This window comes from Tauraco erythrolophus, chromosome 2, assembly GCF_009769465.1.
Source record: "Tauraco erythrolophus isolate bTauEry1 chromosome 2, bTauEry1.pri, whole genome shotgun sequence".
In the NCBI taxonomy this organism is placed as follows: Eukaryota; Metazoa; Chordata; class Aves; order Musophagiformes; family Musophagidae; genus Tauraco; species Tauraco erythrolophus.
In genome coordinates this window covers 103,641,371-103,756,969 of record NC_141466.1, presented here as the reverse complement: position 1 = coordinate 103,756,969, position 115,599 = coordinate 103,641,371, and the positions used below count along the sequence as shown (strand labels likewise).

The following is a 115,599-nucleotide window of genomic DNA, read 5'->3' as shown; positions in this document are numbered from 1 at the left end:
TTAAATTGTTTTGCTTGTTAGTTTCTTTGTTTGCCATATGGGTTTTATAGGTGGCAAGACGCTTCCGAGTTCTCCACGCCTCGAAACATTCTGAGCTTATCAGGCCACTGATTTAAAAGGACTCGTCCCACTTTGTAATTGCTGCTGCTTTAGTCCGTAATGTTTGAACATACAGTGATGACACACTTAATTCATGGAGCTCCGAGAGAAGCGGGATCAGCACACACAAAGCACTACTTTCTGTAGCATGTATAACATCCAGCACTCACAAGCACAGTGTCGAGGAAAGCAACGCAAAAGATTTCACTGATGCTTCAGGAGAACATGCAAGGACAGAAAACACAACAGCTAATGATTCTGTCTTGTTTCTACTTGCATATGTGTTTTAAGGCTTTGCCTTTGTGTTCCAGTTAGATGCTGTTGATGCCCAAAATGTGTATTTTTCTCTCACTGTACAGATGATTTGTCGTAACGGATCATTTTAAGTCACATTCTTGGATTTATTTCTACAGCATAAATACATACCAATGGATTGTTATTAATCACATCTTTCTCCACAGCAATAAAATCACAGCGACTTGCCAAGTTTGGTTCCTAAGGTTCTCAGGTAGAAAATATCAACCTGCCCCTCCAGTAATTCAAAGTCTAACGGTGCAATCTATGAAACGCTTGTAATTGTGCACCTAGTTACGCTCAGCCTTGAGACACAAATACTCAGAAAACAAGCAACAGTAAATAAACAGCTGTAATTCACACACAGCCATGGTAAGTGCACGTGCAGATTAAGTGTCCAGTTCTTGCAAGCATTTCAGGAGACAAACTTGCTTGATTTTAAATGTTTGGGTGCATATCTCTGTGCTTACATACAGAGACCCAAAGCACATAATCTACTCTACTTTCATTTATATGTTTCACACAGTGAAAAACTCCTAGAGAGATCGGCTGTAATGCCCCAGATACTGTTATGTAAATACTTTTTTCTTTTTTAAGGGAATAAGAATGGAAGGATATCACTATTTTATTATTCTATTTCGCAATTAGGGATGCCACACTACTTTCCACAGGTTCCACATGGTAATAAATTCCCAGGAAGACACTAGTCTAAAGATGTTAAGCAGGTCTGATAAGACAGGAGCTTCAGTCCCAGGAAGCGCTAGGAATTCAAAACACTCCAAGGTTTTTCTAAGGTGAATTCTACCATTTCTTTCTGGTTCTGCTGCAATTCATTTGAGAAAAAAACCCCACTTGATCTGATCCTAGAGCCATTTTGAAATTATCAGATTTTCATTGCCTTTTAATGGCAAAGCCAATTCTTTCAGTCCAATTCAGCATCATTAAATTGTCAGAATAGCAGCTTCCTGTTTGATTCTTAATTATTCCTTTTTATTATATTTAAGACACTTGATTTTTTTAAAGTGGTTTACTCTTCTTTGTAATGATCTGTTGTGATTAGAATCTCTTTTATATTACACTGAAGTTTTAAGAGTATATATTGGTACTTCTAGCCTAAACCTCTATTTTCAAGGTATTTAGAGGATTAAATTCTAGGCTGACTCTCTGTTGTGAATTCACTTTGATGTTTAATAAAAAAGGAGAGACACAATGGGAGAAATTAAAGACGTAAGGGACAGCTCTGAATTTTAGGGGCATATTGTCACGCACAGAAATCCTCAGGCATCTAGATAAGAATATACCATAGCCTTAACTTTGAATTTCCTTCCTTTTGTGAAATTAGTCAGGCTGCTGACATTACTTAAACAGCCTTTTTCAATTTAAAATTCCACCCTCTTAACATTATGCAGCAGGACCAAACGGCGTGAGTGTTTCAGAGGTGGTGTTATGACAAGGGGAGATGTATACATAATGGGGACTTGAGCGGTGAGCCTAGGCACAGCCATCGTATGGAGTGTAGGAAGAGCTATCATAGGATGCGGCCAGGCCTGTGTTTACACAGAAAAAGCTCATATTCTATATACTACAATTACATTAGCACGCTGCCTATGATCATATCTTGTTTCCTTGATGCCTAGAGATGGGGAATATAGGCTGTGATTATTGTTACAGGCTTTAGCAATAAGAAGATAGGAGCCTTGAAACACCAGCAATTAGCGTTCACGCCTAACAATAGCACGCCGTGGGGCTGTGTACGGAGAAGAGCACGGGGAAGAGTGGGTGGATGACACACAACCTGCCCCACTCACGCTACTGGGAGTTGGAAAAACAGCACAAGTTTAGGGGGAATGACGCACCTCTCAGCCAGTGAAGGCCACGCTGTACGCTCTGGCCTCTGCGTCCATGTCCCGCTCCACGTTAGCTGTGAGCGGGAAAGGTTTCACACTTCCACAGCGGAGCTGCTGCTGCAAAAACGAGTGGTTAGCGAGGGAAGAGAAATCTTCCCGGGAGCTCTGACCAAGGCTAAATGTTGTAATTTAATTTCAGCACAGCTTTGCTTTCCAAGTTTGAGAGTAGCCCTTTCTTTTCCTTAGAGTCCCCTGTGTCAGCGGCAGCTCAGTGTGCCCTCCTGCCTGCGCTGCCTGTATCCGTACACCAAAGTTACGGCAGTCCACAACAACCACAACACAAAGACCGAATACTGCAAGGCAAGACACTGCACAAAACTCATTGTGCTGCCCCTTCCACACACACAACAGCCTTTAGTTTGTTACTTAAGCACTGTGGTAAGGCAGATCTGCCATTCCAGCAGAGCACTGCCTGCCACTCCGACAACGCTGCCTGTCCCGAGGATTCACCCACTATGGTCTTTGCTCTCCTATATCCTCCCTGGCCAGGTTCGGAAAAGATCTCCTCACCTCTAAGTCACGGTCCCTGCTACTGCAGGCAACCAAGACAGTGCAAAAATGGTTTTGAAAAGGCACCATGTTTATTAGGTTGCAGAGTTCCTAAGTTGTTTTGCCCAACTGCGCTTTGAACTGCCCAGTGCTTGACCTATTTGCAAGAGGCTGTGGGGTTTCACTTTCCACACACATCAAATTTGGGAATGGGAATACAAGCAAGGATGATATTTGTAAGAAAAATTCACCAAATACAGAATAGATAATAAAAAAAAGAAAAAATCATCTGTGTTGGTTACATGGATACTATAAAAATAAAGCAGTCTGTGGACAACAGAACCGTATGTTCCTCTAGTACCTAGAGATGTTGTCTTATCCATAAAGAAACAGTAAAGAAAAATTTGTCTTTGTTACTTAAAATATTTAAGACAAGGAGAGGTGGGAAGTTCTTCCCCAACCTCCACTCCAAGTTTATGCAGTCTCTCCACTTGGCAAAAGGGACAAACTTTTTTAGCACTGGAAAATGTATTATAGAAACACTGCTTTGCATATTGGCTTATGGGTAGTGGCAGTCCTCCAAAATACTTTTAACTCGTCGTTTGCAAAGGACTAGCTTTCACTCTGGCTAAGCTAAATTAATAAGTAGCTGTTGAAAGTTTCATCTCATATTTGTTCACTGCAAAATGCATTCAGAAATGTTAAATAAGTAACAAGTATCAACAGTCATCCCTTTTACTTAAAAAAAAAAAAGCCATGACATTCCTTTTTAAAGAAAAAAAAAAAAATCACAGACAATATGCTATGTAAGGAGACTCTACAGACAAGAAATTCCAGGTGTTGGTATGTCCACTTGTACCAGGAATAACAAACCTTTCTGGTTTTAACCACAACGATTAATTTTAATGGCAGTAGACAAGAAACAGTGTACATGGAGCTCTGTGACGTGCTGCTTTTTTTTTTTATGCTCTGAGAGCCAAGACAAGCCCTTCATATGTTAGCAGCTATTAATTAAGGCAACAATGTTTAAGCAGTGGTTTGAGGTAATTTTAAAACCGCTTAACCCTTTTAAGAACTGAAGTGCTTTAAAAAGCATATATATATATAAGTGTGTATGTTCATATTAATATGTAGAGGTATGTGCATGAATAGATTACATGTATATGTATATACACACAACTGTAATGCCTATGATAGCTCAATTTTTTTTCAGGGAATATTTAAAAAGCAATTCAGACCCATAATTTATAAAAGTGCCGTTACCAATTTATATAATTGATTATAAAACTGTTTGTTGATGTTGTTGTTTTGTCATTAAACCAAATTTACGTCTATTTTGAATTGCAACTTTCATTGGCATTATTTTGCTTTCATGGTCACCATTTGATACTTTCAATGCTTCCAGTGTTAAGAAACCACAACTTAACAGATCCCCTCAACCTTCGCATCATGGCTCCAGAACCAGCATCTCCCATCCACACCACATTTGGATCTTTTGCTCCTTTTTAAGCATCTAAACAGAGTTGTATTTTGCTGAGATTCCTGGCATATCTCAGTACCATTTCTGCCTCATCTTGATTTTTCATGTTTAACAAGTGGATTTAGAGGCATAAATGTTGAAGTATTGGCCAGAACCAATATGGTGAGTAAATAAACAATGATACTTGCCTCAAAAATAATTTGTATTTTGTACACAAGCAAGTTAGTCCAAAAATAGTCATCTACTACTTCAGTATCAAATTTTCAGGCAAATGCATAGCAATTGGAAAACTATGAACGTTCACAAGTATTCAAAACCAAAATGTACAGAGCCTTGTGATGATATACAACCGTACTAGTTAACATCATCATTCTTCAAGACAGTACCTTTGCTCACTTTCATTTACTGGGGGCTGGGGGAAGAGTTTATAAAACAACAGAAACATTTTTAAAATAAAAAAAAAAGACTTCATGTTTCACTGAGAAAGTCAGAAGGAAAAAAAAAAAAGTAGCCTCACTGCTCTGCCAGTCCAGCCTCCTCCAGCAGCTTCTCCCTGACACAAGTAAACATCTTCCTTCTCACGATGCCGAGAGGAGTGCCCTAAAACAACTGAGTATTACCTTAAGGATTGCATTTCCACAAACACCCAAATCTTCTACTAGTCTTAGTTAAAAATAGCTAATCACCTTGCGGCAGTGCTTCAACTAATTGTAGAAAGGCACAAAGCCAAAAAACAGAGTTCCAAAGCAGGCACCTAACAACAAAGTGTGCTGCACAAACCAAAAAACTTTGAAAACCAGGACAGGTGCTGCCTTGCCTCCAGCTGCAGGATGTTACATTGCAGAAGGCAGCCCTTGGATTGCCAGGTGGGTAAATTGGAGGTCAAACCTGCAGTAGCCATCACCCCAAGAGACACTGATCTCAGCTGAGAAAGGCAGAGCACCAACAACTTTTTCTGCTCTTTTAGCATCCCCTTAATACAACCATTTAATAAACTTTTTGGCTTGTAATTCCTAGCAATACAGGCACGACTTGCCATCTCCCACAGAGCCGCGGGGCCAGCGGGAACAGCCAAAAAGCCGGCACCGTCCCACCAGTCCTGCAGTAATTCTGCGCACGGCGGCTCTGGCTGTTCACATCACGTGCCGTACCCGCTTCCCTGCCTTCCCCCCGTACCCGCAACTCCTACTAGTAATCATGTAAAAAAGCATTTTGCCCGGGTATTATTGTTGCCTAGGAAAGCGCGCTGCCTGATTACAGCCGAGCTCGGCACTGCCGAACGCTTTGGGTGCACTCGCTCCGGGTTTGTCCCTTCTAAAAGCAAGGCAAAAGAAAAGTGGATGAATATTAACTTTATACACTTCACAGGGAATTTCTCAGTGCTTTTGTATTCGAAAAACGCCGTGCAGCTTTGTAGTACGCTCAGCGCCAGGCGCGTGAGAAATTTCCACTGGAAAAAAACTCTTGTATGTGACTGACAACAGTAAAGCCACAAATTACCGTAATTTTATGCCCCCTGCAGCTCATGGTATAAAACATAGTTTTCAACCTTGTTTTTACTTGCTGAATTTAGACAAATTTATAATGTTATTGATGACAGTGAGCAAGACACTCAAATGCAGAAATTGCATTTCTGGGCACAAAAACAATTGGAGCACAGCATTTTATATGTACTACGTATGATGAAAAATACAGCTGTCATTAAAACTATAAAAAAAGACTGAAAACTAAAGTGGTGGTGTTTTGGTTTTTCTTTTTTTAAAAAAAAAATAATTTAACATCATATATACATTTATTTATTTTCAACTATCACAGTTGATCAGGGTTTTCTCCTCCCTGGAACACTGAACAGTTAACCAGATGCAACACGTGATAGTACTTGCTCTCTCACTCTGAACATTTTTGTTTGAAATACAGGTTGAGTCCAACAAAATCATGGAGGAAAGCAAAAATCTTGTTTAAGCAAAGTCTATGGATATATGGCTCCTAATGGATTTTCCAATGAGCACAGACTTTCTATCATATTTCCAATTTTTGAGTGTGTTTTTATTTACAAAGGGTTCCGAGGGGCCCTAAAAATGGCCAACTGCTAGAGACGGTCAAGACTTACAGTTGAGCTAACCTCCACACATGAACCGTTCAAGCTACCAGCTAAACTAGTGAGAGGGAAATCCCAGGGAAGTCTGCAAGTAACAAGGGCAACTGCTTGATTTATTTTTGGTTTAGGCAGGAGGTTTTTCAGAGTGTGGCTAGTTAGCAGGCTCAGCAAACTAACACAGTTGCTTCGGTGACAGCCTTATCTCAGGCTGTGGCTTCAGTATCAGAACACGCAAAGAAATCGTAACAGCCCCAATGCTGCCCCGTATTCGGACTCATCTTTAGAACCACCCTAAATTCTGCTAATGCACTTATTCCTACAGTTGCTTTTGAATTTGAGACGCATGAGGCTTAAGAGGCTGCTGCTGGAACAAACTTCCTTTGGGATTTTCGGCACATGATGATGCTTCCGTTTCTTCAGTTGCCCAGCTGTAATTACAGGACTGGTACTGTCATGACTCCCCACAGGAGAACAGCAGGAAAGGATCAGGCTTGGCTCAGCAGCTCTGAAGAAGGTTGGCCAGGCCAATCTTGTCCTACCCACATCCTCCTGCTTTCTTTCTCTCCAGTCCAAACTGTTTTCTACGTGAAAGTCCACTCTCCTCTCCTGAATATTCATCTCCACTATCTAAAAATTCTTCCCACAACTCCACTTTTCGAATTTGCCCTGGTCTCATGGACTATATGAAGAAGAGCAGATACAAACTGCTTGCAAAACAAAGAATTAAATTTGCTGCTGGTTTTCAAGACTTATCGCTTTCACTGTGAGACACTGAGGTTCCTTGCTTTCTGAACCTTGAGTTCAATGGCACCTATAGCCGAGTGAAGTAACTATGAGAAATAGAACTACAAAGAGGTTTGGAGCTATCGCTGTAGACAGTAACAATTCCATAGAATTGTAACTGCTTTATCACAGTGTTATAAGGGTAATGACATGAGAAACCGTGAAGCATTAGCCAATTGCAATATAGAGGTTTAAGAGCATCAGAGAGAAACCTTGCATTAATAGTTTCAAAGTAGATCAATGTGGAACCCCCCCTGTCTATAGCAGGCACTGCATAAGACAGTTTCTATTATCTCATTTTCCTAATTACAGGACACAGTAGAGAAAACTCAAATCTCAAAGTTCCATATCTGCTCTTATTTCCATACCTAATGGGAAAAGCAGAACGTTGCTCCTGTAGCTGAGGATCTGCACACTCAGAAAGATGCCCTAGGATTGCAATACAGTCTTGGAGCCACTAACTTGAAAGGATATTGGGTTTCCTCTGATTATTGATTCACAGAAGTACTGGCAAACCGCCAGAGGCTGCAGCCATTCTGGAAAGGAAGTATCTTTTTGCAGTTGACTTCACACAGAAATCATGAGAATAATTTTAAGAAATGGAGAAAGCTTTGCTAGAAAAGACTAAATTCAATGACAGTGTCAGCTTTCTGTTACATGCTCACTTTTTTGACCTTTAGAGCAAAAATACACCAGTGCAGGAAATCGGACATTCCTTCTAGATGCTGACAGATTTCTCACACTGAACAGAAAAGACTCCAGGTCACATCCATCACTTCTGTCACTTCGTCCTCTGCTGTGTTCCTGGAGAGCTCAGAAGCACACCTTTGAGAAAAGCAACAAAACCAGTAGAACTGTGGTGAACACGCTTCCAGTCTATTTCTCTGTCAATATGTGCACTCGTGATCCTACCTTCACTGTATGATCTTCCCTTGTTACTGTAAACTGCAGCTGGAATCCTGCTGACTCAGGCATTCGATCTATAAAAACCTTCTGAGCTGTCACTGCCAAAGACACGATCCGTTCACCTACTCCATTTTCAACAGTGGGTACATATTAAGAAAGTCTAAAGACAGCTACTAACCTACCAAGCTACATTTCTTGCTAGAGAAAAGGGTCTCGGGAGACAATGAGTTGAACAAACTGTTTTAGTAGGTAAGGATGGAACTACAGCATGTAATTATCATGCTGCAAAATGACTATATTACTAGTTAACAAGGAAATTTTTCCTATATTGAGCTCAAAAACCAAAAAGCACCCTCCCTCTGCCCCTGCCTCAAGGGGAGTGAGGGAAAGAAGCGAGCCCATAATGTGGTGCAGGGCACAGAAGTGAGATTAAGCCATCTCAATTCAAGCAGCAAGCTTTTTCCAGTCCTCTCAACCCCAATCAAGACACACTATTATGCAAACACATACACACTCACACAATTTGCTTTTTACGGTAACGTGTCAGGTCATTTCATGTCAGCACACTCTCAGCTTCCCACAGAGGCCTCTGGAAAAGCACACTCCTATCTCACAGACACCGCACCTGGTCTGGGTCTTGCACAATCCCAGTTATCCACTAGCCGGTGGCAAATAATTCTTTTCTGCTTTAAAGAGGTAAGTACTATGGTCAGTATGACAGAGTACGTTTGGTATCTGGACTAATAAATCACCATGACAAGTTTGCAAGACTGCCATTCTGCATTTTGTCATCTCGCAGGTTTCCCCCTTTGAATACGAAGAAATAAATAACGAAACTGCCTACTTATCTGGTGGAGAAATGCTAACCTTCTAAACCACATTTTTATTCATGCTTGAAATGGCTGAGTCTCAGCACACCAATGCACAAGAAATATTATCATTTCAAGCGTATTCCAGAAGAGTCAGCACAAGTGCCGATTCTGCAAAACCCTCCCGGTATAACCTTGTTTCAGACTGAGATGATTGTGTCCCGGAGTGGCACAAATCCCTCACTGTCCCACATTTTAAAGACAGGAGAGACTGCAGCTCCTCTGTAATCATTCCTTAATTGTACATGAAACATTTACTGGAATACAAAATTGGAAATATTATCACAAAATGGCAGCCTTTGCCTATCCTTTGAAAAACCTCTGCTTTCCCATCTCCACCACAAGACTCCGTGAGCCAGGGCTACTGCAACGCACTCCCAAGTGGTCAGTGGGCACCTTCACCCATTACCCTGTCACGGCTGCCACAAAACCTGGGAACTGTTTGTCCTACCCTCCTGCAGTGCCTCAGTGATGTTTAATCAGCCCAGCGGCCAGCTCATTCAGCCCATAATTTTCCATGAAGTCACTCAAAATGCAACTTCAGAGCTGAAAACAATTCAATTTATATTCTTCAGTTACAGGCTATCAAACTTACTTTCCAGTTCCAGTTCCACAAGTGCAACTATTAAATTATAGGGCATTATTCTGTTAAGAGTTCAAGTCAAGCAAGTTGGAAGAAGAATGTGTAGATGGTAACTAGTACTAATCCTGCATGGTCAGACCTCGTGCATGGGCACAAGCAAGATGCAGCCCCACACCTGGCTGCGACCTTGTGTGCTTCTTTTCTGCCTCAGAAGGCAGCAGCCAGCAAACACAACCTGCCAATATCACCACACAGACTAATGATGGATGCAGCCCCCTGAGAGTTAATTGCACCTGGTCCAGGACCACATCAGATTCCACCTCCTTGTCAAAAAGGTGGTTGAGATCTACAGATCCGCAGTTAACTTCCTGCGTGACAACCTCCCGGTGTTTGCTTCAAGTAATATTCATTCTCTTCCTTATCCTATGTGCCAGTTTAGCTCAAAAACACACAGGCCCATTGCCTCCAGTTATGCTGAGATGTGACTCCACTTACTGGAACACAGCTACTGCTGTGAAACCGAGAGATTGACGAGACGACCTCTAAAAACAAGAGCTGTGTCACTAGAGAAAGGGTTGCAAACTATTTGACATAGTCTTCAATTATGCTGCTATTACACTGAAACCCATGTAACATAGCTGTAGCTTTAAAAAAAAGGAAACGTCTCCGTTTGTGAAATGAAACAACCGGAGTACTGCCCAGGCTTGCTTTCAGACAGGACACACGACCATTAGGCTATGAACGAAATCTCAGATGTTAATGCCTCGTCTTGACAACCCAGGAACAAAGGGTGCCAGACACAGCAGCGTAGGTGCAGCGTGCTGTCGAGCCTTCGCTCCTGAAGTAACACAGGTCATCATCGTAAAACCACGCCACCAACGGAGCAGACACAGCTAGGATTCATCCCGTTCGTATGGAAAACAAAATTTACCACTCTCCTCAGTCTCTGATTAGTTATGTCTCATTTTTTAAGTACAGCAGAAATTCTCCGTGTATCTGTAAATACAGTAGTTAATGAATGGGAAATTTTACTTTAAAAATTAGGTCCCAATTTCTTTGTCACTTTGACACATTCAGGTTACTGTACAAGTCTTTCAAAATTTTGCCAAAACCTCGTGTGCATATGTGAATTTTTAATTATCATTGCATTGCCTATGTGGAAAAACCTAAAAAAAGTTAAGGTTAACTAACTGAAAATGTCAAGATCAATAAGCAAAGTTATTAAACGCTTTCATTTCATTAAAACCTGTTTGAAGTACTGCACAGGCACCGTATTCCATTTGTTAACCCAATGTGTGCATTTCTGAGTTTCCATCATTATTCACACAGATAATGGATGTATTTTCCATGTATTCTTTCATCTTCGTGATTTATAAGTGTCTTATTTTCATGATTATGCAACTCTGGGCTGTAAAACTTCACATCAGAGAAGGTTTACACCCACATTTATACTAATAAAGCATGCCCACCAGTCTCCCAGCAAGGAAACAACTGCTATCCCTGCAAATAATGGATGTTCTTTTGTCTAAAAGGCATGTTTTCATGGATATGTAGTTCTTGTATCCATAAAATTAACTGGACTAACAGTTATGGGAATGAACTAAAGAGGCTACAAAACTACAACACACAAGCTAGAGTAAAAATGTAGAAGTATTTTGTCTTTACCTATAATATGAAAGGCCCTAACTAGATGCTTAACACAAGAGAAGTACATTTAGGAGAAATCTAGAAAAGATGTGTTTATTTTGTGTGTAGATACAGAAGCATCCTGAAGATGATGTTCTTTACCCTTCTACGTTCAGCCCAAAGTACATTGACCAGGCAAAGAACAACAAAGGATAAGACGGTTTGCTTAAGCTACAGTTACATACCCCTCTAACAACTTTCTTCATATACATATATTTGGTGAATCAACAGGAGCCAAAATACAGTTGAGGTTATAGTAGATGACACATTAAAACAGAAATGGCCTAGAAAGTTGCATCTTGATATTTCATTAGCAATTTTAACAGCATTTCTATTAATGAATGTTTCTATCAATTACAGCTATGGAAAGTGCTATTTAAACACAAATTTATATGAAAAATTACACAGAAGAACATGCTTTTTAAATTTTTTATTGGATGTAATATTTAAACAATTTCATAAACAACTAAAGCATAAAAGACTGTCTGTTCATGATGCTTCCAATCTTCCTTTCCTCCATTTTTCCACATAGAACTTCAGTGTCTCCTGTAAATAGAGTGGAATAAACAAGTTCAACATGGTTTCAACTCAAAAGTTACTAATTCTGAACAAAGTCTTATGTCCTTACAAAAGCAAAATCTATTATTCTCTGTCATGCAAAACTAGATCTGTATTGAAGTCTGTATAATTAAGAGAAATACCAGAGAGAGAGAATAAAAGGAAAAGGAAAGACTTGCCAAAAATGCATAATGAAGCTTCTATTACAAAATGCAATAATATAATAAATTTCATTTTAAAAATGAAAATACTTTTTAAGTGCAATCTCCAATTGTGTCAAAAAAAATATGAGAGGCTTTTAGAGACCAAGCTGCATTAGAGAAAAATTGAACAGGGAAATCAGAAAATGAATCATTTCAGTGGCTTTGAAAAAACACTTATTTTCACTAGCTACATGTAAGAAACAGACATTCCAGGTTTTAAATTTACACAGTCCTAATAAAAACTCTGATTATAAATTATGTCAAGGTTGCAGAAAAAACTCCACAGCTGTTAAAAGGCTAAATCAAACATTTCGTGCCAAAATTTTCTCAATATCTTTGCAAAATAAGAAAAGAAAAATTGCATTTATCATGAAGCAATATGGCGAAACAGCATATAATCAGGTCTTTATAGAGCTACAGAAAAACACTTATTTTAGAACACAAAAAGTGGCTAGAAAATAGCAATAACGTTTGCTTAGAGAGGGAAAATATACTAAGTCTGTAAAGTCTGCTTCACTAAAATGGTACTAGCAGACTATTAGTCAAAGGAATGATGTGAAAACTATTTACAGTCTTGACAGATTCAGTGTCATGCCACTTGTCACCCTCAAATGAGATACATTTGCACAGTTGCATGTATCTGTTGGCAAGGCAGCTAGAAGCAAAGCTGCAACAGAAAAATAATTGCTACAGTTCTAAAATCCCATCCTACTAAAGCAGCAACTTGAACTAGATACGAAACAGGTAATTAATGAAAACTAAAACCCATTAATTGTTAATGCAATACACATTCTATAAGCCTTTTAAAGTTCAATTGCTTAGATAAATGCCCCAAGGACATTTGATAAAGGTACACCTGTAGATGAGTGCCTGATAAAGATCAGGTAGTTTAAATATCGGAAGCCCCAAGAGGTTTTATTTCCTCAAGTCAAATCCAATGCAAGATTTCTACGGCTCCTACAACACTCAGTACTTCCTGCATTACCTCCTTTGAGGAGTCTCTGCAGAGATCTAATCCCAGTGTAATTATTCATGCAATTTGTTTTATTAACATTGAACATACGCAATTCTGCAGATCTATGTCTTAATTAGGAAATACTCACAGGGGGTTCAGTGAAAGGGACAGGCTCTCCTACTTTCTTCAGAAAAGACGCTAAAGATTTCAGAGACAGCTCGTGCAGCTGTATATTCTTCGCTTTCGTTTCCTCATACACAGCCTTTACAGAAGCAACATCCTCATCCAATTCTGAGGAAAAAAATAAAAAACAAAAAACCCCTCTGTGGTTAAGTGTTTCTCTTTTCACCTGTTTCCATGATGTTATACATTCCTACTACTTGCTAAAATGTATTATAAATATTTTAATATACAATAATCAAAATATTCTTGATATTCTTCATATCCTACTGACAATTCACATAAGAGAACAGAATGTACAGCTTTTCTAGCTTTCCTTTTTATTTGGGGCTGGATGATCAATTCCTTCAAGAACGTGCTGGAACCACAAAGGAGTAGGAGCCACCCAGTAAGAACACACCACCCTAGCATGTGAGATAGAGGCACATGGCTCTGTTTCTGAAGCAAATGGTAAAATATAAAGCCAAAAGCTAGAACAAAAGCCACCCGAGTTCAGCATGTGAGAACTCTAGAACAGAATTTAACTCTGCTAAGTAAGGGCAGAACGTTGTTCCAGTTACAAGTGCTGGCTACATGAAAATTATAACCTGAAGGAAGAAAGAAAACAAAGGTCAGATGCTCATTTTACAACACACAGAAAAATCCATTTCATCCTCTTGAGCAGGAGAAAATTTTTTGCTGACCCACTAACACTGCTAGAAACTTCAACTGCTTAGGTAACCGGTAACGTTTTTATGTTCCATAAAAGGCACCATCCCCTGCAAGAGGTTCTAACTAATCCATTCTTCATTTATTTAAAGCACTATTCACTTCTAGCTGTAGAAGAGTGGAGTGCAAACTCCTCTTTCTACATTGACTCGTGCTTAACCATAGACTTTTCTGCTGCTCAGGCATTTGCTTGAGAAGCATCAGGATGAAGTTAAAGTGACCCTGACAGTTTCACTGTTGTCCTCAGGGTCCTAGAAGCAGTACAACAGTTCCCAGCACCTTGCTAACAACAAGGAAGCCATCATGTCCAGCTAAATTAATTTTGTTGCTTGGGAAAAAGCCAACACCTGCAGTACAGGAGCTGTCTCAGCTTCTTACTTGTTCACATTTGGAAACACCATCTTTACAACCACAGGGGCTACAAAAAAGATGGTTCTTGAAGAGACAAAAAAAAAAAGCTTTAATTATGCAGAAACGGATAGCTTGCTCCCCTTTCTCATGAGAAAAAAACCTTCCCACTCACAGCTGGCAACTGGCTGAGCTCCTTTTTGAATGTGGGAGGCTACTGCAGAAACTGTATGAAGTGACGGTTTAATGAAAGCCTAATAGAAATCATTAAATTTCTATTTCTTTAAAATAGATGTATTTACTGTATAGAAAACAAAACAAAAAAAAATAGCTAATGCTCCGATTGTGTTTAACGGACCACGCAAATGTCATTTTACATATTCCCTTTTTCAAGGGTACATAGCAAAGAATTATGCATCTCACCAGACGAAGGAAATCTAGTCCTAGCAGGGGATCATATCTCAGGAAAAAGAAAGGAGTAAGCATCCTTTATTTTTTCAGTCATGGATGCCCGATATATGATCAGACTTCTTTCAACTGTGATCTATATATTCTACTATATCTTTGCTAAACACATAAATGATTATCACTTTATTTGTCCATTCATTTTGATAACTAGCAACAGTAATCAATTGTAGTAATAGTATCCTGTTACCTTTCATTCCTCTTTCTAACTAATTAAAAATAACAATGGGTCTGATAGGAGAATCATTTGTTCTCTAGAAATTGATGATGCTACAAGGTTGGAGTTGGCCCAAAACGAAAAATCATGTTTTAAAGCTTATTAACTGTAAAATGAAGAAAAAAAAATCTTTTAAACAAAAGATCTTATTTCTAGCCCTCTTGGCTAGAACACAACCTAAGCATAGCCTTCTAAATTTTGTGTTAAATATTTTGCCAATGTTCATTTTAACAGCCAAATGAAACTAACGTACTCACCATTGCAGAAAGTATCAAAAATGGAAGAGAATGGATGAAGGGAAGAGGTAGCTAAACTGCTGTTCATATATACAGGTCCGTACATATTATACATGGTGGGGACAGAATATAGTTAATATCCCTGAATATCCTAAGAGTAGGACAACACTTTACTTCTTTAAAACAGAAAGATGCAATAGAAAATGCAAAGACATCCTAGCAGGACCCATCCAGCCCAGCCCTGGTAAAATGGGTCAAGTAACTGATGTGCACTCTTCTACCTGATACAGAAGTGGAATCCATGTCTCATACAGGTGAGACGCTAGCACAGAATAACCTGGCAACAGCTTTTAAAACTCTTCATGAATGTCTCCTCTAGAACTTGCTACGAGCCAGCTACATCCCTGCTGGAAGAAACTACAAGAACCATCTCTTTACATACAGTGTGGCTTCGCATGTCGAATACACACTAACCACTCTTTTAGGTATAATAGAGCAAGTGGGTGATTCTCTGCAATCTCTTTATTAAATTATTGTACTATGATGTAGTTGAAAATGATATGGAAAAAATTGATTAGTTCAGCTATGGAATTTTTACTGAGGTAAAAGCAGTAAAGGGCTAATGGTAGGTAGTGTCAAGCAGCAAGTACAATGCTGGTGACAAAAGGGCCGCTTTTTGTTTTATAAAAACATATTAGAAAACTTATCCTGCTGTGAATTAAATTATGGGGCTAAACAATTTAAGTAGCGACTGCTGGTTTGGATGTTACAAAGCAAGTGAATTTTTTAAGTTAAATACTACATCACGAGAACTTCTACAAGTTGATTCAAATACAGTGACGTTTGTATTCCTTTAACACCATACCTTGGATTTGGGTTTGAAGTGTTTTACTTCATTATTCCTATCTCTGGTGATAAGCTGGAGTAAAAGGGCTTCTGTTACTGTAACTTTTTGTAATACACATGTGAAGAGTATTTGCAATAAAACTGGAGGACTCTATCAGGGTACACAAGGCAAAGGACACTACAGCACAGAGATGCAAGCTTCCCAGTGTTGTCAGAGAGGCTTATACGTCCTGGTTTTTCAAGAGTGAGTGTTGCAAATAAACATATTTGAATAAGCAACTTGATTTTTCAGAGCTGTTCCTCTCCGACTTAACAAATAAAAAGAACTAATTAGCACTTAAAATCAACCGTTTGGGTAAAGCCGAATGAGGCACCTGGAATATTAAATTTGGCAAAATTAAAACTGGTATAAAGAATCTACACTAGTAACGATAAGGTCCTTGCACATTATTGATAGACTTAATCATTTATGATGTTGAAACACATACATAAAAGGAACCAATATGCTTATTATATGTTTTTGGAGAATAAAAAGCTATATTCATTTTAAAAGACATTCATTTCTATAGTATTTCTCTCCATGGGTTAGGACAGATTCTTTTTATTCCATGAAGACCCTATTTAGCCTCTGTTGTAGCAGTACCCTTTAATCTAACACAGCTCCTCTTGTAAAGAATTCAGTGATAGCTACGACAGTATACACACCCAATATACTTAAACAACAAAAACCTCAGACAAACCCCCACCTCTTCGTTGCTTAATTGTTTTACAGTTTGAGCCACATAGGTCCTACTTCACTTTCTACAGCTTTCCATGACCTTTCTGAATGCCTCAAGAGTTCTTACTAAAAAAACTATTCCAAAGAGAGTAAATTACCATAACATTTCATGAGGTAACGGTATGCCACTTCTGTATCTAGATGCTCAGGAATCAGTTCTAGAAGCGTCTTGATCTTCTTTGCCTATGAAATTTAATGCACAGACAAAAAGAGCGTTAACTTCAAATCTTAAAGAACAAAATAAAACTGCTAAAGTTATAATAATTATTTCAGATCTTTTAAGTGATATGAACTGTACTGACAACAAGGAATAGACTGTGAAACTGAAAACTGAAAGCAGACATAATAACTTCCTTGCCAAAATTTCATATACAGATGTGAAATAGTAAAAGAAATCAGGCACTAAACCCCATACTCTAAAAGCCTAAACATTCGTTTTTCTTTTTTTTTTTTTTTTTTTTTTTTTTTAAGGAAGCAATACATATATTAATGAGAAAATGTCAGGATTTCAACCAATTAAAAACAACCCACAAAGTACTCAGCAGCCTTCATTGACCTAGGGGTCAACAGTACCTATGATCAGTTCTTAAAAGAAGTCAGATCACTAACTAACGTGCTTACATTTGGAACCTACTTCCCTCAACCTCTGATTCTAGTTTCAAAAAACTGTCAGGTCTTGAATTAAAAAAAGTTTACAGAAATTAACAATATCTTTATCACATACTACTAACTTCTATGTGTTATTAAAATTTCAGCTTGAAGAGCTAGAAAATTTCAAGGTTTCTTATTTCTTCTGCAGACACCAAAACATGGTGTTCATCATGTTTATCATCATCATTTAAACAGAAGAACTTGCAATCTATGAGTATTTAATGGCAATTTCCACAAAACATAAATGCACATTTTCACTCATTTAAAAAGTATTTATTCTAGTTTGTGTATTAACTGTCTCCTGATGCTGCTCCTCTATGAAAGAGAAATTAATGTGGTTTTGCATGCATGTGTGTGTTTTGGGTGTTTTTTTGTTGTTCAGTATTGGGTTTTTGGGGAGTTTGTTTTGAAGGGTTTTGTTGGTGGGTGTGGGTTTTTTTTTATTGCTTTGGTTTTTTGGGGGCCATATGAGAAGGGAGGAATAGGAGTAGAGCACCTGTATAAACGAGAGCATTTCAAATTATAAGGAAGGAGCACAAAGCCAGGAACTCGAACAGATGCTCAAACTAGATACATGACTAAATCACCAGAAGAAGAAATACAAAATGTGTCTTTTAATGTAAACAGAGGCATTGTATCATTAGAGAGGCTGAGGTTTTAACTTGCATTTGTATTCATGCCATGTAGCCAAGAAAGTAAGTACTTTCAGGTTGCGATACTGAAATGGATAGTGCAGTAAAACATTTAAAGCACAAAGTTTGTAGGACATAAAGTATAACATAAAAAATGCAGGAAATTACTGAAATAATAGAAAAATATTAACTACCACCTCCCTTCCATCATGCACCATAAAGTAAACTGTTCCTTTAAACGTAACCAGCTCTGCAAATTAACCTCCCCTCTCCCCAAGAAACCGGATAAAGCTGTCAACTGTGAAGTTCAAGATCGAAAACACTTCGATAAAGGTTGAGAAAATAGTACTTTGCCACATATACAATGATATACATGAGAAAATATTATACCTGTCCAGGTTTAGATGCTGCTCTAGCCATAAAACTCCCTAATGTTCTCTTGTCCTCAGCTAACGCACCATACCTCTAAAGAAAAAGAAATAATTAATGTAGCAGTCATGAGTAGGCTAGTGATAAACAAAATGACTAAGGTGAAAATTTACAATTATAGATGTTTAAAATAACACACTAATACATTACCCACTTACAAGGTAAATAATTGACCATTAGTTTGGAAAAAAACAAACACAACAACAAAACACCAGTGAACACAGGAAACAAGTTCATTTAATGTACTGTTTTGGTAAACATTGGTTTTAAAATCCTAAGTATAAAGTTTGTTTAAAACAAAAGGGGGAAAGAATTAAACTAACACCTCAACATACCACAAAAACGAGGCTTAGGACTGCAAAGAATGAAAAAGAGAAACACTATTCCTCTCCAATTATACTGCCAAGCATTCACAAGTGAGCTAGGGATCATAAGGTTAATTATACATTTAATAAGGTGTCAGGGAGATAACTGCTCATTTCTTTATAAAAATTAAAATGTACAAAGCAAGTTCTCTTTAAAGTATAATTACCTATACTTATGCATACAAAGGACTGATTTCAATCTCTCTATTTTATAAAAGGCTTTCACTGCAATAGACAGTGTTTGAGAGAGAGAGAGAAGTTGAACTTAAAAAAGTTTGAGACAGACCAGATAAATCAAAAATCTGTCTTACTTTAGAAACAAGGGCAAAATAAAATACACAAGACAGTATTTTTGCTTATGTTCCTCAAAGGTGTCAGTCTTAAAATTCTTACAATGCACAGTGCTTTTTACCAGCTGTAAGATACTTTATCAGTACCAAAATGTACAGGAAGAAGAGAATATTGTGCATATAAAAATACACGTACCATGAATTTACTAGATTCAATTAGTATTTTAGACATATGAAAACAAGAAATTTTGGGTTATCCCACTATGAACATACTGTATGTGTAATATGGCTTGACAAGGTCTTTAAAGTCCAGATGAAAAGGTGTGAAGCCTGATTCCATCAGGTAAACTGAGACAAAAACGTACCTGTAGCGTTCTGACAAAAAAAATGCTTTATGGTGATAAACAGAGGCAAAATATTCATAGGAGAAACTTGCAACATTTATTTACTGATTCTAGCCATTCTCACGTACTGTCAGTATAAGATATAAAGATGCTCTGACAGGAAGGAGACAGTCTAGTTGGAGAAATGTTTTCCACACCCTGCATTCATGCTGAAACATCAAACCACTTTTGACTTTCACCAGTAAAAGCATTCTCCCTCCAAACAGTACAAAAGACACTGTAGCTGTTTCTTGAACTTTTAAATTGCATTTAAACTTATATATGCGTTTTTGAAAGCAAGGATTCTCCATGTATACACTAATATTTCAGGTTATTAGAAGCAAAATAATTTAGATCGTGGTTTACTTTTCAAGAAAATAACAACAGACAGTGATTATTACTATCTTCTAGACACCTATTAGTAGAATACTTGATCCACACTAGCAGTCAAGAATGCTTAACACAACTGAAAGTTTTTCCTGCACCATATAAAACCAAATTTTGTCATACACACAGAAGTTTCAACTCAAGCTTATCTGTGAATGTTCACTTAGAACTCTGTCCCAAGATACAGTACACACAGTGCTATTTCAAGTATGCTGTACAGCCACGAATTTAATTCCAAGAGTTGGATGCTGTTGTAATAAAAAATTTTAGGAACAGATGTATGGAAATCAGTCCATGTTTTGAAAAATTTTAAGAACATGCAGATTTTACTTAAAAATGCAACCCTCCATCTTCACAAAAGCAAGAAATCGTAACCGATTGGCATTGACGCATTCAATTTCGTTCATTTCAATCAAAGAGCAAAAAGTCAGGAAGAGTAAAATAATTTGAGATTTTTTTGCATTTTGATGTTTAACACTATTATATAGCAGGAGGATTTGATATCCAAATTATAGTGTCCTTTAATTTAGTACTTAGATGACCCATTAGGCAAAGCAATAAACAAATTAATATTCCAGAGTAGGGAACATAGAAATACTACATCTTACACTGTAGCAAAAGTAACTGAACACATTTATTTGTATGCATTCTTCTCAAAAAATGGTCTTGGAACATCACAGAATGTCTGATGGATGAAGCAGAGCTTATTCTTTAACAGCTAAAAATACTTAGGAACTGGTAAATGAGTAGCATGCATGACCAGAAGATATTAAGAGGCCTCAAAATTTGAGGCAAGAGCCTATGCGGAAGGAACAATCTGTGGAATCAGCGTGGCTTCTGGACTGCCACCTGCTGGGATGAGCCTCCCTAACGGACCCTGCTTGTGCTGGCTGCCAGCAGCGGCTCCCATCAACCATAGCTCATCCCACCTCTGGTTCAGCTTCATCTGCAACTCTGTATGAATGGCGTGAACGCAGTTGTCTCATTCCCCGGAGATCGCTAACTCAGCTGAGACTGTGGCCCAGAGACCAGCATTTGTCTTTCAAAGCATCTGTGACACTCAAGTGAACAGAAATCCAGTTCTGCTCTTAATAAATCTTCAATACAGCATATACAATATAAGCAACCACGTGAAAAAAAGTCCATGAAAAGCAAACGTTGCCTGCTTCTGGTTTGCAAACTGTACAGCTGTAAGACATGGTTATGTTTACAGCACTTAAATTATGCAAGAAGTCACAAGGAAATGGTTTGCAAGAAGCAACTGCTATCTAGCATAAAACTTATAAAAGAATATTCGCTTTGGATGGAATTTCAAGCAATACACAATTCTTCCTTTATTTCCTTCAGGTTGTTAGAAGACAAAAAACCTTCTGACTCTGGCACCTGCTACTGCTATTAGTGCTAGAGTACTAGCTCACGGTTTAGAATAGTCTAAACAGTGCTACTGCTACTCATGCTGTAAATCAAAAGCATACTAGTACCAGCCTATGCTAAACATCACCTCTTTTTGACAATTTCTCAGTTAACCTTTGAAAAGCTCTAAGCATTTCTTTACCTCTCTTGTTATGTCATTACCTGTATCAGCGATCTGGCATCATCCACTCTGTCTGCGCTGACATACTGAAGGAAAAGATCTGTGACAGGTCTGTAAATTCCAAACTGACTGGCCAGTCGTTCTGCCATCGCAGCAACTGCAAAACGATGGGTATGTAAGGAAAAAATCTCTGATTGAAAAGCCACTTTTGTAAACTTCATAGGCATGATTTATGCTGACTAAGCAGGTTTTACATGTAATAGCTCTTTCATAACACCTCTGTCTAGTCAGAATATTTAAATATCATTACAATTAACTTACATTTTTCCAAAGCTGGTTCTAATCCTTCCTCAGACACTTTTCTTAACAAATAGGAAATATTTCTGACAGCTTGATCAGGATTCTGTGCACCAGAGATAAGCAGAGGCTCAAGGTATTCCACAGCAGCATCAAGGTCATTGCTAGGAAAAGAGATTGAACTGGCTTAGTTTCTCAAATCAAGATTTCTAAACCTAAAGAAGCAATTATATTAAAGTTTTTGTTTTCTACATTAAGGTTAGAGTTCCCAGGAATGGTTGAGTACCCATGACTTCATTCAAATACTGTAGAAGTGAAACCATTTATAAATGGAATGAATAAATTAATCCATTAAAATAAAGGACAGACCTTTGACCTGTACAACGCCTAAGTAATTTTGACACAAATTTTTCCTCATTAAGAAAGAAGAGTTCCGCTACCTGCTTTAGGAAAATGTGTTCTGCAAATATAGAAGGCAAAATCAAAACATTAACAGAAAGTATCTGAATAATTAATGCATGCATCTCAAATATTTTTTTAAATGCTATTCAATTAATTATTTACCCGATTTTTCCCATGCTTAGCTTTTTGCATGCAAAAGATAATAGTAAATGTCATTTGGTCAGTACCTTTGTCTAAACACTTCTACTCTTATGGCATAAGTATAACAAATGCTAATAAAATAACACAAGAAACATTCGCTAAAGTGTAAACTCTATTTCTAGCACTCTAAAAAGTTCAAATGACAACATCTCTTATCGGTCCACTCTAAAAACTGATTTAATTGCAAAAAGAAATTGGAGCATGATGAATACTTTTAAGGTGAAGAAGAAACACAGCACATTTGAAAGCTATGAAAAACGCTTTGAAAACTGTATAAGAAACATCAATCTGTCAATAAATGAACAAGTATTAAAAATATCTATAAGAATCTGTTTTTTGTAGTTCTCAAGGTACAGCCTACAAGATCTTTAAGAACATACAAGGTGCATATTATTTATGCTCCTGCTACTAAGTCTTTTGATATATCCAAGTTAGTTTCAGTATGAGAAAAGAATTAAACAACCCAGGCCTGAATATAGCAATTTATTTAGTTACTTTTTCTTGTCACCAATCTAGATCTTAAGAACAGCGCATGACTTTGCAACACTTTCATGACACAGAAATGCAGGAAAATATGCAGCTTATGAGACAAATCCTGAAGTATCACTCCTATTTGAAGTGTTTAATTTAGGCAAAAGTCAATGCACTAGAACTGTGTGCCAAGGACCACTCAGATCTAAGTATTTACAAGATCAGTCCTTTACAGACAGATCGTTTTTCAGTGGCTGATAACATAGTGAGCTCACTACTGGAACTGGCCTGCATGGTTCTCCTTCAATTCAAGTGCTCTTGCTGTTCCAAATCCTTCAGTGACTATTCTCTCTGGTCTGGCATGCCTGAGGCGGTCAGGTATCTCTTATGCACTACACGGTTCTACAGCTTTCCTGTCAAATTAGGCACAGGAGCTCTCCCTGATGAAACTGGATTGAAATAAATATGCTTTGCAGGAACCAGTCTTCAGGAATCCTACATATCCTGTAAATCTGAGAAGTTCACAGTATGCCCTTTCTCACAGAAGTGCTTCCCCCATGCAGTTTTTATACAAAGGATAAACTAACACTGTACCAACGCATCAACCAAAACAAAAATGCTAGACAGCACATGATACTGAAACAAACAGTTGAATCAAAGGATACTCAAAGTGTAGAGATAATTATCATGATCAAAACTGTGGCCTAAACCAGGATAGCAGTAATTTTTTTATAATTCTGACAAAGGAACTCCATGTGCCTGGCTTGCACATTTTGAAGGTAAACACAGTAACATTTTGTCATTTCAACTACTGGAACAGATAGCAGATTTTTCTTTCCAAACAAGTATTATATGCATAATCTTTGGGGATAACTTGCAAGATTTTTTATGTTTATATTGATGAAGGAATTCAATTTTACATTCAGATTTCATAGGGCTTTTGATCTAACACCAAGGAGAACAGTTTGCATGAGATGTAATACGTTAGAACAAAGGTATCAAAGCTAAATTACACCACCAGAGAAGACCTTATCCTCTTCCAAATGCTTCATAACTATCTCTGTATTTCATTAAATGAGTTTCAACCCCAAAAGTGTTTGAAAAACAGTATCAGAACAGAACTGAATGGCACACTGCTCAACTTGACCAGAATTTTAACATCTAGGACACTATAAGAATGGAAATAGAAATGGAATGGATAATGCAAGTGATTTCCCACCACTCCGCGTAAAGGAATTACATATCCCAGAAATACTTACTTCTTAGTATGAGCCAATGCAATAGCATTGGCAATTAGTGAGGCAGACACACCAATTGATTTCATGATGTCTTCCAGCATGTTTTTAAGTGCTTGCAGGTTGTTTAGATCTCTTTTCTCTGCCAGTGCCTGAGTGAGCGCAATAACTGCTGATCTAGTAGGCAACACGCCGCTGTCAAGTACTCCTTTTAAAACAGCCATGGCGTCTAACGATGGTAAAGATATAAGGGAAAAGGAGATCAGATTGGAGTTCAGAAGGCAGCCAGGCTGCTGGTATCATTAATCCTACTCTTTTAAAAACATGTACAGAAAATAATTCTCTTGCTGAACTTAAGACCCAAAAATTGCTACAGTGAGTAACAACTTGAATATATATACACACCAGTAAAAACTTTGAACAGTAATTCAGGTTAAAATGTGTTAATATCTTCTCAATAAAGAGTATTAAGACACTTGTAACATTTTATTAGTTTATTTTAGCATCCCGCTCAAGGAAAGCAGCTGTGTCAAACATCCTCCCTTATGACCTTAAAGTCATGACCTTTTCAGCTTGTTTTTTCTCCAACCTATAATAAATTTTCATTACTAAAACCAAAAAGTGTTGCATACTGAAGAATAAATATAGATTTAAAACATAATCCATTATTGAAATTGCTAAAATCTAGTACTTAGATTTGTCTTTTTAAGTGCGCACCAAAACTTTGTTTACTAGCATATAATTTTTAAATAAAAGCATGGGACACAAGTTTCCATACAAAACCATAAATAAACTCAAAACAGGACAGTTACCTCAAGAATTCCTAAAATTATAGCAATTACCTATGTCAAAACCACACAGAATCAATCTCCTGTACATCTGCCAAATTCCCCAAACCCACCATAGAAGCAGTCACTCTCATTTCTCTAACCAGAATTCTTGTCCATTTACATTATACATAAGCAAACACACATAGACATGGCCCTCTGGTAAAAATCTATTACTCCTTACCAGCACAGGCAGCATTAATCACAGATAATAATTATAATACCAAGGGATAACACTTCTAACATAATACACACCCACTTGAACGCCACAGCTTTAACATTCCAATTCAATATGCAGGTACTGCAGAAACCAAATATTACCTTTTACAAGAGAGGAAGAAAAAACATCCTGTATGGCTAACCTTCCTTCACAGGAAATTTTCTTCCCACACCCCTCTCCCCTCCTCCCTCTTTCTTTTCAGGGAAAAAAAAGGAGCCATGCATCAGTGGCAAGATTCCTGAAATTTAAAACTCAAACTGAAAACACATGCTAAGTTCAAATTCTCTCCTGACTAAGTGCAGACTCCCCCTTAGCATGGAGCATGACCAGCCTTCTCAAGAACAAGGACAAAGATTTGAAAGTTGCATGTGTGCAGCACTACTGCAAGAAATTATGTCCTAGTAGCACACTAGATAATACTGCTGGTATTTTTTTTTTCCTTATGCAAAAGCACTCATTAATACTCATCTGAATTCATAATTTAATCTCTTGACTTTTCAGTACTTAGAAGCAGGAAACTATGTGCTGGTGAAAACCAACCATTTATCTTTTAAAAGGCTTTCCTATAAATTCATCAAATTCCATACTGTGAAACTCAAGTTCTGACTCAAAGTAACCTGGGTTTTACCAAGTTCTTGCTAGAAGATATTAGAGCTCTTATGAGTATACTTAGGGATCTACATAAAAAATTTTTAACTGTACCACATTACATAGCAAAGAATGATGGTGAACTACATGAGGAAGTGATAAAGCAAGCAAGTTTTACATAAGTGAAACCCTTCACAGGATGCAGGTCAAATGGAGCTCATCACCAAAGATTACAAAAAGACTGTGCCCAAAAATTTTTTGGGTAAATCTATGAGCCTCAGAAACTAACCAGTATCGCTGAAATATTTAACAGCTTGCATTTTCAAGGCTTCACTTACAAAAAGAGAAGCAGCACTCTTCAATTCAATTCAAATTAAAGAGAAACAAGAATCAAGTCTGTCTATTCAATTAACTTACCAAAGTAAAGTTTGTTCAATGCATAAGACTAAGGAAAACATAATTTTGCAAATCCACGTAATTCCACAGACTTCTTGAGAAACTTTGTATTGTGCAAAAAGAAACATTGTTAGAGTACAGCAAGGGAGAGGGTTGAGGCGGCAGAGAATTTAGTATGCTAGCTAAAAAGATAATAGTTAGCACAAGAGCTTGGCAGAATACAGAAACATCAGTGATGTTGTGTAGAAAGGAAGATTTTTGGTGTGCAGTATTTAAGAAGAACTGACAGAACTTCGTGGCACACTGGAGAAGAAATAGCAGATGTTTTATTAGAATAAAATCAGACAGGAAAGTCAGGTGAAGGACTTGAAAGCTGCAAAAACTTAAGACTTGCCAAGAGCAAGAGAAGCAATTGCGTTCACCACAAATACTTTAGTTGACAACAGTTGGCAATGACGTCAGACTGGAGATTGAATGGGGAAGGAATTTGAAAAAAAGACAAGTATATTAGCGGCAGGAAAAGTACAAGTGAGAAGATGCATCTGAATGCTTGTCTTAGATTATTTTAACATATCTGATGTTACATGGGCGTGGGCTATACAGCTACACACAATGGAACGAAATAGAATTAAAGTGATGGCAGAATCAACAACGGATTTTCTGGTATGAAAGTAAAAACCTAATTCAGTGTAACGCATTTTTCTTCATATGTAGCTGCTTTATCACTTAAAGGTACTGATGAAAACATGTATCAACACTGTTCTTACGTTTGCACAGGGATAAAAGACCCAGCACTGCACGTAAAACTCTGCTTGCAGAGTTTTCCTCTCTCACAAGTGTTCTACAGAATAACTAAATCAGTAAAACATAATGCTGTGGAGCTCGACTCTTGGCTGCAAAACGACCAATGCCTAGAACTAAAATAACACAACTGCAAACTTTATCCACCATCTTGTTGGGTACCCTTACGCAGTCTTCAGCCACCATTTTCTTTTCTATCATCATTATTACGTGCGAAAGAAAATCCAACTGAATATTTTGTTCCTGTTGATATTGAGAACTACTAAAAAGTATTTGATTAAGTTTTTAAATCAATATTATAATCATTTTGTGCACAATCATGCACATTTAACAGTCAATTTAACTCATCTGGTATCTCACACAACCAACACAATATGCAAGAAACAACTGCTGGGAATTGTTTCAGATGCTCTAAAGTATGTTAATTTCCAAAGCAAAATGACTTGTGCTGTGAATTTTAACGCACTTGAAAGCCTGTACTTTCTCTCGTTCTGGAGCACAAATTTTGCATGTCTGAAGAGCTGTGATTCATCTTAAGAAAACCCATCTTGTGTTAAATGGAATGGAAACTGGACTAAGTGGTCAAATGACAAGTACATTCATATTCAAGCTGTATTATAAATGCATGTACAGTAATTTACGTCTCTCAGCTACCACAAAAGGCTCTTGATAAGCAGGTAATTTGCTAAATGGACTCCTTTATCCAAGTATTCGAAGGGCGTTACAAGAAAAATCTGCAGAGGCATTAATGTGACGTAAAGGTCAAGCATTGTGACATACCTTTCAAATAATCCCGCCTAACTTGCGATATGATGAGGAGGCTGCTGGCAGCACTGTTCAGTGTGAAGCCCTTGATGTGGGTCTCAGCACTAAAAGAAGCAGACATTTAGAAAGGAATTACTGACATGCTTCTGATACGATAATAAATGGTTGAGCACCAAGGTGAAATTATAAAAACTACTGTTCGTATGTTAAAAATATTGCTGCAAAATATCGACCTGGAGACAGCTTTTGTGTTATCCTGTCAATGGTTATAGAAGGATAATTTTTTTTTGCATTCTGACAGATGACAAAGTTGGAAGTGAGCAACAAAAGAAACAAAGTACAAGATTTTTTTTAAACAATCGGTTCAGATTCTTGAATGCTGACATATTAGATGACTAAAATAACTGCATGCCCTGCATTGTTCTGTTGTATCCTAAGCTGGATACTTTTTCTTCTTTTTTCAATAGTCACCATAATTATAAAATGTAAAACTATTCTTTCAGCAATAAAAATGAAACATTTATTTTCAGCACTGTATATTTTAAACATAAACTAAAGCATATTATGAACTAACACCATATCATTTGGTTGATTAATTTCCAAATTTCTGTCATCTAGATGTATACAGGTTTTAAAGTGAACATACTACGTTTGCTGCCTTAGCCATATTAAAATTGCATTTCACTTATCAATTCTTTATCTCCTGTAATATAAAATGTCACGTATCTATAGCAAAGAGAATCCTTACTTTAATAACACTGCTGAAGCTTTTCTAACACTCTGAAAATTAGTCAAGAGAGACTAACCAGCAATCCCATTGATCTTATACTGCAAAATGTTACTGTTCCTAAATGACACATAGCCACATTTTCAATATATAAGGATAACTTTACAAATGTTCATTTCTAGATTACAAAATCCCTACACAGAAAAGGGGGGCATTGCCATTTACCATATCAGCAATCAAGATAAACCTCACTGATCATCTTGTGGCAAACAACTGAGCAGCCTACCTACTTGAACTTAGAGGCTGAGCGGATTGGGAGGTAAGCAGGGTCATTGCTAAATTATTCTCCTCAATCCCAAGAAAATCCTTCACATCGCACACAATATGACTATCCTCTCAGTCACTTTCAGCCTCCCAGGCTCACAAATGCAGTCACTGGACTCGGGATTTTCTTACTCTCCCAACCAATCCTCTTAATCCCTGCCTAAGCACCCACTGCTCAGTTCCGCCTTTTTTTTTTTCTCCCCCTTTGTCCCATCTGTCAAAGCCCTTAAGTCAACAATTCATGCATGAGACTGTAAATTACATATAACAAAGGATTTACTTTCTCCAATCTTCCAATCTTTAGTGTGATTAAATAGATGTTAGCTACTATTACAGAACTAATCCATCATTCCAATACTCCTAAATTTCTATTTAAAACTTCTTGGACTAAATGCAGTAAATATTCCTCAAAACAGTGCCAGAATGTCAAAGCAACTAGACTTGGGTTGACCAGCAGATCGGTAACCTTCTGGGTTGTTTAGGGTATTTTTTCAAATGTAAAGTAGGAGTGCAATTTCCTTCTACCACATCACTTTCTCATCAAAGTTTCTCAGTTCTGATAACAGGAGAGAAGTTATAAAGTTACCCGATGTTTTTAAATAAGAAAATTACTTATTTTGTCGCCTATGCTAATACTCATACTAAGGCTCTCTAAATATCATTTACATTTCAAATTTGGCTTCAAGACGAGTAAAAAGAAAAATGTTAGCTTATATAAATGATGGTAGCTTTCCTGTATTTTATGAGAATACTAGGAGTTGCACAAGTTTCAGGCCACTGCACACATTTAGGCTTTGTAGGAGTAATCTCTTTGTAATATGAGGTTGGAAAAATTGTCAAGCATGCAGAAATGTGTGCGAAACACACAGATTTGCTATTCCTCAAGCATGTGTATGCACACAATTACTTTATTTCAGTGAATAATTTAAAACTTACTGACTTTTGAAAATGCTTAATGTAAGCATGATTTTGTTACTAGAAAAAAGATACACAGATCAACACCATGAACACTGCCAATATAAAGCATTTTCTGTCTTTATGCAACAGTGAGCTGTTGCAGGCTCCTTAGAACGTCATTATTTGGCATTTCTATGCTACAAGATGGGGTATGAGAGTTCTGAAAAGTACAGGGGTTATTATGATGGTTGGCTTTGACCTGTGACCAAGAACAGATCCTCTTACTAAACCCTATTTTCTTTTTTCCTAAATATCTCAAGCTTCAGAGGCTTAGTCTTTTAAAACACATTTCCAAGTCTTTTTGTCTTTAAAATTTTTTGTACATTTTTTTCCTGCATTTTGGATTTACATACTAAACCACTTATCTAAAGTGGGAATTCTAAATCATCGAAATACTAGGAACAAGTCATCACCTTCCTTCTGCTTTTCCAATCTACAAATTACTGCTGGTAACATGCAATATTTTGTGCTCCTTCCTTACAAGTGTGTTTGAGCTGTGGAGCAGGGAAGCAGTCAATGAATGTGCAAATATTCAATAGAAAGTTTCAAACTTCTTTCCTGAATAATCTTTCAATACCCCTTACGATACATAAATATTTTCTGCAAATGTTTAATGAGCTACCTAAATTTTATCAACATTCTTTGTACTTTTAAAATATGTCCTTTCTATCTTCTATTCACAAAGATTCATCAATTACTTCCATTTCAGGGAGCTTAATTTGATAAAATGTTTTTCTTTGATATAAGCCATATATCCATCAAGCACAAACATTTCTTATCATAAAGCCCAGTTACTGAGGTCTATTTTAAAAAACTTTATTTGTTCTTGTGAATGCAAATCTCATTTACTTCTTCAATGAAAGACAGATTTCCTCAGTCTAAACACTTTTAAAGAAAACATGAAAATAATACACATCTTGCACTACACTGTTCCTGGACATCAAAAAACTAAGTTGACTCTAAAAATGATTAGATTTTTATAGTGTCCTACCCATCATGCAAGTTACCTACAGGCACTTTCAAATTCACTGTATTCAGTCAGAGAACACACGTGATGACAACCACTGTTCTTGTTTTAGCTGAAGAAACTAAAAGACTTAAATTACTTAAATTTTTGTTCTTCTTACCTCTACATTGATGAGTAGTAACACTTTTACTTTGAAGCCTATAATCTGACCAGAAGGCACATTACAGGCAATAATTAAAGCAAGTGGTGTACCATACAACTCACTAAAGGTTATTTCGATTCTGGTGATTCTAATAATGCATGACAGCAGGTTGGATTTATTTCAGAAGTGTAAGAGTTGGATCTAAGGTTTACGGTCATCTCCTAGCCACTGGCATCACAGTCAAACGTACCATTTTGCATTTGGCAGGCAGCCAGCTGCCAGGGAGCGTGGGTAGGGGAGGACAGCAGCAGGGATGGGCATGGAGGGGAAGGCTCACGGGCAGTTAAGTGAAGGAATCCTGTCTGTTTGGATATCGCTCTGAAGAGGAAAAGGCAGACTGCCAGAAGGGTAGACTTTTCGTTCTGATGCCAAGTACATTTGTTGATACTGTTAGCTGAAATGAGTGATTAGTCACTCTAGTATCTTTTTAATACATGGCACAACACTCTATGAACCACCAGTGTATTTCTTACCATCACTCCTAATTAGCAGTCATGACCTTCTTTCCCCCTAAGGACTTACCTGAAAATGTTCCAGAAATTATTTAAAAACAGCTCTCGCTAAGCAACTAAAATCCCCCAAACACAGAAAAGCCTTACATGCGTTTGACATTGATGGCTTCTTCAAGACAATTCTGTGTTAACAACGCTCTTATAAGGGCAACATAAGAACGATAATGAAGCTCACTCTTCCCTTGCATTTTCAGGAAAATATTGTAGGCCTCTGAAAGAGAAAAAAAGGCAAAAAGAAATGTCATATTGAGACAACGTTGATCGTAGAAGTCATCTATTCATTGAAAAGGTCTGTCTTAAATCTGTTTATCCTCTACTTACATCTTTGAGCCCAAAGCTGTTGGTCACAGCTTGTTCAAAACTGCTTGTATACAACAATCAAATGACACATACCTCCACAGAATAAAAAGTTTGCTGCTGCTGTTTTTCTATATGTGGCTGTTGCTTAAATATCAACACAGCTGGTTAGAAGGGGAAGACTCAGGATTTTTAAAGCAACACCTAATTCTGGGGTATATAGTTACAGTGTCTGGTGCGTGATCACAACAGCGTTTAACAAATAATATAGGAGGTGATTCCAATATGGGGAGATCAAATTATTTGGCTACGACAAGATTTATACAAAACATACAATTTACAAATATACAGATATTTAACAAGTAAACTACGCTGCATTTGTTTGACTGATTAACAGTTTTATTTCATGCATTCACAATAACTGTCAGTGTATGAAAAGATGTTACCAAAAAGGGGGAGAAAAAATGATAAGCACAGTTTTCAGTCATGAATTTTTCTGAAACAAGATTATGCAACTATAAACATGCAGCTAAGACTGCCACCCAGGCTGTAACATATGCTAGAAAGCTGTGTTAAGAACCATAAATGATCTCTTACATCTAAACTGTGATTGCATGTTTCTTTTAATGAAACTCAAAAAATAATCCCTTTGTTAATTCAAATCATAGCCACAATAACCTTTAAAACGTTTCTGAAATACATGGACTATCACTACAAATTTCACAGCTAAGCATTAAGTTCTTTCTTATGCTTGAAAGTAAAGATGAAGACAATTCATTTGAGTCTTAGTGTCCTAAGAAACATCACACTACTAGCACTTAGTACAGTGTGCTGCAGAAATTTAAGCTGGCATTCCCCAAACCAAAACTGTTGGCGTGCTTTTTGCTCTGAATCTTAAACTTCTTCAACCGAAGAACATACACAAAAATCTTCTGAAACGTAGGCACAGAAATGACTAGCATAAAGTTTATTACTTACAACACACAAACTCTTACTGAGTTCATAATTAGAATTAACATTGCCATCCATAATCTACTTTGCATGCTTGGAGCTACATTAAATATATATATGAACAGAGATGAAGGATAAAAATAACACAGTAAAAAGTAAAACCACTTCCGTGTATAGGAATTATATGCATACAAGAGAGACAGAGACACACACGAGAGATGGAGAGTGAACATGACTGATGTCTGACATAACAATAGTGATGGCATTGTCAACCAGACTACCAATAAAACAACAACAGGATGACACAGGAAAGTCTTCACCACCTTTACTTATAGGTCTGAGGCTAAAGCTTCGCCTGTTGCAATGTGCTGAACTTTCTTGCTTACTCAGATGCTGAACACCAGCATTCATAGTGTTCACACTTAAATTCAGCGGGAAAGACATTTTTTCTTCCACTTTTCTGAAATCTGAGGCACTCGTAGACTAGCAATCACATTCAACAATAGCAAAAACTCTTTCACTGGTATAATCTATTACAAGTATAACTAATTATTTTCTTAACAAAAACATAGCTGAGAGGTGATAGGTTTGTTCTTTCTGCTCGTGAAAGCCTGTTTCAATTTTACTTTTTAAAATAAAATCTCCTTATGTTTGGAGACTCCTACAAAAGCTCTGCTGTTTTCAGGCTGAATTGGGATTTCACTCTGTGTTTGAATACTGCTCTCCATTGGTTGGGTACAGAAATAGACCTTGTCACCACTGGACATGATGTCAAGTATATATTACCATCAATTATCACAGTCCACAAAATACAAGACATCTTTTTTGTAATGACTAGTTTAATAAAGAACTAAATGTCTTGGTATAAATTTTGTTTTCCTGTTCTAGGACGTTTTGTTATGTATTCTGACCTCAGAATGATTATTCCATTCAGATTATTTTCTTAACTTTATTTTGCATCAGTACAAGTAGCATGTTTGAAGTACACCTAGATAAGCCTTGAATTAAGACACACGCCTGATCAGGTATTATCAGCTTATTACTTCTTCAGATAGCATCTAAAATTACTAAAGTATATTAGCATTCAAAAGAGAAAGTTCTTGGTTTCAAAATCATATTGAATTGCTATTTCAAGCAGAAAGATTTGTTAGAGAAGTGACAACTTGCCAAGAAAGTCTCAGTTCTCAAGACAGTCAAATTTGTTTTAGCAATTGCAACCGTTTGGGATATGTGTAACATGATCCCCTAGAGTCAAGTTTTCACACTGAGGAACCAAGATAAAAATGAAAATATGACTTTGCATAAATCAAGCACTTCAGAGAACAGATTTTCATAACACCTCCATGTCAGAGCTGGTAAGTTCATGAAATTAGTTACATAACTAGATTAAGTTAATCTTTTTCCTATCAAAAAGCTGATGTTGATAAAGAGTTATATTCTGCCCTATTACATTCACACCAAAATTACATTATACTGTTACATATAAGCAACAATTTAGTTTTTATAGGTTTTTTTTTAAGACAAAGAGCACTGTTTCCCAACAAGAAAGGAACTGTTTCTCAACATGTCTGTCTTCCCTTAATTCTCAATAGCTCTAGACCTTCTCCTCTCAAATACTGCACCTTTAAATAACAGAATACACAGGAATAATTTACTGATAAATTCAATATCAAACGTCATCATAGACTGTTAGTAGTCACATTTTATATTTTTGTTTTAAACTAGTCTCCCTACAAGGTCCAAGGCATATTTAGTTTCCTCCTGCTCTCCATTTGATCATTTATGATACCCAAGGCACAGGACACTTTTCTAGGAATAATGTTATAAAAGGCACTCCATTAATTTTGCCTGGTTTTCAGTGAAAACTATTTCTGTGCCTCTCATTTTCTTTTGATTCCCAAAATTTACCAGCATGAAGAACTTCCTGAAAACATTAACTTTATGTCTGTTATAATACACAACTATTAAATTCCTATACATAACAGGAGATTGCACTCCATATACATGGAATATCCAGACTCCACTTTAGACTTCTAATCAGTCCTCCTGTGACTGAATAACTCTATTGGGTCATTTCACTAACAGCAGAAGTTAACTGTGTGAATGACTGACGGATTCTTGTTTTAAAAACTCAAAGCTTAAAAATCTGTATGTCTAAGCTGTAAAATATACTGATAACAGCCAGAGAAGAAAATGACTAGTTACCTTCTAGTTATAAATCTTTCTCATTCAGCAAAATTAAGTTTATTAAACCTATTCACTTCTGTTTTCTGATCTGCTTTCAAGTGAGATACCTAGTTATTTGTCATAGATAGATGAAGAAAATACGATTTCCAGAATATTCAAATGTTCGGTACCTTGGCAAATGCTAAACATGGACTGGCCCTTGAAAGGCCCAGTAATACTAGTTCTGACTCCGTAACCCTGCTTTGGGATGAGATGGATAGGAATGGATTTCCAATGATTTAAACACAGTCTAAATCAAATGAACTGCACTGAAGCACACTCCTCCTTTCTATATACAAAGGCAAATACCCGTGCATAAGTTAATTCTGGTTTTATCTGAGGCAGAGAAGTTTGCACAGAAGAGCTATTCATTTTTTGTAGCAGAATTGATCTGAAGCTATCTCTCAATAAGGCCATTTAATTTGTGAGGTGGTACCCACAGGCACAGGGGTTTGGAAACAGTGAGCTGTGGGGACACAGATTTTGATCTTTTGTTTATAGTTTGTGTTTTTCTTTGGGACAGGAACAATAGGAGGAAAAGTTTGAAAACTCAACAGACGAACATGCACAACTAATCTTAGCTGTAAAGAAGCTAAAGACACTACACAACACATTGAATCTTCCCTTCAAATAGAAATAAATAGCTTTGCAACATCCAAATAGAAAACAGACTAACAGATAAAAGCCAGATACGAAGAGAGCAATGATTATCTCCATAACATAGCCTCATCTCATTACTCTTATATAATTAATTTCTTTGCTGAATCTATAGCTTAAATAAGGTACCTGAAGTAAACTTTGGAACCATATCTGATTATATTACTAAGACTTCAACAGCAGGGGCAAATACAAACATCTCTGAACAACTTCTTTTAATAGGTAATTGCCTTCCCATAAACGTCTCAGCTATTTCAGCTGATATTAATCTTTCTTCTCACTGCACTTCTCATGTCTCACACCATAAAACTTGTGACCAAGCAGCTAGATTTTCTGTAACCATAAAAATGGTATTTTTAGCATCGACCCTTTATATAAATTTAGCTTCTGGTGTTTAATGGACACATTTGAAAGCCTAGAACATGATGTTAGCCCAATAGTATAAAGTGAACTACAGACCAGTAATACTTCCGTTAATTTTAAAATTGACAACTTCACTCTAGCCTGACTTTCAAATATACTTTCAAAAGTCAATATTTCCAATGACATTTTAAATATTTTAGCATATCCTTCTCATATTAGCTTCTGAAACAAAATAGTGGCAGGTAAAATTATCATGTACCTTTCCTAACATAGTGGCAAACCAACAAAATGCAGCACCAAGCATCTTTTGCTGCTCTGTAGTTAATTGAAACCTTAAAATTAATGCTGAAGGTGGAAAGAACCAGTGAGTTTCAGTTTACCTTCTGCATTTTTTTTCCCACAAAGCATCCTTATTTTTCTTTCTTCCACATTAGAAGCACTTAAACTTCTGGTATCTTCATGTCTAACCTTTAAAACAAACAAACTTATTTAAGTTACTGTCATGCTGTTGACATTTTTCAATGGAAAGAAATATTTTCAAAAGTATTGTTAGCTAGGAATCTTAACACTCCAGTTACCTTAGGTACCTCAAATGGAACAACCTGACCATTCTTCTGAAGTATATCAGCCAGTAAGGCTAGTGTTTTCTCACGAGGAACAACATTTTCTTCTTGAATTTTAGTCCAAATAGCTTCAGCCTTTCTCCAGTCACTGTTGTTCTCTAAAACAAGATTCAAATGTTCAGATAAAAACACAGTCAAAAATATACATACATACTTAAAATGATTCAAAAAAGGTATCTTTGGAAAATAATTCATCAACTGATCATGTACTTCAGCTTCATATGATCATCAACTTGAAAATTTCTAAACTACTTTTAATACACAGAGGACATCACAAGATTCAAACATATAAAAACTCAAAAGGATCGTCTGAATTTTCAAATCAATGAGAAAGCAACTCAAAAATACTGCAGAAGTGTTCCTCCTAGCTCATTAGTTCTAATATTCTTGATTGTTAATCGTAAAAACAATTACAAAAATTTCTAAATTATTACAAAACATTAAAACCCTAAGGTATCACTTCTAAGTTCTGTTCTGAAATTCTTGAAATGAAATCCTCTGGTTATGTTGCTACTAAGTTAGAGCACCTAAATCTCAGAAATTTACCACTTTCAAAAGTCAAAGTGTTCAAGGCCTTCGGGCTCTCACTTTGCTAAGAAAAAACGCGTATCTGAAAACTGTAAAAGGTTAAGTTTTCTGAAAGAGAAAAAACTTTATAAATTGCTACCAAATTCACAGAAAAATTCAACAAATTCAAAAAATTTCAACAAGAATAGCAATTTATATATGTACCATTGTACAAAACCACAAACACATAGAAAGCTGGACTTCATGAAAGAAGACAGTTAATTACTATTTTACTACATACAGCAGGTGGTTTCCTGCGTCTCTATCACAAGCCACCAGAACAACATTGACTTCTGGTTGTAGGTCCTATTCACAGCTACCTAAGACCAATATCTGCTAGCTGTATCTGTCTGTTCCATGGCTTAATTCAGAATCCCAGAAATGAAGAGATGCAAGGCAAGAAGGCAGCATCAGGAAGCGGATGATGGAATGAACCATTCACATGGCAGTATCTCAGCCTGTAACAGCAGCTCTTCAGCTATTCTTCCGCGGTTCAGTTAAGGAACTTCAGCTGTTCCGTAGCTCAGGCTCCACTGGAGTGAGTCATAACAAAAGAAAAAGCTGGAGCAGACACATGGAAGTAGCATGACATGCTTGGATATTCTCTAGAATAGTTATAAAGTTGGTGCTTCAATGCAGTATATACTGCTCTGCAAACAATATCGCAATGCAATACTGAAATGTTACAGTGTAACGTTCTCTTCTCTCCAGGAGCAGCATGGGTTTAGGAAAACACATGGATACCTAACCAGGCCGGTTCAAGATCCGAGCCCACTTTTAAAAAGGTTCTGGCATCACTTCAGCTTTTTAGAAGAGGCAGCAAACTTGGTGACTACCCCAAGTCAAATGAAATGGCTAGTTTTAAGGACTAAATACTGCACATAACATTTTAAAGCAGATTATTACGGCAGTTAACAGAGTAGGATAGACTGTCTTAACGCTTTTTCATGTGTTTGTCCCTATGTTTGACACTTGTGAGGCCACATCTAGAGGACTGCATCCAGTTTTGGGCTCCATAACTATAAAAGAGATGCTGGCAACTGGAGCAAGTTCAGCCATAAAGATGGACAAGGGGCTGGAGCAGATGGAGTCCAAAAGGAAGGCAAAGAAGATGAGTTTTGGGCAGCCTGGAGAAAAGCAGGCTAACAGGGGATCTAATCGCTGTCTTCAGTTACCTGACAGTTACAGAGAAGAGGGAGTCAGTCTCTCCTTGGAAGTGCACAGCAAAGGACGGAAGGTGATAGTTCTAAGTGGCAGTAATGGAGCATCTGAAGATGATCAAACCCTGGAATAGGCTGTTTGATTTCCACCCTAGGAGGCACTGAAAACTTCATTAGAGAAGGCCATGATCTGACCTAACTTTGAAGCTGTCCTAGCTAGGGAAAGGGGTAGGCCTACAGCTCCCGAGGCTCCCTCCAGCGTAAGTTACTCTGTGATTCTGCAAAACCAAATGCATCGTTTTCAACATTTTTGATCACAGCTCAGACTAGATAGTAGATTTTTTTTTTTTTGTATATGCTTAAAATAGATCTGAATTTATGGCTTAGGTGCATAATGACAACTGTATTTGTGCACAGGGCAGCTTGGACAGATAACCTAAAATGGTTGAAAGCAGGAGCGTGCATGGTTTTTGTCTTTTATGGTACAGAAACCCACAAATGTTTTCCACTTCTTTGAATAGATGGAATTGGTTTTGTCTTTTGAAAGAAGACTGAAGATTTTGCATGACAGAATTTGACAAATTTTATCTTCTTAGATTCTCTTCCTAGCAGGTACACTGTCAGACTTAGTCACTGCCAGAGGTGAACAGGATGACTGGAGAAACAGGAAGGCTCCCTCTCTGTTGAGAAAAGATTGCTTTCCAGGCCTACTTGATTTTTTGATGGTGAACCAGTATGTGCAAAGCCAAAACTGGGTAATGCTACAGTTTAGTTCTGAAGTTTTCTGAGGCTGTTCAAGAAATAAAAGCCAAAGTTCTCAAGGGGTCTCTGGTCATTTTTTTTGTGGAAGTGCTCTTCTCTTCTGCTTGTGATAAGTGCAATGGGGAAGAAGCCTCCATCATTACCATATGAAAAGACAGTTCAAATAGTGTTTTATTTTGCATTAAAACATTGCTAGTTCTAGTCAACTAAAAATATTCATGAGGATCAGCCTAAATTTACTTCAAATTCAAATGAAAGTTTTCCCGTGACCAAATATATCAAATTGCTGTAATTTGGTTCATTAATATATATACACATTACCGAAGTACATAGCAATCTCTGTAATGCTATTTTTATATTCCAATTTACTATTTAGTACTCCATATTCGATCTTAACACAAAATATTTTTTCAAGACTCTACAATAACTAGAACTGAAGTTTCAAAAATTTTTACTACGTACAATACAGTATGATACAACTGTATTTGAACAACAAAACCAGCACAGACTGAAAAATACAGGAGGAAATGAAAAACACTATACATACATCCTACACTAAGCCTGTAGCATAGAAATGAATCCTCAATTTTAATAACTGTTACATTCCTATAAATGATGCAAAATTTAGGTTCTGGCTGGTGAAAAATTGGTAGATTTTTAAAAAAATGGACCTTTCAGAACCAGATCCAATTACAGGAGACTCCAGATCTTTATCAGTTATGAAGATATAACAAAGGAGCAGTTTTTCTTCTTTAAGCATATTAAAAACCAAAACAGAGTAAACTTTCAAATTAGGACACAGGACAATAGCATGGATTGGAAGATTTGTACTACGTAAGTTCTATGTAAGTGTTGAGGTCTACAGGATAAAACTGTATTTTTACTGAGATGTATCAGGATAAAACTCCTCTCCAATTCGGGGTTACCTCCTATCTCCAATCACAAAAGAAAAAAGGTTAAAACATGAAAAAGATCACAAGCCCACTCACCGCACAGCTGAAGCAAGTAGTAGTACATCTCATCTCTATCACATTCAAATAGATTTTGAGTTAATTCTACCAAGTGTTCCAAAGTCTCCATCTTTAAAAAGAAAGAACAACATAGTTATACCTCAGCCAAACAATCATTTTTCTATATATGTGCACTTACATGCAGTGTGCATTCAGCTAAAATAATATTTCTGTTTAAGTACACACCAGCATTTACACAGAGCATTAAGTTCACCTCATCAGCCTGTCACACATCCTTTCACAAACATAAAAATCAAGCAATGAAATATTTCAAAACAATTTTTCTTGGAATATAATGACAGTTACATAGAAGACATCATACGAGTCATATACCTGATTATTTGATATACACTTTTTCACAAACCACTGCAGCCTTCCAGAGTGTGCTCTCAAGCCAGGAGTCTGTAAAACATTTCCACAAGAAGAAACACATGACTCCACATAGAACATTCTAAGGAACAGTAAACATAATACACGTACTCATAATAAAAGTTTATAGTTTTTGTTTGGTTTTTGAACCTGAATGAGACTACAAGCTCATAAATAATCAAGTTCAGTTGCATTTATAAGAGACTTGAAAACTGCAGTCACTTGAATCAAGACTTTTTCCTTTTTGGTTGAATGCTGTCAAGGGAGCTGATTTAAAATACATTCAGATCAACTGAAACATTAAATAATTTCTATCACCACAGTAATAGAGTATTATTCTTATAATCATTTGAATTACTCACGGTAAAGAACTACACCAAATGTTTCCAAACCGTCTTCACAATCAAATGTTGGTACCCAACACCACTACAACATCTTAGTAACTAGAAAACCCTGCCTCTCAACTGCAACATCACCATTTGGTACCCCTTCCCTGCTAACATTAGCCATTTTCTCACATCTGAAAAACTATTGGTTTTACACTACTGAGACTTCTCTTGCTCAAGTAAGAAAAAGAGGAATTTACAAGCAATACCTGTTACAACTTTAACATGCTGCCAATGCAGATGCCATGTATTGCCAGGCATACTAACTGTAAGGCAATTCCTGACCCAGAACAGAGCAAAGGCTTACTCTTAAGCGTGTGTACACGGAGGAACTGATGTATAATAGCTAACAAGCCATAGCTCTTTGTTATTAATTTTCCCAAGTTTGATGAGCCTTTGCTTTTGAAAACAACTCCTTTGTTGTTTCAAGAAGACTACATCTTCAGAATACACATTCTCAAAAAGGTATCAATCCTTGGAAACTCAATCTGGTATAGACTACCACACTGTGCCTTCTCAGCACCACAGGCTATAATCAAAATACCAGTTCCTCCACTACAATAAATTATTAAATAAACATAGGAAAATTCAAAGTTCTTAAGGAAACATGTTACAGGTATGCCAGTACTTATGTCCAACATATCTTAAAAAATGACGCAAAAAAACCCCTGTGTATGAAGCATCCATCATTTTCAACTCTTACCCTTCCCTCCCACAGAGTACTTAAATTTCTTTATACTCTCTTGTTTAGCTCAAGGATCATTTACAGAGACGACTCTGCTTTCATTTCAGGGCTACAGATTTTTTTTACCATTTTATGCAATCATTGTAAGTTTTTAGAAAACAGAACGCTAATCCCCCCGGTTTTCAGTATGGGCCATCTTCTTTATGTATTTAACTGTTCTATAAAAATAGTTTCAACATATGAGGTTAGAGAAAAACAGTGGCTTCTCAAGTATTAAAAAACGGTACACATTAAACACAGTTCTGCTTTCCAGGTATTTGCTTTTTCTGCCCGATTAGTTTTTTTCCCCAGAGTTATTTATGTTTATAGGTACCTGTTCAGTGCTTTTTTAAGAGCCACCAAGCAGTTCCACATAAAATATGCTGAAACTAAGTCAAGAATTAACATCTTACACAACAGGCTCTTGAAAATGAAAAAGAAAAAAAGTATGTTGCCTGCATTTGTAGCTAATCCTCTTTAGGACATGGTAAAATTCAAATGCTGAATTCACTTACAACTTCCAATATCATTGCTGATCCGAATGCCAATGAACTCAACAGCTCCCAAGCTACAAACTTTTTATAGTAAATCCTTTCCTGTTCAGAAATGATTGATGCGTCTGTCACTACAAGGACAGCTGAGTTATACAACAGATATCCTTGTGTTTCATTTTGAAATTGAGAAGTGTTTTCACATACTGCAGGTCTCAATCATCAAAAGAACATCTAGGTCAGATTAACTAAATCTCCAGGGCTTGCCTGATAGTCCATATTTGTAGCTTATCCCTTACCATCTTAGGGAATTTTAAACATTGCATTTAGCAGGCAGCAGACTTTCTACAATACAGTAGACTAAAATACAGAATAAAAAATGCAACGAATAATAAAAAAAGTGAAAACCTGTTACTCTAATTAGTCTTTCAAATTCCCATTTACTATTTTGATCTTGCAAAAAAAGTCTTAGTGTTTCATTGCTTTGTGGTTTTTTGTTTGTTTTTTTTTTTTTTTAAATTGTAAGATATTCACTGCTCTACAGAATGGAACAACTATTGAGTGTCTCAAACAATTCACACAGCATATAAACTAAACATGGAGGTTTTCCAGCTTTTACATTCTCTTGGAATACAAAACAGTTGTAATGTACCACACCAAAGGTTTATGTAGCTTGTTATTCTCTCCCTAGCAGTGCCTATAGGAGAATATACAATGACAGAAAACCCAGCAATACCTCCCCCTTTGTGCCCTTTCACTGTACAAATACTTGAGGTTCAGCGGGTCACACTCTTTCTAGTGATTTCTCTTCCATGAGCTTTTCTGATTGCCCCTGGAAAGCCATATGATTTATTATTCTTAAGATCTTCTGGCAAAGGGTTGCCTCAACTACCTTCTGCAGAAAACAACCAGAACACCCCTTTTGGTTTGTTTTCAGCCTAGCTTCTACTAGTTTCATTTGGAGCCCCTGGATTTTGTATTGGAAGACAATGTACGATTGATGATTCTTTATCCTCTCCATTTCATATTAATTTATGGCATGGTACATATAATAATTCTCTGTTCCACTGTTTCTTCTCCAGACTAAGCAGAACTCACCTACGTAGTCTTATCTCCTATAGAAATCATTCCATGCTTTTGATCACATTTGTTACTATCTCTGAGGCTCAACATATAACCCTACACTGATTTACTCACTGATTCTATACCTTCACATGCAGAAAGGAAAACCAACCAGAAGACGAAAAAATATACTGCATCTTTAGAAGAACTCTTGCCAAGCAGCACTCAAAAATCATGTGAATGCAACAATCCTAAGACACGGAAAGCATTTGATTTGTTCTTCTCCTCCTTAGAACCAGACACTTCAGATAGGTGACTGAAGGGGTCCAATCACCGGAAAAATCTTTTCTGTACTAACGTTTTTATTTGACCTAATTTCTACCTATTACAGCTGAAAGAAAACAGATTGTCTGGCAAAATACTGACCTGTCAGAGAGGAATCTATTCTATGTTTTTCCAGACTTTTAGATAATGATAGAACTATTCAAGTTTTAGTTACGTTAGTGTTCTGTAACTGTTAAAGCTGAGAGACCAATACTATTTTTTTAGTTTTAAAAAAAACCACCTTTTTTTAAAAAAAGTAATTTACAGAAGACATATGGAGAATATTTATTTACTTCTGCCTACTGCCTAAAGCAACCTTTTTCTCTTTAAACACAAAATTAACTTACAGAGAAAAACCACAAAAAAAACAACATACAGACCAGAAACCTTCAAAAAGAAGACTTTGTTGAGAATGTCCCCAAACAGTACCACTTTTGCTATAGCTGGTTTAGGATGCACAACCATTTAAAAGCCAGCAGAAGTATTTTTCATTTGGCACATGTGACACGAGATGGATTACTCTTTTGTTTTAACCTTCCAACACTGCACTTCCACAAACTACTGTGCCCTGGTTGACACAATATTTTTTACGTATTCTGGACAACTTATTCTAGCCTTTCGTTGTATAATTTCACTGTGAATAACACAGAAATTCTAACCATTCAAGTGTAACTGCCCTCCTTAAGTATTTTATGCTTTCTCCTAAATCCTTACGTTTTCTTCCCAAAGTTCAATCCTTTCTTAGGGAAACAGTTCTACTATAATCACCAATCCAAACATATTGGAGAGAAAGAGCCAAATTTTATAAACACCACCCATACTGCACTTTCTGATGGTATTTTTTGGACACGTAGATCCACTCATTTCTCTCTTTGCAACTGAAAAAGCCAGTAATAATAAGAGACAGCTAATGCTGCTAGAGGAAGAAGAACGTTTCATGATGAGTTACATCAACAGCCATAACAGACTTATGCTACCAGTACCAGAACCAGTTACTGAGATTTAGATGCCAAAGCAATATCTTGCAAGAAAATGCGTTACTTCTCCAAACAGACAGCCTTGAACAGACAGCTATAAGAACTGATGTATGTCATTTCTAGCAGCTCTCTCTAACATAAGCATCAGTGAAAACAGAACATTTGATGGGAAGTTCTTAATTTAAAGACAGATTTTTCCCTGATTCCACAAAAATGTCTATGAAAATCTCACAAATTCCATGCAGCTTCAGTAAAGCCTGGGATATTTTTGCATGGCAGCTTACTTGAACAAAGTTTTTTACAACATAAACACTGCAAGCTATGCTTGAATCTTCCCCTATGTTAAAATTCTTGGCAAAAGTCCTCAGTTCTAAGCAGCAGATGTGCTGCTTAATCAGAAAGTTAAAAGAATATGAAGACAAAGTTCTTGTACCTAACCTAGCCATAGTCTTGTTGATAGATGAGATGGTTAAAATTATCTTAGACTTTGGTTAATATTTTTGCCTTTTATTAAATACTCTCTCACTTTCAAATTGCAATGCATTAGTTGGAAAAAAAATGCTGATTAAAACACTTACATTAAGATATCTTTTTTAAAAACACTCTTAAACCTGTGTTCATATATATGAAAAAAGTATACCTCTTTGTTGTATTTCTTACATTATGCTATAAAGATTATAATGTAAGTGAAGTACTATAGTGAGATATACAGCAAATCTGGAAGACTGTTTTGAATACTGGCTCTGAACATACCAAACTTTTACGCAATAGTCCAGAAGTTTATAAAAGATGCAGCTTTAAAGACTGAGGGATCCGAAAATAACCTCTGCATGAAAAGGATCTTTCCTGTTGCAATCTTATCAGCTATCTAATAAAACACATTACTTCTCCCTAGCTCAGCTTTTCTTTAAGTCATTGTGCTACCGGAATAACACCAGAGCTACATCTGTATATGGCAATTGCAGTAATACTTTTTCTACAAGTTCATTTTCCACTTTGAAAGAAGTTTAGCTCTTGTGAATTTCAAAACTGGTTTCTCTGGTGATGGCACAGAAAGATACTCTCATTCACTTTACTCTTTCTAAACAAAAGAAAGCCTTGCAAACTGCTCAGAACTAAGATGGGATTTCTCTAAAAAATGAGTAATTGCTTTTGTTCTTTGTAAGCAATTTTGCCCAGAAATAAATATGACTAAACACACTCCAACCCGCATAATATTGATTTCTTTAATGAGAAGCTCATCTGACACTTTTTGGGCAAGCAATAACTGTATGAAAGCTTGAACACAATTAAATCTGGACCTTCAGTACGACTACTTTTCATGTTTGATAATGAGGACAAGTACACTAATGCAGCAGCAGAGTTTTGAAAATTGTGAGTTGCTCCACTGCAAGTTATGCCTTCAAAACCTACTCGTATAGAGTGTATTTGATATTTTATTTGCACTACCCGGTATTTAATGAAAGGCATAAACGGACACACATCTACATACTTATCCTCCCTAACTCTCCTATTGGGAGTGATTACAATTCAAGCTCGTGTTCTCCTTTCTGCCTATCTGACAATCAGCCAAGGTAGCAACTAGCCTGCTTCTGCTAGGTTAATTTTTACATAAAAAGCAGCAGTAGTTCATAATAAGAAAACGCAAAGCTTATAGTCTCTCCACTGGGGAAGTTTTTACTGCCGGGTTGGTGTTTTTTTTCCCTGAAGTATGTATTTGCTTTAAAGCTTCTTTCGGTTACATAGTCCACTGACTTTACCAACAAGATTACTATTGTTTGAGTAAATACTCATGATTCTATTTATTTCACTTGAAACAGGAATATATGCTGCTTTATATTAGGCAGACATTGAGAAAAATGTAAGGAAACTTGATTATTTTCCAAAAATACCAAAATAAAATCAGGGAAGAGCTTTACAACTTTAGCATTACTCATAACAACTGAGACTGATGTATGTTTAAGTACTATTGGAATATTCTACATTTAGTGGTAAGATTTCAAAGAGAAAATATGCCTTACAGTATTTTTATAAAAATATTAGACAATAAGAGAACTTCACAACAATAACCACACTGGAAGAAGAGGTTACATCAAAAATATGCAAATACCATATATATGCAAATATACAAAATCCTCAAGAATGTTCTAGACTCAGAGCAAAAATTTGCTCTTTGTATTGGAATGTGGCTTTATGTTGTATGATGAATGAAAGAAGCATTACAAAACTCACTACTATCTTCGCTCTAACACAAAGTCCCTGGAGCTAAGAAGGGATGCACAGCTCTTACCATGATCCTACATTCCAAACACATTACCCTTTCCCTTTCTGGGAGGAATTTGTCCAGCAGTCATCTCTTTTACCAAATTTACTTATTTGAAACATATTCATTTGCTTTCTTTTAAGAAAGAAGTATTTAAGAACTTTTAAATAATATACACTGAACAAGTAAGCACTAATTTTTTTTATGAACCCACATACACACATATGCATAGCTACAAAACCCAACTTCACTAATAGCTGTATCAGAATCCAACGTCATAAGAAGTAGTAATGCTTTTATTAGACTAACACGACTCACCAGTAAGAAAAAAAAAAACTTTTCTTGTAATTATAGGGCTTGCATGCCTAAAAGCTCTTCACCCCTTTCCCCTCCCTCTCAGTTGTAAACAGTTACTCTAATAAAAGCTATTACACCCCCTACAAACTACTCCTCAATCTCAGACCACCATTATCTAATACAAATTGCATTCAACATTCACAAACATTTAAATTTTGTTTTCATCACCTCCATCCTTTTAACAGGACCAAAAATAAGTCTTTGTAGGTAAATTCAGACACTAGACATAACCATCACTAAATTATATATTAAAAAAACCCCTAAATCCTGCTGTCACAAATCAAGAAAGCATCTTCTCCCAATAGTTTATCTCTAGCATAAAATCAGCAAGACTCAATTTTATGATGTAGACTCTTAAAAAAAAGCAATCTGGATGAAAGATGGTTGTAATCTCTCAATATCGAGTAGAAATATTCTCATTGTTTTTATGGTAGATTAAATCCAATAGCAACCGGTATCTTGAGATCTGCTGATAGTAGATGTCACAATTCTTTGCTTAAATCTATTTACCTCCTAAATTAACTTGACATCTGTTGATAGATATATTTCTGTACACTAAACTCACCCAAAAGAGTTCTTTTGTCAGGTCCTGAATTTCAGCAGCAAATGCCTTTTTCTGCATTTGTTCATGTTAGACATATTTCATTAAAATATCTCACAATCATTTGTCCCTCAGTTCTTCACATAAATGTCTTAAGTATATCATACTATATCTCACATATCTCAACTATTAAGTATAAATGTTATCTTTAGTATGAGCGCATAAGATAAGCAAAGTATCACACTTAATTGAAACCTGGTTAAAAGAATTCTGAAGCCATGCACTATGCATTGTCATTTTCAAGGAAGGTTCCTCTTGTGGTAGCAAATTTGTACAAGTTGGTCTTCCACTAAAAAATTTGCCATATAGTTCTGAGATCTTTCCCTATATCCCACACACAGTAATCTTCTCTCAGCCTTCATTTCCATTAAAACTACAAACAGAGCAGAAACAAGAGCTTTTACTCTTTCATTGAGGGAACAGTTTTAATTCAATAGCTGATGTGATTTGATCTAGAAAGATTTGAAGAAGTACCTGTCAAACAACAAAAAACAGTTGAACATCTCTACCAACTCCTAGTTTCTATTAGAGGAGTCCATAATCTCCTAACTAAAAATGCCAGTGACCTGATAACCTTTTTTATTGTGGTGCTTGTTTTAGTTTCTTTACCAAAGTATTTTGCTGTCCAATTAAATATAGTTTAAGATGCAATGATTTTATCAATACAGTGGAGAAATGGATTTAACACCAGTTTAAAACTTTGCATACTTTAGCCATAGGTGAAAAGTGTTCATTTCTACTTCACGAAAACACGGTTTAAACTTTTGCTAAGCAGATTTATAGAAGGGCTTGCCCCTCTGTTGCAGGACTGCTGACAGTACTTAAGAAGATGTAAGTCTTGTAACTCTACCAGAAAGAGCCAAGAGTGGACATGGCTGTAACGACACACAGATTCAGAGAGTATTTTCATAATGGCATTCAGCATGAATAACAAATGTAGGAAAAAGGGTGAGTCTAGAAATACTCAGCTGTCGTGCAGGTAAACCAGTTGCCAAATACGAGAACTCAGTGCAAAATTCAGAGACGACCAATAATCAAAGTTGGACCAAAATGACAGACAAGAACTACATTCTAACTACTTTAGGTAGTGAAACCTCCATGCAGCATGCAATCAAAATAACAGAATAACAGATGAAGTGGGAAGGAAGTAGATTCCTCCAAGGTGATTAACATTCTCTCTTTCATTCCCACTCTCCTGGATGACCTTCACATCCATGCAGCTCTCAACCATCAGCTTGATCAGGTTAATAAAGCAGAAGTCAACAACTGAGTAGACATAGGGGAATTCCAATTGTCCAGTTCTGGCAGCAGGTAAGAAGCTGTGGATTTGAGGGATTTGAGGGACTAGGCTCTAGAAAATTCTCTTACCATTTATGTACCAGACTTAAAAGAATAATATTAGGCCAAGCAACAGCGCCAGACTCTGATCTACTACCTGGAACTCTGGAGAAACATATATGAATAATTACATAAGATCTCTTTCCAGGAGAAAATTTGATTAGATATTTTCAAAAGAAGACAACATTTTACAAGACAGGTGGACAAAATACTTTTCTAGAAGGTACTTCTTCCCTCTAATCCTACTTATTGAAAGTTCATCTCTTTCTGTCAGCTTACATTAGTTTTAATGTAGTTTAATTTAATGTATACATGTATTGACTTAACTTTCTTTTTTCTTTTTTATGAAAAACAAAATTGAAGGGAAAAAGGCAATTAAACCAAGTAAGAGAAAAATCCCTAAGTAACTAGAGCTAGATTTGATGACATACAAATCATGTCATGTATATGTGCATGCACAACACATCTGTGGCCAGATAATGTACATATACAACTATGACCCGATTTTTATAATCTCATTCAAATCTTACCCTTCTTCCTTTCCCACTATTGTCACCCACTTTTATTTTACCAAAGATTGAGTTTTAAGAGTTATTTTGCTATCCCTGGGGCTTTCAGTTGCAACTTTTTCAAAGCAGCAGTTGTCACTAAGTTTCACATAACCATCTAGTGTACACTTCTGATTTCTAAAAATAGCAAGAGCAAGCAGAGACAGCAGTCTCCAATGAGTAACACCCCATTTAAATGACCATATCCCTCCACGGTCTTCATCCCCTCAGCTCCTGAGGTAATTTTTTTCCAGCTTCATTACTACCCTTTTAGGTACTCTTTATTAACTCTACAGATTCTTTTAAAACAAATGACATCACTCAGATCAGGTGACAAATGTAATCAGCAATACATAATGAAAGTACGTGCTGAAAGGTAATCTACGTCTAGTATGCAAGAGTTTCTAAAAGATAAAGTGATACCAATTTTATCACCTTTACTGAATACTCTTTCACAAGAAAGGAAAATAGAAAAACAACCAGAGATGACCAACAAGAGAAGTAATTCAGTCACAAAAACCATTGGACTAGGGAAAAGGATACACATACATCTTGTACTCCATCTTCTACATTACATTCATTAACACTTTGACTTCCCAACAAACAAAAAGGCAAACAGTAACTTGTTCATAGTTTAAAACAATAAAAGCTATTTTCTTCTTCAGCAAAATACCGATTTTAAGATTTCTCACCCTGCCCCCATCTTGGTGAAAAAATTTACTTAACACACTGTTACATAATAAAAGCATACTTATAACACACCATATAGGAATTGATTCTATGCCACTTGATCCACTGGTAAAATACATGCATACAATTCCTAGCTAAATTCCTATACACCTAAAAATCTCTGGAATTTAAAACCTCCTTCTCAAGAGCACAACGCTGTAATTCATACATCAGGGAGGTTAGGTAAGAGCAAGAGCACCTACTCTAAATAGCATAAAAGCCAGGAAAACTTCCATTTAGTCTCCAGATATCAGGTGTTCAGATTTATGCCTAAGTGTCTGTTTGTGGTTACTAATAATGTATGATCAACGACCAAACACTGAGTATTTGCAGAGATAATTTGGCACCTATTAAGAAAACGACAAAAGTGTCAAAGCCTCAACAATTTTATAATTTGCTTACTACTCTATTCATGACTACTGAACTGTAGCCACCAACATAAGTTTTGAGAAATTAAATGCCAGTATCAAAGAAACAGCTGCTAAATCACACCAAGTACCAGTTTTATTCATTTAGCTTTAATTTCACTTCCAATTTTCAGATTTCATCCTTTTACCTCCTATATGCTTTAATCACTATAAAAGAACTCAACTCCTTAGTGTTGTCTTCTGTCAGATACTGATATTTCTATTCTATATTACAAGACTTTGAGCTCAAAAAAAACCCTCTGAGAACAAAAATATCAATGCTTCAAGATCGTGCTTGGCAATTTCCACATATCCCACAGTAGGATATTATTGTTCTACCACAGACAAGCAAGCAGATCTTCAGTTAAGGTTTTTTTAAATGCAAGAACTCTTAGATAATTCAAGTAGGGATAAGTAGTATTTCAAATATTCTAGGGGGAATTAGCAGAAAAGCATACTTCATCTTAGGATAGAAAAAACTCAAAAAATTAGGTTAGAGTTGTGTACATACACAAAAATCAATGAGGACAAAGTATTACTTTTTCTGCAAGATGCCTCCTCCCACACATTAACCAGAAAACTTATGCAGCATTTTAAAAACATACAACTGCGTTAAGAAAAAAAAATAATCACAATCTGGGCAGACTCTGCAGCTGCCCCTTTGACTTATCAATTTCAGTAAGCACAATTTCAATCAAGTCTAGATAAAATATACTAATCCTAAATAGACCAAGTTTGTCACCTACCACTTCCTATAAGCTGCTTACTATCCTGAAAAAGAGAGAGAGAGAAGAAATGCTAAATTAAATGTCAAACAGTAGCAGACAGCGCTTGTTTGGCTGATTAACTTGTAGACAAGCATTACAAATAAATCTGAGCATGGTCTGCAGCAAATTAAATTCCAGTGCTTTTAAGAACAAAGAATTCCTTCGGAAAGAGGATTAGCAACTTTACACCCAGGAATGCCAGTTTAATTTAATTGTTCGACAATCCGATATTTAATATGCAAATATCATTTTGATATATAACAGTGAGTTTGAAAAAGTAAGGAAACAATTTCAATATATAACAAGACTGTCTCTCTTCTGAACTGTAATTATACAAAATAAAGCTGGTCGAGGTTTTTTTATTATTGGGATTGAATTCTATTAACATGAATCAGAACAAGTCTAATTAAAGGTTAAAAACTTTAAATGTTTCTAATTAAGAGTCTAAATAGCTGCATGATTAGAGTACTACAGTTAAAATCCCACCTCGATGACCTTCCTGGCCTCTTTGTATTTTCCTGTTTGCAAGAAGGCGAAGAAGAGATCATAAAGAGCCATCATATCACCATATTCTCTGCTTATAAAATCTGAAACTAAAGAGAGAATAGAACTCATAAATTTACTAAATATATTGAAGTATTTTAACATATACATTAGATATTATTAATACTAATATTTTCCAAGCATCACAAAACTCCAAGAATAAGCTATAGGGAAACAAATTTTGAAACATACAGAATGATTACAACATATTACACAATTTGTTGTGGCTTTGTGGTTGAGCATGTTTCAAGTGTTTTTCTGTTTATCTGCACTGTATTTTGAATTACATTCAAGAAAACAGACAGACTAAATATTAGTATTCTCTACTTGTAGAGAGTGAGGATACGGGATTTGTTAACTGCACAAGTATTCGACAAAAAGATGTGCTGTTTTACTATTGTGTCGTGTTACTATTAAGTTGTTTCTTAATAGTAATATACATAGCTAGAACAAGTATTAGCACTAATCTTTGAGAGCTTGACGCTGTATTATCCAAAGAGTAGGATTCTTTTACATTTAAAATTAATATCCATTTTCTATCTGAAGAACACAGGCATCATTTAAGTGCTTTAAAGCTACACATACACACACAAATAATTTTTTTTTTTCCTTTTGGTTGAAAGAAATTATATACAAATCATGGAAGAAAAGCCTCCAGAAAACATTCCATATAACCAGACAGCATTTGACTATATGCAACTAACCCTTTTGCAGAAGATCACCATCTCCTTTTTCTATCAGTCTACAGTAGATGTTATGAAGCTGAGGAATTTTACCATACTTCTTATAACAGTTGATTAAAGCTTCCAAAGCTGCAGGCATGTCATCCCTTGTAGAATGAAAACAAAACAAGAATAAAAACAATCAAACAGTTCAAGCAGGAGCAGTGCATGGTAAATCCAGTTTAGTCTTGAAATTTTCAAGGAAAATTCATTCAGCAGTCTATAATCCAAGGGTGTATTTCCTCTCCCATATGATACAGTTATTTTTAAATAACAGGTAGTTTTTAACAAGTTTTCTTACAAATACCATGTATGCTTGACAGCCACAGAAATGAAAACAGAACTACAGATGTATGCTTAAACCTCTTGGCTGTATAATTTTTGATTGCATGACCATTGTTCACTACAAATTAACCAAAGAAGTGAATACTCTTCATCACTGAATGCACTTCGTTTTTGAAGTAAAATTCTCAAGTTCTGCTATGTACTATTGTGACAAAACCCCAATTCCACAGAAATTTCGGGCTGTATTCAAGTTCTGTTTTTTTTGTTAATATGTAATATCGTGCATATTATATTACCTCCAAATGTCTCTGTTTAGACATTTCCATTTTTAAGCTCTTTCAAATTTTTCCACAGCATTTTTATTTCAGTATAGATCTCCAGAGTTAACTAAGTTAACCATAGGTCTTTAGATTGCTTTATACTTCTTTTACACCTTAACAGACTAGCTAGAAATCATCTGTTGATTTCCATTTCATCAAAATTGCAGGGCTAGTGTTTTTCCCTTCTATATAAAGGTCAGAATGCAATGTATATGTTACGCCATAAAAATGTGATTTTTGCGATTAATTCAACAATATATTAAGGTAGCAAAATGTATTTTATGCTGGCCTATCCCGGTCACATAGGGCCATGGCACTAGTACATATCCATGGTACTAGTAAATTAGTGTGCAAGATGCTGACTTTCTTAAATGCACTTATTCAGGAGCCTTTCAGCAGTAAGTACCAACAATTTCCATTGTTATCATCTCAGTACTTTGGTGACCTTTTTCCCTGTGTACAGTATTAATGCCTTCAGAAGTATACATAGTTAAAATGCAAAACTGAAAAGCCATAAAAACAATCAGATCTGGAACTTAAAATAACAATAAATATAAGTTAATGTTCTACATCGTGCTACTAAAAGAACTAAATAATCTGCTACAGAACATTTTTCAAAGGATTGCAACGCAATCTAAAAAAAAAAAAACAAAACCAACAGAGGACAACCACTGAAAACACTGGTAAAGCACTATGTGAAGTTATTCTTTGAAGGGGAAGGTTTGAAACAAACCAAGATAACACACACAAAACGTAGTAAGTAGCCAAACGATAAATAATTTTAGATTTCTAAAGGCTGAGCAAATAAAGGGTGGTGGGAGTAGGGAAGGAAAAAAAACAAAACCAAAACAAAAAAAATCCAACAAAAAACTCTCACTTAACAGCAGCAGCTGAAGGCCATAATAAAACTGACTTGAAATAATGATTTTGTATTCCTGAAACAACTTTATTATTGATCAACTGAACCTTAACAAATTAAGATATTACTGTTAAAACAAGGCGAATTCAGATGTACTCGCCTCACATTGCGCCTCTTGCTCAGCACAAATTTTGCCTTTTCAAAGAATGAACTATCTAGGCTACTATATAGTATCTTCATCTAGGCTAATATTTTTAAAATTTTAAGAGTAAAACATAGAAAGCATTCTGAAAATGAGTCTAAGATGATGGATTTCTACCTTATCCCCCTTACTGAGCCCTGTTTACAGTGCATCTTCTGGCACCCCATGGAGTCATTTGAATTTTTGTCATTTGGGGTGAAGACTAAATTACAGGTTAATTTCAAAACTGCAAGTAGATGTTGCAGGCTAGATTACTGTCATAAAAGAGAAATACTATGGTAGTTACCATAGACAGATATAAAGCTTTATATAATCAGTATTTTTCTCCTGCTTTAGATGCAAGTTCAGTTAACACTTTAAAAAATAGTTTTACAGAAAACTACTCAATTTCTAAGGAGGTACAACAACATTTATACATTCAAATTAAAGTTTTGAGTGATAAATCTAGCTTTTTCAGATTGCAGCAACAGCCATAGTATTGTCTCAGCTGTATTCATAGAGGATTAAAGAGACCGGTTTTTAGGTCAAAGCTATCGATAAATTAATGAATAATTGGAATGTCATTCAAACCAGAACATTAAGAGTTTTCTAGTCTTTAAGTGTATACTTCTGAAGGCACTAATAGTGTATATGCAGAGAAAAAAAGTCAGTAAAGAACTGAGATAATAAAAATGGAAATACTGTACTTGTTACTGGTGCTTACTGCTCAAAGGTGCCTGAAGAAGTCTCCATTTAAGGAGGTAAGTGTCTTATACACTAATTTACTAGACATTTGTTTTGAATCTATTGAAATCTGATATATTTGTTCTGTTGCATTCAAGCAACCAACCAGTCATCCACAGTTTACTAGAGCACAGTGCTTATAAAACAGATAAATTATAAAACTGCCAACAATGAGCTATAAAACAATAAAAGGTATAAAAGTTCAGCCTTTACAAAGAAATTGTTTGTACTACTACTGCAAAGAAAAAAGCTTATGCTTGTACTTGAGTTCATGTAATATGTTCTTTCTTAATTGTCACTGCAATTAATTCTAAGTACGTACCAGCAACTACTTTTGTAAGCAGTTTTTACAGTCCTGTTAGAAAAACTCAGTGAAAACTAGGAACTTACTATAGGTTTCAAATTTCGTACATAGGTAACATTTTAACGTGTTTCTTGTTATGACTCACTAACTTAAAAAAAACCTGCACAAAAAACACTTCTCACATTTTAAGGAAATGCTATTTAGGCATAAGGATTTTAAGCTAACAAACAGTCATACATTTGAAAATATTTGGCAGTCTTTCTGTATGAACTTATGCGTGTCAAATACCCTTTTATCTTCCCAAAGGACACTTACTACACTGCTACATTAAAAGCCTGGCCCAAAATTACTATTTAGTTAATAGGGATCAAGTCAAAAAAGAAATAAAGCCCATATACCCATAGCCATGTTGGAAAAATCTGATTTCCAGTGTCAATCTGGACAAAATAGTATTTAAAATGTTAACAGACAATTCATACTTCATTTTGAGTTGGCCAGATACTACAGCTTTAAGTCACTCACAAATATTATCTGCTCAGGGCTAATACCTGTTCCACTTAAAGATTAGGTCTATTTTTCCCTCTCATTGAAACTTGTTCTTTTAAAAAGGAGGATATACTATTATTTTTGAATGACAGAAGGAGCCTCAGTCATCACTGTGTTACGCTTGGCCCTTATGTAATCCCAGAAAAGTCCTATTTCGTCACTATTTTTCAACTAAATCAATGCTAGGGTTAAGATATCGTACATTTTTTGATTTATTTGGTTTCTGTTTAGGAAGCCTAAGAAGTCCAAGATACTACAGGCACAATCTTCCAAAATATTTGCGTGGGCAATTTTACTCTCACACAGGTATTTGAAGAGACAAAATTACTCAGATGTTTGAGTGTTTGCAGAACACGCTCTGTTGCGGGACAGCTATAACGTGCATAGATATAACATCCCCTTTCAATTTCAACAAGCCACTCCCCTCTTGCTTCAAGAACGTAGCACTAAACCTAACCCTTTTACTTGTAATAAACAACTTTCCCAACCATAGAGTCTGCCTGATAAAAATAAGTCTCCAAATATTGATTTTAATTGGAATGAAGTGCTGCAACATTATGCATAAAGCTTTAGTGAAGTGGCAATTTACCTAAGGGGTTTACTGATTGAAAAGCTCTCAAACCTGAAATCACTAGAGAGGTAGAAAGAAAAAAGGGACTCTCTGGGGTGGGGGTGGAGGGTAGACTGGCAAAACAAATCCCTCTCTACAAATCTGAAGCAGATGTTAGTGTAGAGGGAAGTCAATTCAGCAAGGTACAATCAGCTTTACAAAAATTATTCTGTTAAAAGAGAACAGGCTCTTGAAAGAGCTAAATGTTTTTCTGTTCATTTGCTATACTAAGGAATCTTCAAGGAGACTGGTGTTGCAATTACAACTAATCCTCCCCAAAAAATTAACTGTGTTGAAGGCTTTATAATTTCCCTAGGTACAATTTAGCTGTCACTTACTTTAAAATTTACTCAAACATGCGTTCGGAACAGCACTAACTTCACATGTCAAGTGCTTTCCAGCCAATTGAGTCTAAACTGGAAGTCGGTGTTAAACAACTGAATGATTAGACAAGATAGCTCATTTCCCTGCTCTTTTGTTCAGAATAAAATGCCACATTTACATTATCAGACTCAACAGGATTTTCTGACAGAGGGAGAAAAAACCCTAGTGAACACTGTCCGTACCAAGCACATGAAGCCTGTCATTTACCAATCATCCTTCAAAAAGCAATAGCCATGAATGTAACTTAATTACGACCCAATGATCCTTGACGAAAAATCATCTTATCACTGTCCTGTCCCCATAGGGCAAATGAGACACTTTTGTCCTTTGGCACTGACGATGCTAAATTCCTAATTGCAATAATGGAGTAAGAGCGCCAAACATCCCTAATTTCATTGCAACACGTAAAGAGTTTTAATACAAGTATCTGAAATAAAGCTGCTAAAAATTAGAAAAAACTCCCCATTAAAGATTCCCCCTGAAAAAAAAAAAAAACAAACACCACCTTATTTAAAAAGATGCTTCTATTTAAAAGTAAATTTAGTAGTCAATTAACTTGTATGTGCAACAGAACCATCTCAAACAAAATCACAGGTGAATTTAACTCTGTGAAAACAGAATAAAATCTGTCACTGGATTCACACTGTATCTACTGAATAAGCAGCTAATAAGATTAATCAAACACCAGCACACAATGCCTTATTGGACAATGCTGTATTAAAATACACTGCCCATTTTTCAGGAAACACAATACAGCTATAGCTTTTTGATCATTTAAAATACAGATATTAACTGCTTGCATTCACTGACTTTAAAACTACTAAATATTTTGTTCATACAGTTTAAAACAATGTTTTCATAGTTTACCTGCAAATTTCCTTCCCTCTGCTTAAGAGCATTTCTGATATAGGGAACTAGTAAATTTCAAACTTGAAGATGTTTTGTTTTGTTTCTTTTCTCAGAGGTGATATTATTCAAGGAGAGCACAAACCAACTTATGTTAATGAAAAGACAGGAAACAAATCAAGGTGGCGTTTTTTTTTGGTTTTTTTGTTTTGTTTTTTTTTTTTAAGATGTGTATTCTTATTTTTGTTTGTATGAAAGTCGGCTTGTGCAGCTTTCTTGGAAGAAGGAAAAAAGTCATCAGTAGTTACTGTATCTGTTAATCTATCATCCTGTAAATAGGCATTATCAAAGTCAAAGCATCATACAGTGCAGGAGCAGGTTAGCTTCACAAACCTCCTCAGTTTTGGCTCATGTTCAAATAGGTTTCCCCTGACATTCCATAGAGAAGGTAAAGCCAAAACTACAATCCTTAAAATCTCAAGAAATCTTACATGGTGTAGGTAACACAATCTTTTCCAATTATTATCAGTTGGAACAATCACTTCAAAAGACATGTTTAAGAGAAAGTACAAGCTTTTCACATCCTTGCAGCTTTTAGAAACTAAGATTTTTGTCATATTGTCCAAGGCAGATTTATCACTATGACAGGACAACAGACCAAGATTCCACATGTAGACTGTCTCAATTTTTAACGTGATTTCACCATCTCGAGAAACTGTTCAATCATAAATAGAAATCATACAATTAAAAGCAGGGGAATGTTTCCCCTTAAATTTAGTTAGGGTGAAAAAAACCCTTAAGATAGTATGAGCTCTCTCTCTAGTTACTTTAGTTACATATTTCTCAAAATATTGAGGGCAAAATGTCCGTTCTACTAGAACATTAGAGTTTGTTAGCTTTCATCAAGTTATATTGTTCATCATCAACAAATTTTTGTTTTCTATGCTCTGCTGCATATTGTCACTTTTAACATGCACTAGGACTTCATAAGAATTTCAGTGTTCAGGACTGGGTAGGAAGAAAAGGGGTAGATAAAAACATTTTACACCTACAATTGTTGAAATATTCAAAAGCAAACCACAGATTCCTTTACAAGCAATTAAAAAGTTTGAAATAAATTAAGAACACAAAACACCAGCACAACCACTGCTGTGGAACGTTAAAAAACATCCCAGAGCTAATTTCAGAGGTATGCTGATGACCTGCAGCTAAATGACAGCATTTCAGCATGATACTTGAGCTGCAGGATGGCAAACAGTAAGTGCTACTGCTGCAAGAAACTGCTAACACTTATTTCAGTCACTCATAACTTTGAAAACCCTTATCTCCAAGACAAAAAAACAAACAAACAAACCAACCAACAAGAAAAAAAACCTCAGTGAAATTCGGTTATTCCTTCCAAGCAAATTATGCGGAAAAAGCTTCCCTCTTCGGCTCCGTCTGACATTGGAGAGGAAGCAAGTCTCTGCGCCCATAAGGCAGCAAAAAACCCACAGGAAATAAGCTTTCTTTGTACTGTATTTATATATATGAAATGTATTAAGTTAAACAGATGAGTACCAATGACTTGCAGCCATACAGTTCCGCAGCATGGAATTACTTTCTCCTTTAAAAATCTAATCTCACCAAGAGTCCCTTTATTTAAAAAAAAAAAAAAAACACAACTATTTAGAAACTTTTCCCAAACACTTATAATCCAAAAGAATGTGGAATCATACTAAAATAACACTTTACTGTCCCTCTTTGCATCCACACATGATCACATCTTTATTTACATCATCACATACTACTTCTGAAGCGAAAAGAACCCAAGTAGCACCATGTACAGCTTGCGTGTCAATGTGCATAAAGCAATTATGTAAAATGCAGCTGCTCTTCCTGCACACTGCAAACCATATCAGATATTTTTCCGACACATTAGTTACATATGATTGCAGTTAAATTACTTTCATAAACATCTGCCTTGTCTTGTGATGTAACCAAGACAGTGTTGCTGACTGAAAAGATGCACACTATATTCGTAACTGTTGACCACTACGCTAAAATACCATTTCTAGAAGACAGTGTTCATGCATCTACCAAGAGTTACATCTTTTTGACAAGAATTTTTAATACTGATAACCTTATACAGACTTTGCATACCCAGAATACTTAAAAAAAAAAAACCTAAAAAAAATACAAGTATTACATTTAAGCCAAGTATGTTTCATATACATGAACCAAACTGCAAGGAATTGATCAATCGCTCTAGTTGCAAGAAATCAAAATCCAGCAACTACATAAATGACATAAGAAAAAAAAATTAAAAGGGTGTGTATATGGTAAAGAAAGTGAAAAGGGACTCTTGGCTCAATTTTAGTAAGAAATTGTTATATAGTTCACGTGCATTAACTCAAATGTCCTACACCTCAGAATGAAAATTTACTCAAAGGAACACACCACAGAATTACAGTTACTTTCTGCTAGAATGAATGTATGAACTTCCTTTTCTCTATTAAATGCTATTAAAAGCATATATGAGGAAAAAAAAAAAAAAAACAAACAAAAAAATCACAACAGACAAACCAGACAGTGCTTTCTTTGAATTTAAAATTCAGCAACATAGCAGTCTATTTGCAATAACTTGGAATTATTTGAATTATGTGAATTAAAAATATTTCAGCGTTCAATAACCGCCCTTCAACTCACCTGAGATGTACTGGATGGCACAGCAAAATAACGCTGTTTTGATGGGAAAACACACACTACTTAACCACAGAGAATATACCTATCATGTTCTGAATAGCTATCTTGTCAAACAGACTTTAGAACCAACTGATTCATAAGCATATTCCCATACAGCCTCTTCATCTCTGATGCGTCCATAAAACACAGCTGTTGTTCCCAGCGACCATGACATAACGTAGAACTGATGAAAACAGACTTACCTAACTTAAGAAAACATATTAGTTCGTTACTATTCCTAGATCACTGAAGTATTATACGTGCATGAATGTGCGAGTGTTTACATCCACGAGCTGTTTTGAACACGAATGTGCAGCTGCGTATAGCAGGCACAGGTCATATAACACAAATAAATATCCTATCGCAACTTGTTTCATCTGAAGCCCAAACATCAGAGCTTACTTTTCAAGGTGAACTGTAATCAGAGGGGAATGAAGGACAGCAGTTTCTGCCAAACCGAGGTTCACAATGGTCTCATGTAATCGATTCACTGTTTCAACTTCACCTCGCATGGCGGCAGCATTAAGAATGCGGAAAAAAGATGCAACTGTTCTGTCTGAGATAGGAACATCCTTCTCTTTCATCTCCGTTAGAATGTTAATAGCATCTACAATGAAACAACACAAAAGACCCTTAGGTAATTTCATGTAGGGAAAACAAACTGCTATTAAAACAGCATTTCAAACCCAGCAGGAATGTAAATTCTGGCGTATAATGCCGATTTCAAGTTAATTACTACTTGCATTTCTAAACGAGACTACAATTATAAATCCACAATAGCATGGTTTTATCATTTTGCTGCAACTTTGACTACAAATTATAGATAGGAACTGCGTGCCCACTCTGCACCACATAACCCTGTACAGTCTGCCCTATAGCTGCAAGATTCTACTAAATGGATGCTTTTATCATTCAATGCTAACATCTGCTAAATCACTCCATTGTTTCTTCAGCAGATGGCTTGTCACGAGGCCAGATAATAAAGATATGTTTACACTGTATATACAGCCAGACTAATGGTCTGATACCGATAGGGCCTGTTTGCTGTGTCGATACTAATTAGCCAAGGAGAGCCAATGAAAGCTTTCTAACAGACTGCATGTTAAAACATTAGGTTCATTAAGCTTCATTAGGAAGGCAGAAACAAACATTTTGGTACATGAAATAAGTGCATTTTTATAATGTTCTTAATTATTGCATAGACAGAATGTTTTGACCACTTTATGTTTGGCTACATTTATGAATTGTTTTATTTTTCTGAGGGACATTGATGCTCTTAAAAGCAAGCTAATCTTTTCAAACTGCTTTAATGTAGAGGTGGTCATGATCTGATTTATTATGATTTGGAAAACATCAGCTTTGTTTATTACTTTTCTAACAGTAAGCTTAATAAGAGGTCAAGACAAATTTCAAAGAAAGATTTTGCAATAAAAAAATTACATTGACTTTTCTATTTTATTGTATAGTGTTTTATATAAAACCATAGCATTTCGCATCTAGGCTTGGACCATGCTTTTATGGTGTTAAGCCTTCTAAAAAAATCATAGAACTCGATACTTAGAATCCCCTTTTAAAGTTGATGACAGTCTAGAGTTCTTTTAAAGATCAACCAAATCACGTAAATTACAGAATTATATTAGACTAAATTACAGAAATTAAAGGGCTAACAGCTTAATGCAAATGCCTAGAAATACAAAATAGGTAGTTTGCAGAACACTCATTAAAAGCCAAAATTTCCAGGCAGTCTGACAGATTGACTCTAAAATTCAATAACAAACACATAAAAGAATACTAACAGAAAAATACATACTTTATAAAAAGTTAAACGATTTTTTGCAGTACTTGGCTCTTAGGAGAAGGTTATGTTTATAGGTTTTATGCTCAGCCTTCAGACCTTCTTAAGCAAAAACAAAGCCATTAGTCTAGGCACATACGCAATTTGTGCCATAAGTCATGATCTTCAAACTCAATCCAAACAGCAATGCTAATAAAAACTAGCTGCAGAAATGCAAAAAGCACTGAGCTGTGCAAATGTAAATGACAAGCTTGCCAATCCATTAAAACTAATGGCCTGCACTGTCCAAGCATCTCTGGTTGAATTCACATGCAAATTTGTATGCAAAATGTTCAAGCACTTTTCAGGACATGATATACCATTAATATCAACTCATATTTTTATTCTTGAGGCAAGATACCTTTATTATATAGCAGAAAAAAAACAATGAAAGCAAATGGATTACCTTCTAGTCTACCATGGTTTCCTAAGACTTCTAACAGTGCCACATACTTTCCAGTGTCAAGAGCAACAGGTGAATCCTTAGGGAAGCTAGAAATTAAAACATTAAGAATTATATCAGCAAAGTTCCCAATTAATGGATTCAGCTTAAAGATTTATTTTTAAAACTACGTAACAAAACAACAGCACTGAGAGCTAAAAGTTATAGTAAATATTAAAGGAAAAATCTGATAGACTTTAAAAGATGTACCATTAAAACGTGATTTAAAAATATTATCCCCACACCTTCCCACTATCAAAACCCAGAAGTTGTATTTTAAAGAGCCAAATGGTTTTATTAATGATTTGGTAGTTATTGCATAAAATAGGGTATTTCCCAGAAGCCTGGGAAGAAAACTCAGTCCACATGGCTGGAGCAGGGCTTTATTCTTTTTCATAAAGAATATGAAAGTATTCGCCCATAGCAACAAGTTAAAAGCTACTATTTTGAAGCTTCTCCTACGTATTTGTTTTCTTTTTTTCTGAAAGTTTTAAAATGAGTTCCTTCTTTGTTGTTTCTTTTTGCTACAATTCAAAGAGTCACTACTCCGCAATATTATGCTACACTTGAGGTAGATCAGTAAGAATGTGCTACTGCAGTGAAGCTCCACTAGAAGACTCAATTTTACTCCGTGCAAGCTCACTAGGGGGATTCTGTGAGAGTGGTAGTACAGCCAAAACCAATAAATACACTACCGTTACTTGCAGAGTGGCAAATTTCTTGATATTCATACCTCAATCATTTCACAGAATTTCAAACAGTAGCAAGGTATAATGAGCACCTGCCTGGTAACTTCACGTAAAACCAAAGCAAACTTTGTGAGTGCATACGAGAGACAGAACCAGAAAGTAACACGTAACTTGTTCTATATTCACTGTAGCGCCAGACCAAAAGGACACTTTCCAGGCAAAAAGGAAAGGGGCAAACAGAAAGATGGTATGTAAGAATGTGCTTCAGGATAAGTCACATATAGCATGTTTTAGCTGGGAGCTACTTTTCACAGCCAAGATACAAAGCTCTGAAAATAAAAATTTAAAGTAGAATGCTTGTTGACAGTCTTAAAATAACATCACTCAAACACTGCTATTCTAAAGACAATACAGGTGCTGCATGTTCTAACTAAACACGTTCTAGGTGCTTTATACCACACAATACAGCTACTTCTCCCCACCCCCCCCCCCCCCAAATTACACTAAACTTCTATTTAGACATTTATGCTTAAAATAAAACCAAAACGGATTCTAAATAGCAATTTGCCTTCTTAAAAAAAAAAAAAAAATTACTGACCATACAAAGTAGCTCCTTCTGATGTTCAATTATACAAAGCAAATTTTTTGTTTCAAAAAACCACACCCTTGACTGTATTAAATGCACATACATTGGTAGGGAAAACTAATTAAAAATGGATGAGGGGGTTAATACTCAACCTACTTAATTCAACAAGGTCTGTGTATCAGCATAAATCTCTGTGACATGTTTCAGTGCCGGTGTACTTACACTTTTTCTTTCAGGTTCAGTGCCTCTTCTACATTATCATGTCGACAGCACAAATTTATTAAGGCTGCATAGCCACCGACAACCATGTCCGGTTCGTATTTGGCTTTCACTTCAAGGGCTTTTTGCATATTCTAAAAAAGGAACAAAGCAAAGATGTGAACTAGAGGAAAAGTCAATATGACATTATGATTCTTATATGTTCAGTGTGCAGTTATATGACTGCTTTACTGCTTTTAGCAGTATTAAGATCACGTTTGAAACCACAGTGCAGTAATGCTTAAGCAAATTTTAAGTGGAAGTTATTTTGCAGCAATTAATGTTTTTCTAAAACACCTTTTAGATTAACTTGAGAGTAGATTTCTAAATAAATTTTCTTGCTTGACATTCATATTTCTAGCATGTTTTAATGTAAGACTTTTTTTTTTGTAATACAGACAGACACCATGAACACGATTCATCCAAATTCTAAAATAGTTCTTATTGATTTGGAATTCATAACAATTTTCACCTGGTACACTTCCAAACACATAACAAAACTACTTTCTAAAGAATAAGAAACTACTTAACGATCCCAGAGAAAGCTCATTTTTTTATATATTCCTATTCATACATTTGACCACTGTGAACTTACAATGGTGTTTGCTTCTAGTCTTATTTCATATGCAAAATCTTAGAGACAGACAGCTGAGAATCACTCTAAACTGTATTCTTAGCAACAGAGAATATTGTGCTATCATCTGCATGACTGTTACTGTTCCTATATATACAGCTTTATAGGCAGGATCATACTGAACAAGAAACTGAATAAAAGTGTGGTGATACCCCACAAATTACAGACACACACTAAATGAATGTAAACTACAGCTGGACGCCTGCCGAATGAAGGCAAGAGACCCTTTATCTCAGAAGAGCTTTCCTCCTGCAGGAAAATGGAATTTCAATCCCTGCATTAACAACCTAGTAATATTTGAATTGCAAATGACTAGTGCATGTATCAGTTGCTTGACAATCTAGATATAAGAGACCGGAGCCATGGCTTGAAAGGACATTTGGCATGTATGATAAACCTATCACAGCTGTTACTATCATTCACTTTGCAGATTATTGTAAACAAACTTCAGCAACCCCAAAACATGCCATTCAAGGTGTTGCTGAAATTAGTTAACCTTTTGATTTAATTGCTTTTTGCACTTATGTTTGATTTATAAGCATCAAACCATGAAACCTCAAGCACTGCACTTGTCTTTGCTTAACTATGTCTTTCCATAATACAGTCATTTATGTCCCTTTAAAAATATAGCTATGTGTTTCCAATTATCTCTGCATTGCTTAAGATACCTCTTCTTCACAAAGAGCATGTATGAGTTGTTTCAAGACATCTGTAATAGGCTGGTTTTCAGCTTTTCGCTTTTCTAGTTTCTTCTCTAAAGCAGACACGTCAGGTTTAGCACTCTAAATGGAGGTAACAGAAAGAATGTCAATTGCAAAAACACCCTTCCCCGAACAACTTGTCGGATCACTTTAATACAAGACAGACAAAATAATCCTCTTTCATATTGTAAGAAATTTTTTAATCATTTAAGGTGCTTTTATCTGTTTAAATAGTACACACTAATTGAAGATTTGAGTCAGAATACAGTAAAAAAAAAAAGTGTTAAGTAGCATATCTACAAAGGCCAAGATTATTTCTCTCGTACTCAGTTCTTTGTGTTCAGGGAAGTAGGGAATAGAAGCCTGTTTCTTTTTCCATCTCCACTCTGCTCACATCAGAGATGTTGAGACTTGACACTCCACCATTAGAAGCAGTATGGATTTATACGGTTCCTGCCACTCAAGTGGATCACTGTAATTTACAAGCATGAATTAAGCTTCACACCACCACTGTTAACTAACTAGAACTTTCAAAAAAATGTTTACCAGACAGAGAAACTGAGGCATGAAGCCTCAGCCAACTCCAAGGTCAAGTATCAAGTCTACGAGAAAATCTGGATAGCCTTTACTCTTAACTCCGGAAAGTAACCTCTGAACTTCAAATGGTAGATTAAAGTAACATTAATATACTTCCATGATCTGAAAGCTAGTGATTACACTTCATCTAAAACCCATATCGAAACATTACTATTACAATAAGGACAAGAATAGCTATCTGTGAATTTACTTACTTCTGGAATGTCGTCTGTAGACAGGGATTTTTTATGAGACAGTAACCTTGCCTCCTAAAATACAGTAAAACAAAAATATCACTAATTGCCCCCAAAAAAGTTCAATCTCTAAGTAAGCCTATCATGCTAAAAAAGTTCAAGTTAATTATATAATTGCAACATTAAAAAAAGCTGTATTTTGCAGCATTATTACACTGACTTGAATTATTAAATATATCACTCAAACTTTCAGATAGGAAATGAAAACAGCTTCAACAGTGAAAAATCATGGAAAGGTTAAAAGGCTTACATATAATCACTGCATAAAGATATTTATTTGGCAAAGGAGAGTACATTCACAGAGTACAGATACTCCATTTTTTAGCTTCAAAGTAATTGCTATAGAACCACAGACCTTAATTAATTCAGGAACTTGAGAGGAGTCCAGCAGTCTGCAAATGCCGCTGAAGTAGGTTGTAGGGATAACTATATTCTGTACCAAGAGGTGGGGAAAAAAATTATATGAGTTTTGAAACACAACCAAACTGAAATTTGTCTAACAGAAATTATCTCAGACGTAATTCAAGTCTCCAGCTCTTGCATGTCATTGAGAAGTGGTCTGGTTGTACTTAAAAGCAGCAATTTCAAATCTAATAGATACATGTCAGGCAGGACAGGCATTATGTAGCAAAAAATGAAATGGTACCATCTTCTTCAGCTGATGGAAGTATTGTCTCAAACGCTCCTCCTTGGCCTGTACCTCTGAGTCACTCATGCTGTCAATCAAGTGATAAAGAAAATAGCCAACAGCTTCTGTGGAAAAAAACAAGAGAAAGCATTCCACTAAAATTACCGAGACTGTCATGTTATCAAGATTAATTTATAAGAAATCATTTTGGTGTGAGATGTCACCCTGATGAGAGGCTCTGAAATGGCAACAATGATCACTGAGGCATAGAGATTATGTGGTTTGGGAGCACATATCTAACTGGTGAGTGAAAGGAATATTAATTATTTTCAGACCCAGTGACAGCTTTTCAGTACAGAATCTTACTTCAATCTATTTTTTCCACTACTGTGTGACAGAAATGGTACTGCCCAAGGCCTTCCCCCCCTTTCCTGCCCGCTACCCCAAATAGTTGCCACAAATATTTTGTCATTGCTCAAAAGAAAAAACAGATTTCCAACACTTTGCATATTTACTCTGTACATTTTACCCATTATATTCCATTACCAAGCTACGTTAAGTATTGTAATATTAAAATAAAAACACTAAAAAATATTTTAACCATTAGATCAATTAATACTGAAGAAGTTGCCTATTAGTCAATGAAAACCAAGATTAACAAATGGTGCTAAGTTTCTTATCTCTGCAAGTATAAAAATACGTGGGGTCCTGTAGCTGAGAATAAGAAGAGCATCAATTATTGTCCTCTCGAACATTAGCTTTCCCTATACCCTCTTGCCCCTCCAGCCCTGACAGGAGGGAAAAAACACACACAATTGTTTCTTAAAAAACAGATCATACAAAAAGAGTGTGCTTATTTCAAAATAGAAGATTTCGGATGTTAAGTACCATTTTGCTTCACTAAATTAGAAGACCAACTGACGGTAAAACTAGGTTGAAAGACTGCCCTTTTTTTTTTTTTAATTTTTCTTGGGTTTTTTAAGTATTTAAGCACTGATACTGTGTTCATTCTAAACCTCTATTTTGGTCAATAAATTTAGAAAAATAAATCGTTATCAGCAAGATTTGTTTATAATTCTAAAAAAGAGATCTCATGGATCTCACAAAATATGCTCTGATTATTCGAATCAGGATTTTACCCAACATGTTTTCAAATTTCACTTTCAAAAAGAAGCAATCAGTGTTTACTGTTGTAATCCCTCAAACCCATCATTACACAGAAGAACGGATTTGTGGATAAGTTACAATCATAGAAATTGAAACTCTACCAGTTGGTCCTGGAGGCGTCAGGCAATAACGTTCATCCTTGTACAACAGTTCTGTTATCTGGTAAGACAGAATAATCGTACATTGCAGCCAAAAGAAGCAAGCAAGGACAAATAGTATCTGAAATTGAATTCTCAAAATAATAAAGCATTTCTCTGTTAAAGTATTATTCTTTACCACATCATAGTAATTCTCTACGAAATACAAAGAAGGTTTTTTTGTAAATAATAGTTTTTCTCGAAAAAATATTCTGCAAACAGAAATGCTTTCTGAAGTGTGGCAGTAAGACACACACTCCAGTATACTGTTTATGTATCATTCCACAGAAAGTTAGATATTGTAAGATATTTCTTAAAGCAAATATTAACCGGTGTCACTCCTGGAGATGCTACAATTATGTTCCAATTTACTGAAAGGCTGAAATTGGCCCATAAAGTTTTTTTGCTTTTTATTTTGAAAGAAGCAAACACACAAACCAAACAGAACATGATTTATCATGCTCTGCTAGATTTAAGATAACTAGTACAGTTGTTGCAAATAAGTGCAATTTTGAATGACAAAATATACATCCATAAAAATTAATTGCATTTGACTAAATTTAGCACGTTCCATCAGTCATACAAACTGAAGGAATATGTAGATTTTACTTCAGACGAAAAGAAGCATTTAATGAAAAAGCCTCCACATCCTACCTATAAATACTTTAACCTAAACTACTTCGCTTTAAAAATCCATTTCACTGTTCTTAAGGAAATTACATCATCTTCAGTTAAAAACTGAGATTTTGAGTATTTCAAGATTTTGCTTTATCTTCCATGATTCTAGAATGCAATCTAGTGTTGTGCTGTTTTAAGTAATAACAAAAGAAAAGGAATTCTCACCTTCAATTTTTAATGGAAACAGATAAACCAAATCAGAAAATACAAACATGCTATGGAATACCATATCTATCACTTCTCATTCTATCAACATCACAGACACTATGGACAGATAAACTACAGCTTTCTTCTGCCCTTTTGCCCTCACCCTCCTATGACAAAAATCAACATACAGAAGAATCTACAACTACAATAAAATCCAAGAAAGTAATGATAACACAGTTCTTCTGAATCAAATCTCAGAGAACACTAAAAAGGATTACAGGAAAAAAAAAAAAAAAGAATGTGTGATATTATTTCTAATGCTAAGTATCTATTTCTGAAGTTAGCATTTCTTATTTTAGAAGGTTAATACACGTCTTTACTCATAAATTTAGCAAAGACAACAAAATATATCTTTGTTCAATTGTGGAGAACAGCAGAAGTAACTCTTGATACTCCTTTATGTGCAGACCACCATTACTTCAGTCCCCTCATTGTCCTTCAAAATTAATTTCATGATGGGAGTAATAAGAGATCCCCTTTTTTTTTTTTCCTTTCCCCTCCCTCCCTCATTTTTTAAATGCAAAAAAGGAAAGATAGAGGTAGAGGACAAAAACATCCTCTCACCATAATCTTCGCACAACAGAAAATGGTAGTAAAATACAAAAAAAAAACCCTGTACCTCACAAGCTGTACCTGATTTATATTAGTAATCAGTGACTTTCCAAATTACAATTTCCATTCCATTCCAAGATTTATTTGCAAAATCTAAAATAAACTGCAAGACATGTACTATTTTATTAGTCAGCAGGTACAGTACCGAAGAAAAAAAGACAAAAAACACAGTGTATCTCTTCCCAAATTCTGTAACCATATCCCAAGCAGTATCTGCCAACATCATCTCTATTCTACTGCTCTGCAAAATTTACTGATCAAGTTATATTACAGTGTCTTTCTAATGTAGCCCATACCAGAGAGAGTAAGATGATCAGTCATTTCCCCCTGACTTCATCCAGGTGATTTCTTATAGCTAGCTATGCCTTCAATGTTTTAAGTTATATGACAAAAACTTTAAAATTCTAATTGTGCCTTATTATTTTATTTAGTACTAGTGTGGAGATAGGAAGAAAGTTTAAGGAAAGCAGGAAAGAGAAATACACAATGTCAGACTGCACAGCCACAGCAGGCTTTGTTCCAGAAGCTACAACTATATAGTACTTTCGGCTATAACAACATCCATCTAGAAATCGGAGTGGCATAAGCTACACTACATGGTAACACCACATTTGATTTTTCACAACTAAACTTACCTGTCCAATCTGAAAACACAATTTCATATAGTTGTACAATCTGCCACTGACAAAAGCCTTGCTCAAATTTATCAGGTCTACAATTACTGCGCTCAGAATTCAGATTTACAGTAATGCATCATATACATTCAGTATCTCAAGAATTTGATTATATTTACAGCATTATCATCTCCACTTACCTCGCTCCAAAGATGTACATCATTTGAGCTGAAGAGGGCAGCAAAGGATAACAAATTAAAAGCAACAAAATGATTCTACTCTTGTATCTTTTTTTTTAAAAAATAAACACAAATCAATAACACTGAGCATCTTATTAAATTATTTAAGTAAAATTAAAACACAATAATTGCCATATATTCTTTAAAATAACTTTTTATAGATTAAGTATTGTAGTTTTTACTATACTGCATATGATCATAGTATCTGCTAAATAACTTAAAATTATCCAGTAACCCAAACAGGTAATTAAGGCGACAAAGACTATATGTTAGTTTTATTTTTAGTTCAATCTTTTAACATGTCTCAATTGTATTTTTTCATTTTATACTTTACTCTATCTAGCATTTTAAGAAAATAAGCTTTACTCAAACAAGGAGCACTTTACATAGCAAACACTCAATGTGTGGAATTTGCTACAGCAAAAATCTAGAATCCCGTGCATTAAAATCAGATTTTTAGTATAGACAGATCACTACAAGCAGCTATAAACGCATTTATACTATGCAAAAAAGAAAGTAATCAAAACTCTTACTTAAGGTATAATGTTTACTACAGTGCAATAAACAGATAAGATTTAAAAAAATAGAAACCAAAACATAGAACTATTCAAACTTCTCCTCTCATACAACAGGACAGAACTTGATGGAGAGCACTTCTCTATATGTCATCAGGTTATAACCAAAGATCAAATGTTAACCAGTTCACTAAAGTATAAAAAACCTGACATATTCCTATAATTTGTAGGCCATCAAAATTCTCGCTAGAAGCTATAGCTTTTGAGAACTATAAAGCAGCGTTAACCTAGATAAGGCTAAAAACCAAAAACTTATGACTTTATTTTATCTTCTTATAATTCTCGTAAGGGGAAAATAAGATGTCAGTCTGAACAGCTGAATAGAAACTTGAAAACATTCATACAAGTTTAGGGTTTTACTGAAGAGGTTCAAGCCTATGAAACATTTATTCTTTTTGTGCTACTTCCACCTGTATTTGAAAACGAGTCAAATGCAGGTCCACACGGGCGGGGGGAGCAGTGGGGGGAGGAGGAGAAAAGTGCCATCTGTGAGGTTAGTTAAGCTTTCCTGGGTGAACTCGCTCCACCACTGACAGCATGACAATGAACTGCAGATATCAAATGCATCAATTTCCTAAAGTACTTGACTCTGAAATAGTAATGGTACATCAGGCAGACAGAATGGGAATACTTCAAAGCAGTTACTGGAGAAGTGCAGCTTCAACAGAAATCCATAAACTAGTCTGCCACAGACATTGTTCATGTGTCCCTGGTGTCCATATCCTGCACTTTTGTATGCCAGTCCTAAACTCTGCTCATTTGAACATTCAAGACCAGTGTTTAGTCACAAAATTTTGCTGCAGTCTTTACAAGACGAAGAAATATTCTTTTCTTCTACCCTCTCATAATCCCAAGCTTCGTTTTCAGGCTGTTTTAGCCATTAAGTTTAAAATAGAAAAGGAAACATGAATTAGTACACTTTCAGAAACAGTAAGGGTGAAATTTGGGCACAGTCAACCTTGTACATAGCTTCTGAAATCAAGCAGCAATAAAGACAAAAGAGATTAATATTAAAGTAATAAAAAACCAAACAAGATTAATATTAAAGTAATAAACAAACAAACAAACAACTTATGCCACAGTTAGAAGCAGCAAGGAGGGGGAGGAAACAGTAAGTTGAAGGAAAAAAACCCAACAAAACCCCTCAACACTTATTTCCCTCAGAATTCCGAGTTTTTAGCCCAAATGACTGATAACTATTGAAATCACAACAATGGTAACTGCTCCACCGCTGAGAAGAGAAAATGTTTCATGAAGAGTATGACTTTTCATCAGCTAGTCTTCACAACACAAGTTGATGATATTTTAAAGATACTTCAAATCACATTATAAGCCTGCCCAACTCTCCAGTGGTAGAGCTATTTCATGCTAACGTTAGTTGTGTGGGGTAAGTATTGGTATGGCTTCCTTTCTAGTACAAGTCCTACTTCAACTGAGCATTTATCTATACTTAACAGAGAGAAAATGTGTTTCATAAATCTGTTACTTTAATTAATACATTTGAAATGGACAATTCTGGAGCTCACAACTAAAAGGAATAGTAAAATACTCCTATTGGATCTAAAACATTATTTCACTTATCCCTCAGACGTCAAGGTCAGCTAGGGCCTAGTTAACAAAAGCAATTTGAACACTCATTTGCTTTTTCGCCTCCAACAGTAGAGGCAGGATCAGCTAGACAGAACTTGCAATCTCCTAGGAAATTATTCTGGTCATATTCACCTGGTATGTTTTACTAATATCCAGCTTAAACACAGTTCCATTTCATACTCATTACAAAATTTTAGGAAATAATTTAGTCAACAAAATCAGCCTTCAGGCTCTGGTCCTGAGTAATACTAAGTGAACTATCTGGTTCTCAGTGGTGTAGATAGGCTGCAAAAAAACTTCATTCACAGTCCTAAATCTTTGACTGGGGCAAAGAGTAAATGATATAAATGCTTCTTAATTCACGTATACTTGCATAAGCTTAAGACAATACCACAAGTTCGCAAGGAACCCTTCCTTACAAAATGGGACCGCATGGCTGTGAATGCAAAGTCATGGCAATGTAGCACAATAGTGGGGTGTTAAAACGTGAGCCTTCCGGAGCAGTATTAACCCAGAGGGCACAGAAAGCTATCACATGTAGTAGAACATGCCTGGCTCCTATTGACACTGTGTCTTCATCAAGCACCCCTTTACTTTAGCGGTTAACAGTTATAATCTCTAGGCAAGTCTTACATGAACACAGCAGTTTATAAACAAAAAAGCGAGTAAAGATAAAACGCTGAATTTTTACTACCTTGAGAAGTTTATATACCATCAAACACCACAGAACAACCAAGAACAGTGAAGTTCTTTTTAATCCGCTATGTATAATGCTTCTATGGTACGCTCATATATAGCGGAGGCAAGGAAACCAGGGACAGCAGAGAGGAACAAAGATATTCCTCAGATCTGCTACAGCTGGAATCCTACTTTTAAATTTTCAAACATTGTGGGGGGAGGGGGGGGAAAATGCACAGACTCATTCTCAACAAAGCAAAAAAGAGAGAGGGAACTTTGCCACAGAGAAGAAGAAAAAAAAAAAGTATTCATATAGCAACCTTACCTTTTAAACCCCAAAATGAGGCTGTTTCTAAACTGGCGAAAATCAATAGGAGGAGTGTTTGCTGAAGACACTGTAAATTAAAGAAATGTTTCTAAATAGTCATTGTAAAAATAAAGAAATAAAATAAAAAAAATCCCTGAAGTACAACAGGTCAGTAGGTCATGTAAATATGGTGTCATTAGAAGAACTATTTTGTTAGTTTAGTAAATGCTGACAAACTTCAGAAACCAAAAAGGGTATTTGAAACAGTGCTGGTTTTATCAGCTCTAAATTTGTTCCATTTCAAAACAGATCAAGTGTTCTAAAACTGAGATTCTTCCCTCTTTATAGCCTTTAATGTTAATACATTAGTCTTCAATAGTTAATACATTAGTCTTTTATATAAATTAGTAAGAGGAATGAGCATCTTATCTGTAAAAAAGTACAAGATTGAAGAAAATATGTTCCAAAAAGCAAAACAAAACCCAAACAATCCTAATCAAGAAAACCCGAGATACTAGCACTGGAACAAAAAAAAAAAGATCCAGAGGCAAATGGTCTGCTAACTGTTTCAGACTGAATATCTGCCTTAAAAAAGGCTTCATTATTTTGCTGCCTTTTTTTTAAAAAAAAAAAAAAAGGATACTTTCTTAGGTGTTTGCTTCTGCTGGTATAAATTGTCTGACAAGAAAGAAAAAGTAGCTCCATTTAAAGTGGATACTATGCACTGAATTAAGTTAAACATAAGGGGGAAAAAAGAAAAGTAAACAGTTCTAAATATTGATATTTACAATATTGGTTGAACACAAAGGAAACTGTAAAATTACTTAAAATTAGATGTCCCTGAGGTCATTTACCATTATGCCCTATCTCCTCATCTTTAAACCATTGCTTGGCTAAAAAGATTCTAAATCATTCTACCTTCTTCCTCTAGAATTGCACTCTCTCATTTCAGCACCATAGTCGAGCAAAGAAAAAAAATACAGCTGTAGATACATCTAAGTCCTGTATAAAGTTACTATCATCTGACTTCACTATCACAATCGAATTAACCCCTGTAAAAACGTGAAAGCACTAGGCCCTCTCAGCAAGGACCGCAATATAGTATATGGCAGAAGACAACCGAAATTAAAACACCAGCTCCATAGGAACCTGGGAAATGAAAGGCAGGAACAACATGCTAAAACCACTTGTTAGTCTAACTCCAAGCATTTAGAAAATAACAAGTTGTAAATGTTGGAACGTTTATTTTAGTTTGAAAATCTCAGGTAAAGTTGGTTTCAAGAAACCCTCAATACAAATCCTCCTCCAGCAGTATATTAAACTTTTTGCTCATAAAAAGACGAGCAGAAAAGCATCAGCTTTTTTTTTTTTTTAATCTTCAGTTGCTGCTGACAATCGGCAACCTGGTTTCCTTAGCAACAAACAAGTCTGAGAAAATCAAGAGGCTGACAATGAAGTGGAACGGAACGGCATGATAAAGGGAAAAAGCGGCTCTCATGTACACCGCCTTATGCGCCCAGATTTTTCAGCTGATGCTTCGTAGTTTTCATCTTGTCAGCAGCAGGAATCTATACGTTGTAAGGTATGAGAAGCTGAATCAATACACCTAGATAGCAACCAGCATTAATAACCAACCTTCACCTCCCCTGACTACACTGATGAGAATCTTGAACTATTTTCCATACTGAATCTATTTTTCCCCTCTTTGTAATACTGCAAAAGAAGCTGAGTCCAACAAAAAAAAAAAAAAAAAATCAGTTGTTTAATATCTGCGCCTTATCATTACATAGGTGCTAATTAGATTTACGAGCATTCATTGCAGCTTGGTAAACTATTTACAAGAGTACCTTCCTTTAAAGCTCAAGTTCAAAAGAAATTTTGTACATCTCCATGAATTATTAACCCTAGTCTTTGTAAACAGAAAAAGCACTACAAGATTTAAATTCAATACACAGGCAACAGCTAAATAGTACTATGTGAGACTAGTTTCATGACAGTAAGACAGAATGCAGCCTACTGTATGTACCTGTACCATACTTTTGGTATCATTTATGTTCACCATATACCAGTCACACACATATTTGTGCCTTATAACACATTAAAACTCAACTATTTCAGTTAACTAAAATGAATGTGCAATGGTGGGTCTACTTTTTCATGTAGGCAAAAGAAACCCGCTATTTCACTTTCCAGAAGAAATTTCATCGCTCTAATAGTCATCCTTTCAAAAAAATTTCAAACTCATTTAAAAAACTTCATCTTTTAACAGTTAATGTTTTTTAAGAGCAGTTAATGTTGTAATAAGAGCAAACAAAATAACAGCAGACTGTCAGGTGAATCTTAAGTATTCGCTAATTCATACATCTCCAACACAAAATTTAAGTTACTGGTTAGTGACTACTCATTTTCAACACAACAGCTTCCTAGGGTCATGGTGTATAGACTACATATTTCTAGGTTCCTTAAATAAAACAGTTAATGACAATTGCAGCAAAAGACTACTTAAGCTTTTCCCTGAATCCTGGACAAATAAAATTGTTGTTTAAAAAAAGAGATCTTTCTGTATCGATTTAGTCCAAATTGAGGTGTTTTGTTATTGTCTCAGTATACTTGGCAAATAAAAAACTGTATTTGTTTTAAGTTTCTAAATGAAACACACATTCCCACTTAAGCAAGCAATTCACCTCATCCCAAACATTCGGCCAATGATATATTTACTTTTGCAAGCACTAAGCATCAGAACAGTCTTTGGAGAAAACTCTTAAAAAGTGATTAATTCATGCTGTTACAACTTCATCACTTAATTAGCTCATCAAATTTATACACATAACCTACATGACCAACAGATCAGCAGAGTACCCTCAGGTTAACTAATGTCAGCACCAATCAGTTCTTTAAAGCTATTTTTTCTGTTAATTTTATAGTACTTCAGAGTCATATTGTTAGATTAGCATCCTGTTGTTAACTTAGGCTGCAAACAAAAACAATCCCTGCACCAAAGACTTAACCGTCATTGTGCAATACAAATTATTTCCTTAAGCCCTCTATAGAAATCACCACAATGCTACCACACAATCACAGCAAAGCTGTGATTTGTAAAGATCTTATATGTAAATCTTATGGCCAGGTTATCATAGAATGGTTTGAGTTGGAAGGGATCTCAAAGACCATCTAGTTACAACCCCCCTGCCATGAGCAGGGACACCTTCCACTAGAGCAGGTCACTCAACGCCTCATCCAACCTGGCCTTGAACACCTCCAGGCATGGGGCATCCACAACTTCTTTGGGCAACCTGTTCCAGTGCCTCACCATCCTCAGAGGGAATAATTTCTTCCATAGATCTAATCTAAATCCACCCTTTTTCAGTTTAAAGCCATTATCCATTACCATTTAACCACGATATGCTGTTCAGAATTGGTAGTTTCAAACAGTGAAATCTCATCATAAAGGACCTCAGAAATCAAAAGCTTTGCTCAAGTTTCCCACATATCTTTAAATCTCATATATTAATACATGTAAATCTCTTAGCCTACAACCAATTAACACTACCACCAAGTACATAGTAAAATGCAACATGAAAAATACTTACAGAAAGAAAGAACATTGTTCAGTCTTCCATGTGCTGCTTCATATCTTATTTCTGCTACAGAGAGTCCAATACTTTCAAAAAGGCAGTCGTTTTTCTAGAGATAAAGCAATCAATCATTGGAAGGAAACAAAGAGAAGACCTTCTGGTACTTCATATTTTTAAACATTTCCTTCCCAAAGGACATCGGCACTCTTGTATTGATAGCTGTTGAAAATACAGAAGGTGCCCTACAGAAGTCTACATGGCTAGCCAGGTAAGTTGCTACTTATCAAAAATTATCCAGCTTTTATATTGAAATCAATTACAAGAGACAAAGTTACCAAAGGCAGTAAGAGTGGGACAGTTAAACTTACTCTGCAATTCTGAATTCTTTAGCACGTAAAAAAAAAGAAACAAAAACACCACCAGAAACAATTGTTACACTTCTAGTGTCCAGTAAAAAAGGACACCACTCATTTACTTGGTTTCCACTTCAGGAAACAGAAAGCTATTAAGTCAAGCAAAATATTCTGGTTAGCTCTGGAAAGGAGAAAGAAAAGCAGCAGGAGAAAGACACGGTAAACAAAGCATCAGTGCAACAACTGTTTCAAAGGCAATCTAAATATTCTGAACAGGCTTCATCATACCAAGTTCACATTTAGAGCACTACTGGGATCCCAAGCCTTCACACAGAATATGGAAAAACAAGCCATACAATAGTTATTTCTATGAATTCTAAATGTAAACTCACCTTCAGCTGGGCACGGGCAGTTTCACTATCAGCAAAATTTTTTAAAACGTAGTCTGTGTATGTTTCTGTATCAATTTCCACCCCCAACTCGTGCATCATTTTGAGGATCTCAAAGATACCTATGAAGACAAAATTGGTACGGCTAAGCATCTCAGAAAAAGGAAAACCTGAGACTCCACATTTAAAAGTAAATGTTGCTTTTCAAAAAAAGGACTTGTCTCCTCAATTTCCTTCCTTGAAACTGCCATGCAAAATCCTGCATTTTTATTTTAGATGTTAATAAAGTTCTTAGTTCTGAAATTTAAAATAGATTTACTGAAATCCCTGTTCTGTGCTGTACTATCAAAAACATAAAACTCTTGGCTAATTTGGAGATTGCTGGTATACAAAGTTATTTTCTAGCACAGTGAATATACGACAGTTACCCTTACTCATGTTTGCAAAACATCTTTTAAAGTTGTATATCAAAATGTCCGTATTATTGTGCATAAAAAACAAATCTGAAATTTGGTGTAAAGTGCATAACCAAATTCAAGACACAAATGCACGCTTCAACATACAACACATTCTTAGCTTTGTTCCCAGTGTCCAACTCTGATTAGCAAGGCAAGCTTTCAAGATTTGTCTCCAGATTTGTTTAAAATAAATCACATTTTTGTAAGCAAACGGGTTGATTACTGTATGAAAGCGCCAGTTTCAAACTGGAAACTCAAGAGAAAGGCTGGAGTCGCTGGAGCCTCAGCGAAGCTACATTATAACTTTTACAGGGTTCAGACCAATTCACACAACTGCGCTGTGCATTACTACTGTCGACACGCATTTGAAGACATCAGATATCAAATCTTAATAGTTCAGCAATTACAACTGTAGAGTTTTAGAGGATACATCATGCTTTTTAATTGCTCACACTATTCTGTTTGCAGAAACTTCTTAGAGTAACCCTAGCTAGCAAACTCTGAACCCCTGTCAAAACCAATACAGGTATTACCACTTTTTGCTGGTCTAAAAAGGATTTGTCAGTTGCTGCAGGACACCAGCACCAAACAGCATATGTTTTTTTCAACTTGCATTTCATACTTATTACTTTAAAAATGTAAAGTTTCCCAAAGTCCCTGTCTTTGCCCTGGAGTGACACCTATGGAAAAGTGACACTTCCATGAATATTTTATGCAGTGCACTATGGTGCAAATAATCAAATGTGAATTCCCTTTGAGCACTTGAAAATACATGCAGGCAAGTCACACCAGATTAAAGTCGCATCATCTGTTCGAGTTTGCCTTAAACAAAACTCTGATTTTGGCCCAGAATCTGCAAAAATATGAATAAAGAATTAATTACAGTAAGTCTTTCTTGATACTTTTCAAATTTTGACAGCTAGTTTCTATTTCATGTTTTCAACTTCCCAGAAAATACATTAAGTCCTCTTATGCCGAAACCTTTTCAAAAATAACTGTATCACTAGAAAGTAGTTTGAAGACCAAGAACTAGATACCATAGTGAATAAGGTGTGGTGAACTCAAGAGATTTGAGTTCCAATTTGTATCCAGAGCAGACTGGAAAGCAGGCTTGTTAAGCATCCCCATTCCCTAGCAGTCGTTTGTCACAAAAACGTTACATGACACATGGCACAGCTCCTGACTAGGAAAGAGCATGTACAAAGATGAGAACTCCAGCGCAACAGTGAGATCAAGGAGGAATAGCAGTAACAATACTGCACATGGCCAAATTAATCAGAAACTTAAAAACGTGGCCACACAGTTCTTAATTTCTAAGATGGCTGACGGACAATTTCAGGGGGGGAACAGAAGATTAATGAAAACCAACAGAGTCCTATAATTTCGCATCTATTTTCTACCTCTTCAAGAGCAGAACTACTTTATTATCACATAAATATCTTCCACAACACAAAGCAATGAAACATTCCCACTTCAATCAAAATATTATAAAACTGTCAAATACATGCATGAAATAGGATTTGAGCATTATGTGTGGACTTCTAGAAATTCTTTGCTCCTCATATTGGAAAACACATTAACCTCTCTCTCCCCAAACCAAAAAACAGACTAAAAAAAAGGAGAGATAAAAGCGCAGTCATGTTTATCTAGCACACTGGTCTCCCAAACTTCTTTGAGAACACACCCCCAAATACATGTATATTTATTTAGAAATTATATACATGTTCTGCTGTACTGATGTATTATGCACATTATAAAACTTACACAAAAATAGAAAGTAAAGAAGGATGAAATAATTATTTAGTTTATTAATAGCCCACTCACACCCCAATGGATTGCCTTGCACCCCCCACTTTGGAGACCATTAATCCACAATACTGGGTATGACTAAAGTCTTCCTGCCATCTCCCAGCTTGATCAAGAACAGGTTTTTGAGATCTTGGGCTGAGATACATAAGGACTACAGGAGTTGAAGATGTAAAATCAAAGAATTGAATGAGTGGAAAGACGACAAAAATAGGGGACAAAACCACAGTCAAATGTCTATTCTCTTTTTCGTCAATACTGGAAACAGCACTGGAACACTCCAACAGAACAGATTCCAGCCTTAAACCAGTATTCAAGAATAAAGACAGAAGAGATGAATTACAAGATGGTCATAATATTTCTGTGGTAGAGCAGAGGAACTTGATGCTTTTCAGGAAGCAAAAAGTGAGAGAGGCATTTCAGTCCACCTTTCATTTCCTAAGTTTCTCACAATAAGTCATGCCTTCTTCCTAAAGCAGTTCCATCCGAACAGGGGAGATTTGTAAGGCAATGAAGTACAGTTATACATGTGCAAGGGCAGTAAAACTGGGCTTTAAACAGTCTTTTAAGTAAACAAAAAAATAAAATTCCAGTTCAAAAGTGACATCACATTCAGGAAAACAACATATTTGACATATTTTTGCTGTGTTGTTGATTTCAGATGCACTCAAGGTTCTTTGCCAGAAAAGTCCATCCACAAAGCAATATTTCAAGCAATTACTTATAAAACAGTGCTTTAGAAGCACTCTTATTCCTCTCTGGACTCAGACTCTTATTTACCTTATTTCCCAAAGTAAAAACAGAATTATCATTCACTAATCACGCTTTGTGTATATAACAACAATTTAGGAGAAAACAAAAGTGAAATACACTACTGGCTTTTAAAAACTCTCTTTAAAAATAACATGATTATACAAAGATGAACGGGAGCTACAAAATGTTCACTAACACGTATAAGTCAAACACTTCCACTTATTTATACCGGGCCCTCCTGTTTTTAATGTATCATCTGATTCAAGACAAATCTCAGCATCAGTAACACTTTCAGATCCACTGCATATTGATCTTTTAAACCCTGCAAGTGCTTTCCATTCCTAAAAACTTAACAGCATTTACTTACATAAAGATTATAGAAATAAGTAATTATCAACTTATATAACAAATTCACATAAAAGCAAGAATGCCCCATCTGAAATGACTTGCCTGTGTAAAATGACTGAAAAGAGCTGTTTGCTATTTCAGAGTGGTTAAGTTCTCCTCAGTATATTTAACAATAGCCTTGCTTAGTTTCATTCCTTTCAGCACCACTTCACCGCTATTTTTCTTTCAAACTCAATTCCATAATAAAAAAGTTAGGGAATTTCCTTTGATAACCAGTGTCAGCTTTTGTTATAATAAATATTAGATAAACGTGTAATTAAACATTGCTACCAGTTACATAATTGTTCGGGTCACGTTATACGTACTGATTCAGACATTTGCACCCTGCAGTTCTAGATAGGTTGTTGTTTATATTCTGTGTTTTTTAGCCCACTGTCTACATCCTATCAGATTTTTAATAGTTTTTTCCTCAATTCTTTTCCATTTTCAGCCTTACCTACACAGAGACACAAAATTCCACACATTAGGCTGGGCATTAATACTTTAGAGAAAGCAACTATTACTTCATTTTTGGCATGAGATGTGAGACAGTATCTGTCTACACTTTTGTTCACTCTACTATTTTTTTGCTGCTAAAAAGCACCATTCTGTTCATTTTCTATCTGCTGTCTCCTTTAGGTTCTCACTGCAGCATTACTACTTGCTCTATTATTTCTATGAAACAATTTCAGGCTAAATGTTTTTTTTTTTTTCGCCTTATTTACTTTCCTTCAAGCGTACTGGTTGTATTTTTAGATAGTGGATTTCATTTATTAATTTTTTTATTATTAGATTTTTAAAAAACGAATGTGAGCTTACACATAGGAAGAACAAGACAACTTGTTTCACTGCATCAAGAATAATTCCACTGATTCTTCACTGCAGAATAAATTGCTTAGACATCTTACGTGTTTTAAGAACTGAAAAATCACTGACTCTTGTAGGTATGCACACAGTAGTAACGTTCCCACTTGACAATCCAAGCTCAGAGACTAAGCACTAGGTTACAAAAATGCGTTTGCAAATCCACAGTATTATCATACAGCCAATACAGAAGTTTATGTATCCAATGCCTTTGGAGATAAAAAAGTAAGGCTCTCTAGAAAATGGCAAAGTCAGTCAGAATTGAGGGTTCCTTCATCAATTTTCTTCTCAATTTGCTTACATGACTTCCAGTAGAAACCACTAGCCAAAGCATAGTTGATTTCGACAGTAGGAGTTCAAATTAAGGCAACCTCTGATCTTGCCAAAGACCAAAAGATATATGAGAACTTCAGTTTCTCTTGACAGTCAGATATTGCTTCAGTTTTGGGACCCAAGTCTAAATCTGAAAATACTTCCGACGTCTCTTACAATTGTGTTCGTGAGGCAAACTTTCCTTGGAGTAACAGAAAGCCTATCTTTTCAGTAGGTAATATCGACACAGACAAGTATGACACCAATTTCAATTTTCTTATTTTTGGCAACATTGTACTTCAAGTAAGTCACGGAGGACACAACTAAAACAACATTGCCAGACTTTTAAAACATCATAGAACTTTCAAGCATTCGAAAACCTGGGAGAAGATAAACTTGGGAAGTAGTGTAGCAGGAACAGAGCCTAAGGAGTTAATAAAAACTGAATATTGTTTTCACAAAGGCTTTTTGAAAGAGATTTGAGACATTTTTATAGCCAGAAACAATTAGGGAATACTTGTTTCAGCATTTCTTCCAAACTGGAATGTGACTGTATATTTAAGATAAAATTGCGATATGAAGAGTCTGCTAAAAGCACTTTTTTTTTGTTTGTGCATTTTGTTTGTCACCCAGTGTCACACTAACAACTCTGCATCTCATTCTAAAGCACATTATACTGTGAGATAAGATGAAAAAGACAGTTTTTTGTTTCCCCAAGGGGGAAGTACTTCTGCTAAAAGCATCTTTTTACAATACCATTCTTTCTGAATTACCAATAACGCAAACCAAAGAATTAGATACTGTACTCTAAAATTTAATATTTGTTCAATTCTTATTCATATCCTGTAGACATCCCCATGTGTAACAGGGGAAAGTATGCTAAATGCTTAAACCTACTTAAGAATCCCAAAGATTGAGCATTTCTGTCCTTCAATCAGTGTGCTGTCAGGTCAGGCTCACACATTCGGCAATGAAAGTTGTCCTGCAGTTTTTATTATTGTAACAAAACTCATATTTGACTTATCAGGTAGACAAGAAGCTCACTTGAAAAAAGATTTGGGTTTGCAGTCCAAGAGAGCTATTATAACAATCTTACTTCTAAATGTTTCTCTCAGATTTCAGTTTCTTCAAGAGTAAACCCTGTAAAAGGCAATGAACAGCAAAAGGAACCAGTGGAAGGCAGAAAGAATGTGAAGAGTTAAAAAGATAATTAAACACTCTCACACATCTTTCTAGGCAAAGATAGACTTTAAATGTGTAGAACTGTACCATGATTAAGTAAGAAAGGAGGTTTTAAAAAGTCTTTCTGAAGGAAAAATTGTTTGAAGCAAAGTAATACATGCAGCAAGGTCTTTGTTTACTTTCAAGAGTCTGCTGAATCTCACAGCAATGTTTTAGTTAAGATTTGTACACCAGGTTTGCAATAAAGCCAGAGGAACATTTATCAGATAACTAACCTTTAAGATTCTTCTCTTTCTGGAACCCAACTAGCAGCGGCCAGAAATAGTGAGGTCTGAGTGGCAAGCCTTCCTCTTTCATCATCTTCATCACATCAATGGCCAAGGCTGAAAACAAGCACAAGATAATTAAACAGTGACCAAGTACTGTAAACAAGCATACATAAAATAACTAAGCAAGCAGAGTACCTGATTTATTGGTCTCCAAAGCGCAACGCAAAATAAACGGTAACGGTGCTGAGTGCATTTTTGCTTCTTTTAGCTCACTACAAAATTGCTTCAGCTTCTTCAAAGGCTGCAAAGAATTTCAAAAATAAATTTAATATATTTTCTATTTCTCCAACTGTTAAGAATGTCAGATTCTTCTAACGTTTAGGAAACTGATAGTACAGATCAAACACGATTCCTTTGTGAATTTCAATTTACTACGCAAATTGATATATTAAGATATTTATTTTACTCTTTAAAAATCATGCAAAAAATCTATCTTTCCATATTCACAGTTGCATTAAACTCAATAAATATACTCCTATTAGTATATTAAGAAAAAAGTATTACTATTCTGCATACCATATCTCTATTTACACAATGTTGCAAGAAGAAGCTACCCTGGTCCACATTATCACGTGACAAATGATTAAAAGACTTCAAAATACGGAAACTTATATCTTCGAAGCCATGAGTTATCAGTGTCAAACACAGGTTCATTGCATCTAGCAACAGAAAAAAAGAGAACAACATTAACGAAGTGCATATAACTATTTTCGCATTAAACTACTAGAATTAGTGAAAGCTAGGAAAGTGTTTAAAAGTATTCTAATGATACTTGTAAAAGATGATCAAGCAATCAAATTTGAGACCACCTTTTTCAGAATTAGTTACATTTATCAATGAAATTCACTTTTCCTATTAAAAAGATGATGCCAAACATTACAGAAGCATCACCACTGCAGCATGACAGCATGCTAAATAAGAGAAACATTTCTAGGCACATCAAAAAAGAAAAAATAGATTAAGTATAATTAACAGTTATTAATCAAATTATGCATACTGGGGTCCAAAGGTGACTTTAACTGCAGATGAAGAAAACTATATTCAGTGTTTAGTCTCCCTTTTTACGATATTCACAAAGAGCTGTCATAACAGGAATTACAACAGCATTGTTTGAAGAAAGGACTCCATGCTTACTGCTTTCCTATAAAATCTTAATGTTTATATTTAGATCTTATAAAACATGATCTGAAGCAGCATAAATGAATCCATAAACTACGGGCAAAAATATTGTTTTCCTTAAGTATTCAAGAGAAAAGTACAAAACTACTTATTTTTGATAACATTAGTTATTGTTGCAAAAAACAGAAAGAAAATGCTTTCCCTCTGCACCCTGAGTAGCAAAATACTGCTGTAGTAACCAAGGCCATACCTGGAATTAATTCCCTTTCAAATCTTATACGTTCTTTAATATCTTCGATGTACTGAGGATGCCCAGCCTTGGCAAGGCTAAAAATCACCTGCATCAAAATCCTATCCATGTGGTACCCTTCAGTCTTCTCAACCTCTTCTAGAGTCTGTAAACCAGAATAAATTTAACTTTAATAATCTCCAAAGCAACTCAAAACAGGATACATTAAAATTTAAAATAAGTAAATAAGAATCACAAAAACTTGTCTTTTTCCTCTTTTAAAACCATGGGTTTAGATTCATGGAATATGGTAAAGAGAATACCAAAGATCCATAGAGAGGGTCTCAAACACCTTTAGACTGTTAAAATAAAAAGGGACGGATAAATGAGATATAATAGATGGTTTCTCTCTAACATGTAATAATATATGAAAACATTAGAGGTATTCCCATTGTGAGATGACTTTCAAGAGAAATTACTCTGAAAACGCGAAAAAGATTAATCAAACTTTTTGTAGTGTTTGGAAAAAGGTTCGTTGATGAAGATTTAATTTATTTATTGTTTATTAAACAATATTATGTTTCACACATCCCCTTCCTTGATTTGGTCGTCTCCATCTGATACTACTTACTAAACTCAAACCAATTTTCTTTTCTCAGTCCTTTCCAAATACTTCTTTGGTTCAAAAACAATTGAGAGAATACTTGAAAAAAAAAAAAATCAGCTACGCAAAGGGCTGTAAGGCAGCATTATCTTATCCACACTTCATGAATACCTAAGTTGTTGGTATGAACTCTCAAAAAAAACTCAGTTTTACTCGAAAGACTCTGTTGCTTCAATGAGAGCCAAAGAATGGCTCAATGGGAGCAGGATAATCAAGGTTTAATGTTTATTTATTTTTATAAATAAATATATAAATATCTCACATGCACTACTTGCCTCTAAAAACACTCTGAATTATTAAATCACTCACTGGCAAACATACCTTCTCAGAGCGAAAGGCAACTATCAAAAGACAAGTATGTTTCATAAAGTATGAGATTGCTTTCAGTTAACCAGCTATTCAGATGCCAAAAAAAAAAAAAAATTAATTGCTACAAACCAGGAGAAACAAGTCAAGAAAATTCAGTATTATTCCTCCTGGACAGATAAAAAGCATTCCAAATTAAATTGAACGAAAGATCAAACAAGTTGTATTCAAACTCAAACTTGTAATACCTTTTTGATGCTATCCACGTCACCCTTTTCAGCATACACATTCAGCAGTGATAAATAGGTGTCTGGACCTGGTTCAACACCAGCCATCGTCATCACTGAAAGGATATTTTCTGCACTCTTCATATCTCTAAAAGAATTCAAAAGACAGACCCTCAGTAGATTTAACCATAATGTTTATTGTGACTTCCACACTTGCTCATTAAATTCATCAGAATTGGAAACAAAGACTGCAACAAGCATAGAAAAACTTATTTTAACTAAGCAAATACTGATACATGAACGTATAAATCTTTTAATTATTGTATTACTTAGTTTTCAACTTTTTCAACTTAAAGCTGAAAGAGTATTCTAAGTGCAGCACATTTGTTTTCAAACAGTAAAAAAAAGGACAGTAATTTATCTTGAAATTCAAGATTTTCAGACAAGAAAAATCTTCCTTTGTTAAATAGCCTTGTTTTGCTTCAAAAATATATAAAGACAGTATCGATACATTATTATTCAAACCCATCATAATATTCTGCAGTGTGCATTTTTTTCTGTACAGTATCACTTTATATTGTAGTAAAGCTAAAAGAAAACAAAAGAAAAAAGGTATTAAACATTACCCTGATCTTGCATGGCCTTTCACAAGGCTACTGAATACTGCCTCAGTGATTGGGAGATCCTTGCTCTTCATAAATCCAAGAATCTTACTGCAAAATACAAAACAAGGAATTATTAGATATTTTTTCATTTGAAAAGATAAAACTACTGAGCTATTGCTGCTCTGCTGGACAAGTACTGTATTATCAAACAAAACGAAATCCTGATGTCACTGAGCAATTAGACTTGAGGATGCTGCACAATATGCTCATAATTTGGTCATTTTCATTTTTTTCAGAGGAATTGTACTTGTCACTAAAATATGCAGACACAAGGGCAGAGCTGGTTTTTTATTTTCATCTTCCTTTTACTTATTTCTCATGCCCAGCAATCACACTGTTGCAATTTAGCCTTGCTAAAATTAAAGTGTTAGACAGAAACCCAGAAAGCCCTGAGTAACAAAAAAAACAAACAGAATTACTACTATTTGCTCCTTAGTTCACTAGTTCTCAAATGTCTTTCCCAGTAGCCATTTTCTAACAGTGGCAGTAAACCTTCACAACCTCACACTTTCCCATGCTGGCTCTAGAAATGACAAAACAAGTTATTTTCTGAACAACTTGAATATAGTTTGATTTGAAAACGCTGGTCTATCACTTATTTTTATTTTGCTTTTGTAGGTACCAGCCGTCTCCAAGAAACTCTTAATCAAGCTCTTCAGTGCTTGGTTAAAATGTACTTATATCCCCTCTTTGTTTTGCTCAATTTATAAGAATTACACTGAACTGAGTTTCAACATTAATGGTAGGGAACATGAGAAATACATTTTGTGGAAATCCCTTCAAACATAAATGCACAAGAATACCTCGCTCCTTCAATGTCACCTTCATTGCAATAAGCAGCAATCAACCTTTGGTATGTAACCTACAGAAAACAAAAAGGGGAAGTTAATTATTTCCACCCGATAAACGGATACTACTATTAAGAATGAAGACATCGTAACAGGGTACCTACTCGATTGGGCTGCACATTAGCTTCCTCCATTCTGGCCAAAAATTCCGTTGGAGAAAATTTATGCTCATTTTGAAGGTAGACTTTAAGTAAAGCATTGTAATGGCTTGTATCATACACAGCACCTAAGAAAATATTTCAGCCACAGTGAATGTAGATTCTATAAATTCAACATGATTTTATAGCTTTCTCAGGTAATTAATTTCAGGTAATCAATTTTATTCTGTTTATGTATATGAACTTTATGTATAATCAGATTGCCGCCTTCTATCCACATTTAAAATACCAGACGTGTATTTAACAGCACACATCTGTTTACAAAAGGCTAAAACATACCAAGAGCACAGTAACATCAATGCTCATGTGCATGCCATTTCACAGCCTTCACAGCTGTATTTATTTCACAGATTCAGCAATATTACAATCAAGAAGCAGTCCACCTATGTGACATCTGTAGATAAACGACTAACTTAAAAAACAAAATAATCTGATAAAATAATTGATAGCTCTAGGAATACTCAGCTCACCAGATATCAAGGTAACATCTAACAGAAAAGTAAAATACATTCTTACAATAATCAAAATCAAAAGTTCAATTTAAGCATCTTACAAAAAAAAAAATCTTTAGATTTATTATTAACACCCCTAGATGTCAGTATAACTCCCAGAATAGGAAATAAGTCTCTCACCTGAATAATAAAACCTAGTGTTTATTCAGTAATGAGTATTTGCTGTTACAACCTAACATTTAAACACTATTAAAATACATTCAGTCTTCTATTGCAAAGATAGCAACTAAAGCACACAGCTGTCCTCACACGAGGGACTAAGAAAACCAACCTACTGTTGTGGTTTAACAGCCAAAACCAGCACACCTACCCAGTTCTTTCATCTTGTCCCATATCATATGGGCTAGTTCTGTTCTTTCAGGTGACACCACCTCTGGTAAAAGAGCACCACAGCTTCGCAACAAAAGTAAGGTCTGGTTACTCCCTGGACACCCTGCAAGTGGAACACAATCACAAATTTCTTTATAAATAATTATGCATCTAATATTAGAAAAAAGATTCAAGACTGACCCACTGAAATATTTAAGCATTTTTTAATAGAATAGAATCTTCTCCAAGACTGAAGATTTTTGCTGAACATTTTATATTTTTTTGGATATCCAAACGATTAAACAATGACACCACTATGCACTATCATAAAAAAGATTCACAATAAAACATGACGTTGAGTACAATAATGAGCTCAGTTGAGCAGAAATTTTAAAAAGGACAACACAAAAATCTCAGATGACCTAGTACTTTAAATTTCCCGATCCATAGATCATTTCATCCTAACAATGATATAACTTTCTGGTAAATTTCTAAAATGGCAAAATGCTTCATACCAATTCCATACTATTCCAAAACTGGTATTCAGAGATATTCCACATTTCAATTTCCATTTCCACTTCTGCCCATGGCTCAACACAAAATGAGATCATTTACACCTAGAGAACAGTGACAGAAACTGTAAGAATGTCTGCCTTCTCTGACTTCTGCACCACTCCCAGGATGTCGAAAAAATAAGTGTAAACTTATCCATCTTTCTTGGACTTCACTACTACTCCTGAGGCAAAGTAAGGCAGAGCTGCAGAATGTATCACAGATTACCCAGTGAGATGGAGACACAAAATTTTTTTCAATCGCATCTTTACATGCAAACCCAACCATTTCTGATAAAAAGGAGAGTTACTTCAGAAAGCAGCATACTGCAAAGAAAAAAAAAAATCTATCCCTTTCCTATCACACAGAAATATATACTTCAGAAGTAATTTCATCTAAAAAGGAGCAAGATAAATATTCACATACAACATAAATGATGAAAAACAATCTGTAAGGTTTTCCATCTCGAGCAGACACATACATGCAGACCTGAAAGAGTCAGATTTCCAAAGTGACTCGAAGTCGAAAGCATCGGTTATGCTTTTTAAGTTACTTCCAAATCATCATGCCAACATGCCAAAGTTGTATATAGCCCAGCACAGAGGCAGGGGCTGTTGCCAGTAAAGACATCTCCAGCGGCTGCTGATCACTGTAATTTTTAATTACACTAAGCTGTAGAAACAGCTATAAAATAATGGCAAAATAAAGTAGAAAAGCCCTCAACAGCAGAAAGCTATATACCACCTAGAATTAGATGTTCGGGTACCAAAAAAGGACAGGCAAATCTAGGATACCACACAGCTATTGCAGAGCACAATCTACAGGAGAAAAGTTATTCATACTGAGTAAACTCATCTGCTAAGAAATACATGCAGTAGTGGGAAAAAAACTAAGCAATAATGAGAAAAAGAAGAGAAATAAGTTAAAATACTGAGAAGGGGCAGGTACAAATTGCAAATGGGGATTTGAACTCCTGAAGACATAATGGAGTGGTGAGATAAGTCATACTTGATCATCTTTTAAGTCTCACGCAATAAAAATGACAACACATCTCCACTTTCACAATGCCAGTGCTATACTAGTGACTGAGTACCCTGAAATGCAAGAGAAACAGGAAAAGGTTCTGCATCTTTCCATACTCACACTGCCAAACAAGAGATCTACAGCAAGCACCTTCTTTGCGCATTTTTCATGTTGTAATTAGAAACGGGACAACAATACAAACCCAGGCAAATCTTCTTAAGAAATCAATAGTAACTAGTCTCCCACATCGTTGCCAAATGAGTTTTCAACGTTATTAATAAAAAAAGGACTGAATTTTTCATATGGAAATATTTGTCCTTTATTTTAATAGCATCCTAGTTAAATCTCCTATGAAGTTCTACACCTTCTTTCTTTTAAATATACTTACACAGCCAAATGAAACCACTATAAGCAATTAAACTTTTGTTAACATGACTACCTAAAAACTGTGTAACTAATCAAAGACCATGAAGAACTGTGATTCGCAGATAAGATTAGAAACACGAAATTCTTTCCAACCCATACTCACAAATTATAAGTTTATACCTGAAAAGAAATAGCAGTCAGAATCGGTAAGGATAACACAAGCAAAAATAAAAAACTAAGTTGTTAAAAAAAAAATAGAGTATTAATTGAAGACTCAGCCTTTAAACAGTGAACTGCAAAACTTTTTAAAGTGCCATCTCAGTTGTAACAAGCCAGTAACAGTCCAGAGCAATACACAGCAAAGTTTAAACCAAAACAAAATAATATATGATGTCATTCCCAAATATACTCACAAAGTACTACTGCCAATATTTATCAAATATCTCCATTGATGCATCATAACTGGTACCAAACCTCATCAACTGTGGTAACTGGTTTGCGAAATATTAATAAGGTCTGGCTATTTTTAGCTAAAAGGGTATTGAATCTGTCAGAATGAACAATGTCTCAGCTGTTTACTTTTGTTTTATTCAAAAAAATAAAGCTTTCTTGTCCTAAATAGCCACAGCTACTCGGGAATGGGGAAACTTGGGGGTCACCTACACATTTCCCTCTACAGTTCCATTTTAAAACAAATAGCCTCTTAACAACAGCATGGATTATTATGGACATTTTAAAAATATACCGTGTAAAACATGGTATGATATGATCCCTTTTCAGAGTTCACAGTACATTTATACGAGGAAGGTGTAACCCTATCAGATAAAAATCCTCAATAAGCAAGACAATATGATAAGATTTCTCAAAAGCACACTGAATTCTTACAAGACTTATAAATTCCCAAAGACAAAAAAAAACACCTGGAAAAGTAAACGTGCATTCAAAGGAATGTAACATCTCTAAAGCATTTAAAGTCTGTTCATCAACCTTTGCTGCAGATTAAACAACACTCAAAAGACAAAATGGAAATCCGAAGTCTTTCAATTGATTTCCTTGGTTTGATGAATTGTTATATCGCAGCTTTAAATTTAGCTTTGATTTTGTTTTAATTGGAAGCAACTTACCTGTTTGGCATATTTCATGGAAGACTTTTAGTAGCAGGCTTTTAGGGATGCGGCCGGTTTTTCTGACAGAGTTATCCAGTTTATTTAATGCCCAGTCAAACTGCCAGGTCCGTCTGTGTCGAATTTCTGAAACTGGTTCTTCTTTAACACTTCCCTCTTGTTGAGGTGCAACTGTAAGGAACCTTATTTGGTACATAATGTTTCTGTTTAAATAAAAACAAATAAATAATAAAAAAAAAGAGATTACACTTCTGTGAGTCATTTTGCAACTACACTAGTCACATCATGTCAAAAAGATAACACACTTCTTGCTGATGAACGGTTTCTCAAAAACATTGCATATTGATATAAACAAATCCAGATGATTCATTTCAGCCCCCTTCTACTTAAAAAGATATAGTCAGGTATGTTTTCCTCACAGCAACGACCTTTTCTCTGAGATTCAGTTTGATTCACCTCATGAGTTAAACGGTTCAAATACTGCTCCCACAAAAATAAAAATTTAAGTCATCCAAGTGCTAGAAAAGTCTATTGTCCCATTATGGCTCACACATGCTTTTGAAAAATGACTCCAAGAACAGCCACAGACATCTCTTCCAGAATGCAGCAGATTAAGGCAGCAAATCATATCTTTCTTTTCAATTAAAATACACAAAAACTAATGCAGAGGTCAATGTTTTAGACAACAACGGGATCATTCCCTATTCTGCAGGATTTACATTAATGAGCATGAAGTGACCATTCTGCAATGTAAACCAAACATCAACACTGCACTTATTTAAATATTTATTTTCCCAAAATAAAGCGTGACAACAACAAGAAACATAATGAGAAGGTGTTGGTATTTCTAGCAAAACAATAAGAACTTGCCATTTTGTTGTTTTTTAAAAAGAACAAGTTGACGTACATAAGAATAAGAATACAGTATTTGTGCCATAGCAGAATTATGAACAGCCTGTGCAGGTAAGATTATCATTACGTGCAAGCATTTTTAGAAGTGTCTTCTCAATAATCCTTACAACTGCTTAAAATAAACCAGACTATCCCCCTCCAGAATCCCATACAAAGGAAGTAATACATGCAGGAAGGCAAAAAAGATTCAGCAGCTTCTGAAGTTGCCCTCCCCCCGTCTCTGGCTCTCCAGTCAGCTCTTCAACTGAAGTCCTCTAGACTATTTAAAAAAAAAAAAAACAAACCACACCAACTAGTTGTAATCCCTGCTGTTACAGATGCTCCAGGAGTCCTATGTAGTAATGGCTGCACATTTTGTTGAAATAGCAGACTAAAAATGAGCGGTGCTGGTGTCCTCTACAAAACGATTTCCCACACCCGGAGCTTTTTCACAGGTGTATCTACTGGTTGGTTTCTCACCAAGCAATGCCACTTTAAAGCCCTAGAAGTCGTCCAGTGGAGGAGAAAAAGCTTGCTGGCAATTCAGTGTTTCAGCAGTGTTGGCAGCAAGCTGCTAAATGGCAGAAAATCACCAGTGATGTGTGTATCAGTGTGGTAGAAAAATACAGACTAGTGCTTTACCATCTGGTTGCCTCTTGTGAGTAGGAAGTAGCCCAAAGACCACCTTTGTCCATGCTGTTTGAAATCCTGATTTGATAAACAGCAGTTCTAGGAGTAAAATTCTTTAAAAAACACCAGGCTGAAGCAGACTCTCTTTCCTAATGGAGGTGTGAAAACAGTTTAGTAGAAGATGTTTGATTTTTGAAGGCACTAAAAAAAAATAAATCAAATCCTGTATAGCAAGAGGAGCATTATTATCATTTGGCGTTATCTCTTTCAAGCAGGTTAATTTCACACTGCCCAATCTCCCCGAGTTTCCTCCTGAAGAGTTCTCCAGAGGCCAGCAAATTATCTACTTTTTATTTGACTAAGGAAAGGACAAGGAAGAAAGAACTGGAAAAGGGGGAGAAAAAAAGGAGACATCTCCTCCTTCATTCTCAGTTCTACCTCCTTCTAGATGCAAGTTCTCACTGATTCTTTTGGGCTAGCGCTCATTTTATTTAGATCCTCCATGAGCTTATTTAACTCATTAACCTGGCACAATACCAATTCAGTCATTTCTACAAAAAACCAACTACTGCTCCACCACGTTAGAGTGGAAACAGCTCACGATGTCCCAAAAACACCAGAATGAACCAGAAGAAAGAAGGAGAGTAGGAATAGGTGGCTAAAATCAGAGGAATTAGGAAGAAAAAGAAGAAACTGAAACACCATTTTTAGTGATAAGCAGCTCATCAGATCAACAATATCAAACTTTTTTTTTTGTTACTAGTAATGCTATTTCTCACTAGATCTATATCCAAGGGTGTCATTTTCCCTGATTCTTTCCTTCCTTTCCTTTCCTCTTCTCCTTCTACCTCATCAAATAACCAGAGACAGGGTACTTTCCCTAAACCAGACATCATTAGACTAATTAGAGTAAATTCCAGTAGTATGAGCTAAGAATAACAGTAAGATATTAAATCTTAAGTCCTCTTGATTGTAACAACCAAATGACATGTCTACAATTCAGATAAAAATCTTCAAATAGCAATAAATAATAAACTCAATAAATAGCAATACTCAACTATGAGCTAGGCACTGGACAGCTATAAGAATGAAACTGTAACAATTTCAAGTTCTTTATCTATTTTTTCTTAAAGATACAGATTTTTAAAAAAAGAAAATGGTATCATCCACTCTTATATACTCATTTAAAAAGCTACTTGAAAGCTTTTCAGAAAACTTCAAGTCAGGCTGGAAAAAAACGCTTTGGAAGCATGTAGCAACACAATTTCTTTGTAACGGAAGTTTATAGTTTGATTTCCATTAACAATCAAAGCATGAGCAGGCAAAACTCCTGTGCTTCAGATTAAAATTGAAATGTTTTTTTCAATAGAAATCTGCTATTGTTTTATAGTATTTTGCAAATTATTGAATTATATCTTATGCCACACAGCACACCTGTAACCATCTCTACATTACTTAGCTACGTCCTGCACTGTTTTAAGCAAGCCATCTTTGCAAGATTCTTCACATGTCAAAAGTCAAACATTTTCAAGCACTTGCATAGCTTCACCAAATTAAGTGTGAAGATAAAAACAGCATGTGCATGCTCAAAATACAGAAGCTGAGTAGAAACACGTGATTAAGGTGGGTGGAAGCAAGTATAAAAATCAAGAAGGCCAGGTTAACCATTTTAGTCAAGAAGTCTCATAAAAAGGCAGAAAGAAAGCCTTTTAAATATAAGAAAGATGATTTTAGAAAATACACATAGCTCAAAAAATTAGAGATCATACATTCTTTAGCATTCAAAAATGTTAATTGCCACCATAACATGTAAATTTTAACCACTTTACACAACTAAATTTTAACAAGGAGATGAGGATGGAAGTGAGAATAAAGAAGAATGAGCTAAGCAATTTCTGGAAACATTAAGATATGTTATATTCAAGACACATTAATGGACCTTACTCAGTCTCCACTTCTTCGGAATTATCTTCCAAAATTCATCAAAGTTTTGGTAAAAACAGAAGTATAATCAATAAAAAATAAGGACTGATGTACAGGCTTTTGGCACAATGTTATCTGACAATTTCATAAGCAAAACAAGGAGTTAGGATGTACTTTTAGTTACAAAAATATGTTTAAAAAAGAAAAAATGTATAAAAATTAAAATGTGCTGATTGGGTTTGTTGCAAAATTGAGAATATATTTTGTGGGATTTTAAACTAAGCTATCTCCTGTACCAACTGGGAGAACACTGGTACAACCCATGTCTGTTCAATAATTTCATTAACAATTTGGATGACAGAAGAGTTAATAAGCTTATAAAAATTGTAGACAACATCATAACGGTGGCAAACTCTTAGGAGTGCCTCAAACTTCAGAGTCATCTTGATCACTTGATGTAATGGTCTGAAATCAACAAAAACGAAATTCAATGCAGACCAAAGAAAGTCGTATGTTTTGGACAAAAGCCAAAAAGTACCGAAAACAAACCACTGCTAAACATGAAACATCATGCTGCAAAACCAGAAAACTTCTATTCTTCAACTCCTAACAAAAGCAACATAGATAAAGTACAGAGAGAATTACTCTGCCTGTCATGGTGTGTTTACTCACAAAAAAAAAAGTTTAAAAAGACTCAAAAGACTCATCTATCCCACCCACCCTCCAAGCAGAGAAGCAACAGTAATTCAGGAGGCATCATACTGGTAATATTAATTGTAATGAAATATTAGAACAGGATACTTTGACAAACAAACTTTCTCATTTGGATTCTTAAAAGGTAAGATTAGGAAGGGGGGGGAAAAAAAAGTATCACACATGAGTGGCATTTCTGATCCTGCCTCGGTGCTAGATGTTAGACTATGATGCCTTAAGATGTAACCATATTCTTTCAATTATTTTAATTAACTTTGTTCAGAATTTAATGCTATGCTACACAGCAAAATGCATGATACTTCTCCAAGGGCTGCAATGAGTGCCAAGTATTTACTTTCACCAATTACCTTTAAATGGCATTTTACTATTTCTCCACATGAAGCATATGCAAGCACATGAAGCTGCACAATAAACTTCAGATTTGTTTCAATTAGCAGTCTGGTTCTTCCCCAACATGTGTGATTTCTCTTTATCATGCTTCAGAACTATGTTTCTTTGTACCTACACAGAGAAGCTCTAAAGGATATATTAAGCCCTATAAAGTGAACCCTCTCCTACTCTCACAATCACAAGATTAGAAGTAGCCTTCCGATATTTGAGACTTTACAGAATTGTACCTTTACACCATTTTCAGCTTTGTCTCTACAATTGTGAGGATTAAAACTGTAGACCTTGCCTACAAAGGAAAGGTTAACCAATTATATGTTGGTAATCCCAATACACAATCACCCACTGTGTAGCAGTAACTTTTCACCTCCAATTTAGCTTACATTTGGAAAGTAGTTGAAGATAAACTCACAAAAAAACTTAGGCAGAGATGGAGCATGCATGGGGCAATTTATACCAAGTGAACTAGTAAAATTCTTCTGTGTTTGCAAGGGTTTAGTGAGAATCCCAGTACCATACTAATGTACTTATATGTTCTCCATATTTCTAGAGCAGACTAAAGGCAGTGCCTTCAATTTCAACGGAAATGCAAACGGAACGTATCTTGCACACCAGCCTGAGTAAAAAATGTCTCAGCTTTCCCGAAACTCAAAAAGTAGGTGGTTCCAGTGGTCCCCCTGGCAGCAGCAGAAAGTTTACTTTCTGTAAAACTTGACCAATTCCAAACATTCAAAAAGATAATTAGAAAGTCACCATATGGATATTTGCCTCCCTTTATCAGAGTCACAATAAGAAAAGCACTATTTTGCTCTTTCTAAACTAAACGCAAGTCATGCTCAGAGTAGAATAATGGCAAACTTAAGAGTTAAAATTTGTTACCGTACATAAAAGCACTACAGACCCACTATTAGTTAAATTCCTAAATATAAGACTAAATGTACCACCTGAGATCCCAGCACGATTCGCATGACTGCTAAACAATATTTCCCCGACTTAGCTATGGTCACCTACAAAAACAGGCCACGATGTTCAGGCCACTGTGTTCTTGTTTCAGTGAAATACAGTAGGATCCTCCAAGAGAGAAAATTTTATGGTTTTTTCATGTAGACTGAGAAATCTCAAGTTTCTTGGAAAATATCTAAAAACTTTGCCTAAGTGATTTGCTAGAAACAAAGCAGGAAAACTTCACTTTGTGTTATTTCTTAAGAAGTCTCTAGAAATTTTACGTCTATCAGTAAAACACACACAACAGTGCAGCTTGTGAAACTTTACTACGAGAGTGCTGCTTCAGTACTACCAAAAGCAAGTCTACTGAACACCTCCTCTGTATTTAAAGCCCATTAATTCTATCATTTTGCTAATGTAAAGGAATTAAGCATTCAATTCCACATTTTTGTCCACTGGTGATGGACTGCTGAGTACAACTTGTTTGAAGCTAATTTAGAAAAAAAAAAAAAAGTCCCACACATTAAACCACGAACCACTTGGGTTTTTAACTTATGGCTTACCCAAAGCTCAGATGAAACCCCCGAGATCTGAAAAAAGATTTTTTAGAAGGGTATTCTCCCTTCTATCTCACCAACAAGCTTTAATCTTGCACAAACACACCACAACATCCCAAAAGTCAACAATCTTTGCAAGGACAACTTGAAAAGCAAGTTTCGGTACAGCACAATTTGCTGTCTGGGAACATGCTCTTTGCTTCACAGTCCTGAAAACCAGCACTTAAAATTCACAGATGAGAATCTCGAATTGAAGAAGTGACAGCAAAGTCAAAGATGACTTGCAAGACTTGCATGTAAAGATTCCACTTGATTTCCCTCCTCAGGTATACTTTTATGATCTATGCCTTAGGAGCCTAATTGTTCTCCTTTTTTCTGAGGACAGATAGGGTGTTGACTTCACGATGAAAATCCCAACGCTCATACATCTAAAAGTGCAGTTCAGCAATACAGCTGCACTGATCTAATATCACACAGTCACCATATAGGGTTCCCTCTTCTCCTTCTGCCCGCAGTCTCACCTTTCTAGAGTTCACCAGATCCTTAACTCATCCAACAAAACCTTTCGATCTGTCAGAAAACTTTCTCCTTGCAGTCTAGCAAGTGAAAACAGATGAGTAATAGGTCCAAGGAGCACCCTGATTTAGAGCAGGACAAGCTGGCCAGCAACGGGAGGGTGGTCTGTGTGGGAAGAATACAGCCAATATCCTTCTTCCCAACACTAACTTTCCCACAGCAACAAGCTGTAACATCAAACCATAACATAACCATCTACAGTATGTAGAATAAAGTCCCCAAAAGATATTCTGACGTTAATTCAAAACCTACTCTGAACACTCATCGACTGAGAGGTTTGTTACAGCATTCTTGGCAGTCAGCTACTAGCAGCAAATTTAAGCACCTCCTCCCTTAGTGAAGCTTTTATGAACAAAAGTTTCAGTAAATAATTTGTATCACAAATCAACACAGTGCTAAAGTTTGCTGTTGTAGATCTGAAGTTTGTTGTATTGGCCTGTCATAGCTCGCTTATCTTGTTATAACTGCATGGCATGAGAGTGATGACACACAGCTCAGTATATGTCTACCTTCAGTATGAAATGTGAAAAGTGAAACAGTAAATTTGCCTTAGATCTCATCTGAGGCTTTTGCTACACAATGCCCAACCACCCAAAGCAATGAGATCTCCATCTACCGTCCTACTCCATCTTCAGAAGAACTTTAGTTTAAATTGATAGAGAATTAAATGGGAACCAGTCCCACAGTATATTGCACTGGCTCGACTACGATGTGGCAACACGCAGCAGAGCAACAAGAACCATGGGTTACTGCAGGGAGACCACCCCAATCTAGCATATCCACTCCGTCTAACTGTGGTCAAAGCCATCACTCTACCATAGACGCAGATACACTCCAAAGTACTGACACACAACTTGAAGCCTTATTTGCGAGAAGAGCCACTTCTCTGTCCAGTGCAGATCATACCAGCTCTAAGCAGAAAAGCGATGTGTCCTGAGAGTCTCCAAAATTACACAGACGTAACAAATAGTCCAACCATAACTTGTGTACTCTACAGTTTGGCAATGCTAGTTGGGATTTTCCTGGAAAAATCAAAGCAATATGATGCTTTGATAAAATATCTGCTTGAAAGCGAATGGTTACTGTTTCACATCTCTAAAGAAATGAACAGATTTGCAACTTCTCTGTAACTGTTATTGTAATGAAAGTCTCAAACCTGCCTCTGAACAGACTTCATTATGTTCAATGTTAAAGTAACTGTACCAAGCACATATAAAGTTATAGTCATTTACCCAGTTCTCTTGCAAAATCCTGGATTATTCCTTGTTACTTATTTATTCCTAAAATTGTGGGTTTTTTCCCCTCACTATTCCAATTAGAACTTTATTGATATTCTCTGGAACTTTCTGCAGTGGACTGCATTTCACTCTCGAAATACCATCTCGAGAGCTGAACAATGAGTATAGCAAGTCTTAACGTTGTCCATATGTCATTCCAGTTTTTCAAGAGAGGTCCATGTCCCGAAATTAAGGTGTAAGTAGCAAAAACCAACAATGGTTACTTAAGGTAAAAAAAGAAACGAGATTATATGCTTGTATGTGCAATTTCAGTTCATAAATGTTACCTTTGCTTCACACTTTGGTCCTAGAGCATCATTTGTGCACTAGGATACCTAAAACGATATAGTAAAGTGACAGACAAAGATTTTAGGTGAAAAATTATCTTAGGAATGAAATTACTGGACAGAAAGAATGCACAAATTTAGGTGTGCTGCTCAGTCTTACTCCCATATAATTCACGGTTTAGACAGAAACCTAAAAGCTACGAAATAAATACTGCTGCAGTTTCCTGTGCACATGTTCTCTATCAAGCACCTTTCCCACATAGTTAACTAAATCTAGCCCGAGAATTAGAGTTTTCAGCATAATCACTAAACTATCCCACATATGACCCCATTTATAGTTGAAAATATAGAAGAGTATTAATTTGGTGCAAGAAAAAAAAAGTATCAAAAAACAAACCACAACCAAAACATCAAAACCCAGATGTTAGTGCCAAATTATCATCCTATAAAGAACTTTTCAAGTTCTTTCCAGGAAACACAGACCCAGAAAAAAAGTGCTGTTAGTCCTTCATCAAGTCATATGTGAATTTCAGTGAATATTACTTCCTGCAACAAACTAATTTAGGAAATTAAGCTTCCAGTTGAGGAAAATAAAAATCAGATGAATTACCACAAAGTAGAAAAGTTTATTCATGATTTGCAGCTAAGTAAACGTGTGGTTCTGTTGCCAACCATACAGCAGATGTCTTCCCAGTTCCTGCTGCTGCCTGCACAGGTCTACTCCATCCTTCACACCAACTCCAGCATTTATCAACCTGTTACATTTCAACTACTACAACCAGCAGAAAACTATGTTCTTTTTTAGGTAAGATTTCAGTCAGGCTACTAAATAAAATGAGCTTACAAATAAAGCTAGTGCAGGTAGCAACAACTTCCTCATTTTAGTGGTAAGATTTCCCTCTAGGAGTTCCCAATTGTTGACTCTCATCTGTTCCCACCCCTTTTCCTGAACCAGCTCTGAAACTCACCAAGTCCTCTGCTGAACAAATTTAGTTCCCTAGAATGGCAGAAAACTGTTTTAGTTGTCCAGCAGGAATGAAGCTACATTGACTTAGAGGGACCACCAGAGCTATAATAAGGCACAAACAAGAAAGGACAGAAGAACATGCTCCCCTTGGCAGCACTAAGTTGTCATGTTAGCTCATAAAACACAGTGCGCATGTTTAATGCTTTCATATTCTCAAGTTTTATGGAAAAATTTGTCTATAGCATTATTTGGACATTTAATGAGAGATTAGTTTCAAGCTCAGTCACTAATGACAGCTACACACTGGTACTTTTTCCAGATAACAATGCTGTATTCCCATATTCAGAGCTAACAGCTACATTAGCTGCGATCTGAATCATTTGTAACGTGAGTGACACTTGCATGCACCAGAAGCATCATACCCACTTTCCCACCCATCCCCACTGGATTCTCACTAGGTTTTGCAAACACTGGAAAAAATACAGCAAACGTTTGTATCCTTGGAGGAAATGGATCTCAACTTCAATTTAGCCAGGCATTTATATTTACACATTATTTACAATTACTTTGTTTCATTTTATACAAATTACTAGTTAACAACTGTAATTATAAACCTAGGAAGTCATGTGACATAAAGGAAAGCTAAGCATCTCCATTCATTCCCAACTCCCTCTTTTAAGACTTAGAAATTGGACATAGTGAAAACCAAAAAACCTAACTCCATCAAGGTTCAAGTCATAAGTAAATCTTTCTCTCATTTACAGGCAATCTGAGAACTTGTTGAAAATTAAGTAACTCCTAATGTTAAAAAAGTTTGCACAAATCTTTATGTAGTTTTAACAGTATACTTGCTACATAACATACAAAAAAAAAAAAACACAAACAAACTCTTTGACAGCTATCATCTGCACAAGGTGCTTCCTTCTTAGGACAAGTAATCAAGGAGAATGCTAACATCACCCTCATGATTTATTAAAAAAAACAGTGCACGCAAAATAACTTGAAATATTGTATATTTCCGACAAACACAGATTCTGACATGTTTGTTCGTGTATTCAGGGCTGAGCTTTTTGCACTTCTACATCCTAGAGATGTGTGCTCAAGACAAAAAACATTCCAAGCGTGGAGCTGGGGTACCTCACCACTAGAAAGCTTAACTCTCTCAAAACTAACATTTTTAAATTAAAAAAAAAAAAAAATGTGTTAAGGAAGGGTGGTGTCTCCAGACTTCCTGCAGAACACCATCCATATATTAGTGTGGTCCAAACACTGACCAGCACGCAGGCAGTTGGGGTGAGTTTTCCACCCTACCTGTGCGACAGAAGAGAGAGAACCACAGCAAAGAAATTAAGATATTTCTCCTGATAACAGACCCAGCGGAGCCCGACTGGCACGGGGAAGAAGCCCAGATTCCCAGTGCGCGATTTCCCAGTCAATCACCGCTTATCTCCGCTGGGTCTCTCCCCTCCCCCTCGCCTCGCCCCCTGCGCAGTCTGCCCCGCTGCAGCAGAATCCCCTGGATCACGGCGCCCTTTGCTCATCCCGGAGAGCGCTCCGCTTCCGCGTGAGCCCAGCGGGACGCCGCTGCGGAAAGGGCTGCCCGCCCGGCGGGACGCGGGGCCGGCCCACGACCTGTGGCCGAGCTGATCTCACTCTGCGCGGCGAGAGGCCGCCGGGCTCCCGCCGGCAGCCCCGGAACGGGCCCAGGGCTGCGGGCGCGCCGGGCGGCTCCGCCGGCGGTGTCCTTGGCCACGAGGACCGCCGCCGCCGGCCCCGCCGCGTCTCCCGCCGCTCCAGCGGCCCGCCGCCGCGGCGCAGCGTCTCACCTGGCGGGGGCCGGGGGGCGGCCGGCGGCGGCGGCGGCGGCGGGCGGGCGGAGGAGAGGCAGGAGGCGCGGGCAAAGCGCCCGCAGGCGCCCGGCGGAGCTTAGCAGCGCGGCCATGACCGCCGGGCGCGCAGGAGCACGTGAGCTGGGGCGCCAAGCTACTGCGCACGCGCGCCAGGGGGCGACCGGGGCGGAAGGCGCCGGCGTTCCGCCTCCGCTGTCCCACGTGACGGAAGGAACCATTCCTCGCAGGGGGATCAGACGGCCCTGCTCTCGGAATGGGTCCGCTCAGACACCGGCGTGATTGTCGCTTCCCCCCCGCGTCAGTGATGGGACATTCCGCGAGAGGTCAGCGGCGCAGCTCTAACTCCGGATTGGGTCGATCGGCGGCCACCCCGGGGTTGCTCCAGCGGAAGGCGGCCGGGAAGGCGCTGCTGGGTATTGGAGGGGAAAAGGCGCGAGCTCGGCGCGTCTCGCCGCGCTCCTGGAGGCGGAAGAGAGCACAGGGAAGCGCAGGCTTCCCTGGTGGCTCTCCTGGGCTTCGGGCACCGCCGTGCGCGCCTTCCGCGCCGTTAAGCGATAGATACCGGTTGGCCTGGGTGGCACCCGCCCGTTCGCGCCTGAGGAAGGAAGTCACGTGGGCGGCGGGGCGCGCGCGGCGGCGGCCGGTGCGGGCCGTGACTGGGCGCGCGCGGCGGCGGGAGGGGCGGCTCGCGCCGCGCCGCTGGGGGCTCCCGGTGCTCTGGAGCCCGGCGGGGGCTGCCCGGAGGGAGAAGCGCGGTCGCCGGCGGCTCCGCTGGCTCAAAGCGGGAGGCGGGAGGGAGCCGCCGCTCGCCGTCCGTGGGTTGTTTCGGACGCCGCTAAAAGCGTGACGGGCCGCGTGCGAGTGCGAAAAGAAATCCCCCAGCCTTTTTTTTTTAATGAGGAAAAACTCCGTCTTAACCTTCCCCCTGGTTGATTTGTACGCGTTGCTCCAGGAAAGCGATACCTGCCTAGGTGGGCTGGGAAAGCCACTGGCGTCGGTCAGCCTTTACGGGATCCTCTGGAACGTCGTCATCCCCTACTGGCCTCCCTGCTGGGAGCCAAAGGCGAGTGAGGGGCAGAGGGAAGAACCTTAATTAAAAACTCGTTAACAGTAAATCTCTACTTCAGCTTGGTTTTTATTTACCGAGATGCATTGATGCTTCATTTTGGCATGCAAGTTGAAGCTGGTTCCCGTGACATAAATCAGACAGCTGCTTAGAAGTTCAGTGCATGTTTTCATACAAAAAACATGTAATCGTTTTTGCCATAGATTGTAAATAATTTCTCCAGGGGGCAGATTGTTCATCACAAGAGAGGAAATTGATTTTTATCAAATAAATTACAATCAGCTGTTCCCTATTACACTTTACTTGGTAAGACTTGTATCCTCATCAAGATGCGATGAGTCCAGTTTTTAAAAGTTACAAACTCTCACTTTTGCTCTTTGTAAGAAAGTTCTCGATGCTCAAGACTCCTCGTAGTCAAGCCATAAGGCGTGAGCTACAGCTAGTAAGACAATATTTGTAATGTTACTGGTTATCACGGCTGTGCGGTATCACAGTGTTATGGTATATTGCAGAATACAGAGTTCAATCTTAACGAGGAAGACCAAGATGAATTTTTTTAACCCAAGCACAAATTCGGTAGCATTCATGCTAATTATTAGGTTGGCTTAGGTATGCGCTTACTAAGCTCGATTGTGGAGTAGAGCCCCTGGAAACTAACTCTGAACACACAATACAAAAGTGACTACAATGCTTAATGATAAGGACCAGAAACGATAAAGCAAGTGACTGGAAGACTAAATGAAAATAACAAGATGGCATTGGTCAGCATAATAGTAGGTTCTTGTTGCTGAGAGTTCACTGCTACTGAATCAGTAAAGAATAGTCTTAAGAAGTGTTTGAAAGAGAACAAAGGGACAGATGCTGACCAGGAATTCCTCCAAAGGACAAAGAAAATGCAAAGGTGTTTGAAAATCCAGTAAGTAGATAACAGGATCTGAAAGGATGGGCTGCTCAGAGAGTTGTTGTCTTTTCACTACCAAGTGAGGAGTCATAGATATGATTCTGTAAAGACAGCTGTTTGATGTGAAAAAGAAAGGAAGTCCCAAGGACTTAGTACAAAATGTGATATACCAGAAGCAGTAGACAGGAAATTGTATTTTGTGAAGTTCTCTGAGTGGATGTGGGGTCTAGTTCATGTTCCTTGAGACCTGAAAAAGAGAAAAAAATTTATTGGTAAATTGAGACATAATGTTTAGAGTCTAGTAAAAGTTTTTCTTCTCTGGCTGAAGAAAACAAGTTGTGTATTAGATACGTTATTCATGGCGAAAAATTATTACTGCTTGTATGCAAGTTCCTAGAGAAAGAACTGTATGGTAGTGTCACCAATAGCAGTTGTGAAACAGGAGGAGTTACGAGATGAAGAGTGAAAGTTTTATTTTAGCTATTCCGTGCTTGACTTGAGTCGTACACAAGATGTGAATGATGCACCAGCATTTCAGTATGGACAAAAAGCTTGAGATAGATCTGTGGGTCCTCAGCACAGTAGCTATGCTATATATGTAGTAAGGGTTATCCACAGGTGAAAGATACAGATCCAGAGATACGGAAGAGGCCAAAGGCACAAACATACCCAGTGAGGGAGATGGAGATAACTTCTCCAAGTAGGAAGGTTGCAAAAGATGCACTAAGGAAAGGAAGGAGTTGTAGAAGCCACAGAAGGAAAAGCTGTGATCAGCTGCATGAGGGACAAGTGGAAAATCAGATGTGAATGAGTCCAGGCTAAGAGAGATGGGAAGGAAAGACACGTGGCAGACAAGGAACCAGAAAAAGCAGGCAGGCTAGAGAAACAATTTGTTGGTCCTGTAACCAAAAGAAAGAACAGAAAGCTCCAGACAAGCAAAAGAAATCCGCTGGTGACTTTCTGGGGTTTTCTTTGTCTCTCTAAACAGGTCACATCCTCTGAGATTCTTGGCTGGATATGCTCTGCCCAGGCAATTTATTCCCATCATTAATAATTCCCAGGAACCTATACCTAGGGATAATAATTAAGCAGTGGCATGTTACGTTCTTGGGCTCTGGAGCTGCGTCTCTACTATTGAATTCCTGTTCTCTACAACGATTGCGGCTTATGCCAGACAATTGCCTGGCGTAGTTTGAGGAATTAGCATCAAACAGCTTGGAGCTGTTGCCAGGAGGCAGTTTGACAATGGCTGCACTGTGCTGGAGAGTAGGAGGATTTAAAAGGACGATTCCGGCCAAGGCCAGGCTCTTTGAGTCAGCTTGAAGGCCATGGAATGGTTCTGGTTATTTAAGGTAATAGATGGACATAACCTACATGCATACTGCCTCTACTGGAACTTAGAAGGTTTCTGCTAATTCCATAGAGAGTTTATCATAAACATTTCTCAATAATTTTTAAAACTTAATTGAAGTGTGTGTGACATGGAGTTTTCCAAAGCAAGAGGTGTAATAACATTAGAGCTCTTTTTGCTCAGTCCCATCTTTTAAATAAAACCCCTAGTGTACAAAATAGCTTTAAAAAGTAGCTGATTCCACACTTGTCTTTGGAAGATCTTAAAATCCAAAGTTAAAATTACACTGTAAATGCATCTCCAGAACCTGAGCAGTAAAAACTTTTGGAGTGAATGATTCACGTTGTGTCAAAATGCCTTTGCAACAGTGGAGGGAACGTGAGAGGACATGCAGAAGAGAACCAACGCTGGCCTGGTCTATTGCCTTCAGGCAGTTTGGATGTGGCTGCTGTGTGTCAGAGAATAAGGTGATAATAGGGATGGTGGCTGATTGCCTCTACCTCACGTAAGAGGCTTATGAGATGTTAACCTTTGAAAAAGTCGAATGTAGTTTAAGCTTGCATGTTTGTGCAGTGGGGTTTAGATGAAGTCCATGGATCCTTCTGGGATCTCAAAGGGGCCTCTACTGACTTGAGCTGTCTGACAGAGCCATCAAATCCCTGTTGGAAGGGCGAGGTTCATTTCTCAAGTTTTCAAGGCAGGGGGTTTTAAGGTGGACACGAAACATCTTGTGGTGTGTAGGGGGCATCCCTGGCTCCTAAGCTTCCGATAGTTTTGCCTGTTCTCTCCCATTCCCTAAATTAACATGGCCTCATTTAGAGGCAGCTCTGTGCGGATGGCACCAGTGTGGTAAGAGGAACATCCATTCTCCCACCAAGGTCGTAATCCAGTGAGGTGCATGGTCTATGTCATGCAATGGAGAGAGGCAACATAGTTCCCAGCATTCGTTTAGGGGCTGTGTTCATCTTGGAAAATGGACTATCAGGAAGGTTTGCCATGGAGAGAATAATTTGGGGACTTCCCTGAGAAAATGATGAGATACATATGTATTCGTATTGTTAATATCAATATTGTTTTTATTTCTGATGTCTGAGTAAGGATAACCTTAGATTTCAGACTTAAAAGATTCCGATATGAAGAATATGCATTCTTAATGTATCTTGAGGGAACATGACAAAGAAAGCGGTGACCTTTCCCTATGGCTTGTTCTCCAAACTGGACTGAAAGTGTTGGCCTAAGCCTCTTGCCTCAGGCATGCAATTCAGGCTGAAGCAGTAGAGCCTCTGCAAGAGGTGACTCTCCAGGTAGTAGAAGACAGAAGGATAATGATGAATGTGGTTCTCTGTGTATATCTAGGTCTAGATATATCTACATACGGATCCTCTTCTGTGACAGCAAAGAAAACCTGAGTCTAAATTCACACTTGCTGAGGTTTTTGTACACTTTTCATATCTCATTTCTATTTTGCTCTGAGAGGAGAAAGTGGGATCAGCTTAAAATACTCACAAGATTGTTACTGCAAACCTCACATTTTACTGTTGAATCTCTTGGTATTTCTCAGATCTTGTGAAAATGCATATTTCAGCTTCATTTGCCAAAAAACTTAAACCTGAGAGCATCCGATGACTTCAGATCACAGGGTTTTATTATAAATTTGTGATTTTTAGAGCTTGAGTTGCTGAATGCTAGCAATAATATGATCTACTCCTCTGGAGTTCTTTCCAGGATCCCAAATTGCCTCCAGCTTTTAATACTTAAGTGTCTTTCAGGTCTTGTAATTTGGCCAGTGTTGCCTAAAATACAGCAGAGCAAGTTCTCCAAGAAAAATCTCTAGTTGCAAATAAAATTCAAATCAACAAGTTTTCTCAGCTAGTCAGGTTTTATTTTGAGAGGATGAAAACGAAGTAAGAAGTTGAAGAGCTGTAGAAGTGAGATGGAGATGGTACAAATGAACATGTTCAGAAGGAAGGTGGAGAAGGTGACAACAGAATAGTTTGACAGAAAGGAAGAAGGAATCTGTGAGGTGGCGGAAACTGAGTAACTGGTAAGGCTGCTGACTGTGGATGGAAAAGGGATTGCTCTTCATCTCCTGGAAACAAGATGAAAGTAAGCGCCTTCAGGAAGATAGTGGGGAAATCCATGTGGGTTTTTTTCATGGACTTTAAGATTAAATTTTGTTGTTCAGATGCCTTTGGGGGCTGTTTGTCGCTCAAGTGTCAACTGTTTTCCCTCTTCCCGGCCCCCCCAACCAAAAAAGCTCCCTTTATCCGTGCTGTAAGTTTGCTTAAGTTTAAGCCAATCTCAGAATTTATGGAAGCCTGACTGCCTAGCTTTGATGGTATGGCATATTGTTTTGCTGTGTTATGGGTCTGAGGGGGTGATAAAATCAAACTGAGGTACTAGAACAGGAACAAGCAGTAGCAAGGAAAAAATCAAAGAACCAAGTCTGAGGATTTGTGCGATAATATCTAAGTGTCTTGTTAAAATTACAAATAAGAAGTCAAACCCAAGAACTGGAGAAAGATGGATAATAGACAATCTGAATCGAAAATTGCTGTTTGAGAGTCCTATTGATTTCCATATATCATGGAAAACAGTTGCTTTCCAAAGGCCAATGGTGACTTAATCTCTAACAAAATGCTAAATTAATTCCTTATTGTATATATCTGTTAGTTAAAATGTTTCTACAGGCAAAAATATGTCTTTGCTGTTGTTTGATCCCACTCAAAGTCTTTGATAGCTCTTTTAGAGCTATAGTGCAATGTAGAACAATTATTTCCACTGAAGATGCAAAAGAATTTAGCTGCCTGTTCTTCTCAGCTATGTTAGTTTTGCAAGGTTAGTAGAAATTTTAATAAGTAGTAGAGCCTTTATTTTTGTAACTAAGTCAGCAGATCTTATCCTGGCTATCTATGGGGAGTAGATCTGATGAGTAAGAAGGTGCTTTTTTTATGTAGGTACTTTTCAGAGGATCACAGTTTGAAAATGGTTGTGACATAACTGGGTCACATACGAAATTTTTCTATAAGCTGCATAAAATGAGAGGTTGAGGTAGCTGCTTTTGTCAGAAGATATATCCCTTAGAGTTGTAGTGAATCATATAGTTGAGAGATTTGCATATTGTACTGTTACTGAAAACTGCAAAACAGTCGTAAATCTGCAAATGTTTCTTAGTCCTTAACATACTGATCTTAACTCTATCGCTTTTATAATAACAAAGTATTAGGATATATATGCATGTGCATCACATACTGTGTTTTTCCTGTCATTGCCTTTGTTTTACATGTTCAATTCCGAGCATGCTATACAGAAAAGCATATCATGACCCAGAGTTTGACAATGATAAGTGTTGGAGGCGATAAAGTAGTAAGATAAGTTTCAGGAATGGTAAAACTCTGTTTCAGCTGCCTGTAGCTCTAGTATGCAATGAACCATTTTCAGATTTTGATGCATGCTTCAACTTTTGGTTGGAAACAAGCATGGAATGATTCAGAGATCGTGCAGATTGCTAGCTGGGCTGGGAAATTATAATAAAACATGATTCATAAGTTTACAGGATTTACTTTAGACAAGAATCCTTATGCTGTTTTTATATCAGTGGGCATGCTGGCTGATTCTTTCTGCCAGATCTCCTGCTTTCCCGATCAATAAAAAAAATTTATAATTCTGGATATAAGACAGATCGAGTGAGAACATCTAAAGTCTAGGCTTCTGCTTTGGTTGAAAATATTTGAGGTTTTCTTACAAATGTTCTGATTTGTCTTAATGGTTAGTGAATATTTTTTAGGAGTTGGGCAATTAGTCATCTATGATCTAGAAGAGTTAATCCAAAGGCCACTCAGAGTCTGCAAAACCTAATCCACTAACATTAAAACAAAAGTTATTTCCCTTGGTGTACACAGGCAGTGCATGTATTCCTCACACGTCTACCTCACTGGTATACATGCCATGGATAGATACAGCACCTACTATACGTTTGTACAGCTCAATTGTCTGAACAACGCTTAATTTAGTTTCATTCAGGTTATTTAATATGATAGAAGTGTCTGAAATGATAGCTAGATTGTTATTTTTATGAACAATAATTAAATTAGTTTTTATTGTCTTAGGAACTCTCGTTTTCCTGTTTATTTCTCTTATGTCAGAGTAAGGCCACAAACTTGCCTGACCAAGAAGACAGAAATATCCGGAGAGGTGTAAACAAGCATTTAGACAGGCAGAGAGCAAGAATCTCTTAAATCAGTCACTGATGGAAAAAGTTTTTAATTTTTTTTTGTCAGCTCATAAGCTTTGAGAGATTTTTTTCTTCTCTTGCTAATTTTCCCGTCATCCCTGGTGGACATTTGTGCCCCATTGGTGAAGTCAAATGCCAACTCAAATGTTGGTATGGCTGTGATCTGAGGAGTAGTATTTCTAATTGTGAAGTCAGGACAGAAACAATTATTTTTTTAAGCACAAGTAGTGGTTGTGTTACAAGACAAAACTTACAACTCAAGTGTCAGTTAGTCATGTAGAACATTTATATTGTTTCTGTGGTTTCAATTGTTTTCTGAAAGTATTTCCTCCTGAACTCCAGAGCTGCTGAGTTTAAAAACCAAACAGATATACTTAAACATAAGTAGGGTTCAGTGGTGGCTTTTTCCATGTTGCTTTAGACTCTCAAATGGTTCGTTTTGGGCTTTTTTTATGTTTTGTCATGGAAAAAATCCTTTTTTTCTCAACAAGTCACGTTTAGAGTAAAACCTCTTTCTAGCTAGACCTGTGCGCACGCAGAGTGAGTTAGGGACGAAATGTCAGCTCAACTGAAATAAAGTTTTCAGTTAATGAAAGTAAAATCAAATTTTGAATTGCAGATCTGCCTGACAAACGTCTTGAGTTCTCTTTGTGGTTTCTGAATACCTTATATTTTCCCAACTATTGAGCTTTTATACTACTCAAAATAAATGTTTATCATTAAATGCTTCAGACTCTATTGAACAGATTTTTTTTTTTCCTTAAACTTCAGTTAGGATGACTGGAATGGGTATCATTTAACTGGAGAGAGTAACCTGTTTCAGCAACATGGATTGTGTTGCTGATATTTTCCCATTGCTGCAATGTGTGAAGGCTGGAGAGTTCAGATATTTCCCATAGGGCAGATACTGTCTGGATAAATCAAGGTAAAATAGCAGTCAAATATATTGGGCTATCCAAGGTGCAGCACAAGTGATCCCTGCAAAGGAAGAAAAATTAGCATTTTAAACATATATTCTATGAAAAAAAATCCCTTTGACTTTCCCCTAGCTTGTCTAATAAATAACTTTCAATACATGACTTTGTGGCATAAAAGTATTTATGTATTTCTGTAAACTTGTGTTTTAAAGGCAATAATCAGAAACATGCAAAAGCGACGGTATTTTTAGCAGTGCGGAAAGAAATATTACAAACGTGGATTCACTCTGCAAAATCCTCAGCTTATTATTGACAAATGTATGTTCTGATAAAGCCATGAAGCACTTTTTGATTATTTTACTAAATCAGTGACTTGGAAAAGAATTTTATGCTCCACTAAATCTGATTTTGTACCCTGAATATTGGCCTTAAAATAAAATTTTAAATAGAGCCTTTGTCCTCATGTATTTTGTTTTGTGATTGTTGCTGTTCTTTGGAAAGTACCAGTAAAAGTTGCATGTTTTCAGAGGGAAGAGTATATTGCATCTGTCGCACTGAGAATTTCTTCCCATGTATTTGTAATATTTGAGCCGAATAAATATCAGCAAGGAAAAAACCACCAAAATAACCAGTTATTAAATGGTATGGCTAGGTTTATGAAGTTGCAGGACAAACTGAGATTGAAGGATTATTCCCAGTCTTCTGCTTTATGCAAAGGAGCTTCTGGCTACATCTGATCTCTAGAAAATTTCTCTTCCATCCAAGAGACCAGCTGTTTCTTCAACATGCACTGTGCTAGGTTTGCAGCTTTGGAGAAAATTGTGCTATGTTGCCTTGAATCCTGTTTGATGGTTAGGCACCCTGTAATCTTCAGTTATTCGGAATTTCTCAGTGGCCCAATACCTATTGTAATGACTTACTGTTTTGCAGGTAGCCTATAGTCAACATTTGCAAACAAAAAGCAAGGAAGAAAAGTATATTTACTGCTGTCTAATCTTAGCAACATAACTGTCAGATTTAAACACAGATTTTTGAGAAATACTCAACTACCTATACTTCAAAATGAAGACATTTCTCTGTTTTATCTAGCCAAAAGGTTTCAGGTTGCTTGTACAATCTAATGTCTGGAATCCAGTTGTTATACTAGAACTCTCATCTCAGGGACTGTTCTCAGTAAGAATAAAAGTACTGAAAAGGAATTTTTTCATGACATGAAAAAAGAGAAGTTCTGTTAGTAAAAGGCTAGTTTCTCAGCAGAAAAGGCAGAATTTTCTACAGTGCAGCAAATGTAGAAGTATGTCCTGGTTTTAGCTGGGACAGAGTTAGCTCTTCTTTTTAGCAGCTAGAAGAGCTCCGTGGTTTGGTTTTACTCAGAGGCTCACTCTGAGAAGAATGCTGGTAGCAAGCTGATGGTTGTAGTTGGCACTGAGGTCTCAAGGACTTTTCAGCTTGCCATGTTCTTGCCAGCATGCAGGAGCGCAGCAGGATAAAGGGGGAGCATGGCCGGGACAAGGGGTCCACGACTCTCCTTACGATTTGTACTTGGACTTCAGATTGAGGGCCAAACTGGCCAGTTAGTATTCCATATCATGCAGCGTCATGCCCAGTATAAAAGTGAGGGTCAGCCAGAAAGAAGGGCTTTTGCCCTTCCGGGACTCTCACTTTCGGACTCTCAAGAGTGTTTTCTCTCGCTCTCTGTCTCTATTTTGGGCCTCCCGTTCAACCGGGATTGCAGTATCAGGTTTTATCTGTTTCAGGATTGCAGCTTTGGGACGAGACGGGCCTCGGTCAAGGGGTGGTGAGCAATTACACCGTACATCACTGGTTTGTATATATTTATCCTTGTACATATCCATACATATATATATTGGTAGCGGTAGTAGTAAATTGTTCTTATCTCAACCCATGGGTATCTTTTCTTTTTCTCCTTTGATTCTCTCCCTCATCCCTGGGGGTGGGGGAGTGAGCGACTGTGTAGGGTTTGGTTGCCGGAGCGGCCTAACCCACGACAAAGTACTTAAAGACATTGTGGTTGTAATTTACAACAAACCTAGATGTCTTCATATAGATCAACAATAAAATTGTGCCTCACAATGAAGAAGATCAAAAGACTACTTTTTAGTGTTCGATATTTTGATGTAAGCAGGTTGAAACAAGTCATCATTTGAGGTTCTTAACAAACCTATCCAGGCTAATGATACTAATTTTAAGTGAAAACCTGAGAAGTTCCAGAGAATGAGGAGAAGGATCCGCCACTGTTGTAAGTGATAAGACAATTGACTCAGGAAATTAAATGTAAGACAGCTATTTAGGCATGGAGCTTCAAGAAGGTAACAGGTCAACTGATGATGGACTTCATCAAGAGAGGATTAAATGCTGAGAATACAGTTAACGTTAATCAGCATGATTTTATTGCAATTGTGGCTATTGCCCAGATTGCCCAGCTGGGTTGAATTGATTGATTTCCTAATTAAGGTTTAGACCCTGCCTACAAAAGGCGGGCCGTTTCCTCTGCTGAGCTGTGGGAGATGCAATGACATCCTTGGAGCTGCAGCCTAGGCTGGTGAGCAACATGATTTCACAGAAATTAGGTCATCAGACGAATTTGATATTGTTCTGACAGGAATACCAGTCTAGTTGATAAAGGTGACTGCTGTGTTGGCACACTTTTGTAAGGCATTTGACTTAGTGACACCAATTAAAAAATGATTGCTGTTCAACAACAGAATGGGTTCAGAATGGTTAGCTAGTAATACTAACCACTGTTCAGAATGGGTTAGCTAGTAATACTAATATAATCTAGTGAGGTCATTTGCAGCTTAGTGCTGTACTTGTAAAGGAAAAATCACTGAATTAGTGAGAAAAAGAATCATAGAATCATAGAATCATAGAATGGTTAGGGCTGGAAGGGACCTTCAAAGGTCATCTAGTCCAACCCCCCTGCAAGGAACAGGGATATCTCCAACTAGATCAGGTTGCTCAGGGCCTTGTCCAACCTGGCCTTGAACGTCTCCAGGGATGGAGCATCCACCACCTCTCTGGGTAACCTGTTCCAGTGTTCTACCACTCTCATAGTAAAAAATTTTTTCCTAATATCCAACCTGAACCTACCTCCCTCTATTTTAAAACCATTACCCCTTGTCCTATCATAACTGGCCCTCCTGAACAGCCTCTCCTCATCTTTCCTGTAGGCCCCCTTGAGGTACTGGAAGACCGCTATAAGGTCACCCCGGAGCCTCCTCTTCTCCAGGCTGAACAGCCCCAACTCTTTCAGCCTGTCCTCATAGGAAAGGTGCTCCAGCCCTCTTATCATCTTCGTGGCCCTCCTCTGGACCCTCTCCAACTGGTCCATGTCCTTCTTATGTTGGGGATTCCAGAACTGGACGCAGTACTCCAAGTGAGGTCTCACGAGGGCAGAGTAGAGGGGGAGAATCACCTCCCTCGACCTGCTGGCCACGCTCCTCTTGATGCAGCCCAGGACACGGTTGGCCTTCTGGGCCGCAAGAGCACATTGCCGGCTCATATTGAGCTTCTCGTCCACCAGTACTCCCAAGTCCTTCTCCTCAGGGCTGCTCTCGATCCAATCACCACCCAGTCTGTATTTATGCCTGGGATTGCCACGACCCAGATGTAGGACCTTGCATTTGGCCTGGTTAAACTTCATGAGGTTGGTACGGGCCCACCTCTCCAGCCTGTCAAGGTCCCTCTGGATGGCATCCCTCCCTTCCAGCGTGTCGACGGCACCACACAGCTTGGTGTCATCGGCGAACTTGCTGAGGGTGCACTCCATGCCACTGTCCACGTCACCGACAAAGATGTTGAAGAGGGCCGGGCCCAACACGGACCCCTGAGGGACGCCACTTGTGACCAGTCTCCACTTGGACATTGAGCCGTTGACCACTACTCTCTGAGTGCGGCCATTGAGCCAATTC

The 115,599-nt window shown here is 36.7% G+C and overlaps 1 protein-coding gene across 2 annotated transcripts; it reads right to left on the bottom strand.

The window, feature by feature from the left end:
* Nucleotides 1-11,634: 11,634 nt before the first annotated feature.
* On the bottom strand, nt 11,635-92,392 carry LRPPRC (leucine rich pentatricopeptide repeat containing). 2 transcript variants are annotated; one of them, XM_009979205.2, is made up of 37 exons: nt 92,195-92,392; nt 89,131-89,253; nt 88,255-88,376; nt 88,106-88,164; nt 87,264-87,350; nt 86,659-86,785; nt 85,462-85,606; nt 84,609-84,751; nt 84,228-84,333; nt 84,039-84,146; nt 78,005-78,123; nt 77,275-77,368; nt 73,703-73,772; nt 70,496-70,523; nt 68,149-68,206; nt 66,899-67,005; nt 66,608-66,685; nt 66,214-66,267; nt 65,390-65,503; nt 64,052-64,182; nt 62,519-62,604; nt 60,681-60,885; nt 52,458-52,582; nt 51,697-51,803; nt 40,201-40,269; nt 39,847-39,937; nt 36,324-36,466; nt 36,126-36,213; nt 31,339-31,462; nt 27,578-27,666; nt 23,990-24,194; nt 21,681-21,820; nt 21,401-21,516; nt 18,362-18,436; nt 16,787-16,871; nt 13,059-13,201; nt 11,635-11,740 (listed from the first exon to the last, which is right to left on the bottom strand). In XM_009979205.2, exons 1-37 carry the CDS (start codon nt 92,388-92,390, stop codon nt 11,684-11,686), a joined length of 4,017 nt encoding a protein of 1,338 aa, XP_009977507.2. In that variant the 5' UTR covers nt 92,391-92,392; the 3' UTR covers nt 11,635-11,683. The 2 variants fall into 2 exon arrangements, with proteins under 2 accessions (XP_009977507.2, XP_086484946.1); XM_086628820.1 differs by having other exon boundaries at nt 36,333-36,466.
* Between the last annotated feature and the right edge of the window lie 23,207 nt (nt 92,393-115,599).

Coding starts and splice junctions, on each gene's coding strand:
- LRPPRC (XM_009979205.2), bottom strand. CDS start 92,390: ATGTACCAAATAAGGTTCCTTACAGTTGCACCTCAACAAGAGGGAAGT. Junction 73,773..77,274: donor GAACAATGTTCTTTCTTTCT/GTAAGTATTTTT, acceptor TTTAATTTACAG/TGTCTTCAGCAAACACTCCT. Junction 36,214..36,323: donor TTCCATTTGAGGTACCTAAG/GTAACTGGAGTG, acceptor TTTGTTTTAAAG/GTTAGACATGAAGATACCAG.